General features: G+C 44.6%; 35 protein-coding genes across 35 annotated transcripts; 18 read left to right on the plus strand and 17 right to left on the minus strand.

Annotated features, from left to right (window-relative positions):
* Positions 1-8,990: 8,990 nt before the first annotated feature.
* Positions 8,991-10,464, minus strand: BDR25DRAFT_218236 (aldose 1-epimerase; the record flags this gene model as incomplete). The annotated part of the gene is made up of 5 exons (XM_033684925.1): positions 8,991-9,087; positions 9,139-9,976; positions 10,031-10,087; positions 10,137-10,179; positions 10,342-10,464. 5 exons carry the CDS (start codon positions 10,462-10,464, stop codon positions 8,991-8,993), a joined length of 1,158 nt encoding a protein of 385 aa, XP_033550231.1.
* Positions 10,465-10,994: 530 nt separating this feature from the next.
* On the plus strand, positions 10,995-13,306 carry BDR25DRAFT_282907 (HET-domain-containing protein; the record flags this gene model as incomplete). The annotated part of the gene is made up of 3 exons (XM_033687999.1): positions 10,995-11,574; positions 11,626-12,034; positions 12,082-13,306. The coding sequence occupies exons 1-3, from the start codon at positions 11,121-11,123 to the stop codon at positions 13,304-13,306; spliced, it is 2,088 nt and encodes a 695-aa protein (XP_033550232.1). The 5' UTR covers positions 10,995-11,120.
* Positions 13,307-14,005: 699 nt separating this feature from the next.
* BDR25DRAFT_352811 (uncharacterized protein) lies at positions 14,006-14,864 on the minus strand (the record flags this gene model as incomplete). Its single annotated transcript, XM_033695064.1, has 5 exons — positions 14,006-14,095; positions 14,145-14,458; positions 14,515-14,603; positions 14,641-14,720; positions 14,778-14,864. The coding sequence occupies 5 exons, from the start codon at positions 14,862-14,864 to the stop codon at positions 14,006-14,008; spliced, it is 660 nt and encodes a 219-aa protein (XP_033550233.1).
* Positions 14,865-15,510: 646 nt separating this feature from the next.
* On the plus strand, positions 15,511-17,566 carry BDR25DRAFT_282909 (uncharacterized protein). The gene is made up of 2 exons (XM_033688000.1): positions 15,511-16,197; positions 16,250-17,566. The coding sequence occupies exons 1-2, from the start codon at positions 15,909-15,911 to the stop codon at positions 17,164-17,166; spliced, it is 1,206 nt and encodes a 401-aa protein (XP_033550234.1). The 5' UTR covers positions 15,511-15,908; the 3' UTR covers positions 17,167-17,566.
* Positions 17,567-18,416: 850 nt separating this feature from the next.
* On the plus strand, positions 18,417-22,164 carry BDR25DRAFT_282913 (serine/threonine protein kinase-like protein). The gene is made up of 5 exons (XM_033688001.1): positions 18,417-19,249; positions 19,304-19,479; positions 19,528-19,906; positions 19,957-20,358; positions 20,410-22,164. The coding sequence occupies exons 1-5, from the start codon at positions 18,751-18,753 to the stop codon at positions 21,765-21,767; spliced, it is 2,814 nt and encodes a 937-aa protein (XP_033550235.1). The 5' UTR covers positions 18,417-18,750; the 3' UTR covers positions 21,768-22,164.
* A 2,343-nt stretch (positions 22,165-24,507) lies between these two features.
* On the plus strand, positions 24,508-25,668 carry BDR25DRAFT_387606 (uncharacterized protein; the record flags this gene model as incomplete). The annotated part of the gene is made up of 5 exons (XM_033698067.1): positions 24,508-24,775; positions 24,832-24,881; positions 25,040-25,232; positions 25,335-25,502; positions 25,589-25,668. The coding sequence occupies 5 exons, from the start codon at positions 24,508-24,510 to the stop codon at positions 25,666-25,668; spliced, it is 759 nt and encodes a 252-aa protein (XP_033550236.1).
* Positions 25,669-28,006: 2,338 nt separating this feature from the next.
* Positions 28,007-28,790, minus strand: BDR25DRAFT_387607 (uncharacterized protein; the record flags this gene model as incomplete). Its single annotated transcript, XM_033698068.1, has 2 exons — positions 28,007-28,567; positions 28,632-28,790. 2 exons carry the CDS (start codon positions 28,788-28,790, stop codon positions 28,208-28,210), a joined length of 519 nt encoding a protein of 172 aa, XP_033550237.1. The 3' UTR covers positions 28,007-28,207.
* Positions 28,791-32,937: 4,147 nt separating this feature from the next.
* On the minus strand, positions 32,938-33,653 carry BDR25DRAFT_387623 (uncharacterized protein). Its single transcript, XM_033698069.1, has 3 exons — positions 33,616-33,653; positions 33,091-33,568; positions 32,938-33,033 (listed from the first exon to the last, which is right to left on the minus strand). The coding sequence occupies exon 2, from the start codon at positions 33,300-33,302 to the stop codon at positions 33,096-33,098; it is 207 nt and encodes a 68-aa protein (XP_033550238.1). The 5' UTR covers positions 33,303-33,568; positions 33,616-33,653; the 3' UTR covers positions 32,938-33,033; positions 33,091-33,095.
* Positions 33,654-34,508: 855 nt separating this feature from the next.
* On the minus strand, positions 34,509-36,274 carry BDR25DRAFT_257829 (uncharacterized protein). Its single transcript, XM_033686505.1, has 4 exons — positions 36,237-36,274; positions 36,068-36,184; positions 35,826-36,012; positions 34,509-35,775 (listed from the first exon to the last, which is right to left on the minus strand). Exons 1-4 carry the CDS (start codon positions 36,258-36,260, stop codon positions 34,580-34,582), a joined length of 1,524 nt encoding a protein of 507 aa, XP_033550239.1. The 5' UTR covers positions 36,261-36,274; the 3' UTR covers positions 34,509-34,579.
* Positions 36,275-36,398: 124 nt separating this feature from the next.
* Positions 36,399-37,951, plus strand: BDR25DRAFT_302315 (ubiquitin-conjugating enzyme E2 6). Its single transcript, XM_033689769.1, has one exon. It carries the CDS (start codon positions 36,656-36,658, stop codon positions 37,496-37,498), a length of 843 nt encoding a protein of 280 aa, XP_033550240.1. The 5' UTR covers positions 36,399-36,655; the 3' UTR covers positions 37,499-37,951.
* Positions 37,952-38,624: 673 nt separating this feature from the next.
* On the minus strand, positions 38,625-38,813 carry BDR25DRAFT_218204 (uncharacterized protein; the record flags this gene model as incomplete). Its single annotated transcript, XM_033684923.1, has 1 exon — positions 38,625-38,813. The coding sequence occupies one exon, from the start codon at positions 38,811-38,813 to the stop codon at positions 38,625-38,627; it is 189 nt and encodes a 62-aa protein (XP_033550241.1).
* Positions 38,814-39,798: 985 nt separating this feature from the next.
* BDR25DRAFT_131751 (uncharacterized protein) lies at positions 39,799-40,306 on the minus strand. The gene has a single exon (XM_033683855.1). The coding sequence runs from the start codon at positions 40,153-40,155 to the stop codon at positions 39,856-39,858; it is 300 nt and encodes a 99-aa protein (XP_033550242.1). The 5' UTR covers positions 40,156-40,306; the 3' UTR covers positions 39,799-39,855.
* A 2,149-nt stretch (positions 40,307-42,455) lies between these two features.
* On the plus strand, positions 42,456-44,871 carry BDR25DRAFT_302317 (general substrate transporter). Its single transcript, XM_033689770.1, has 7 exons — positions 42,456-42,514; positions 42,571-42,694; positions 42,743-42,887; positions 42,945-43,109; positions 43,208-43,620; positions 43,767-44,245; positions 44,296-44,871. The coding sequence occupies exons 1-7, from the start codon at positions 42,509-42,511 to the stop codon at positions 44,539-44,541; spliced, it is 1,578 nt and encodes a 525-aa protein (XP_033550243.1). The 5' UTR covers positions 42,456-42,508; the 3' UTR covers positions 44,542-44,871.
* A 282-nt stretch (positions 44,872-45,153) lies between these two features.
* BDR25DRAFT_282926 (PAP/OAS1 substrate-binding domain-containing protein) lies at positions 45,154-47,833 on the minus strand (the record flags this gene model as incomplete). The annotated part of the gene is made up of 3 exons (XM_033688002.1): positions 45,154-47,468; positions 47,544-47,600; positions 47,697-47,833. 3 exons carry the CDS (start codon positions 47,831-47,833, stop codon positions 45,545-45,547), a joined length of 2,118 nt encoding a protein of 705 aa, XP_033550244.1. The 3' UTR covers positions 45,154-45,544.
* A 526-nt stretch (positions 47,834-48,359) lies between these two features.
* BDR25DRAFT_341479 (uncharacterized protein) lies at positions 48,360-50,578 on the plus strand (the record flags this gene model as incomplete). Its single annotated transcript, XM_033693604.1, has 2 exons — positions 48,360-50,303; positions 50,367-50,578. Coding segments are annotated over exons 1-2 (2,151 nt in total), but the record flags the coding sequence as incomplete, so codon positions are not given.
* A 508-nt stretch (positions 50,579-51,086) lies between these two features.
* Positions 51,087-53,356, plus strand: BDR25DRAFT_257847 (MFS general substrate transporter). Its single transcript, XM_033686506.1, has 2 exons — positions 51,087-51,638; positions 51,919-53,356. Exons 1-2 carry the CDS (start codon positions 51,172-51,174, stop codon positions 53,111-53,113), a joined length of 1,662 nt encoding a protein of 553 aa, XP_033550246.1. The 5' UTR covers positions 51,087-51,171; the 3' UTR covers positions 53,114-53,356.
* On the minus strand, positions 53,227-54,776 carry BDR25DRAFT_282935 (DNA-binding protein-like protein HGH1). Its single transcript, XM_033688003.1, has 5 exons — positions 54,747-54,776; positions 54,645-54,690; positions 54,370-54,587; positions 54,081-54,311; positions 53,227-54,020 (listed from the first exon to the last, which is right to left on the minus strand). The coding sequence occupies exons 1-5, from the start codon at positions 54,765-54,767 to the stop codon at positions 53,394-53,396; spliced, it is 1,143 nt and encodes a 380-aa protein (XP_033550247.1). The 5' UTR covers positions 54,768-54,776; the 3' UTR covers positions 53,227-53,393.
* A 495-nt stretch (positions 54,777-55,271) lies between these two features.
* Positions 55,272-58,973, plus strand: BDR25DRAFT_392560 (uncharacterized protein; the record flags this gene model as incomplete). Its single annotated transcript, XM_033698208.1, has 9 exons — positions 55,272-55,444; positions 55,474-55,880; positions 55,907-56,133; positions 56,218-56,282; positions 56,324-58,565; positions 58,610-58,617; positions 58,699-58,769; positions 58,818-58,868; positions 58,937-58,973. The coding sequence occupies exons 1-9, from the start codon at positions 55,415-55,417 to the stop codon at positions 58,971-58,973; spliced, it is 3,138 nt and encodes a 1,045-aa protein (XP_033550248.1). The 5' UTR covers positions 55,272-55,414.
* Positions 58,974-59,053: 80 nt separating this feature from the next.
* Positions 59,054-61,298, minus strand: BDR25DRAFT_352826 (phenylalanine ammonia-lyase; the record flags this gene model as incomplete). The annotated part of the gene is made up of 3 exons (XM_033695065.1): positions 59,054-60,918; positions 60,967-61,073; positions 61,123-61,298. The coding sequence occupies 3 exons, from the start codon at positions 61,296-61,298 to the stop codon at positions 59,054-59,056; spliced, it is 2,148 nt and encodes a 715-aa protein (XP_033550249.1).
* A 2,432-nt stretch (positions 61,299-63,730) lies between these two features.
* Positions 63,731-65,294, plus strand: BDR25DRAFT_218761 (uncharacterized protein; the record flags this gene model as incomplete). Its single annotated transcript, XM_033684942.1, has 3 exons — positions 63,731-63,864; positions 63,960-64,487; positions 64,538-65,294. The coding sequence occupies 3 exons, from the start codon at positions 63,731-63,733 to the stop codon at positions 65,292-65,294; spliced, it is 1,419 nt and encodes a 472-aa protein (XP_033550250.1).
* A 539-nt stretch (positions 65,295-65,833) lies between these two features.
* On the minus strand, positions 65,834-67,360 carry BDR25DRAFT_332982 (FAD-binding domain-containing protein; the record flags this gene model as incomplete). Its single annotated transcript, XM_033692795.1, has 3 exons — positions 65,834-66,830; positions 66,882-67,207; positions 67,274-67,360. The coding sequence occupies 3 exons, from the start codon at positions 67,358-67,360 to the stop codon at positions 65,834-65,836; spliced, it is 1,410 nt and encodes a 469-aa protein (XP_033550251.1).
* Positions 67,361-68,325: 965 nt separating this feature from the next.
* On the plus strand, positions 68,326-71,510 carry BDR25DRAFT_323951 (3-carboxy-cis,cis-mucoante lactonizing enzyme; the record flags this gene model as incomplete). Its single annotated transcript, XM_033692133.1, has 8 exons — positions 68,326-68,687; positions 68,737-69,538; positions 69,843-69,896; positions 69,968-70,061; positions 70,110-70,449; positions 70,493-70,684; positions 70,874-71,355; positions 71,386-71,510. The coding sequence occupies 8 exons, from the start codon at positions 68,326-68,328 to the stop codon at positions 71,508-71,510; spliced, it is 2,451 nt and encodes an 816-aa protein (XP_033550252.1).
* Positions 71,511-72,230: 720 nt separating this feature from the next.
* BDR25DRAFT_341484 (general substrate transporter) lies at positions 72,231-73,924 on the plus strand (the record flags this gene model as incomplete). Its single annotated transcript, XM_033693605.1, has 4 exons — positions 72,231-72,545; positions 72,594-72,812; positions 72,865-73,649; positions 73,702-73,924. The coding sequence occupies exons 1-4, from the start codon at positions 72,294-72,296 to the stop codon at positions 73,922-73,924; spliced, it is 1,479 nt and encodes a 492-aa protein (XP_033550253.1). The 5' UTR covers positions 72,231-72,293.
* Positions 73,925-74,086: 162 nt separating this feature from the next.
* Positions 74,087-75,018, minus strand: BDR25DRAFT_352830 (uncharacterized protein; the record flags this gene model as incomplete). Its single annotated transcript, XM_033695066.1, has 9 exons — positions 74,087-74,152; positions 74,204-74,215; positions 74,259-74,395; positions 74,430-74,567; positions 74,596-74,662; positions 74,702-74,728; positions 74,766-74,787; positions 74,842-74,930; positions 74,968-75,018. 9 exons carry the CDS (start codon positions 75,016-75,018, stop codon positions 74,087-74,089), a joined length of 609 nt encoding a protein of 202 aa, XP_033550254.1.
* Positions 75,019-75,428: 410 nt separating this feature from the next.
* BDR25DRAFT_312483 (uncharacterized protein) lies at positions 75,429-76,202 on the plus strand (the record flags this gene model as incomplete). Its single annotated transcript, XM_033691298.1, has 2 exons — positions 75,429-75,839; positions 75,900-76,202. 2 exons carry the CDS (start codon positions 75,429-75,431, stop codon positions 76,200-76,202), a joined length of 714 nt encoding a protein of 237 aa, XP_033550255.1.
* A 2,317-nt stretch (positions 76,203-78,519) lies between these two features.
* BDR25DRAFT_323953 (uncharacterized protein) lies at positions 78,520-80,168 on the minus strand (the record flags this gene model as incomplete). The annotated part of the gene is made up of 3 exons (XM_033692134.1): positions 78,520-78,708; positions 78,766-79,854; positions 79,908-80,168. 3 exons carry the CDS (start codon positions 80,166-80,168, stop codon positions 78,520-78,522), a joined length of 1,539 nt encoding a protein of 512 aa, XP_033550256.1.
* An 822-nt stretch (positions 80,169-80,990) lies between these two features.
* On the plus strand, positions 80,991-81,782 carry BDR25DRAFT_131861 (uncharacterized protein). The gene is made up of 5 exons (XM_033683857.1): positions 80,991-81,299; positions 81,352-81,486; positions 81,539-81,586; positions 81,646-81,656; positions 81,715-81,782. Exons 1-5 carry the CDS (start codon positions 81,075-81,077, stop codon positions 81,728-81,730), a joined length of 435 nt encoding a protein of 144 aa, XP_033550257.1. The 5' UTR covers positions 80,991-81,074; the 3' UTR covers positions 81,731-81,782.
* A 105-nt stretch (positions 81,783-81,887) lies between these two features.
* BDR25DRAFT_282954 (uncharacterized protein) lies at positions 81,888-83,704 on the plus strand. Its single transcript, XM_033688004.1, has 2 exons — positions 81,888-82,326; positions 82,385-83,704. The coding sequence occupies exons 1-2, from the start codon at positions 82,070-82,072 to the stop codon at positions 83,553-83,555; spliced, it is 1,428 nt and encodes a 475-aa protein (XP_033550258.1). The 5' UTR covers positions 81,888-82,069; the 3' UTR covers positions 83,556-83,704.
* BDR25DRAFT_131852 (kinase-like protein) lies at positions 83,563-86,835 on the minus strand. The gene is made up of 5 exons (XM_033683856.1): positions 86,729-86,835; positions 84,643-86,630; positions 84,384-84,592; positions 84,060-84,318; positions 83,563-84,007 (listed from the first exon to the last, which is right to left on the minus strand). Exons 2-5 carry the CDS (start codon positions 86,620-86,622, stop codon positions 83,570-83,572), a joined length of 2,886 nt encoding a protein of 961 aa, XP_033550259.1. The 5' UTR covers positions 86,623-86,630; positions 86,729-86,835; the 3' UTR covers positions 83,563-83,569.
* A 4,653-nt stretch (positions 86,836-91,488) lies between these two features.
* On the minus strand, positions 91,489-93,590 carry BDR25DRAFT_387685 (MFS general substrate transporter; the record flags this gene model as incomplete). The annotated part of the gene is made up of 4 exons (XM_033698070.1): positions 91,489-91,864; positions 91,952-92,682; positions 92,789-93,201; positions 93,285-93,590. The coding sequence occupies 4 exons, from the start codon at positions 93,588-93,590 to the stop codon at positions 91,566-91,568; spliced, it is 1,749 nt and encodes a 582-aa protein (XP_033550260.1). The 3' UTR covers positions 91,489-91,565.
* An 8,636-nt stretch (positions 93,591-102,226) lies between these two features.
* On the minus strand, positions 102,227-104,444 carry BDR25DRAFT_282958 (uncharacterized protein; the record flags this gene model as incomplete). The annotated part of the gene is made up of 2 exons (XM_033688005.1): positions 102,227-102,645; positions 102,829-104,444. 2 exons carry the CDS (start codon positions 104,442-104,444, stop codon positions 102,309-102,311), a joined length of 1,953 nt encoding a protein of 650 aa, XP_033550261.1. The 3' UTR covers positions 102,227-102,308.
* A 6,880-nt stretch (positions 104,445-111,324) lies between these two features.
* BDR25DRAFT_312489 (uncharacterized protein) lies at positions 111,325-112,019 on the plus strand (the record flags this gene model as incomplete). Its single annotated transcript, XM_033691299.1, has 4 exons — positions 111,325-111,516; positions 111,562-111,590; positions 111,664-111,823; positions 111,873-112,019. 4 exons carry the CDS (start codon positions 111,325-111,327, stop codon positions 112,017-112,019), a joined length of 528 nt encoding a protein of 175 aa, XP_033550262.1.
* A 777-nt stretch (positions 112,020-112,796) lies between these two features.
* Positions 112,797-113,971, plus strand: BDR25DRAFT_218985 (uncharacterized protein; the record flags this gene model as incomplete). Its single annotated transcript, XM_033684949.1, has 4 exons — positions 112,797-112,835; positions 112,888-113,136; positions 113,211-113,611; positions 113,686-113,971. 4 exons carry the CDS (start codon positions 112,797-112,799, stop codon positions 113,969-113,971), a joined length of 975 nt encoding a protein of 324 aa, XP_033550263.1.
* A 73-nt stretch (positions 113,972-114,044) lies between these two features.
* On the minus strand, positions 114,045-114,784 carry BDR25DRAFT_352839 (uncharacterized protein; the record flags this gene model as incomplete). Its single annotated transcript, XM_033695067.1, has 5 exons — positions 114,045-114,357; positions 114,395-114,452; positions 114,488-114,584; positions 114,621-114,682; positions 114,715-114,784. 5 exons carry the CDS (start codon positions 114,782-114,784, stop codon positions 114,045-114,047), a joined length of 600 nt encoding a protein of 199 aa, XP_033550264.1.
* A 97-nt stretch (positions 114,785-114,881) lies between these two features.
* Positions 114,882-115,846, plus strand: BDR25DRAFT_352840 (uncharacterized protein; the record flags this gene model as incomplete). Its single annotated transcript, XM_033695068.1, has 5 exons — positions 114,882-114,907; positions 114,963-115,017; positions 115,047-115,138; positions 115,266-115,647; positions 115,718-115,846. The coding sequence occupies 5 exons, from the start codon at positions 114,882-114,884 to the stop codon at positions 115,844-115,846; spliced, it is 684 nt and encodes a 227-aa protein (XP_033550265.1).
* Between the last annotated feature and the right edge of the window lie 18,381 nt (positions 115,847-134,227).

The raw sequence follows: 134,227 nt of genomic DNA on the forward strand, positions 1-134,227 counted from the left end.
TATAAATTTTAAGTATTTTATTTTAGTAACATAAAACTTATATTTAGAGAGCTGTAAGTAAAGTTTATACTTTTTAAGCTATTCTAAAACTTTTTATACCTTCTATATATAGTCTTCTAGAGTATCTTTTAAATAGATAAGGACATTATCTAAATATACTAAAGTAAAGACATCTAAATAAAAGTTAAAAGCTATATTAATAATTTACTAAAACATTACTAGGGTGTTTATTAGGCTAAATAGCATTACTAATAATTTATAAAGCTTTTATAAAGTTCTAAACACTGTAAGCTACTTATTTTTTTCTTATATTCTTATTTTGTTAAATCTGTCTTATATGTTAAATTTTATAAAGTACTAGGTTTCTTTTAGTTAGTTTATAATATCTTATATAATTAGTAAAGAAAACTAATTTTAAATTATGTTATTATTTAGGGTTTTATAGTCTTAATAGACTTATATTTTTTCTTCTTTTTTTTTTACAAAGACTACTGCTAAGGCTATAAGACTATAACTTTCTTAAATATAGCCTTATACTAACATCTTATTAACATACTCTTGTAAAGCCTTTTTCTGCGCTCTAGTTAAGGGGCAGAGCTTATGTGTTTTTAGGTTGTAATCTTTTATTAAGTTAATAGTATAGTTTTAAAGCTAGTATAGTAGTAGTTCTTTAAAGTCTTCTAGTGTTTTAAACATGTCCTTATAGTCTTTATATTTAGGCAGAATTTAACTTTCTTCTTAGACTTATATAACACTAATTTATTTTATATTTTTATTTACTTTAATTTTTTTATAAGAGACTTTTTTAAGTTTTTTTTTTATTATTTTTATTACTTAAGCTTTTAGCTCTTAGTAAAAGAATTTCTAAAGCTTTCTTTTCTTAGAGTAGTAACTACTACTCTACTTAGCTTATTTATAGACTAGGCATCTGTTATTATAGCATACTAACTAGGTTATGCGTGCGTGGTTGTTAGGGGTTTCTATAGTTATAGTTCTTTAGTTAATTATAAAATTATAAGTTTTAAGCTAGTTATAGCCTAGAATTACATTATATTTACTTTTTAGTTTAAGTATGTTTATAGATCTTTAATCTTTTATGTTAAAGGTTTTAAAGTCTTTTTTATAGGTTTCTAGGTTAATTTATTCTCTACTATACTTAATTAATAATGTGTTAGTAAAAGTTACTTTAAACAAGTTTTTTTTTATATAAAATAGTATACTTTACTTATCTACTTAATCCTTATTTATAGTAGTAAAGGTGTATCTACTATCTATAAGGGCTAATCTAGGCTATCCTTTATACATAAAGGTAGTTGTTAGGCTGTGTTCTGCCTCTTACTCTACTATAATTACTGCAGATATGTTATGTTTAACTTCTTTATTAAAAAAAAAATAAAGATTAATGTTTTATAAGTTATTATTAAATTTATTTTTTTTTTTTATAAATTTAATATTTTTTATTATAGTAGTTAGCTGCTTTACATTTATAATTTTTAACTAAATAATATAATGTTAAGTAGTTTTTTTTTTTTACTACTTTCTACTAAAAGTAGTAGAACCTACAGTTTTTTTATTTATTACACCTTATTTATAGTTCTTGCTTATAAGAGAGAGCTGTTTAACAAGTATAACAATTTATAGTTTTATAGGCTAAGGCTGTTCTTTACTATAGGCAACTGTTATAGTTCTTTTTCTATGTAGGCTACTATCCTACTTAATGTTTGTTATTCTAGTGTTTAACGCAGTATTGTTGTGTACACTAGTACTAGAGGTATAGACAATTGTTAGGTCTATATAACATGTTAAAGGGACTTTTTTAAGTCTACTAAAGATATTCTTTTGTTTGTACTAGCTATACAAGGTGCTCTTTCTATTAGCACTTACTTATGCTATAAGTGCTGCTTCTGTAGAGGACACATTATCTATAATTTTGTTGTACTATAAGAGCTTTTCTAAAGATTACTAGGCTTAAGAGTAGTGTCTTAGGTTTCTTAGGCGCTAGTTATAGTACTTTAAACCTAGCAGGTTTACTTAACTATTCTAGCTTTTAATTTTTAATTTTAGTAAAAAATTACTATTACTTTTTTTTATTTATAATATTATATTTAACTTTAGCTATTTTTTATATAATGTTAAATATTAAGTAGTTATTGCTAATGTTTATTTAGTAAAGTAAGACTATATAGTTACTTAGGTAGTTATATAGTAACCTGCACTTCTAGCACTTGCATCTCTAAAACTGTTAGAAAAGCTCTTTTACTAAAGTACTAGAGGTTTAGTCTTAGAGGGGGAACTATTTTTCTCTTTTTTAAATATTTATAATGTATCTTTAAATTTAAGTCTTTTTTTTATATTTTTTAAAAATTATAAGGTCTTATAACACTATATTAAAGCTACTAAAATTTTAAATAACTACCTTTTAATACACTTTAAAGTAGTTGTTTAAAAAGTAGTTTTTTTTATATTACTAGTAAAGTCTATTATTTAGTCTTTCTTATATTTTCTTATTTATAAGGCTATATTTAGCAGTAATAGCTTTTATTATTATAGTAGTATTTTTATTCTCCCTCTTTTAAAAGTCTAGGTAATTTTAGTAGAAATGTCTTACTTTTTTATAGTTTAGGCAGGCCTTATTTTTTAGCTACTTTTATTATTCCTTTATTAGAAGTAGCCTATTGCGTTCTAAAACTTAGCTTTTTTTAAAGAGGAAGCTCTATATATGCTTTATATAACTAAAGTCTATTAGTTTTTTATTATATTATAAAAGCTTTTTTTTTCTAGAGATAAATTTTAGTTTTTAAAAAGTTCTTTTTAATTTCTTTTTTTTTTACATTCTTTATAATAATTATTATAGGTTATAGCTTTCTTAATATAGTTTTTAAAAGTAGTTAGTTAGTTTATATATATAAACTTATCTTTTACTTTTTTATTTAGTTTGTTATAAAACATGCAGCATAGAGCTTTCTAGTTATTTTATCTGCAGATAGCTATTTACTCCCTAAAACGCGCTACATAGTTCTAGACTAGTCTACTACCTTATCTTATATTATCTAGTTAGTTAGCTGTAATTTTTTTTTTATTTAAAGTTTTATAAATAGCTAATAGAGCTACTTTAAAATTTTTAACACTACTAAATACTTCCTTTATTTTAGAATTAAGTAGAGCGCTATTAGCTCTAAAGTCTATCTAGTTATTAGTGTAAAGTTAAAACTAGATTATAGAAAAGCTTTCTAAGTGTAGTCTTATTTAAAAAATTATTTCTATGTTAGTCTAAAATGCTCTCTTATTATACTACATATAAAGGTAGCATTAAGTAAAGAATAGTTAGAGGTCTTTTAATAATTTTTTAAAAGACTTTAAAAAAGCTAGTCTTAAGGCCTTTTTAGTTATAATACTTACTTTATTTATTAAGATGTTTTAAACTTTTACTAGTTCTACTTATAATTTATGTATCTAGTAGGCTTAGGTAGTAGCTTTATAAGAGTTAATAAAAGGTAAAAAGTTTTATAAATTTATAGTTTTTTTTTTATAAAAGTTAGCTATTTTTTACTTAAGTTTTAATAATTTACTAACTTTATTACTAATTTGCTAGAGTTTTTTAATGTTGTTCTAAATAAAGTTAATCTGTTTTGCTAGAACAGCTTTACTTTAGGTAGGAACTTTTATAGATCTAGATAGCGTAGTGTAGGCTATATTAAAATCTAAATTATGTTAAGAAGTTACTATACTTTTTAAAGAAGTAATATTTAATGTTATAATTTTTACTTTAAAAAGCACTTAGGTCTTATAATGTTCCTAGAGGGAAGTAGGACAGGTAGTAGAGGCTAATCTAGTAGGGTGTACAGTCCTACGTACAGGCTATTAGGCTAATAAAGGGAGGAAGAGTAACTAGATTATAGTTTGCCTTATGTGCAGCAGTAAAAAGGCTAAAGTTAAACAGTCTTATTAGACAAAGTTAGAGGTATATATAGTGTAAGATATATAAATAGTATTATAGCTCTTTAGAAAGCTAAATGCTACTTAGTTTATATAAAGAATAAACTAAATGTTAAACACACCTTTAAAAGAGTGTTTAATATAGAAACTATATACATATGCAAAGGACGCTAAGGTGAGCTAGATAAGCCTACATAAGCCTGCTAAGCAGGGCTTGCTAAGCTCCTCTAGACTTGTAGGATTTATGTCCTATCCTCCTATTAGACAACGCATTCTTCCATGATCTTGGGTAGCCGTGCTACCTCCGCGTCCTCCGCTTGGTCCGCAAGCGAGTCCCGCTCCAACCGTACCATATTGTGGAGCATCCTGGGTGGAGTTACGCTGGTCCAACCGTAGACCGTAACACTCTGTCTCTACTATTAATATAATAGAGTATGCTAGTGTTTATTAACTTAGAATTATAAGCGTGTGTATAAGCGTGTGTATAAGCGTGTGTTAAAAAAACTTAAGCGTGTGCATGTGCATATGTACTTAAGCTTTTATGTTACCTAAAAAGTCTAATCTAATGTTATAATTAGCATGCTTAAGCTACAAGTAAGAGGTAGTGTAACCTAACTAGATTAAACTAAGAAGCAAAGGAGCTGCTCTGCGAGTTTAAATATACATGTGTGCCCCCTGCCAAGGCGCTACTTGTTGCGCAAGCGAGGGAGCTTAAGTCGCAGAGCATGTGACGCGGTACGCGTTGTCACAGAGTTGCTTATATAAATTAAGCAGGTTTCTTATTAATAAGCAGTTTTAGTTTAGCTTAAACTCTACTTAGAGTAGATAAAGAGGTTATTATTTAGTTAATTAAGCTTAGCTAGTAAGCAATTTATAATTAGTATGTTTAAAATAAACAGAAGGTTATTATCTAGTTAATTAAGCTTAGCTAGTAAGCAATTTGTAATTAATATGTGTTAAGGTTTACAGAGCCTCTTAAGCTAGATGCAAAAGCTAAATATACAGTAGTGACTATAGTACTAATTAGAAGCGCAACCCTAGGCTTATAACTCTTGCATGAGCTAAGAAGAGGCTATATAGTAAGTAAGTTAACAAGATACTAAGATCTAAACAAAGTAAATTGCACAAGTGTATTGTAAGGTATAAGGAGCTTAATAGAGCTCTGGGCTGACTATATACTGTACGAGAAAGGAGCTATGCCTAATGAGTGAATAGTGCAGTACATGGGTATGATATCGCGTGAGACACGTGCGACAGTGTTCTCAGGGAGTTGACTGAAAGCTTGGCCAAGGGTGAGTTGGATCGCAAGGCCGCGGGGCAGAGGTCGGCCCGCTTGCCATAGAAGGCTCTAAGCAAATTAGGCAAGAAGGGCGACAATGCAAATGTAATTTATAGGCTAGAAAGGTCCTTAATGTTTAAAAGTAGCTACAGCACACTATTTATACAAAATTCTAGCAAAGCTTCACATGTGTACAGACTTATAGTCACTTAAAGACAAAGTACCCCTCATATTTTCCGGCGCAGGTGGTTTTCCGGCACGCATGAAGGGACGTTACATATAAAGACGCTGTGCACAGAGACACCTAGTGACATCTCCACGACGCATATATCTGACACCAGCCAACGACTCGAACACGTGCTACGATCTGCCAGCAGTGCCCAGTCCGTACCCACGTCATGTCCCCAGCCGCCACGTTACGTTCGTCCCCCGGCTTGTCACCACTCTCCCTTTATCGTCGGGGTTCTGATCCCCCCATTCGACATCTGCTAGATACAATGACGACAGGCATAGCTACTGCGCCATATGGAAGTAGGCAGTTATCACAAGTAGGAAGCGCAGCGGCAGGCGACCGCATCCACTCCTGGCATCAAGAAGTCTCATTACTATTCAGCTATATATTCCGACTAAGACTACCTCCGTCTATCTACTGTCCATACATATGCGCCACTAGAGCTCTCCATGATTCTGCTGCAGGCCCATCCCCTGTATCTTGTGTTTCGTTCTGCCTTGCCGCCTTGGCCTTTGGATCTTCAGCGCCCAGCGTAGCACCCTTGCGTTTTCGTCCGCGTTTTCGTTTGTTCGTGTTGGCTTCTGCTGTTTTTAGCGAAGGTCTCTTGCACTTTCACCTACGCTTCCACTTACACTTAGCTTCTTTATTAGCCCTTTTTTTTTTTTTTTTAGCTAGCTTAGCTTCTTTAGCAGCCTCTTTTCAGCGTGTTAAGCTTGTGCTACTTTAAGGTCTTAATAGCTTATATCCTTTGCTATCCCTGGACCACTGCTCTTGTAGACTGTTAAACTTTAGCTTTATTGTTAATCTTTATTAAGAATTAAATTTAGTCTTGCTAGAGGACCCCTTAGAAAAGGCTAAGTAAGCAGCTTTAGCAAACTTCTGTAATTGCCTCTGCAGGCTACATTTAGATCTTTCGTCAAGGGGTGTGAGCATTCTGGTTAGTTATTAGATTTTGTAGCAATATTAGACCTTCTGTAGTGACTAGTGAGACAGGCGTTTGCAGTACGGTGTCTTGAGGGCCAGGCGCCACCTCTCGCTGGCTTTTAGAATCGTTAGTTCAGCAGGGGGCTTTAGCACGCTTTAGAGCAATCTATCTAAGTTTACTAAGAACAAACTACTTGCAGCAAATCTAGCCTTAAGATTCTCTAGCGTAAATGCTTTTCTCCTCGCAGGACTATACACGACAGTAAAATGCTCTTTGCCTATTGCATTCACGCCTCCTCGCTCTACTCATTTAACCTCTTCACAATAGGCTGCCTTGAGGGGGGCGAATACAGCGACGTCGCATGGCTGAAGCTTGTAAGAAGTATAAGAGGGAAAGCAGCATAGATAATATTGTTCTTAAAACAATATTTATGGATTTTAAGGGTTTCATAGATCCTAAACTTATTACAGATTAGCAGCTAGGGCTTTTAATTAGCTTGTTCCTTAGTTTTAGGATTAAATATACGCTTTAGCCATTGTAGGCTAATGTAGGAATTAGTATACCTAGATTTAGAGCAGGCATACTGCTATCTAGAGGTATGGAAAGTAGTCCAGTTACTTCAATAGGTAGTAGCTGGCCAATGACTGTAGGATTTAGATACCTACCATCAGCACTAATACACTTAATTGCAGTTACTTTCGTGCGCTTAACACGCGCCGCCCTGTAATTTCACAGGTCAGTCTTAGCCACGAGGATTTTAACAGAGCCTGGCATAGATAGCACGACTCCAGTCTTGTCCATGTTGTAGACATTCTCTAGTAGATTAACTAGGTCTTGCAATACCCTTCTAAAGACCTTAAATCAGTGTGTAATCTTTGTATACGTGTTTTTCTCGTGATAATTCCAGTCTAGCGCTTTGGCCCTTTGTGCCTGGACTACTGGATGGCGCTTCCTAAAAGCACTCGTCTAGTTCTCATGTGGCGGCTTCTGTGGTCTGGCTGATCAAGGCCGCTGGAGGGTAATCCTGTGGGCTAGTGACAGAATAAACTTTATTCGCACAGGATATCCAAGATTAGACATTTGTAAGAGGAACTTAATAAGGGCATCCTATTCCCACAGGGTGAGGTACTCTCGCATGAGCTGAGAAGGGGTCATAGGGTAGGCGAGTCGACAAGGTATTGAGATCCAAACAAGGTGAATTGTACCAGTGTATTGTAAGGTCTAAGGAGCTCGAGAGTGCTCTGGGCTGACTATATACTGTACGAGAAAGGGGCTAGTCCTAATGAGTGAATAGCGCAATACATGGATATGGTCTCGCGTGAGACACGTGCGACAGGTACTGCTGGCTCTGAGACTTTTCTTCGATTGATTGTTGGCCGCGCGCACATCTCCATGACCTGCAAGAGCACAGTATGATAGCGGGACAGCTAGGGGGACGCCCTGTGCCAATACTCAACTAGCCTTGTCCATGATTGGTGATGTTGGTGATTATAGGAATAGATGATTGAGGCAGCACGCATATTGTACCTTCAGACAGTACCAGGCAGTGCCGGAAAGAAAGAACACGTTGACACAAATAAACTGGGGACGTGAACGCCGCCACAGCTAAATTTAGGGACGTGGGACATAGAACAGTCCGATACTTGATTATCTCAGCGCACTAGTACAAGCTAATGCACGATAGAATACGCTGAAACATTCCGCTCCGTCAAAGGCTTTCAATGTCGGATTCGTTGCACGGAGAAACTCCCGGAATGCCTGCATTTAGCTTAGGATTCCATTTAATCACTGTTGATATAAGATTCTTTAACAAGGCTTTAATCCTAGCCCTCTAAGACCTAGATAAAACTTGTTAGTTACAGACAGACTAGGGCGGGAAGCTAAAGTGGCATTTGATGGCGCCATTAAAATAATCAACAGCGTTACCAACACTGCGATATTCGTCGTCACGGGCTAGTATCCTAAAAGAGAAAGAGTCATAGGATAGTATTCTATTTTACATAGCTTTATTTCTTAGCGAGAGGAGGACTTTCGGCGTCTTTATTATAGTAGTGTCTCGCTACACTGTGTGTCTTGCGACGCAGTGAGGGACGTTATTTAGATAGACGAGTCATCTAGGAAAATTACGTCTCTGCTCTGTTCTATATGTCGCATCGCCTCTACTCTGGCAAACATATCAAAAGTCGTTCGAATTCGCGCCTCCAAACGCTATCGATAACAACCCTTCGGCGGCCATTCCCGGAACTTGCTAAATATTTGGTCGCTATCAGAATTTGGCATCATTATGCTGTCCTCTTGATTGTAGCATGAGGGTTGAAAGATCAAGTCCGCTCTGTTTCCGTTCCATGGTGTGGGATACCATACTGTAGCTCCTTGATTTACGACAGGAGCTATCAGCACTGTTCCCTGCACTCCTACGATCTCCTCAGGTAGTCGAAATACTGTGCAAAATACTAACTTCACAAGAACTGCGGCTAGGGCCGCTCTTGTAGAGTGAGAGGTCATTTTTGACGATGGCGGGCATACTATACAATATTTAGACCATCGCTGCCTGTATTTCTTCCACTCGTAAAGCTTCCATGTACAGTCACAGCTCCTTCCCCGCTTCTTGGTCTTACCTAAGCATCTTCAACCACGCCAAAGGTCCAAGATGATTCCCAGTGGTACTTCTGTCCAGGTCCGAAGAGCTGCTTACCCAGGCGGCCCCATTCCGGACTAGTTGTTGAAGTCAGCATCAGTCTCTAGATTGCCTTCAGGGTGACATACTGGTTGATTCCATCAACGTAGTCCTGCGCCTCAATCGCGATGCATCCATCTCTCGGGATGAACTTATCCTGACCCTTGACACCCTGAGTGCTCTTGAACTCGGTCTTGCCGTCGTTCCAGTTGCAAGTGTAAAGCACAATCGCATCCTGGTTCGTGCGAAGATCCGCCTTAATACCACTCCACGCGCTGCTCAAAGTAGCAACGACAGCATCACCCGGTCTCTTGTCATCGAACGCCCAGTTTGTATTGTATCCGTGGCAGGCCCCGCCACCACCGCAGTGGCCCTGAAACTCCTTGTTTCCGGATGCAAAGCCAAGCTGGCGAGGAGCAGACCAGAAGTCGTCAATGTCGCTCTTGGAAACATTTGCTATTTCTCCCGTAGGCAAGGCGTTCCCGTCGATCTTCATCACGCGGTGCGCATACGGCATCGAGAGAGTGTGGTTCCAGATGGTACGGTTGGTTGGATTTGCGAACGCGTCGAGTTGGAAGTAGGTATGCTGTGTCAGCATGATAGGGGTCTTGGTATCTGGCGAAATGGCGTCCATCGTGATCTTCCACTTGTTCTTCTGCAGAGAATATGTGACGTTCGCCTCCACATGGCCCGGCATGCCGGTAGAGTTTGCCGGATCGTAGATAGAGAATGAGATTGAATCTTTCGTGACCTCAGTTACATTCCAGGTGCGGAATGACCAATTATTCGGTCCACTGTGCAGAGTGTTGGGGCCATCGTTTTGCACAGTAGTGTAGGTGACATTGTCAATCTTGAACTTTCCATTACCGATGCGGTTAGCGTATCGCCCGGGGATGGCATTGTAGACAGGGTGTCCTGGATCCACCGCTGCAGTTCTGTTAGAAAGCGTTGTAATTGCTAGAGATGTTCTACGGTACATACGGTAGAAGGATGTGTTGTCATAACCAAGGACAATGTCCCGTTCTACACCGTTCTTGTCTGAGGTTGAGTTAGTTTATGGCGTTCACGAGATATGGCCTTTCCTTACCTTTGACAAACAGATTCGTCAGGGTCGCGGCGTAGGGAATGAACTATATAATTGTTGGTTAGCTGTAGCATCCAACAATTGAGGGATAAGAGTGTAAATGTGTTGGTAGACTAGAAACTCTGGTGTTCTCTGCAGTGAGGGGTGCCTTGATGTTAAACGACCCACCAGAAAGAGCCGAAATAGGTAATAAAAAGATTTTCCGTACCTGTGCTCGAATGCCCGGAGCTTCTAACGTATATCTACCGTCAGCGTCTGGTGGTGGAACTTTGCCGTGGTGCACCGCCACCGCAGCAGCAGAAGCTGCGAACAAGAAGGAGTGGTATTTCATCTTCAATTCTTCTCGCAGGACTACCGGGAACAAGAGAGCATAGAAAGCTTGATCAACAAAGAAACCTGGCATACTTATACATTCCCCAAGAATGGACTATCTCGTACGTCGGCGCGAGATTCATCTCAAGAAGCACTCTATAATTGATCTACTGGTATAATCTGGGGACGGACAAAGGTGGAAGCCCGTTGGTTGCAATATAAGGTTAATCTGTGTGAAATGTACCCTGGTATTTTCAGGAACGAGCTTAAGTCAGATGAGCTCAGATGTGGGGCTAGGTCCGGTCCGCAGGAACGCATACCCCTGGAAGCGTGCCATGGCGTAGGTACTCAAGGAAGGTGAGTGAAGAATGGGGTTCGCCCGTGGTTGCGGAAGACGTATCCTTAGGGATTCTGAGGTGTTACATAATCCACGTCCTCAAGTGGATCTATCCAGATTAAGCTTAGCTCCAACATCATTCCCTGAGCGCGTCTTCCTCCCAAGACACCGCTTTCTGCTTCCAGCAGGTAGCGATATTTGAAATTATTCCACCGCAAACGCCACTCCGTGAATTCCCTCTTGCCCTATTATATTGTGTCTATGCCATATCCTTCCTGTTCTTGCCGTGTTTCCGTAACCGCTCATTTTTGACGGTCTCACCTGATTTCCCTATCGCGATGGGACTATGCACTCTCTGTCAGACCATTGACTTCGAACATCTTCCTTCGCTGCCCTCTCATTATGAAGGCTACACGAAGCCTTGGGATGGCTTGCTCTCATTCATGAGTTTGCGGCTGAACAACGCTCGTAAGGCTGACGAAAGTGAAAATGCGGGGGAATTTAGCCAACCATTGGGCATCCCACACCACCAATCTATTGACGAACTGAAAAATGCAGCCGATGATTGCCCAATCTGCTCCATCATTGAACGAGCTGTCCGTCAAACTTTAACCGCAATTGCTGAAGCCGAGCAAGACGAGGTTTTTGTGTATTACAACAAGCAGGAGAGGCTACCGGACTTTCGGCTTTGGCTGACAAGGCGACGGGACAAGTGCGATGGGTTCATGGTTGTCTCTTCCAGAAACCCAGTTTATGTGTGTCTCTTGGCTGCGGTTGGCTTTTGTGTCGAAGGTACCGATTTCTTATCCAGGCATTAAATACAAAAACTGATTCATATTACAGACGCGGACCCATTGAGTGTCTACCTAAAGGGTCGCGTTATTGACGAAGACCCATTGTCGATACTCACACTACATAGAACACTAAATTGGGTCCACGAATGTAATAACGAACATACCACAACAAGATGTTCTAGTGTAGCAGACGTCAAGAAGCTACCATTGCGGGTTCTTGATCTTGAGTGTGACACTGCACGGAGTAGGATCAGACTGTATGAAACAAATGGGGCGTTGGGAAAGTACACAGCACTGAGCCACGTCTGGGGTAATCACCGTCACTTCACGACGACACAAGCAAATATTCCAGGTTTGAAGAAAGGAATCACTTTGGATGTCCTTCCCAGAACATTTCAAGATGCTGTGTTCCTCACTCGAAAGCTAGGTATACAATACCTTTGGATTGACTCTCTGTGGTAAATACTGTTGCTCCTATTAGACCTCAGTGCTAACACTCTTGCAGTATTTGTCAAGACGATGGTCCTGACTGGGAACGAGAGTCAGCAAAGATGGCTTCGATCTACGCAAACGCGTATATCACAATTGCTGCGAGCGCGGCAAAGGATGATTCCGAAGGTTTATTCAGCCAACGTTCTCGCCCCAACTACGTATCATTTGAGTACACGAGAAACAATGGCTTGTCTGGCAAAGTGTATGCATTTCTCATCCCCCTGGAAGAAGCTGCTTGGCCAGGAACCATTTGTGAGCAAGATAAAGAGCCCTTGTCCAGTCGTGGGTGGACTTTACAAGAACGCTTCCTGGCGTCTCGTGTATTGCATGTTGGAGCAAAACAACTCTACTTTGAGTGCTACAGTCATTTTCTGAGTGAGGATGGCTTCCGCATACAGGGCCGTTTTAACAGCGTCCATGAAGACTCCCACCCTAGCCAAGTCAAGGCCGACGGATCCGGTTCAGAGTTGTTACAGAATAGCAACTTTCGAGGACCATGGCTATGGTACTCAATCTTGTCCAAGTACTATTCAAGAAAATTAACAAAAGAGTCGGATAAGCTTCCAGCACTCTCCGGTATTGCTCAAACTTTCGAGGAGAAAACGGGTGATAAATACGTCGCAGGCCTGTGGCGCTCGACACTTGTTGAGGGTCTGCTATGGCAGGCCTTAGGGACGCGTCGAAGAGCGACTAGTGCGCCGCTGCAGTATCGAGCCCCCTCTTGGTCCTGGGCTTCTATCGATGGCCCGTTCGCAAATATAGGACTTGTTAGTAATGAACCATTCGATCGATCAAGTTGGATCGATATATCTACTATTCTCGATTGCCAAGTGGAGCTGAAGGGCAAAAATCCCTATGGAGAGGTCAAGTCTGGCTGGATTAAGATCAGGGCTCCGATTGAACCACTTTCTCCCAGCCAAGAGAAGGAAGTCGATTGGGAGACAGTTCCTCATGAAAGAGCTTTGAGGATGAAGACAAGAGCCGGAAAGCCATATGGCACATATTGTATGTTCGATACTTTGGATGATGAGACGGCTGCGCAGATGCCTCTCTGTGCTCTTATCCTAACACGGGGGGATAAAGAGAATCCTAGTTATCAAGCGCTCATTATTACTCCGACAGAGGGAAAGCCAGATCAGTATCGGCGGGTTGGTAAGATGATCATGGATAACGAAGTTTTGGGAGTGTGTGATTGGATGAACGGCGAAGCGGAGCTTGCTACGATAGTGTTAGTTTGAATGCGCCCAATTCCTCAGTTCGCCTAGCTCGACCTTCATACAACCTCTTCAGTGACGAATAGTCACGCTCAGGTAACGAGATACGGAGTTTGAGCGTATAGGATTGCTAGGTTGTTTGTGCCAATGCTCTCGTCGGCTTGGCGGCACCCCAAACATGTTAGAAAGTACCATGCAACATAGAACCACCTGCAGTGTAAGGAGCTCTCTCCAAGCCATTAGTACATTTGGAGTACATTTGGAGATCTAAAAATTATAGTCTTCTGAGCTTAGGCAAATACCATCACCTTTCTTCCGATGAGCCAGCATTCAATAAAGCGGCTGTTGAGGCGTCTAGTGGTATAAATAGCTTCTGATACCACAGCACCACAACTTAGCTTTTCTAAAGCAAGTGGACTCCTCGAAATTAGTGAGTAGCTATAATGGCCACGCTGGGCAGAAATATTCACTCCCTTCGTTGCTTATCGTGTCTAGAAATGATTCTTCATTTACCATTATTAATGCCCCCTCTTTCGAAGCTAGCACGGCCCCAAGTCGACCTTCAAGAATTAGCAAGTCCAAATTAGTATTACTTTTGCTAGACACTGTTACGCATTATTTCTAGCGCCCCTCTTAGCTCTCTTCCAAATCATGCATCTTCAACCCCCTTTACGCTCCTCCGTAGCCTCTGCATAGAGTCGGGCTCGCAACAGCCACCAACCCCTACTTCGCTAGATTTCCTCCTAAATACCAATCTTGCATCGACCAACAAGTTAACTCCTCCTCTTTAACAAACTTCGGATACATTTGCGTCTGAACACAAAACAACATCCCGAATAATTACTTTGCCGTTCCTATTTACCAGGGCTAAACCACGCTCTACGTTACAGGTTTCTATTTGTTGTATAGGTGGGTATGCTGCGACTACTCCATGCAGTGTCGTGTGGACTACCTGCATGCAATTTATGGTGTAAACTCCCCGAGTAGCGGTAAGAGTAGTGCAAGAGGTGACAGTAATCTGGCAAGCTTGACTCGCTCGATTATCTCCGTGACGTCTACTGACTCGACTTGCTCGACCCGGCTCTCCAGCAGTCAGTTCAAGAACCTCTTGAGCAGCTTTTTCATATTCTACAATGTTGTTTACATCGTTATTGACCAAATATAGGGCGTCAGCGACTACAGAAGTCAGTTTTGCTCTTAAATGTTAGTTTAATGAATTGAGATGGGGGAACAGAGGTAGCAACGTAGAGTGATGGAAAGAGTCAAAGAGGTGTATTCAGCAGGGTTGTGGATAATACGAATTGCATCTCGACCCTTTCGGCTAGCCGTATAGTAAGTTCGCTCTATATCTCTTTCACCAATTCCCTAAGACCAGAGGCTTGCCTCTGGTCTCCTTTTCAACAATGAACAACGAGAGCTCCTCATTTACTAACGTTTGCTATAGTTAAAGATGAGCTGGTGGATCCGAGTGGCGTTGGTACGTGGGAATACGGACCCAGCCTTGTACACCAGCTTGCCAGGCGTAACTTGACCCAAGGAGGCGGTGCGACAAGAGCCAGGACCAATACGGACAGTTACCCATGGCTTGCAGATAGTAAGTATTTCTATGACCTAGCTAGCTATTTCCGCATCTTCTTAATTGTCCTTTTTCACTTATAAATTAATTTTGTATAGTGTTAAATTTCTGACCTTGGTACGAGATACTAGGTTAGAAGGGGTCGGTTTTTAAGGATGTGTACGGTCACTGGAATCTCGGGACATGATACTAAGATAGTAAGGAGAGTGTCTTTCTATAAAGAGTCTTGTAAGATGCAAAGAGTAAGCCGCATACGAATGCATTAAGGTCTTTATTTTCCCACTATATACTGTAATAATCATATGGGCTTATAGAAAATAGATAGACGGTATATCTGGATATCGAGGTCAGCCTCGGGGGCTCACTGGGATCTCCGTCGGTGGGAATTTAGGGTGAGTAGGTCGGCAATGGAGCGCTTTAGGACGGAAAACAGAGTAGATGTATGCACGATGCGAGGACTTAGGTGACCAAGACCCAGTAGACAGCACCCGTTAGTGACCTCTGGAGAGAGTCGTCGAGCGTGGCGCAGCGCGGCGCAAAGCCTCACGGCAACCGGGACTACCTATTGCCGACGCACGGTGGATCATCCTGAGGGCATTGATCGTGAGATAAGGCGTAGGCGGATGACTGGCAGAGCACGTTACTTCTATTCATTAACCGCTGCTGCCTAGTCCACTCCCTTGAGCAAAAATACTTCTAGATCCGCTCTTTTAGCAATCAACTTACTGTAGTCCCTCATAACCTTGGTGTTGCCTAAAAGCTTTCATATTTTGAACCAACGCTCTCGTCAATTTCATTCACATCGCCTTTTACATGCTGAAGCACGTTGCCTAGGTATGCGCCCTGGGGCGTGAATCTCTTTATGCATCGTAGCTTCCTCCAATATTCAACGAGCTTCCTTTAGTTCTATCTCCGGGCGACACACCACGTGGACCTGATTCTGTGTTCCCTTGCTTCTTATCTACTCATCAACACTACTTATACCTAACTTTCCCCTAAAACACCTCAGCGCAACTCTCAACTGCATGTGTGCCACTACAATCCTTGCAAATGGGAGCAATCGAGTTTCTCTGCGATATCCGATTTCATCGAACTCTCATACTCCCACCTAATCCAGAAACTGGGAGGCCAAAGTATCGCCTATCCTACGCCGACTTCGGTGACTCCAACAGCGATGCTGTTGTACTATTTTGCGGGGCATTGATGGGGATGCGGCTGTGCTATTCGCCTCTCGACCAGTTGGCAAAGGCACATGGAGTGAGAATTATACACCCAGATAGGCCTGGTATAGGCGGGAGTGATCCAGTCGAGCAGAGCGAGAGAATACCCATGTGGCTCGGTTCGTTCATTCGCAGGATTACCACTCTGAACCAAAGCTCACTCTACTACAGAAATGATCCCTCATCTTCTCTCTCACCTGAAGATCTCCCATGTCTCCATCACAAGCCACAGTGGTGGCATGATCTACGCCTTGAACACGATGCTCACGTATCCTCACCTGCTCCATCCTACGAATCCGTACGTCACCTTCTTCGCGCCTTGGGTGCACCCATCTCACTCTGGAGTAACGCACATGAGAGCGGCCGAGCTTCTCCCGGCTCCACTTATCGGCCGCTTTATGTCCGTGGCTCGATTTGTGAACAAAAACGTCATGCCACTAGCTGGATTGAGCAGTAGCTTTCTTCATGGAATCAAAGACTCATTCTTGCGGTCAAACTCTACTCCGGCTCCAATCCCGCTGGACCCGAGCTCCTTGTCTCCAACTGCGTCGCGGACTTCGAGCCAAAGTCCAGCTGAACTGAACTTTGACAGTCCTGCAGTTGTCGAGGAGCTCCGACAGCTAATCATCTCATATCTTTTCGCGGAATCTACAGATGGAATTTCAGCGGATGCAAAATTGTTTCTCAAGAGACCGTCGTCCACTACATGGTGTTCACCGAGTGTCTTCTGGTCAGACGTCGACTATGCTGTGGCTTTGCTCTCAAAAATAATCGAAGAAGAGAAGGGAGCTAGTAACAACCCCCGAAAATGGATAATTGAATCATTCCATGGGGAAACGGACGATATGGTGGGAGAGAAGGGACGAACGTGGTTCGATAGCTGCTGGACTCCTAGCGGATCATCGTCATCCAACCTGAGCGGTGCCAGGACCGGATCTGCCAGAAACGAGAACTCCACAGGCTTCGAATACAGGAGCGAAGTTGTTCCAGGCAGCGAGCACAACTATTTGATGGATCCAGCATATGGCGCGTCTGAAGGGTGGCTGCGAAGAGTGCGCGAGGCATTTCTGATGTTGGAAGAGGTCTGATCCGCTACCGCGATTTCTACGTGCTCAAGGACCCTTTTGACAACATGCTGATTGCTCTTTCAGTGTAGGATCATGGGGTACATAACTATTTACATTCCGGTCTCCATCTCCTTTTCTTGAAACGAAGAAGGCCTCATCTCGCGTCTCTCGCTCTCAGGATGAAAAGAATCATATTAGGCCCATGGAGAATCAGACCAACATCGACCAATCAGCCACAGGCGCACGAAATGCACCCGATACTAAGCGCATTCGATGACTGCTCTTCGACAAGGCCAGTCCGAAGAGGAAAGACTGGATTGGGGGGAGGCGTGAAGGTGGACAAGAATGGATTCTGATGGCTGGGAGGGCAATGGGGTAGAGCAAAGGCTTTCTTTGACCAAAAACAGGACATTTGACCTAGAAATAGACTTTTGATACCTGGTGTTGCTTTCTTGCTCTTAGATGCGCTAATACTAATCCAGACTCGTGCGTATTCACGTGATCCATGTCCTTCAAGGGTGGGATGTGGCACCGAGCGGGCGGGGCCTCTCAGAGAAGAGAAGAAATGATGGGCGATTCAGGCCTCCCTCCCCAGACACTGCACACACCGGCCAGTCCGGTTTGTAGTCTTGAAGCTGCTTGATAAGAAACACTGCGTCTCGAGACGGCCGTGTTTCACGGACACACCAATGGGCCTACAAGCAATCGATCTCAAATTCTGCGACAGGTGCTGTGAAACGCTCGTAGATGCATGCGGGAGTGCAACACGCGAACTCTGGTTCAGCAGAAGCAAAAAGATAGCAGCAAGGCTTGCCAGGATGACACATGTCGAACGCTAGGGTGCGTTGGAGAAACCGAAATTTCGACCTTGTCAGCACGTATCGATAAGGGGAAAAGGGAAACCTTGGCAAGGAGGTATTCAAGATCTTCACCAACTCAGGGGTGCAATGGAGGGACACGTCTGGAAGCGGATCCCTCCAGAAGGATGGCGCTTTCGTGGAGAGGATTGCAACATTGGCTTCCTGGTGACACGCTTGTGGGCGGTTGAGTGAACAGATTTGCGGCGGCGTAGTGATTGTCATCTTGTCACCGCTCAACAGATATGTGTGGAGGTTGGCGGCGAAGGCCGGTACGACGCAGGGCTGGCGGTGATTTGTCGCTCGGTCCGCTAGTGGTTTCAAAATAGCTTTGGTGGCGCGGTTCCTGCAGAAGTCCGGGATAGCGTTGCTTTCGCTTGCCTCAGGCCCCTCGCAAACCTTCAAAGAGCAGCTCGCTCCCTGAATTCTTTCCCCTACGTAAGCCTCAACGCGGCCATTTTCTCACCGCGTTGTTTTCTGGGGGAGTTCTTCGCCCTCTTTTCCTGCGAGTTATTCACTGATTCATTTTCGAACCGTCGGCAGGCCTTCGTTCAATTGCTGTCGTTATTATCCATCTCTTCTCTTGGTTTACGAAGAAACACCACCCTCACTTTGGTGCTCGAAGCACATTCCCCAACCCGCTCTCGCGTTCCTTCACCCTCCTCCCCCTCCCCCTTCGTCTCGGGTCACGACACTCCTTGCCTGTACCGAGTTCGGCAATCGTGACGACACGTCCCTGGCTGACCCTATGCCGAACAACCCCCAAAAATCTCCATCCTTTCGACTCTCTCGCCAGGGCTTTCAGCCATTGAATACCAACAGTAACGAAACGGGAGACAACATGGGGAATCCCGAAAACATACCCCTCCAGACGGTGGTCAGCCACACGCCCTCGCACTCCCCGGCCGCACACGAGGAGCACACGGAGAAGAGCGGCCTGTTCCACCGACATGCGGGCAGGAGAAAGGTTCAGAAAATCGATTCTAAGTCCGGGGCTCCTCGTCCTGGCGATGATGGAGACCCTGAAAAGCCAGCCGTCAACCGGATGGGCAAATTCTACACCAAGATTCTGAATTTCAGTATTGTCACTCGTTACATGATTTATGTCGCCCCCCTAGCCATCATATTAGCCATTCCCATCATCCTCTCCGAGACAGTCCTCAATCAGAAGGACTCGAAGACTGGATCTCCAAAGCACACCATTGGCGGAGCGGATGAGAAGCTGTTCTGGATCTGGATTGAGATTGGTAGGTATTCATAGCTGAAATATTTTAACCTCGTAGGCTAACTCACCTGTATAGTCTGGCTGAGCTTGTGGGCTTGCAAAGTTGTCGCCCACTTCCTTCCCAATATTTTCGAATTCCTCATTGGTGTTGTAAGCCCCGGCGTGCGCAAATATGCATTGCTGTTGAGGGCTATAGAAAAGCCGCTCTCCATCGTCTTCTGGATGATCGTTACACAGGTCACGTTTCCAACAGTATGTCATATGCCCATGTGCGAAATTGTATGCTGACGCTGGATGTAGCTCGTTAAAACCCCTCGCAGTTGGCGAGATACCATGATTAGCGTTCTCCGAGCTGCATTGATTTCATCCTGCATTGTTCTTGGGGAGCGCATCTTGATCCAGCTGATCAGCATAAGCTATCACCGGAAGCAATTCGATGCAAAGATCAAAGATTCAAAACGTAATATCTATCTCTTGGGACAGCTTTACGACGCTTCCAGACAATTGTTCCCCGCTTATTGCAACGAGTTCGCGGAGGAGGACTACATTATCCAGGACTCTCTTCAGCTTACCTTGGGAAGTAAGAAAACTACATTTGGCACCCGCGGTCGTTCCAATTCAGGCACTCCAATGAGGCTGCTTCAGGATGTGGGAAGATTTGGAGACAAAGTTACCTCTGGTAAGTTACTTTATATTATCATAGGTACAGAATATTCTAACTTGCTGTAGTGTTCGGTACCGTCGCCCAGGAAATCACCGGCAAGAAGATTTTGGACCCGAACTCGGCCCACTCAATTGTCCTCGAGGCACTAGACAAGAACCGGTCTGCCGAGGCCTTAGCAAGGCGGATTTGGATGTCCTTTGTTGCCGAGGGCAAGGACTCCCTGTACCAGGAAGATTTGATGGAAGTCTTGGGAGCTGGCCGTCAACATGAGGCTGAAGAATGCTTTTCTGCTCTTGATCGGGATGGGAATGGAGACATCAGTCTTGAAGAAATGATCCTTACCGTCACTGAATATGGACGGGAGCGCAAATCGATCGCCTCTAGCATGCACGATGTTGATCAAGCCATCAATGCCCTCGATGGGCTTTTATTCACTATCGTGTTCATTGTCTGCATCTTCGTCTTCAGTAAGTACTAAGATATGTCGTAAGAGATACATGTGGACTAACCCTCCGTAGTTGCCTTCCTCAGCCCAAGTTTTGTTGGGACACTCACCACATCTGCTACTGCATTGCTCTCTCTCTCGTTCGTATTCGCTGCAACCTGCCAGGAGGTGCTCGGATCCTGCATTTTCCTCTTCGTCAAGCACCCCTACGACATTGGTGACCGTGTGGACTTGGCCACCGATCAACTTACTGTCGAGCACATCTCCCTTTTGTACACTGTCTTCAAGCGAGTGCAGAATGGCAAGATGGTACAGATCCCCAATATCGTTCTCAACAACCTGTGGGTCGAGAATATCACCCGTAGCAAGGCCATGAGAGAACAAGTCTCCATATTTGTCAACTTTGACACAACTTTTGAGGATGTAAATGTTCTCAAGCAGGAGATGCAAGCCTTTGTTCGGGATCCTGCGAACAGCCGCGACTTCCACTCTGATATGGAGCTTGAGGTTGTCAGCATTGCCGAGATGAATAAGCTCGAGCTTCGATGCGAAATCCGACACAAGAGCAATTGGTCAAATGAAGCTCTTCGCGCATCTCGCCGCTCCAAATTCATGTGTGCTCTCGTTTTGGCTCTCCGGAAGATTCCAATCTATGGTCCAGGTGGCGGAGACGCTGCTCTGGGCGATGCTGGCAAGCCGTCATGGTCCGTTGCCATTTCTCCCGCAGATGCTATCGCGGCTCGGGACAAGTACAACCAGGACAAGGACGCCAAGCGACTTTACCCTACCGCGAAACCTAATCCCAGAGAGGAGGACAATAGCAAGTCGTCCAGCACAGACTACCTGGGCGTTGGCAATACAGAGGGCCAAGCTATTCACCAGATAAATAATCGCAAGCCAGGCGCGGACCCCGTCCGCGATGATACCTGGAACAATCGTGATGATGTCAGCACTCTCGGCCGTCCCAGCACCGATGCCCGTCCTGATCTCGACGAAGTCCGTGGACTATTGCACAAGGAGAGCAACAGGGGAAAACGCAAGCAAGGCCCTACCCTCGACCAACCCCGCCAAGGCATGCCTCCCCTTCCAATCCCAGTAGTTCCGTCACCACACACAGGCACCTCTGGACAGAACTATGCCCAACCTCCGCAACAGCGCACCCAGCCAGCTTCCCCAAGTTCTGTCTCGACCGGGCACGTCGAAGAGTTTGAGTATCAACGGATGCAGCAAATGCAGCCATCGCAGCCAATGCCCCCTCCACCACGCTCCCAGAGCCGACCCGTAGGATCTCAACCACCGGAGGGCAACGCCTTCGCCTATTCGATGCAGCGTCCGGTCCAGGCTCCTCGCTTGCCGCAGAGTCCTAACACCGGCTCCAACAACCCATATCGATCGCCATCCCCGCATGACCAGCATCCATACAAGCCATGAGATTCCACGAGATAGCAAACAAATCTCTCTACGAAGTGAGTGTGTTTAATAGAAGGCATAAATGATAATGAATTTCCTTAGCTAGGAAATGGGGATTGCACCTTAATGTGTTTTTCTTAGTCTTTCTTCAAGAGTGGCTTTTACAATGGCTAGGCTTGATGATGCCCGCCTGGCGGTGTGAAAACTCCATTCAGAATTGTGCAATGGTTGTTTGGGTAGGTTGTATATTCAAAGGTTCTGCAAGTCACCTAAAGTAGGTAGACTGCTAGTCATTGTCCAACCGGTTATTTTGATCCTACGAGGATCACGAGCTGTTAGGCACGAATGTAAAAGAAAATTGGCATTTGAGCTGGGTTTCGTAGTTGCAATAGTGGCTTGCTTCACTCTTCGTACCAACCAATCATGGGTTGTGACCGACCACATGATTTAGTAGCACTGTGCACATTGCAGCAGCTTTCTTTCTCAGCCTCTGGATAGTACACATCACGTCACTTTTCTTTTCAGCTTCCCTATATTTCACCTATTTCGACCTCTGAGTTCAAGGAACTGGGAGTTCTAGTTTTCATTTCGGCCTCACGAACCTTATACTCAGCTACGGCCGACTGTCGCCTTACGGATCCGTAGGTCTCGTTGGCTTGGTGCTTGAGCGTCAGCCATGCGGCTTGCAAGGCTTCGACACATTCCCAGCTTCCTTCCTACATTAGAAGCTAAGAGTGCACTTCATCAAACATCTAGATCTTCCTAAATATTTAATTTTCAGCAAAACCTTACTGTCAATTCGCGATACGTCTCTGTTTCCTCGAGCAGCCACATAGCTGAGGGCATGCTATTGCAGCGAGTATAATCACTGTCAACAAAATCACAGCCCAAGCCACCAACCTTTGCAGATTTTATATCGAATTCTTAAATAATGTTCCCTCGGATCTCCGCGATATTCTACTCGGGGTATCAACCCTAAAGACAATCGTTCAGGATTTGGAATTCCTCAATGCCCATGCCCAGGGAGTGTCCTAAATAGACAGCAGCCTCATGAGTTCGCGTGGAGTTATCTAGGGGTTCAGACAATATATTTATTCTATTGAGCTGTTCCCTCCCGAAATTATCCTAACACCGGGCAGAAATAGGTCGAAAAAGAAAGATCAAGGCAACATTGGTTTCCCTCGCTTGGCCCTTCAAATTGAATATAGGACAAAGAAACTCCTGGATGAAATTAGGAAGTACAAGATAACTATCAAATGTATGCTTACTACTGAGTCTATATAAGTGAAAGCACGTATAACTGCACTTCGGCATCAAGAGCACCATGTATTTCCACAAGAATACAACTAGCTGCTCTAAGTCACCATTCTAAGTAGAAGTGAATTTAACATGCCTAATCACTCAACAATGGGAAGAGGGTTTGATTGAGGATAGTAGATAGTTCCATTTCATTGGCAGGCTTGCGGGAAATTTCTTAGATACTGGGAGGAGCCGTCACTTAGTACAGGTTGTTGATCGCCCGCTAACACACCTCATATATTCCTTTATGAATGTCTCGCAGAAGATAAATACACCCCAAACTTGAGGCAAATCTTTTGTATTTCTTTCTATTCGAGACAGAACTCGCTCCATTTGCCGGATTACCAAGCCCGAAGCTGTGTATTTTGGGTTGTAGCAGCGGATCGGATAAGGAGCTTGTCGTGTTTCATAGCCCGCAACCCTGCCATTGGATCCACAAACTTGTCACATCAGGATGTCTTGACGGAAATAGTTTCTCTTGGCAGTTTCCGAGGGCTTGTCGAATCGGACATATAGCATTATGAGGTGGAGAGGTGGGTGGGTTCGGGAACGGGAACGGCATTTATGGCTTGCGTGCACTGTAGATTGTTAAGAAGGGTTGGTTTAGGGGATTGGCTGCTTTTATCATTGATTTGGTTCGCATAGATTTCGGAGGCGGAGCAAATGTTGGAATTTTTTTTATTCTCTGGTGCCAAAGGGTTCCATACGCTTACTCCTTCCATGGCGCGAAACCAACACTCGATTCCTATACTAGGCACACCTAATAGCATCCTCCCCTGTAGGCGCTTCTCCTACTGTAACAAGCCCGCTTTCAATGAGGCACGCGACACATTACCCTATCCAACACCATCTCTCCTACCAAGCCCAAGCCAAGAAGCTTGGATAGTTGTTTGCTACAATAAACCACTGTCAAAGCATGAAATCTCCGGGCCCGTGCCGGATTCCGGAAGTCCTCTAGAAAACTAAGTGATGATCTTTCCGCTTTACGATATTCGCTTCTCTAGGTGAGGTATGCTACGCCTGCATGACAAGCCCCATCACTGTTTAGCCAAGTCCCAATCACTTGGCCGCGTCGAGTATTTAGCCAAGTGACATGGAGACAAACGGATGTGGATGGCTAAGGCCGCACAGTGCAGAATGGCGGGCGCTACTGGGCATAGTGATACTGTGGTATTGTCTTGGTGGTGGAGTTGAGTGGGTTTTTGGGGGGTAGGACTCTTGCGGCCTTGGGCGAAAGGCGTTTTTGGGGGCAGTGCCAAGATTCTAGGTGAGAGGGGGAGGGTTTGTATAAAGGGGATAATGAGGGTGGGTGGCCCCCTAGAATGTAGATATCTTTTTTTGTTGTTAGATTGGCTGGTTCAATCTGCTTCTTCACCTTTTTGCTTAGTTCGTTTCTTGCGGCCGAGTCACTCTGCATTTGTCGTTCGTTCCATTGAATCTACAACTGCTTCCAATATCCAATATGCGCCTTACCATTTTCATTCTCTTTGCTGTCAAGCTTAGCTCCGTCCTTGCGTTGCCTAATCAGAGATTAGTCCAGCGCTTTGACATTGCTGCCGCACTGGAAAAGCTGAATGAAATCGAGGGCGCTACCTTGCTTGCCAATCAGGCCAGGAAGGGAGGGAAAGAAGCAAGCAATGCTACGGCTAAAGCTACACCACCAGCTGCTGCCGAGTCTGCTACTGGTGGAGCTGCTGTAGAAGGGGATGGGAAGGAAGGAGAAGGAGAAAGTATGTAGACCCTAGGAGATGTGCGAGCATGTCGAACAACTACTCACACAGTCTAGATGAAGTTAGAATCGAGGGAAAGTTCGACACTCCCACAACGCTTCAAGGGGTAAGCCTCTACCAACACTCGCATGTAATAGATCCTTCAGCTTACCTAGCCAGGGCGACATCAAGCAAGACACCGAGTTCACCAAAAGCGTAATTCCCCTCCTCCCTTCCCTACATTCCCAAACATCCAGCTCCAAGTTAACTCAACTCATCATGCAGGCCATTGGAGCCTTCGAATACGAATTCCAAGCCCCCACCGGCGATGAGTTAACCGTGACCGAGAACAAAACGCCTCCTCCGCCACCGGCTGGCTTCGTCGCAGTGGAACCAAGCTCGTTTAAGGTCGCTCTTAAGCAGAGTAAAGGTGCGGGGTTGACTCTGTCGAAGATTGATTATATATTTGATCCCACGAGTGCGTGTCCTATCATTTCCAATTTCATACCATATCAGCCGGTCAAGTTGTACAATACTTTTTCGAACTCAGGCCCTATCGCTAACATAATAAAATCCATAGGTCCTGCACTCACCAACGTCGACCTTGCTCAAACGCGAGTGGGCAAATTATGCAACGTCACCGGTACTTTCGTTGTCGACGAGTCCCTTGGGGAGTTGGAGTTTGAGGCTGAGGAGAACGAAGCAACTTTGAATTTGAATAAGCAGGTTACTGCTGAAGGAGAGTGGGGTACGTTATTTTACTTCTTATTCCCTTTTCCACTATGATCGAGATGTGAGGTCTCTGGTGGTGTGGTTACTCTCTGACTAGCATAGGTATCTTTCTTCCGGTTGGCACTGTAGCGGCCGCGTTTAGCAAGTCGGTGCAGCCTGTGAATGCCACGGTAAAGGTTTAGATGGTTGAGCTTCTTGAGAATGTGGGTGGCTTGTCGATTGTTGGGTGCGGAGGTGTTGGGACAATGTGTTGGGCTGCAAAAGGGTGGCCACTAGTGTTTTGGGACATCAACGACTTGGAGGGTGTAAGCTTTAATGATGTCTATGGGGACATAGCAGAGCAGATAAAGGGCTAGGAGTATGTTGGTAGGATGTTTGTGGCTATCTGGCGCAATCCAAGTAGGTGCGGAGATCTGTTGGAGCTTGGGGATTAGAGATGCCAACGCAAATTTACCTACGCTTTTAGGCCTTTTGGCTAAGAGACCCCTTGCCCACATCCTTTCACTCTTTATGCCTCACCATACCGGATAAATTCATACCCATAGATGCCTGGGTTCGATGTCTGGGTTCGATGCTTGTTCGAACTTCGATATATGTATGACTCGATGGCGCAGTACAGCCACGTGTTGCTAAATATAGTAATCAATGTCGATAAGCGATCAACTACGAGTTTCCTCCCAGTGCCTTTTCCTTCTCCAAAGACGATACACAAAGAAGTTTTTGTCCGGCTTGAGACTATCCCTGGGGGTTGCGCCCTTTCACGTCCTCTGAGATATCAAACGCTGCTAAGAAGCTTTTTCAGCACAATTACCAAGTCAGGCCAGTGCTGAGAAATGGAAAGTAGAGTAATAGCAGCAACACACGATGGCCATAGCATGCACAGGCTCAATACTGAGAAAGCGGCAGGCAGAAGGTCTCCAAATTTGTTGATTTGAAGTTTCTAGATTACACTGCATAGACATGTTCGATCCCCGTACATGTATAGAGCAGTGAAGTCGACGACGCGTGCCCACCATTATGGGACATTTCTTTGAGAGGTTATCTTCAAATCGGTTTACAGCCTTAATTCGACCCGAAACTACGTCTAAACGATATTCACATCTCAAGCCCGAATGGCGAGCAAAGCCTCTAGTCAAGCTTTCACAATGCTCTCCCTTGGACTGATAGCCTTCGGAGAAGAATCAATTAGGCCTGTTCACGATGCAGAGTCTTCCAGCATTCGAGATTTCTCCTCCTAAGCTGCGAGCTTTCTTCTTCACCTGTTAGCAGCCGCTGTCTCCTCCCCAGCAACCTCTACGACCATCATCACCACTGCCTCCTCCGCTACCACTATCACTTCTAAAACCGCCACCGCCGCTCTCGCCCCAAATCTACTAACACTGCTAATTTCGCCTCCATAACTCCCTTCAATAGCCCAATCCCTATACACCCAATAGCTTGGGACGTCAGCTTCGTGATTGTGACTGACCTGTGCATTTTGGGTAGATTCATCACTCTCTCCCTGTTTTCACCCCGCTTGTCTCTACTGCTGCTACAACTGTAGTAGAACAGAAAATTGTTCAGCGCACGATACATGACTGCAATAGGCCATATCCCACCAAATAAAGAATTATAGCCGTCACCAGACAGTTCAGGTTGACTGACTGGACTAGGTCGTCGAAAAGGGTTTTACCTTCCTTTTTGTATTGTTGGCTTTGTGGGTTCTGCTAGGTGAATTCTCATGCCGAACGGCGCGGGTCTGCTTCAGCTAGAAGAAGTAATCTTGAAGCTACGATTGTATGTTGCAGAAGGCTGTATGAAACGGTGTATATCTGTGGGAGGCTGATAAGTACCAAGTGGAGTCTGGGCAAGGTATATGCTCGAGCAATACAATGATCTATGGGTGGAACTTGTTACCTACTACAAAAGTCTACGTTTATTCGTCCCCATATTAGCGGTGCCACGCTGCATAAATATTCTCCTTCAGATTCCAGTAGTTATAAACCACTGTTTCATTCACCTGCCATGACAAACAGCTCTCCAAGCTCACCAATCTAATTTATAGTTATTAGGGAAATGTGGTTATATATGTGTCTGTATACGAAGATCCCGTATAAGCCATCTGAGTGGGTAGATGCGGTGAACTAGGTGTCGAATTCTTGTCATGGGAGGGGTGTCAGGTGGATAGAACCTGGTGAGATGATTCCCCCTTTCTTTCTCGCGGTTGGGATGGACGATGTTGTGTAATGAGATCTGATTCAGGCTGGCTGGGCATTCCGGAGTGGTACAAGGTAAGTGCTGCATCCCTCCCCTAGGAGCCGAAGAGTGTGCAAGGCTGACTGATTGTAGATTTATGGATATGCGAATTCGGCCAGTTCTTTCTACAAGTGACTGAGTTTGATGCTGGGTAGTGGAAGCTGTTGGAGGGGGCAAGAGAAGTTATGGGAGCTGTTTGGACATTTATTATTACCTCTTCCTTACTTTTAATCCTTTTCTTCCTATCCCGAACCTTGATCTGCAGTAAAGCTGAACAGTCTTTACCTCAATTTCACCATTATTTTCTCCATCCCTCATGCTTTTAAACTGGGATGATGGTTTCCAATCTACATTTTATGCATTACATGCCAGTATAGCATTACCGCACTCTATCGCAATCGTGTGCTGTGACCTTGTACCATTTCTATCTCATGCATGATCCCATTAGGCTCTCAACCCTCATTTATCCACTCTTCCCCGTGCCGTCTAATACGGAGCATCCCTCACACCATGTACAAACGTCCTCACACACGTCGTCCCCGAGCCCTTCCAAAACAGCACATCTTGCTCTAAATCGCCCTTACAGATCATCCAGCCCTCCTTCTCCCCTCCAACCGTCAGGAGGTACCCCGCATCCAGCGCGAGATTACCAGCTGGCTGTTCCGCGGCTAGAAATCCTAGTTGCTGGCCTGCTATCACGGTCGTCGAGTTGTATTCGTAGACCCCGATACCGTGAGGCCCGTAGGTGGTCGTGTGTAGGGTGCCGGAGGTGAGGGTAAAGTTGGGGAGAGAACCATAACCGGGGCCGGTGAGGCGAAGGTAGAGGGTTGGTTGATAGTATGGGTCCTGGGGTGAGTGTTAGAGGATGTGGGGAGGAGGGACGTGGGAAAGATGTGGAGGGTTGGCTTACGAATAATGAGGTTGCGGATACGGCTCGTAGGGTTGAGGAATTGGATGTTGCAGTTGATTGATTCGTTGTTACGAGGAGAAAGTTTGTGAGTTCGGTTGGGAGAGCAGTAGTTAACGACGCGAAGAGGAAAGCCAGGAGGCTAAAGCTTGCGAAACGCATTATGGATAATCGAACTCTGACGCAATTTTGAAGTATGTAAACCTTCTAAATACAATTCTCGATATTCTAAAAAGGTATGATACCTCGTAAGAAGATCAACAGGTTTATATATGCACATCGGAAGTCAAAAATAAATAATCCCAGCCTCCAGGACGGGACGAATCCCTTTATACTTGTAACGCAACAGTACCAGGGCACGTAGCACATGATGCTTGCGCGCCACAACCAGTGGTACACCGACCATACCTGCTCCAATGATGACGTTGTTTCGATATTGTTTGCCTCGACCTCCTGTCGATCAGGAAACAGTTCTAACCAGGGTTCGCTGATGCCGGTCAATGACTTCATTTACAATCCCTGTCGACCGATGGAAAGGGGACCATTCAAATATCAGATGCACTTTTGAAAGGAGATTTCTATTGTTTTGAGGAGAGAAGATGTCGCCCTGAAACAGCGATCAAATTGTTCAAGAGAGCCCGAGAGAGCTAGAGGGAGGTGATAGGAGGAAGAAGGAATGTGTCGATCAATGGCTATTATTGGTTTAACCCAATTCACAGCGCTGCGCCAGATCGCCATTCCTGCAGGACGCCACGCGGGGTCGGGGTTTGATCTCCACGCTTGCTTGGCATGCTTTTGGGGTCTCGCACGTCTGTCGATTTCGGTTGTTCCCGGATTTCACCACCCTCGAAGGGGACATTATGAACAGGTGAGGAGCGCGTTTGGTGGGGGAGGGCCGTGCGTGGAAGGCTCTACTCTACTTTCTAAGCGTTTTACCAGCGCCGAGATGTTCTGAATTCTGTTTAAAACTTTTACAATGCCCAAAACATCAAATTGTTGGTTTACGTACAAAGAGTGCGTTTAAATATGGGCGCTCAGAGAGGATAGCCAAACGCAGAAGGAGATTCCGGCCAGGCTAGGGATACCTCAGCCTACAATATCTAACTGCCTTAGGACACTATAATGCCATCAAAGCCTCAATGGCACCGCCCAAAAGTCACGACGGCGCTCTAAACCTTCATACGCGACGCAACGTAGAACTCTGAACAGAGACGCAAAACTAGGGAGGAGATTGCTTATAAGCATAGTATTAACACTTGCTGCTGTGCACTAGTTAAGGCCTTTAAGGAGTTATACCACCACTGTAAAGACACTGAGAAACCCCTTTAAAACATGCACGATCACTTAAGATAGGCCTAGGAGCACCTTAGCTAGAGCAAAAAGTAATAGGATACCTGTGGCTAGGGGGAACAAGATGTTAATAAGTATAGCCCACAGCAAGGTCTATATGACAAGAAAGGCTGAGGAGAAGAGCCTGCCTAAGTGCTGTGTCCCTAGATTTAAGCAATTCTCATGAAGCATGGTGTGGGCTATAATATCTCGTAAATGGAAGGGTCCTCTTATGGTCTCTAAAAAGGAGTGGGCTACTAAGAAAGGAACAATTTACTTAGATGTCTATATATTCTAAATCCTGCTATATATACATGAAATAGAGAGAATAAAAATATAGTAACGTTATAGTAAGTAATCATGATATAAATATCCTATGGCCGTTGGATGTATTAAGTGAATTCAACTTGCATATCCATACCCTTCCAGTTCCAACTCCAATACCAATTTTCTCAGATACCACTGAACATGATGGTCGATACTCTGAGGGTAGCCATAATAGGTTCCCTGAATTCTATGTTATTCATACACCATCTGGGCTCAAACCTAAGCCTTGACTGACTGTGTCGTCGCCCGACCCCGGCGCCAGCCGGGTGGAGTCGTGAGAGAAGGCTCTGAGCTGATTAAGCTGCTATGGCTATTGAGCGTCTGGAGGCACTCCCCGCTGCTCACACCCCAGATCTTGGCGGTGTCATCATATGACCCTGAAACCAGCCGGCTCAAGTCGTGGGAGAAGGTTACTGAGGTGACCCAGCTTCTATGGCCCTTAAGCGTCTAGAGGTACTCGCCGCTGCTCGCATCCTAGATCCTAACAGTGTTGTCCTGTGACACTGAAGCCGGCCGGGTCAAGTCGTGGGAGAAGGCTACTGGGGTGACCCAGCTTCTATAGCCCTTGAGAGTCTGAAGGCACTCGCCGCTGCTCACATCCCAGATCTTGACGGTGTCATCACCCGACCCTAAATCCAGCTGGGTCAAGCCATGGGAGAAGGCTACTGAGATGACTGAGCTACTATAGCCCTTAAGTGTCTAGAGGCACTTGCCGCTGCTCGCATCCTAGATCTTAATAGTGTTGTCCTGTGACCCTGAAGCTAGTTGTGTTAAGTTGTAGGAGAAAACTACTAAGGTGACCCAGCTTCTATGGACTGTAAGCGTCTAGAGGCAGCGGCTCTATTTATCTTGCATCGTGGGCTTTATTATAATCTAGGCTAGCTCTTCTTCTTTAAAAAGACCTCTTATTAGGCTACAAGTTAGGCTAAATATAAGTGCGGCTATATATGCCTGAAGAGGGCTCTTTTCTATTGCCCACTGGTGAGACATAACAAATCGGCGCGCATCTTGAACTAGTTCATTTAATGCAGGTGCATCTGTCCTTCCCTATGTTACATTAGCACATATTATACGTAGCATCACAACTTTGTAGACTACCTGCATAAAAGCCTTAAGTTTTGCTAATAATACTACTCCTTTTAACATGCCTTGTAAAGGCTAAGAGCCTCCCCCTAGTAGAGGTATTTCTGTTGTAGAAAATTGTTAACAGCACCTCTATCCTCTAGGTTGACCTTATAATTTGCAGAAGAGCTAGGGTTCTAGTCATAGAGGTGATTAACCTAGTAGATACAAGAGTAGTGTAAGCTGCTAGGGGGTCTAGGTCCAGCTGTTTAATCTGCTTGGTTTGACATCCTAATGCGCGTGAACTATACATGTCTTGCTGTAGCACCCTAGACATTACCTGAAGTGATCTAGAGAATATAGACTGATAAGTTTTTCCAGTCCTGTGCGGAAAGATCTCCTGGCCAGCTTCATCATGTAGAAAATCTCTAGCTAACTAATAGATAATATTGACATTGTCTTCTTGTATTGTAAGGAATGAGCCACACATATTTACAAAAAGTGCTATTAGCCTTTTATTAAATTTTCTCCTAGTAAATCTTAGAGTACTGTATTGTGTTAACTTTCTGTTAATTACAAAAGGCAGTAGTTAATATACAGATTAACAACGCAGGATACTTTCGCGTTGTTTTCTTTAAGCTTAAGACCTAGCCTAGTTCTAGAATCATTAAGCCATAGTCTCTGCTTAATATAGGCCTTATTACAGCTACTAACAATCTATTTAACGCAAGAAGATGTAGACAACTTCTACATAATAAAGTCTAACAGTTTTAGCAAATATATTACGCATTTTTTAAGCGCGTTATAAGTAAGTCCTGTTTAAACTTAGGTCTAGCAGGATATTTATAAATCTTTTTTATAAGGCAACCTAGGCATTTGCATCCCTAAAAAGCGTCTTGCCTGCTTAGCTGTGCTTCTTCTGTATATGTGAGACAAGTGATAGCTGCTAATTAACAAGCAAGTACAGCAGGCCGCGCAGAACAGCTGTTACGTTATTTATTCGCAAGTCTGTAGCTTAGCAAAAGAAGTAAGACAGCTAGTCTGTTTTAGCTTTTATTAAGGGTTTTAATTTATTAATAATGCTGCAGAGAAGCATTGTCTTGCCCTTACTAGAGTCACCCTTAATCTATAGCAGTTAACTCTGCTATTTATTACGCCATTGTTGGAAATTAGAGGTTTAGATAATCTAATAATACAAGCCCTTTAGTAGTCTGCCCCTAGTTTCTTTGATATGTTTCTTGTTATAACTAGGGTCAGAGAAGCGTAAGTCTTGAATATATATCAACACCTTAGCAATCTCCTCCTCAAGCCTTTTAAACGCACTCGCCATTCCTTCGCTATAATAAAGGGGTATATCAACATTGAAAATGTCCATCAATACGTACGCTTTGTCTTCATTAAGCTTAGTCTAGCAGCTTTCTATCCATTAAAATCAATCTTTAACCCTAAACTAAGATAAAGGAGTCCCTTAGAGTGCTAATTTAGGAATGACTTTAATCTTATAAATTAGTTGCTCAAGAAAACATGTGCCACCAAGCTGCCTAGATTCTTAGGAGATGAATTTGACCAAAACTAGGCCCAGAAGCTCTTAAAGCGTCCAACCCCAAGGAAACCATTTACTTTTCCGGAAATCCAATTCCCATAGCAATGGATTGTACTTCTCATTGCTGACTCGAACTGTTTTTGCCTAGTTGAATGGCAAAGGCATCTATTTCGCCAACTTAATTGTTTTGTTCGTCATGACAGAAGTCATTGACACATCCGATAAATAGACGTAGCATCGAGTCGCGTTGCAGTACCAGCGAAACATGGAGTTGATAGCATGTGAGAGTTCTGATTTGTTTTCTTTGTTGATACAACAGGTATTAATCTAAAAATATTGTAGGCTATCTTGTCTGGCTTGTCCTCCACGGAAGTGGATCTTCTTGTAGCCAGGCTTACCCTTGCCAGTGCCATTTGTCAGGTCTTCAAAAGTAACCTCGTCAGCACCAGGCCCCCATGTGTGCGAAAGTATCGCATACGGAGGGATTGCCTCATCACCCACCAGATCATTGGTGAGGCTGCACTCGCTAGTACTGGACCATTGCAAAAGACCTATTGTTTGGCATAGGGTTGGGCAAGGGGCGAGCGGTAGGAATGAGTTTGACTAGGTCTAAATGCAACAGCCTAACTCAAGAGACGAGTCGGGCAACTCGCTCGTTCATCAAGCATATCAGTCCTAGCTATCGAGGTTAGCAAGCATACAGATAGAAAGGCTGCGAAGCCATACTCAAGGGACGTATCTAGGAGCGAGACAGTGTAAGAGCACTGTGAGTCGAATGTTGCAGTTTCTATTTGTGAGGGTTAAGCGGCTCAGCTTGGGTGGGGTGTGGGGCAGGGAGGTTGTCCTGCCGTGGTCAGACATGAGTGGACGGCGAATTTGCAAGTGACTAAACTGAATATACTTACATCCTAAGAAGTCAACGAACGTCTTAATAACGTTAGCAGGGAACCCGCAATGGCATAGAGTTGTAGCGGACGGTTTGTGTGTGTTTGCTAAAGACAGACTCCCCACCCCACACCAACCCTCGGCCCACCCCAAAAACCCACCAAAAACCGGAAAAACTGAATCTAGATATTTCGAAAACGGCTTAATGATTAATTCCAAAATTTCATGATATGCCTTTATGTCTCCTTCCAGACTTTTGCTAGAATTCCAAAGTGTTAAGCCTACTTTTTATATGAGATTTCGGTCTTTAGCCCCCAAATCTTAAACCGAATTGCTATATCCCTAGAAGAACTTGATGGCATATTTTTGAAATCTATTAAAGGTTATTAAATAGGTAAGAAATCCTAATTAAGAAATTCTGGACCTAGCTATTGCGCCGTTGTTGAGATATCGAGCTTCAGTTTTTCCGGGTTTTTGGACCGAGGACTGGTGTGGAACACCAGGCTTTTGTGATTGCTGTGGCTGGTGGATGTGGCTAGCGAAGCAAGAGCTTCAACAGTTTTTATCTTCCGGCGGCACTCCATAATATGCTAAATCTAATATCGCAAAGTCGCTGCTAAGAGTGAGAGGGGTTGCTATGGTGTAAAATTCCCGCGGAGTGTAGAAACCGGAGGCCGATAGCAAACGGCCCTGTGACGCGAAACGTACTGAGAAAGGAAATCCTGTTAGGGATTGATGCGAACATGAGACTTGCTATTGCTAGAATATGATATGATACTGTTACACTCTCTATATCTACACATTGCTACAAGAACTCGACACCCACGCCGAACGATAGGCCTTTCCTTCCGGCCTCCGCCGCGCGCATCACGAGGGGAAGAGAGAAGTTGACCTCGAATCTCGCGATTGGATGGGCGTAGACGAGGCCAAAGCCAGCTGCGCAGCTGGGGAGGCCGTCTTTGAGGGATGAAAGTGTTCTCTTCATATTGCTAGACACGGCTCCACTGTCCATCTTTCCTTCTTTGTCGCGGCCTTTGAGCGATAGAAGGCGTCCACCATTAACGAAGGCTTGTAGGCGGAGAGGTGTGTCTTTCCCGACTTTTGGGAGGGGGAAGAGGATGCTGGCGCCTCCTGCTGCATATACATCGCCACCGACGGCATCTGGCCCATCATGCGGACCGAGGCCCGAGAGTCGGAAACCTCGCACGTCTGTGGATCCGCCAAGCTGGAAGCGGTCGCTGATTCGGGATTGCTCGGGCGTGCTGCTACCTCTCAGGGCAAGAGGGTATAGCAAGCCACCCCTCAGACCAGCGGTCAAGGTAATGCCAGTATCGCCGAATGGCAGCGCGACTTGGGACTCGGCTTCTGATTTCCAGAACGCGACGTCGCCCTTAAGGGGACCGAAGCCGGCAAGCTCAGAGACGGTCTTAATGAGATAGCCTCGGTTAGGGAGCATGGGGTAGTCGCGCCGGTCGTTCACCCAAGTGTGCGTTATGCTTGACTTAAAAGAGTCTCCCGCATCTGCTCGCACGGTTGGGGACGCGTTCTCCGCGAGACTGGTGACTTGTCGCCATATGCCTGAGTACCCGACCTCATGCTTGTGCCCTGTTTCGGACAGCCATGTGAGCTTAGAGTTGCCGCCCTTCAGCGCTTCCTCATGGCTTGCCCAGCTCTTCAGTGTCGAGCTCGCGAAGCCATTGACTTGGAACTTGAAGTCTGGGTTGCTGAGTATCGGAGTGTCGAAGGCAAGCGAGTAGGCAGATCTCGTGCGTGTTCCTAACGAGGCATGGGCATTGAGCGTCTCCGCCCCACCGAAGACATTGCGCAGTTCTGCGTTGATGTATGCGTCCGCTTCCGAGTGCCCCGCCTCTGTTCCCGTCTTGATGGTGTATGTGCCGCGCTCAAAGGCCGACAGGTAGACATCGATATCAGTAGGCGTAGTAGAGGGGTTTGAAGGGTCCGGCCTGTCGATGAAGACCGATATGGGGGACTTGAAGATGCCTATCCGCCGTCAGCCAAGAGTTCCGCTCCTCCGCACTTGTGCTGCTCACCAAAGCGATTAAGTTTGTTGGTAGCTCCGCCAATCTCATTCAACGCCTCTGCTAACGTGTATGGTTCATTGCGATTGGAACTCAGAAGAGGGTCGACTATCCGCTCGAGGAAGGTTCGTCTCGTTCTATTAGCATGGAGAATGCGGACCGAGGATATGGAAACGGGCAGGGAGGTGTTTTCGTCAATCTACGACACCAATTAATTCTATAGGAATCACGCTGATCGGCGAGGGACTGCCTACCAATTCCACCAGTCTCTCCTGCGCCTTCTTGTGCTGGGTGAATAACCGCGCATTGAGCTCTTCTTGTTGCTTGGTCTGCTCCGCCGGGTCCACCTTTTGCTTCAGCCTTTCGAAGACCTAGGGATAATATTAGCATGTCTCTCCTGGATGCAGAAGGTCTGATTCGTACATCGTCTTCTAAAGGTGAAGCCATTGGAGCTGCTGGTGTCTCGGTCAAGGTTAGTGCCAAGGACGAGCGAAACAAGATTCCGATATAGTCACGTGCTCAGGTACTGACCCTGGATGATTGTGCACCTGCGTCGGGCTTTCCAAGATTCGCCTCAAACCTCAGCGGCACCACACATGACCCCAACCATTCACTGAAACTGTGTTCGCGACTTCCGCAAACACCAGTCCTACTAACCGATAAGGCTAATCCACTTGTCTCTCGTAAATACACTGCGCAACACTGACCTTCCGTCCTCTTCCTATCCTTCTCCCATCACCCTCGCCCGACTCTCCTCTCTCTCCTCTACTTTTCGCAACAGACCTGTCACCACCCTTCCTCCCTAAAACCACACCACCATCACCACCACCACACCCACAGTCATGGCAACACCCGCCGCGACAAAGCGCCTCACCAAAGAATACGCCACCATCTCCAAATCACCCCCACCCTACATCATCGCCCACCCCTCCGAAAAGAACATCCTAGAATGGCATTACATCCTCACCGGCCCACCCGACACCCCTTACGACGGCGGCCAGTACTGGGGGACGCTGATGTTTCCGCCCGACTACCCCTTTGCGCCGCCCGCTATCCGCATGCACACCCCTAGCGGCCGCTTCCAACCCTCCACGCGCCTGTGTCTCAGCATCTCGGACTTCCACCCCAAGAGCTTCAATCCTGCGTGGGAGGTCAGCACGATACTAACGGGGTTGCTGAGTTTTATGACGAGCGAGGAGATGACGACAGGGAGTGTGCGGGCGAGCGAGCACGAGCGGAAATTGTTCGCCCAGCGTACGAGATGGTGGAACAGCACGGGCGGCGGCTCCAAGCAGTCTTCGTTGTTGCAGAACTCAAATTCCCGCGGTATCGGCGCGATTAAAGCCGGCGATGGTGGGGCAAAGTTCCGACAGGAGTGGCCGGAGCTCGATGAGGAGAATCTCAGGTGGATGAAGGAGAAGCAGATTAATCTGCAAACGGGACTGCCCATGCCGGCACACACACAACATGGCCCCTGCTCGCCTGAAGTCGCGGGGCTGAGGAGACGACCCGGTGGAAGCGCAACGTCTGGCGTTGGTGCTGTGGTGCAGGGTGGTCAGGTTGCAAGAGACGTCGGTCAGAGTTGGTTGAGTCGCAACAAGTGGAGGATCGTCTTCGGCACCCTATTCACCTACATCCTGGTCGCGAGGATGCTGGGCGATGGCGCTGTCTCTGCCGCTACCTGATCGTCCTGCACCATCTCTCTCTTCTTCCCTGGCGATGCGGCTTTCGGAGTTTGGGGTTGCATCAAGGATGGATAAGGTCTACGTGCCCCTTAGGCTGAAGGGGGCGTTGGGCGCTTTTTGGCAATTAAAGGCCCCGAATCATGCTTTTCATATTATATTGCTCGGTAATGGCAAAGCAAGACCAAAGGGCCGAGTTCAACATGAGCTCACTCGACATACAGTGTACGATCAACATCAGCTAAACTAGCCTAGAAAGACTTCCTGCTCTACTACATACGTATCTATCTAGGGGAATCTTTGCCTCGTTCATACCTCCTTTTCCGGTCTGGAGTCTTTGTAGAAGCGCTGCGACTGTGCTGGATGTTGTGTCTAATCTTGTCCTATTGGTGACGGTATCACGTTCCATGAAGCGTCTTCTCCTCTTTTCGTACGTCCGTCCGTTGCTCGGCATCAATACTCATCTTCGTCTGAGCTCCCGCAGAAGCGGAGAAATAACTCAACGCTCCCTGTTCTCAATTGTTGTCTCGACCGAAATACTCCGGGCATGTGGGCTAGAACAAGGCAGGGCGATTTAGCACAGAATTCTACATCCCCTTGGCCTCCTACTTCATCTAGCGGCAGGTTCCATGAGACAAGCTCCTCCCTGTTGATGTTCCATGCTAAAGCTTGTGTCAATGGCCATTAAATCCCTCATCCCCTCTTTATCTCTAACTGCTTCCCACAACTGAAGCCCTCTGCGGGACCAACGCGTGTATCTTGTGCATTGGTGTATCTGCATGTGGAGCTTTCGCGATAAGGTTTGCGTAGTATGAGTGGTGTGATTTGTTCCAACTTCATCTGATAGCTGAGCGCGTGTGCTAGATCGGATCGGGTCCACCAATACCTGCGAGTGTTGCGATTTCCTCTTTCGGATGCAGGTGGATGGAGACGGATATCTGGGTATATCCACTCCCGCAACATCCACAATCCCCTAGAGGGTCTCTCTGTGCCACCGTCATCCATGGATGCTCTGCTCTGCTATGCAACTCCACAATCTTGAGCCCGACTGAATCTCGCACTAGCTCCTTTCTTCTAGACCAGCTTCATTTACACGATTCATCTGAACCCACAGCCAAACATCTTCCACTCACCACCCCATACCAAACTTCCGCCACCACATCGTCTCGGCGTCAATGAACCACGGCGTCGCGCTTTCTATCAACTGTTCAGGCGAGACCATGGCTTTTGGGTCCAGCAAGCCGAGCGCTAGGATGAAGACGTCGCAGGTTGTAAGCGTTGTGCGGACGAAGACACTGTTCGTGATGCCGTGGGGCATTTTGCAGTGGATGATCCGGGGGAACTGCAGGTAGTGAAAGGAGTCGGGTTGCTCGGTGTGCAGGCTTTGGAAAGATCAAGTGAAGTAGGTGAACCGTGGCAGTGGCAGTGGTATCGAAGTCGGTGTTCGCGTGGAAGCTGGAATAAACTCCCTAGGGCCCGGGATGGGGTGAAAAAGAGCAGGCGGGTTAGGGCGAAAGCGTCGCCTTTGGAGTTGTTTTCAGATGTTCTCTCATCGAGGATGACGTGGTCGAAACTTGATTGCTGGATGTATTTTTGGGCCCGTCGTCTTTTGTTCGCGCAATCGTATCTCCGCAAGTGGCCTGTCTTACTTAACGGTGTATCTCACCGCTTGCTCTCGATAATGTATTTCCAAGGCCAGGTTGATTGCTGAGTCCGTGTCCGCATCTGCTGAAATCGTCTTCTTTCCCCTTTTGGAACTATAAATCCTAGCGCTGCCCAAGCCTCGCCCGAATCAAACTTAAATCAAGCGTGCGGTTCTGAGAGTTTTCTTCGGAGAGCAAACGGCTAGATGGTGACGGCAATCCGGTAACGAGACGGAAGCAGACAGATTGCGCAATCCTCTTGGTTGGTTCCACAAGACGGGAGGGTACGTACTGCTGAGCGGGTGGCGACAGTAAGCTTAAGACAGCGACGACGTAAGAACAGTCTGACAGCGCAACTCAGTGCAAAGTAAGACGGAGTGAAAGTTGAGAGACAGTGATAGAAAACACCACGCAAATAGGTGTAATTATGTACCCTCACGATGGGAGATAACTTCCAGAACAAAGTAGCCACAGCAGCGAAAGTAGCTCAGCTGCCACCGTCAGCAGGCCTCCCCTCCCTCTTTGCATGCAAGATCGCAGCCTCCCTCCTGTATCGCCGTGTCCTCCAATCACCGCTCCGCATTGTGCAAGCACATCTGTGATGTTCGACAAGAAACATGTGCGAAACCCGCTCTCGGTAAAGAGCACCTCTGTAGCTGAGCTGAGTTTTGCGCTTTCGGTGATGATTGAGGATGAGGAGGTATTGGGAAAGTGGAGCTATATGTGATAAATGATGTTATTGGGACGGTGTTTGGGAAAGGGATGCTGGCTAGTTTGGCATGCGCGCTGTGATTGGGTCGCTTGGTTCCGGGGGCGGCGAATGGGACGATGGAGATGGAAGGGAAGGAACAGAGTGGTGGAGGGAGGGGGAATGTGTAGCGGGTTGTGGATGAGGCGACATGCAGAGAAAAGGGATGGAAACATTTGGTAGATGATGCTGGGTGAGGCTAGAAGAGCTTGGTTGGGAATGGGGGTTGACAGTGAAGGGAAGCCGAGGTGAAGGCAAGGCGCAGGCATCCTGCTCTCCTATCCACTATACAGTCCCCCCAGGACCCAAAAACTTTGATTTCTCGTAAGGTGCCGAGCGAGTCAAAATAATAACATCGCCCGATCCCTAGTCCTGGCCCTTGATGGAGAAAGGGACGAAGAATGTGTTTGAAGGGCCTGAGACATGCCGATAGGGTGTTGCGGCGGCAAGGTGCGCGGCCAAGTGTTTTCAGACATCACCCCACAGGAGGCTAGGAAATGCCCCTCACCCGATACTGCCGCCTTTTTCTAGAAACTCGGAAAGACTCGTGTTTTGGCTTCTACTCGGTGTCATTCTGTGCCGAATTCTCTCCTTACGAACTCGATCGAGATCGGAGGTTACACTCCGTTTTGCTTGTTCGTCGTGGCGTCCTCTAACTCTGAGAGTGTTCACGGCATCTGATGTGATGCCATGTAAAGAGTGTAAAGAGTGTCGAGACACAGGCGCCTGCGATTTCAAAGAGAATCCCCGAGGAATTCTGTCGTGTCGTTTGCCCGGAAACATCCGAGACGCCGCACAGTTGTCGTCGTTGTTGTTACTGTTGGGGGATAGCTGTTCGTGGAAATTACCTTTTTGTTTGAAATTCGTTGTTTGCTACGGAACAATTCTTAGAGCGAGATTAATCCTGTAAACAAGATCCTAGAGTTAAGAAAACCGTCGAGAGGATAAAGACAACGATCTTAAATCAGGATCTGTCGTGTTCTCTATCTGTGTCAATATACAGTGTACTTTGTGCACCTAGCAAGTAAGACATAAATGAAAGGGCGTGCATTCTGTCAACCCAGGTGGGAGAGGGATTCGGCGCACTATCTGATCTCGTTATGTTTGCCCCGCTCTTCAGTGGCCAATCCGAGATACGAGTCTGTTGTAAATTTGCCTGAAGGATGTGGAAGGCCTCGTGAACAACGTTGCGGTTCCAGCAAGGCGGAAATCATGCCCATGATACTTTTGACCAAAGCTGCGAATTTCGTGACTCGGCGCAAGATTTCCAGGCTGCTGCTATTGCTCGTTCTATTGAAAATCTTGCAAAAGGAGTAGCCTTTTATAGGAGTGAAGCCTCTGGAGGCTTTCCGCACGCGGTTGCGTTTCCTAGACGAGCTCTCGATACGCTTTGTCGCTTGGGACAGATCTCTCCACGGACGGAGCATTTCCCAAGCCTAGCCGCGAGCGCTTGAAAACGTGTGTAATGAGCGAGAGCGAGAGCGAAGCAAAGGGAGGGGAAAGACTGGTGGCAGCGGATGGCGTTAAGCCAAAAACGCCCCTAATCTGGATTCAGGAAATTAGCCGGCAACGGTTGCAATGTGGCGCTCAGATGTCGATCGCCCAACTCTCTAAACCAACATCTCCTCCAGAAGCGTGACACAGAAAAGCCAGCTTCCACCATGCCTGACGGCGGTGCCGCTGTGCAGGATCGCACGGATTGTTTCGAGAAGTCTTGAATTGGTGAGCCCATTGGAGCTAATATATTGTAAGTCTCCTTCAGTCGGGTCCTGGCCGAGAAACGATCGCCATCCTGGCACCGAGAAACAGGTGCCCAGCAACCAAATGCCCAGGCTGCCACCCCCCGGGCTGCGGGAAGCAAAGCCTGGAGCGGGGGAATCTTGTCTTAGGAACTCCTGTCTTGCAACGGTGACATGAGCCCGCACAGCTCCTTGCCTGAGCTTTGTGAGGGTGGTCGTCTGATTTGACTCAACGCTATGAGCAACTAGCTCTAGCTAGACCCTCTAGATTGAGGATGGAGGTAAGGGCGTTCGAATGGATTCATTCAGGCGTCCTGCGATGATCATGCCTCCGCCCTCGCCGATTGACCTTCCTCTTCCATGGACACGAACCCATCGTGCACGAGTTGGTGGTTTCACTGCATAGTCCCAGCTCTCAGTGCCCAACTGTCGTTCGAGTACTACCCGTAGTTGGTGGCAGCGTTGTGTTTGGGTGCCAACAATCAGGAAATAGGCAAGGATCCTGGAGCAAGGTTATTATCATTAGAGGACGCCACATGCAGGTCAATATCGGACTCTAACACCCTTGTGTTTCCCCAGGGTTTTGCTAGTTTCCGGCATGCTTGCCGTCCTGGCGAGAACGCTTATTTGTGGGAGTCTTTGGTCTGCGTAACGCTAATGGAAATCACTTGCAAACGCCTGATGTGGTGACTGGTCGCAGATGGAGAGGCACGGTGAACCCCCAAAAGCTCGGCCCACGAGACCACACGCAAAAGAATCACGCGCAGAGCAACCCCGCCATTAAAATACCTCCGACCCCAAGTCTAAGACCTTCTCTTTCCTCCTCTACCCTCCACCACAGATTGTTTCCGACCCTTTCTCAATCTATGGTAACAATCTCAAGATGAAGGTGAGCTATCCCAGGTCAACACCACAATATCTAGGTCGCTTGTCTGACAATGGCAGACGTTCTACAACATCTACCTCATCTGCTCTTTCGCCGCCATTGGCGGCGGGCTTTTTGGCTTCGATATCAGCTCTATGAGTGGCGTCCTAGGCACGAATGGATACAAGAACTACTTTGGGAATCGTAATACCTACCACCCCCCTTACCCATTGCCTAGCTAACAAATTGAAGCCACTGGATACCGCCAGGGTGGGATTACCGCGTCCATGCCGGCAGGTTCTTTGGTCGGTGCACTCAGTTCCTCATACATCGCCGACAAGCTCTCCCGTCGCACTGCCATCCAAGTCGCATCGATTATCTGGATCATTGGCGCGATGTATGTCCTCCCACTCTTCCCACTCCAGCTGAATCGAATTGAGTTAACCCCGGACAGTCTTCAAACCGCTTCCAACGGCGTAGCTCTTCTCTGCGTCGGCCGTGTCATCGCCGGGCTTTGTGTCGGTATAGCCTCGTCAATTGTCCCCGTCTACCAAGCAGAAATTGCCCCAAAGGAGATCCGTGGCCGTGTGGTTTCTCTCCAGCAATGGGCCATTACCTGGTATGTTATGGCAGCCGCTAGCACCCCACGGGGCTTCGCGTGACTTCCACGCGCTGCCACGTGCTTCTCCGCAAGAATCCAAACTAACACATGACTAGGGGAATCCTGATCCAGTACTTCATCCAATACGGTGCATCCTTCGTCGACGGCGGACCCAAGGCTCCGGATCAAGGAACTGCCGCTTTCCGTATCCCGTGGGGTATTCAGATGGTCCCTGCCTTCATCCTTTTCGTCGGAATGTTCTTCTTCCCATACTCCCCACGTTGGCTCGCCAGCAAGGACCGTTGGGACGAGGCTATCCAGACACTCGCTCATCTCCACGGTGGCGGCGACGTCAATCATCCAAAAGTACTCGCTGAGTACAAGGAGATCGAGGAGGCTTTGCAATTCGAGCGCGAACAGGCTGTGAATAGCTACGCTGCTCTTGTCGAACCTCGCATCCTCAAGCGTGTCATCTTGGGAATGTCAATCCAGATGTGGTCTCAGTTGTGCGGTATGAATATTATGATGTGTGAGTAGTCTACTTCCTTTTCCGTTGTGTTTTCCGTGATGCTTTCCCTGCTTAGGTGGCGATCCGTTCACCTAGGTTTTCAGTCCGGCTCCCTCTTTCCCTCACCTCTGCCCTCCTCAATTGAACTCTTAGCTGATATTTCGAAGACTATATTGTATATATCATGAAGGGCGCTGGAATTGCCGACGAACTCCTCACGTCATCCATCCAGTACATTATCAACGTCACCCTCACCCTTCCGGCTATTTTATGGCTCGATCGCTTTGGGCGCAGACCCTCCATGCTGATTGGCTCCTTCGGAATGATGTCCTTCTTGTTCATCTCCGGCGCAATCCAGGCGTCTTATGGCATCCACAACCCTAATCCCGAAGACAAGGATATCTCTTGGGTCATCCACGGTCACCCGTCAGCATCTAAGGGAATTGTGGCCTGTTCCTACCTCTTCGTGGCTACATTCGCTACAACCTGGGGCCCAACCTCCTGGACCTACCCGTCTGAGATCTTCCCGGCCAAAGTTCGCGCCAAAGCTGTCTCTCTCGCTACCGCTTCAAACTGGACCTGGAACTGCGCGCTCGCCTTCGCGGTTCCACCGCTTCTGTGGAAGATCAACTGGAAGATGTATATGGTGTGTTTCCCGCTCTCCACAAATTCAATCGAAAGCTGATTATCGAACAGATCTTCGCTACTTTCAACGGTTTGGCATTCATCCACATGTTCCTGACCGCACCAGAGACCAAGGGCAAGACACTCGAGGAAATGGACGACGTTTTTGACTCCGGTCGTCCAGCTTGGAAGCCTGTGCCTAAGGGATCTCGTCTCGACAAGTTGGCAATAGATATTGAGAAGGGCGAGGTCAAGATCAAGCATGGTCTTGGGGACACGACTACCCATGAGGAGGTCGTTGAGGCGAAGACTACCTAGATCTTCAGCAATCATCCTCTTCACATGCTCTAAACAAACTGGCGTTGAGATTATCGGTGTACAAGTGCATAGCTAGCGGGAGGGCGGGCGGTATTTCATCATTGGAGCTTCTACATCATGCGTGCTCGATGTAGAAGATAGGAAGGAGTGCGTGCATCATCGACGAAAGCATGGATAGCTTTGAAGATTTTCTGTGTCGACAGACAGCTACATGGAAGTACGGATAGCGGAATACCCGGTGTTTTCACTCTTGGATGGACTTTATAAAGCCAGTCTCTCTCTCTACACTCCTTCGTAGCTTCATAGCTCAATGGAAGTTTTTACTTTGTAGACCATCTCCACTGGACTTCTCTGGATCGGACTTTGGAGATCTAAAGTTGGTTCTAGCAGAGGGATTGGGGTGGGGACAAGAAGATTGTGTAGGTTTTGGGATCGTGCGCACAGGAAACTGAGACGTGTGGGACTGTGTGTAAGTGCCTACTTTACAACATGAATGGGGATGTTTTGAAGCGCTGAGCTTCTCGGTAGAACGAGGAAAGGTGGTACAAGGGTGGGGAATTTTGCGTTGTTAGACTGTGTAGTATGCTCTATGATATGTACTAATACGGCGTAGTAGAGTTCGCATCCAGTCTGAGAAATCGTCATTTCACCAATGCATAGACTACCGTGATATTGCATATAACCCACAAGCTAGACCGATAATAGCAAGCCCTACCAAGTATCTGTACACACAAGTCCCAATTCCAGGAACCCAGAACCCAGAACCAAAGCCAGGGGATTGATAGTCCCAGAAAGAAAACCGCGGAGATCAGACCATCCTGAACTAGATCTGCCGATGTCCGCCTGATCCGTTTCGCGCCGATTTAGACCCACGCTCATGTCCATGAACGCCTACTGTTACACAAAAGAGCCTCCCTGACTTTGTCATCCCCGAAGACGCCGACTGATGCCATGTGATGCCGCAAACTGAGTGCGATTCCACTTCCATTCCGGGTTGGTCTTCCTACACACTACCATCCGCCACCTTCTGCGGCTTGCCACGTTGCTCGTTTTCATCGCCATTGGTGTAAATCGCAACGTTGTCCATATTTTCCACCTTTTGCTCCATGATCTTCGGGTCAGGAGACGGAGGTGGAATCTTCTCCACAACCTCATCGAACAATCCACCTTCAGGCTCCATATCCTTCCCAACCATACTCAGGATTCTCCACGCTCTCCTAAACTCATCCCGGATAGCCACAATTCCGTTATGCGTGACTGTTCTTGCTACATTGTGATCCAGTTCGAATGGATCCTCAATCGCGAAGAGGTACCTGTGCCTAATTTCTTTGCCCGCCATTATAGTCGTCCTAGCACCCGTCCAGCCTTTCTCCGATTTATACCGTATTCCACCCGGCGTACGTAGGGATAACACTTCGGTAGTCCAGGAGAATGAGGGTGGGCGAGGACCATATACGTGACCCTGAGAGGAGACAGCATAGTACTGGAAGAAGCCTCGAAGAAGGTTACCTAGCGTAGATTGGTTCTGCCCAAGTTGACCTGCACGTGCTGCTTGCATGATTTCGGCCTCGTTGCGCCAGAAGCGGACAGTCCAGCCTGAGATTGTAGATTCTTGCATAAGCTGCTCGAGTTGGGCCATGTTGAGATTGGCTGGTGGACGCCACAGAAGTTGGAGATTAGGGCAAACTGGTGGAGAGGCGACATTGACAAGGTAGTGAAGCACCATGAGCACCCAGCCGTAGCTTGAGAGTGTACCAGAGTAGCTACTATTTATCTTGCGGCGTTTCGCCCAGGATTTGATGAAGAGAACCATGGGACGTACGCGGGGGTCGCAGAGAGAATAGCAACGGAGAAGATGAGTGTTGTGTAGACCGAGAGGGTTTGAGAAATTGATATCGCATTGTATTCCGACGCCAGTTTTTGGGAAGTCGAGAGGGCCGAGTACTTTTTCGCGAACCCAAGGTCTCTCTGGGCGATGCCTTTGGTCTTTGTTTTCGTTATTTGTTTCTGGTGATGTCGTGGTCGCCGTGGGTGGGGTGTCTTTGTTGAAGCTAGCTAGTTTAGGGTTGTTGGTTTGGGCTTCGTTTGAAGTGACCGCATCAATCTTGAGATTACCAATAAATTTAGTTCCCCCATTGTTGTCTTGACGCTGCTTCAGTTGAGGAGACTTGTCTCCATCTACTTCGATTAATGGCTTCACGGTCGGTCTGGTTTCTTGAGTTGGTTCTGGGTTTGCATACTTCTCCTCGTCGGGAAGCTGATACCATTTCTCCCGCTCTTCGATGAGAGCTTTGTACAGCTCTTCAGTTGGCTTTTGGCACACTTTCAGGATGGGCACTCGGGTTTTTGTGAGTAAACGCGCCCCCATGTTACTGTCTAGAATAGCCTTTTCCAACAGCCGAGGAATCTCTATGTCAATTTGCGAAACCGAGGTTGTTAGATTTTTCCACGTCGGGACAATTGCAAGATCCATATCTGATCCAGGAGTAGCAAAACCTGACGCAAGACTGCCAAAGCCCACTAAGGAGATGGTAGCTAGATCTCCAGAGTGGCCACTAGCCACAGCTTTCTTGCAAATGTCCTCTAGCAGCGTTCTGAACGTCTCCTTCTCTTCGAGCTCGTCCATGGTGATCTCAAACTTCGGGACTTCCTGTGCGGCGAGACGGTCTAGGTAGTTAACTTGGGCCATTGGATTCTCAGGAATCTGGTTCATCTGTTGGGAGTGCGGATGAAAGCGACCCTGCCTTGAGTCATTTGGAGTCATCAAAGATCCCCGAGGCCTGTTTCTTGGGCTAGATTTGTTTGCTGGCCGCTGGAGAATCGTCGGGCCGAGTTGTACAGCACTGGATAGGGGTAGACCTTGCGAGATCTGATGAGATTGACGATTGCGTGATGGGCCTTTGGGATTCAGAGCCTGCCGGCGGTTCCTGATAGCGGTTGACTGATTGTGGGCTTCATCTGTGGCCGTGCTTTGGCCTGATATTTCCAGTTTGGGCTGGTACTTAGTGGGAGGATTGAATGCAGTGTGCCCTCTGTCTCCGACAAACTCGCCCCTGCCTCTCGGTTTACCTGGAGAGGTCGGCTCTGAAATTTGAGTGTCAAGCCTTTGATTGACCTGGTTCTGGGAATTCCGAGACGTTACCCGAGGAAAAGACCTGCGGTTCTGTTGCTGGCGACCACGGTGGGAAGCTGTGTTGTTAGTGGGGCTTCCTGCGACAGTGGCGTTGCCGAGAATCATATCCCGCAGCTGGTCCTCTAAGTTGGCCGTACTTGGCACAGATTCTCTATCCATAGCGGGAGCGGTCTAACTCTAGCAAACTTTGACCACCATAGACTTGGAAATTGAGACCTCTGCTCGTCAAAGTGGGGGGGTCTTGTGATGCGGAAAATTCCGCTGTCGATGATGGTATCGAGCACCGGATGCGGTGGGGTAACACTGATGGAGAGTCCCACGAACGCTTTACGGACGTACACAGGCTAGCGGTGCAAGGGTAATTGTTGAGTGCACACACAACGACTGCAAGTGGTGGGGAATGCGTTCGATTGCTCAAGTACTGATTGCTCCAGTTCGGTAAAACGTTTCACCGTCAGGTGCAAGGCTGCCTAGCGTGGCTTGGCGACGAGCTGTGACGCTAAGGACAGGACGTCCAACTCGGCTCATTCATTCACTGTCACAACAAAGCCCAAACCCGCTCCCAGCGCCCATTCTTTATCCCCCCGAACTTTCACCCACATTCTTTTCCTGCATGTCCACGACCTTCTCGGCCCCAACCACCCACCCACAATCCCACCACGCGACAGCACTCGCGCCCTTCATACCACTATGAACGGGCACCCGCCAGCTCCTACCCACGCTCCCGCAGCGAACGGCCAACGACCCTCCATGAGCGCATCTCCCGCCCTCCGCCCAGGGAATACGCCAATAGGCCCAAATGGGCAACCGATGCGGAGGCCCCGTCGGCGGCCCCAGACAGACCCAATGCGCCCGGCGCAGCGGCCGCTCAAGCAGATCTCGCGGCCTATCATGTCTCTGACCCAGATGAACGAGAAACAAGGGAAGCAGGTCGGCCCGGCTGCCAAGGAGAAGGAGGACGAGGTCCCTTTAGAGGCTGCCCGCCAAGAGTATCTCGCAAAGGGTGCCATGGTCCTGCCATTGGTCGTTACCAAGCGTGATCTTAAGGAGCTTCGCCATCACGTTATGAGGCTCCAGCAGTCCAAGGGCAAGGTTGAAATCATGGACCACGACCAATTCACACCGCCGATTCGCCTTCACCGCCGCGACCCCCGTGCTCCCCCGAGTGGTGCCGGGACGCAGTTCATCGAAGAGGACACGAAGGAGGACCTTGAGGAGAGTAAGGAGCGTGAGCGGCTCGAGATTCAAAAGGAGGAGCGTCGAAAGATTCGGGAGGAGAATCAAGCTAAGATTGCTCCCTCCGCGACGAAGAAGCCGCCAGCGTTCCAGAAGAAGACTGAGCAGAAGTTCCGCCCAGACGACACCCCAGAGGCAGAGAAGCGACGCCTGCTGCGGTACGAAGAGACTCTTCCTTGGCACCTCGAGGATTTTGAGAACAAACAGACGTGGGTGGGCACATACGAGTCAGAGCTTTCCGAGGCCCACCTCATGCTTACGACCGACTTCGTGAACGGCCGCGATGTCATTCAGATGGTGCCACTAGAGCGATGGTATAGATTCAATGCTAAGGGCAAGGTGAAGGGTTACACGGCAGACGAAGTCGATGCAATTTGGAAGAAGGAGGATCTCAAGGACCAGTCTGGAATTCTAGGTGGTATACAAGCAAACACCATTAAGGCAGAGCAGCAAGAAATGAAGCGGATAGGCAGAGGTGCTCCTCGGATGAAGACCCGCATAGGCGGCGGTGCCGACGATGAAGGTGCGCCGACAGGACGACGCCCAGATGACGATATGCCCGTCATCAAACGTGAAGCGGATGCGGACGACATTGACTACAATGCGGAAGAGGATTTTGCCGATGACGAGGAGGGTCTCAACGGACTTTTTGAAGGTGATGAAGCCGATGTCAAGGACGCAGCCGAAAAGCTGAAGCGCGATCACTTGCAGGCTTCAATCTTCGAATTGCGGAACGAAGAAGAAGTTTACCGCCAGGAGGAGCAGGAGGAGAGAGAACGAGAGATGCAGAAGAAGCTGGAGAAGAGTATTCGGAAAGCTCTCACGAAACGGGAGAAAAACTATGATTTCGAGTCCTCCGACTCAAATCCGTACGAGTCTTCGAGCGAGTCTGATACCGACTCGGAGACCGAGCGACAGCGAGCGAAGGAGGAGGAAGAACGAAAAGCTGCAGAGCAAAATGGGAAGCCTAATGAAGGCGATAAGCTGGCGTCAGGAACATCGACAAAGGGAACGACTACTCCATCAGGCGCACACAAGCCGATTGACATGAACAAGAAGAAGCGACCCGGATCACCAAACCTGTCGGAAGCTAGCGGCAATGAATCCTCGCGCAAGAAGCACAAGAAGAAGCACGCAGATGGTTCTCGCAAGACTTCTCTTGTCCACCTGTCTACGAACAATGAGCTGTCGAAACGTGGGGCAGCTTCTGGCAGCGATAGCGAGATGACCGACGCTGGCAGGAAGAAGAAACAAAAGCTCAAGCTCAAGGTTGGGACCTCGCCTAGTGGTAGCCCTGGTGGCAGTCGGGCGGGAAGCCCAGCGGCTTCTCAGGTGAACGGCAGCCGCGCTGGTAGTCCCGCTGCATCGAACCAGACACTTCCTCAGCCTTCGCGTAAGCTTACCTCGATTACATTAGACACAATGTGGGGAAAGTTGCTAACAGAAGTGAAAACAGACACTCGTCTCCCCTCTGCCGCTGAAATATATAAAGCACTCCCTGCGGATGGTATGACCATTCAAGGTCTTATCAATATTTTCAAGGATCGAGTTGACAAGACGAACACTCAGCTATTCATTCGGCTAGTTAAAGCTGTGTCAAGTTTTGACAAACAGAGGTCTTGGCTTATTCCCCTCCCCCAAATGCCCTCAGATGAGCAGATTCAAACGGTAATGAGAGGACAGAAAGTACCAATTAGAAGCGCCGCGGCAAGCCCATCATAAAGGTTCTTTAATTTTGATTTCTGAGTATGCTTGGCGAGGCGTTGGGAAAAGATTGGGCCCTCTGCATCTTCGATATCTGGAGCTTCGGCTTATGTTTTTGCTTTGGTTTCATCGCGGCGGCATTCACGGTTCTATGTCTTTGACCCATTCTCCAGCACCCTGTGTACTTAGGTTGGCGGTGATCTTCCAGACCGTCCATTTATCGCTTAACACTCTACAACGAAGAACAGATACAAAGAACATATGAGCCTGGTAGGTACATCGTGCACGTCACTCTCAAGGCGATTCACCGGGAATATCGTATTTCCCACACGCCGATGTTCGGGTCATTTTCCGCGAGTTGGTGTCGGAGATGATTGGTAAGATGGGGGCACGACCGACGAGCGGATATCGGCACACGGCTCCAAAAGGGAGAACGACTTTGCCGCTGTTCGCTGTTCGCTCCAATTTCTTATCCTTTTCCTTTCCTGAAAACTCCTCGGCTTTATTCTTAACCCTCATTTTCATTTTCTGCAATCGATGTGTTGTTCCTGTTTCCCATGACGCTATTGGGTCCTGTGCTTAACATGATGTCACGGAACGATAAGAACGACGCACAGACCAACCCTCTCCCTCCAGCCTCGGCGTCGAACGCATTCATACCTCAATCAACGTCTCTAACCACGCCTCAGACTTCCATATCAATATGGCGCAAAGTCTACAACATACTAACGTGGGTTCCTCCAAGATGTCGTTGGGACCCGGACAAGCCACCACAATTCTCCATATCTATGAACATCCTTTTCGCCTTCGCTGCAGGGTTTACAGTAGCGAATTTGTACTACAGTCATCCGATCTTGAATATCTTGGCACAGGACTTTGGAGTCAAGTATGAAAAAGTGGCACAGATTCCGACGGTGATGCAGGCTGGTTATGCGGCAGGACTGCTGTTTTTGTGTCCATTAGGGGATCTACTACCAAGAAGGCCGTTTGTGATTGGGTTGGTGCTGTTTACGGCCACGATGTGGTAAGCAGAATATTCTTCTTTCCTCTGTCTTATGCCATTATCTGGTTCCTGTCGGGGATTCTTTCGCTATCCACTATTATGGGGGTTCGATTTACAGTATGTAATCACATACTGTAGGACATGATCAGAGCAGAGTATACCTGCTAAACATGTTGCTAGAACCAGGGAGATGGTGAAAAAGATGTAATTCCCTAGCCCGAATTACCAACCCCCCGGGCATGTTCCATGTTAAGTGGTAGTATGCAGTATGAGAAGAATTGAGCGCTGATCCAGTAAACAGGCTTGGCCTCTGCATCACCAAATCTTTAGCAGTCTTCACGGCTATCTCCTTCATCGTTGCTATCACAACCGTAACCCCGCAACTCATGCTCCCTTTGGTCGGGGACCTCGCTCCTCCACACCGCCGCGCAACTGCGCTCTCAATCGTGGTCTCGGGCCTGATGCTCGGCATTCTCGTTGCCCGCGTCCTTTCAGGAACAATGACTAACTTCGTAACCTGGCGCTCTGTCTACTGGATGTCTCTCGGTCTTCAATATCTCATATTCGTGATGCTCTGGCTTTTCATGCCCGACTATCCGTCCACAAATCCCACAGGACTGAACTATTTCCAACTACTGTGGAGTATTTTGGTTATGTTGACCAAACACCCCGTACTGGTGCAGGCATGTGTAACAGGGTTTTTCACATCCTCCACATTCACCTGTTTCTGGACTACGCTTACCTTCCTCCTCGCCGGACCACCCTACCGCTATGACCCCTTGACCGTAGGCCTATTTGGCTTGATAGGCATCGCGGCAATGTGTTTCGGCCCGCTATACGCACGTCTCGTAACTGATCGCTTTGTTCCGCACTTGTCCGTCCTCGCTGGCGAGGCGCTCTGTCTCGCGGGCATCTGTTTTGGGACTTACATTGGGCGTTTCAATATCAGTGGTCCCATCCTCCAAGCTGCGCTGCTGGACTTCGGAATGCAGACTGCGCAGATTGCGAATAGGTCTGCTATATACGCTATTGAGCCGAAGCGGAGAAACGGGGTGAATACTGCGTTTATGGTGTTTACGTTCTGTGGCCAGTTGATGGGGACGGCGGCCGGGAGTCACATTTATGCGAGGGGCGGATGGATTGCGTCTGGAAGTGCGAGTGTGGGGTTTATTGGGTGTGCGGTGTTGACCATGTGTGTAAGAGGCCCATGGGAGAAGAAATGGGTGGGGTGGAGAGGCGGGTGGAGTATGATTAAGAAGGATAAGAAGAGTGCGGATGGGAAGACTGCTGAGGTGGCGCATCATGTGAGGGAGAAAGGGGACGAGGAAGTCGGACGACGGGAGTTCGGCGAGGAAGAGAAGGTTCTGGCTGAGTTGGCGGCTGAGGGTGGAAATGAGGAACCGTTAAAGGAGGGAAGTGAGGTGGAAAAAGAGAGGGTTAGTGAGAAGAGTGGGAGGTCCAGTGGGGAGGATGAGATTAAGCCTGTGAAAATCTGAGAGTTGGATGAGATACGGGGCTGTATGGAGGAGCATTTTGAAGCAGAGTTGCATAGATGTTTAGAACGAGCATAAATAGGCGTTTTAAAGTTCTTGTACTGGGTTGCTGTTTTCTATTGAATACCTGCGGGCTGTCACCTAGGTAAAACGGAACAAGAGAAGGATCAGGTTTGCAACCGAGACTAGATCCTCCTGGCTTCCTCTTTGATTCCAGCGAGGGCTGAAAAATCCGACATACCGTAGCTATGGCCCGAGTTCTGCGATAGCATGATTTAAATCCTCAGCAAATATCAATAATCCTCTCGTCCTCATCGTCCTCGCCTTCTTTCAGTTCCACAAGCCTACCCCCGCCTCCACTCCCATTAGGCACATCGTCCTCTTCACCTTCTTCTTTCCTCATGATAACTTGCACGAGCCTATCACACGCCTCCCTGACACTCTCATCCTCAACATGCAAATGGCACTCCCTCACAATCGGATACACCTTGACCTTTCTCAACACTTCTCGCCCTTCCTTGGTTGTACTCAGCAACAGCAACGTCTCCAAATGTGTCTTCATGATCTCGGCATCCTTCTCCCTCTCTTTATCCGGCTCAAGCAATTGTAGTTCATCAAGCATACCGTCGGTGTCTTCATCGGAGTATTCTTCAGGACCCATGAGAGGGAGCAGTATGTAAGGCAGCAGATTTGCACCGATGGAGGGTGGTGGAAGAGCAGGATCGAGGGAGAGATTGGAGAGGAGGATCTCATGGGATGAGACGAGGAAAGCGGAGTTTTTGATCGCAGAGGCGACACCGAGGCGCCGGATGTGCGAGGCATGGGAGGTGAAGACTTGGAGTTTGGTCAGGGGAATGATGTTGGAGTCGTGGGGCTGCGGGGAGGTGAGGTAAGTGCGTCCTTGTGGGAACTAGGTATCAGGGTGAGCTTGTGGGCAAGTTGGGAGGGTTGGCTCAGGGGTGTAATGTACTTTTGCAAGGTCTGCGAAGAAGTAGGATAGGTAGTCGAAATCGGCGTGCTTGTTGTAGCTTCCTTCGGCGCCTTTGACAAAGCAGTCTAGCAGCTGGTCAATGGCCCATTTTGATGTTGACAACTCCTTTGGTATGTCGCGCCTTAGTTCAAGGACTCGTTGTAGCGAATCGTCTTTTGCCATGTTAGCTAGCAGCATCGCCATCTCGTTTGCATTTTGCTCTTTCTTGCTCTGTTCCCTTTCGTCAGATATGTTTCCACGGCAAATTTGTATCGGCAAACTGACATACGGTTATCCGTGATAATAGCGTTTCCAGGAAAGCATCGTCCTTTGCGAGAGACTTGAGGACTTCGCTATCGTGGGAAATGTTGATGAGGATCGTAAGGGCATTCTTCGCTATGGGCGCATAGTCCTTGACAAGGAGCTTGAGGCCTTTGATAGGCGTCAACTGGTCGCGTTTGAATAGGCTAGTGTGTGACTGTGAGTATCCGACGAGATGGTCCGCAGCTGTGAAGCATGAGTAAATTCACACTGAGGTAGGTGGAGACGACGGGGCTATCTTACCAACCTGACGGATCTGCGTGTTTCCATGGTGGAGAAACTCCACCAGCTGCCGGGAAAATCTCAGACTTTTTCTTTTTCCCGAATTCAAGAATAAACGCTTACCTCTTCTAATTCTGTAGGCATGGCGAGGTGTGAAGATGCTGAGCTGAATAATGACGCACGTGGGATAAGTTTTCTTCGGCTATTTAAGGTTATCGATAAAGGGTGGCAGGTCGCGATACCGGATATGGCGATGTGAGCACGTGAGTTACTGCTGACTTGCATCGCGACTTGCAGCTCACGACAGCAATGCATGTCCGACATATTGATTATTTCCATATTGCCTTTCCTATTCTTTGCATGGGGTGACCTCACTCTGACGCGTCACTTTGAGAAAATACATGTTTGATTTCCTTAGAGAAAGGCTGTGAGTGGCTCTTGAACTCTTGTTACCCGCTTCGATTTGTCCGCTTAAACCTCCCAATGTCTTGAATCTGACAAAAATTTGGGACGCGGGCAGTCAGGCCAGCAATCGATGTCGTTGAAAGCTTGTCCGCATCGCGCCCGGAACTCGCATCGGGGAAGCTCGTTGCTGAGGAATAACTACTATTATCCCCTGGACACCAAGGCGAAATTCGCCTTGGAACCTCGTACTTCATCTGATATCTTTCTTGACGCCAAAAAGTCCAGAACGCGCTGTAGAATCAGCATTATCGACATGTTTCGATGCTCCATTTTTCCGAGCATCGCCGTTTCCCAGGGGCACACTAGGCCGAGTTAGGTCAACGGCAATGAAATCAGCTTCGCCAGCGGCTACCTCTGTGATGCTCAACCTCTCCTTTACCGCTAGGCACTCTCGTGGCTGCATCGCTTCAAGCCTCAATACCAATCATTGAAACAACGGCGTGGATCAAAAATTTCGCTCATCGTTTGTTACCGTTGTGCTCCCTTTCCTTTGCCCATCAGTCGAGCTGCAAATAGAGTCAGAATCTGCCTTGCATTCGGAAACAACAACAGCCGGACACTTCTTCTTTATCGTCACCTTACAGCATTCCAACCATCCGCACCGAAAGCAGCATCCGACATGCCTTCTCCGCTTTCGGTCAGGGACATGGTCAGGATGCGGAGGATCTCGCTCGTCCCCCTCATCGAAGGCATGTTAGACGCTCAAAATAGATCTCCGAGATACTCGCGGCGGCGGGCCGCTGGTCAGTTCGTCACAAACATTGGTGCCCGTGCGGAGGGACAACGCATGCAGTCCGACGAATCAATGCAGGGTGCAGGCCCTGCATCGTTGTGGTTGGTGTAGCGAGCGGTGGGCGCTTACTTTGTGAACAACCAACCACCCAAAATATAACCGCCGCCTTCAATCTGATGGAAGCGCCGAGGATTATGTGCGTCTTGATTGGATTATCCTATACACCACAAGGCCCAAAGGAGCAGCCTTCTGCAAGGGCGACAGCGGAGAACCGCTATTGCCTTTGCTGCAATGCTAGTGAGCTTTCCGTCTGTGTGGAATTGTTGCTCGTGCACGCATCTTAAAACCCTTCTCCCCACACTATCTAGTTTGCTTAGGCAGGTCGGTCACGTCAAGGCTTTGTGACCATCTTAATTGATTTCTTTAGTCCGCCTTCGTTTGATCTTGAGAAACATTGTTTGGTTCTTCTAGTATTTTTAGGGTGATCGAATTAATCTGAAAGAGACGGTTTATCATGGCGGGTCCTGCATTGCAACTATTTCCTCCTCCCCCTCGACCCCCGAGGCAACCGAGTCCGAACAGGAAGCTCCGCGTAAAGCCCCCTACTCCTGAGCCAACAGCAGAGAAGATGGAGAGTGCAAAGAGTACGAAGGCTCCAACCGACTTCCATGAGCTCATCATTCAAGTCAATTCGGTTCCGGTGTCACCGTCAAACTCGGTAGCAGCTCCCCCAAGAGCACACATACCTAATTCGTCTGCTACTCGGTCACCTACACAAGAAAGCAGGCCAATTTTCGACTCACCTCCCAGGCCAAGGGAACCATCGCCCACAATGCACAGAAAAGCCTCCCATCGCATCCAAGATCCTCGAGCACCATCGCCGTCACTGCCAGTTCGAGATGACCAAAGAAAACAACGCTCACCAAACTCAAGTCCTGTTCTGAACCGAGTAGCATCCCCAGCTTTTTCGGAGATTAGGACAGTGCATTCAGCGAGTCCTACACTAGTCCGGGCCAACAGCGCTGCTACAAACTTTACAAGACAGTCAACAGGGGAAGAGATTCCAATCCGGTCGATATTCCCAGTCTACAACCCCACTGTTCCTTTGGCCCAACAACAGTACAAACCAACTCAAGCATCCCCAACACACATTCCAAAGACACAGATCAGCAGGTCACCATACTCTCCTGAATTCTATATCCCCCACAGCAACATCGCAGGAGATGGAAGCACGAGTCCTCCACCAAAGCCTTTCTTCACTCCTTCCCATCTTCTCGACAACCTATGGGTAGCGTGTAATGGCCAAGAAGATCCAGCAGTACAGCTTTACACCCTACGAATGCACCGCGCTACTGCAGCCAACCCGACAATAACCTTCGGCACCACTCCATCTCTTCCTTTCTACAGCTTAGGTCAAGCAAACCTTGCTGGCGAACACGAAGTTCAGAGTATTATGCAGGAACTGCTCATTCAACGCCACCACCCTACCCAACCACGCGTCCTTCCCATTGCTCATCTCGACCTCATTGCTCCACCATCAATGGACAGCCAGGTCTTCGACCCACTCCAACAAGAATCGACGACGCTCCTTACAAGCATCTACCCCAAACTTGCTGCACTCCAAGCCCTGGACGCTGCAGCAAACACACCTGCTGCATCACATATCGCTCTCACTGACCCAGGGGCGACATCACCGGCAGCCCAAGCACTCGCTGAAGGCGTCCTCATGAGTGCTGCCCAACGTGAATGCTGCGCACTTGCCTGGACCCGGGATGCCCCACAACAGCAAACTAACCCCTGGGCGCAACACATGCCCTCAGAAGGCTCATACTCATTGCATCATCCCAGTCTTGGAATCTTCCCTATCCAGATAGAGGGCGACTGCTCTGTCATCAACAAACCCTCCACCCGTCCCATGACTGCGATATACGGACACAATATACCTTCGACACCTCGACTCAACAACCAAAAACCTGCTTCCATAACCATCATGAACCCATACATCCTCTCGCCTACGTCCCCACGCGCAACTGCCTTCGCAAACGGCCTTCCCCCTCCTCCACCACGGCTTGATAGCCTCGGACTAGATGCCCGACCAATCAGCATAACACCCTCAGAAATGGATGTCACTCAACTGCCAACCACGACCGACGCAACCGCCGATGATGCTATGCTCGCACGTCTCGATTTCGCTAACGACGCTTTAATCCTAAATCTCGGCGCTCTCTCCCGCTTCGGAAACCCCTTTCTCATCGACGTTGCAGCATCCACGCTCCTTGCAGTCGCAGTCGCAGAAGCGGTGCGCGGGCGGCGCAGCAGGAATGCAAGTCAAGAGAATTTCGAGCCTCCACCACCGAGCATCGTGCTGGGTAAGAAGGGCCCCAGTACCGCGAAGCAGTTCAAAGACTCCTTCGTCGATGGATACGAAGCCTGGGGTGGGAAGAAACATGGTAACCCTGTATCTAGCCTTCGGAAGTGGTCGATACGGAGCACGACGACTGGGCATACTTCCAAATCCGAGTCTTTCGACAAAGATATTGAGTTGGGCGAGTGGTACGGGCAGTCACAAACAAAGACAAAAAGTAAAGAGGGGAAGCAGAAGAAAAAGAAGGAGGAGAAGGATGAAGATAAATTACCGCTCGTGACGAGGACGATTATAAGTGTTTTGACTTTTGCGTTCAAGACTGTTGTCTTCGTCCTTAGGATTGCGATTAAGATAGTTGCGGGAGTGGTGGTTATGATCAGTCGGAACTTTAGCAAGCTATAGACTGGTCAATGGGCGGGAGAGTCGGGATAGTGGGTTATGGATTTTCTCTTTTTTCTAAATATGTTTAACACTTGGGGTTTGTGGGCTTGGGATGGCATGATACCATTTAGTCTTCACGACTTCCCTTCAAGACTTTCTTTGTTTTGGTTATTGGGACAGTAGATGGTGCTGGCATAGCATTGTATGTATATCTCTAATACATCAAAACATTTTCCGTGGTACTCGCTAGTGTCAAACCAAAAGCGCTGTGCTTCACCTCTGAACTCAGCATCCTGATTACGTAAAGCACAAGACATCAATAGGAGCTAAGATACTAGAATGGAACTATCAGAGAATATCTCGACCAAGAAAGACTTCCCTAGCCATACTAAAGACAGAGGAATAGTGAGCCGGAACCTCGTATTAATTCCCGAGCTCTGGTCAACTCCTACTCCCTTATGGATAAAGCATAGTCTTACCTTTTGGCTAATCGTTCAGACACGCCATGATCCTGTCATTCATTCTCCCACTCCGCAAACTCTCATAGATAATCGACACCCAGGACCCAATTGTCTTTTTGGGTCGACCATCCATAGTATTCGCTTCTGCCGCCTCACACCCACGAGGATGCTCCACCAAGCCTTGGTGCATTGGCACCCCGAGATCCTTTCGCACGAAAGTGTACATTACCGTGGACGCCTTCCCCAAGTACTGGGGTGTGCTTTGGATTAAGAAGAAAGTAGCACGGTGCTTGGTGTACGCTGAAGAAACCGTCTCGAGCATCCTCTCCTTCCATGCCTCGATGTGAGCGAGTGTTAAACTTGGATTGCGTGAGGAAGTAGTCGAAGCTATCGCGTTGGTGAGAACGGGAAGCGTAGTGTTGACGAGATGCTCGTATCGTTCGGTGGCATCAAGGTGTGTGCTAGATCCCCACGCTCCGGGAATTACGTCAACGACTCTAGAATGCGCAGTATCAAGTACATGAGGGGTTAGAAGTTCCCCAAAGACCTCCTGCGTGACTTGCAGCACAGCAGGCTTCAGCTTCGACAAGAATTCGAGATGTAAGACGCGGAGATCAAGGGCTTGGCAGCAGACATACAGAAAACAAGATGCCATGAGGCGCGCTACCTCCACTGCTTGCATAGTGTATCGAGATGAGATGAGTGCGAGTGAATTAACGGCTTGATTGTGCATCTCTGCTGATTGCACGTGAGAGGACACTGGATTAGCCAGGAAAGCCAGTTCGGACATATATGCTGCCATGTTCACGTCCACTCCCTTCATCGTAAACGAAAGACTTGGGTCGTCTGCTGCGAGATTTGCGGGCAGGCCGTTGTTCAAGAATGGGTTGATGAGCTCCGTACATTGGCCGAACATGATCTTGCCAAGCATCTGTATAGCGAGTCGAGTCTTTTCAGTGGCTGAAGTGATGGAAGCTGCCTGGAAATTGGCACAAGAATATACGTCTTTCTTTTCGATGTCGATGAGGGGGTTATCTGTCGTCGAGTTGAGCTCCGTCGTAATCTGCTCGTGGGCGAGTAGAAGATCCTCAAGCTGGGGTCCAATCCATTGGGATGCGCTTCGAACCGCATATCGATCCTGGTACAGGCCAGATTTAGTTCGATCTTTGTCGTCTGACGAAAGGCACGTCGCAAGCTTGGAGCCCTGGAGGAAGCCGCGGATATTCTTTGCTACCTCAATCTGGCCTTGGTGAGGACGGACCTCAGCGATGAAAGGATGGAAACTTTCAGCGTTTCCAAGAAGAGCCTCCACGGCCATGGCAGTCAGGACCTGTGTCATAATGGCAAGATTATTTGCATCATATAATGCAAGGCATGAGACACTTGCAGACGCAGCAGTTCCATTAATGAGGCCCAATCCTTCTTTTGGTCCAAGAGTAATCGGCGTTTCTCCAATATGAGCCAAAGCCTCTTTGGCAGAAATGATCTTGTACGTGTCGCCCTCTTGGATGCAGACGAAGATATCAGGACTCCCCTCGACTGCGCCACCGATGTATGCAAGAGGAAGGAGATCTCCAGATGCCGATACACTTCCTCGAAGGGGAATTACAGGAACACAGTTGTTGCGAAGTAAGTTTATGATGAGCTCGACGACTCGCAGAGAGACCGCAGAATGACCCCGGACGACAGAATTACAGCGGACAAGCATGGTACCTTTCACCCAGGATGCTGGCATTGAGTGGAATCCAACATCCAAATTCGCTATTCCGTGGCTTTTCTTATCGATGTCAACCAGAATACCACTTTGGGTGTGTTGGAGAAGGGATCTCTGCAATGCAAGCACATCCTTCGTTCGCGAATCGGCACTTCCTCCGAATCCCGTGTTGACTCCTATACAATGTCAGCCCTCATACCTCGTAAAGGCTATAAAGTTCATACCGTATGCATAGTATCCTTTGGACAGATACTCTTCAAGCGTATCGACGCTTTTTTGAATACGATCCAGCACCTCGGGCGTTGTTTCTAGTTCTGGGGAACATCCGTTTCTATTGCAGTCAGTTTCAAAGTGCGAACTATCTTTTCTATCCACCTCACCTGGCAACTGCTACAACACTAGCGATATCCAGGCTTTGGCCACTAATTCGAACTTGGTCTCCTTCCACTAGACTTTGGAGCCGTGCCCAGGTCTGGTGGACGAGAGATGCATGACTGTGGTCTGCATGGCTATAAACCGTGCAGCCATTGATGGGGTTTAGCTGATCGGTCTTCATTTTTGGTGTGAGGAAGGAAAGGTTATCTTCGATGATGGTTGGTATTTCTAGAGGTCTTAAATCCAGCAATGGCTTTAATGTCTATTGAATCCAAGAATCTTGCACGGGTGAGAGTCCAGTATTTATATGACAGACACTAAATGCTATCCGAGATCATCCTTGCTTGCGGAGAGTTGAGTTATGGGTCTCCTCCTCTGCCTAGGTTGCAATTTCCACTTATCACCCGTTGCAGAGGAGCAGTTGAAACAAATGGGAAGAAGGCTACCACGCCTCCACCCACCCAAATTACGAGTTATACTGAACTGTCGAGGCTACTCGTAGAAAGGGTATTTCCTTGCGAGAACCAATACGCCCTCCTGTGCCTCTTCATTTGCAGTGCTCGAACACGAACCGCAGCGGTCTCCTCCAATAACACAACAGCTTCAGAAGTTTCTGAGAGTCACATCTCCAAGCAAGCATGATGCATTTTAATGGTGGGCAAGGTCAGAGAAGGGGTGGTACGCGGTGTCGTCGAGTCCTCCGTGTCATGGATGCCATAACCTCATGCCGAGAGAAACACGGAGCGCGCTAACACTCACCTTCCTTCGACGCGGTGTTGTACTAGCATGTGACCGTCAGCCGGACAATCTATGCCGCGATGCCTTTTGGTTCCATATTAGCTAAGGTGAACGATATAAGTAACAGTAGAAGGAAACTGTCGGCAGCACTGACCTTCTGTCAAATGTTATATCGACGGGTGCTTGACCGATATTCGGGGGCAAGCGAATGAGATGTGCGTTTCACTACCGTGCTTACGTCTTCAATGCTTCGTAAATTAGACCTGAGATGCAGTGCAACGCAGATGAAAACGAAGAACAGAGAAGCTTGCGAAATACGGTCCAGCCATCTTAGAACCTCATCTAGGAGCAATGGCGTCTCATTGGAATTGGCGTAGAAATTCTAAATATTGGATAACGGGCACTGGACCGGGTTTGATGGCAGCCCAAAGGCCTACTTGGAGTTGCGTTGTACAAGCCGTACGCTAAGCTACCCTGATGCGGACACGAGACTGGGCACCGCAGCCACCGGATCAGCGGTGACCTTGTTATGATTAGAACAAGGTAAAGTCACCAAACAGGAGGGGGGACCTGGCGGCAGTGGCCTCCTGTTGACAATTTCACGGCCGATGGCAATGGCACAAACTCAAGCATACCTATCACCCAACGTGGAACGTAGCAGGGGAGGTTGTGGAGCGGAAATGCATCTTGTTGACATCTTCTCTCAATGTATTCTGTTTATCTTACAGGGTCGGTGTGAACATAATGTTAGAGTATTCCATTGTGCTGCTCGTAATATAGATCATTATTTCTCGCGCACATATTAATACAGGGACGAGTTGGAGGCTCATGCGGCAGGAATACGGAGCTGTGCGTGGTGTAGTACCTAAAAATATAGCGGTGTGCTCTACTTACAGCGTAAGGGAAAACCTAGACTAACTAATTCCGAAGCCGACTTTTCTCCACTTTTGCGGGAAAATTTTCTCGGGCTGAGTTTAGGCTTGTTGAAGTGACTTCAGAATAGCTGTACCAGCATGAGAGTTTGTGCAACACGAATGAACGGAAGGACCAACGAATCAAGCTGGCGATGTATGTACGTTTGGGGGTGTAGTGGCACGAGGGAGCCAAGTTAGATCTATCTGCTTCTTGAAGTTGCACTTTCGGGTGTTGGGGAAAAGGTACCCCCAAACCCTAGAATGGCATGAGTAAAATTGCTCATGTCGTGGCCGCCGTGACAAATTCAGGGATCGCTATATGATTACATACTTACGAGGTAAGCTGAAAGGTGTTTTAGCTGAAGGTCGCGCTCGCCCCTTGGTTGGATCCCTAAACAGTGTCGCATGGAACCACTTGGAAAGCTCAGCCCCATCCAAACCTTGGAGACCCAGTTTTCTCAACACGAACCTCCAAGTGAAAGAGTGCCCTGTGAGTGTGTGGTGAACTGTTCCCTCTGCTGCCTTGACAAAGTGGCGAGAACGAACCCAATATGCAATGCAACATCGGAGGTTTTCGTAACATGGCACCCTCTAGCAGTCATGTTCTCTAGCAAGATAGTCTTCAAAACCTCTAGCACTACTCTTCATTACCAATAAAAAGGAGGTGCCTTTCCTTGTTCCTTCTTTTACTTTTCATATTATCCCACTGAATGATATGAATGCTCACCGGGACGAGCGACCGAGCTGGTCTGACCTGGGAGCCAGCACACTGAATGGAAATGTATCAGAGAGTGCATACCCTTCAGATAGTGACTCTATGGTCCAAGAGAAACGAAAGCAGTCAAACCTGCCGGCCTGTGTGGTTGTCATTCCGGGTACCACAGAGGACAACGGCCACAACCATCCTTCAACTCCTTCAGAGTCACCGGCATCTATAGCCAATGCACAACCAATCCAGTCGATGATTCAAACATCAGCGGTCATTATCTCTGCTGCTTCTGCCACATCTATCAACAGCATGCTTTCTGGCCTAATGACTGTCGTACTACCAGAAGTCGGTTCTATATTCCATCTCACCCCAAAACTTCTGCTATGGTATGCATCTTCTCCCTTCCTCTATTCTAAAATGGTGGAATACTCAATAGTTTACATTTCCTCTTGAATATGTCAGCTGATTTCTACGAGTCTAGGCCTGTATCAATTTACGCCCTGACGAATGGTTGTACACTTCTACTTTTCGGAACTCTTACTGACATGCTAGGAAGTCGGCGGATGCACCTTTTGGGAAACATCTTTCAGGTAGCCATGACTATTGGGACCGGGCTTTCGAAGACGGGCACCCAGATGATCGTCATTCGAGCGCTTTGTGGAGTAGCTTCGTCCTTGTGCCTCCCATCGGCTGTTAGTATCGTCACTACAGCCCTTCCTCCTGGCCGACGCCGCAATATTGCTTTCGCATCCATGGGAGGAGGCTTACCCATTGGTTTCGGAATCGGACTTATCATGGGAGGCGTGTGCGCAGGAACAATTGGTTGGCAGTGGGGATTTCATATCACCAGTATCTTCAATTTCCTAGTGCTAGCACTATTAGCATGGAAGCTTCCGCGTACCAATTCAAATAACCCAGCGGTGCGTTGGAGGAGACTGAAGACTGACGTCGACTGGATCGGCATTCTTATTATTACCTTGGCGCTAGGCATTCTGCTCTACGTGCTCTCGTAAGCCTCTCCAATTCCTACGCTGTAATGGGAGTTATTAAAACTTGTAGGGAGATCACTTCCTCCGTGTCCGAAATACGTACACCTACTAACATTGGCCTCCTGAGCGCATCGCTCATTCTCCTCCCGATTTTTGCCCTCTGGATGCACTACGCGACAAACCATAACCTCCCCGCCCTTATTCCGAACTCCCTATGGAGTTCTCGAATCTTCACTTCTGTCTGCCTCAACGTTTTCTTCATCTGGGGGGCATTCAACTCGGTGGAGCAGTATCTCAACTTCTACTTCCAAAATCTCCAAAATACCAGCGTTTTATATTCCGGAATTCAATTTCTGCCAACCTGCATCGCAGGAGCGGCCGCCAATCTCACAATGGGGCTCATCGTGCACAGGGTACGGGCACCTTACATCATCGCTATCGCAACCTCACTATCCTGCATCGCCCCCCTTCTGATGGCTCTCGCGAATCCAAAGTGGACATACTGGGCAGCCGAATTCCCTGCTGTGGCTCTGAACGCAATCCAAGTCGATGCATTCTATACCATTGCCAACCTCCTCATTACCGAGGCATTCCCGGACGAGACTCAAGCGCTAGCTGGTGGTGTTTTTAACACAATCGCGCAGATTGGAAAGGGAGTCGGACTGGCGCTTTCGGGGCTTGTGGAGGAGGGCGTAGGCAGGGAGAAAGGTCTGTTAAGTGGATATCGTGTTGCGTTTTGGTTCTGCTTTGCGCTTTGTCTGGGGACGCAGGTTGTTAGTTTTTGGGGGTTAAGGGGAGTTGGGAAGGTTGGTGGGAAGGAAGGGTAGGTGTAGGACGATGAGAAGAATGACGAATCTAACTGTTGGTTTTAACTCTCAAACACCGTGTAACTGTCTATTGTGAGTTAGTGGAGTTGCAGTGGCTTTGAAGGGAAATAAAAAATGTTTTGAGCACGTGGCCCACGTACCAAATCCCATTTAGAAGAGGGTTAGCGCGCTTACGCTGGTGTTGGTTCCATAACTACTTAAGCAGGATCTTTATATTAGCACATATCACAGGGTATAAAAGAGAGTTTTAATAGGTTTACTATCTCGCTAGAAATAAGGAGGAAGCCGACAGGACGCGAAGCTGTGTCACGAAACACCCATGTAATGTTCTGTCGTCTACGCAAACTCCACATGTAAGCAAGAACCAGGTTTGCGCATCCGGGAATAACGACTCGGAAGAAATGAATGTAGGGAGTATGTAAACGCCATAGTGTCCGTATTTGGAGACCTCCCAATCTATTCGCTTAAATAACAGCCTTCCCCACACCAAATAATTGCTCCCCACACAACCCCGGAGTTCCAACCCTCCTCAGCCCCATTTAACTCCCCACAATCTGCGGCCCTTCGAAGACCCTCTTTGGATCATACTGCATCTTAACATCCACTAATTTCTTATAATTGTCCTTCCAATAATGCGTATGTGCCTCATCTTTAGTTAAACTGGTATCCGCATAGTTAATATACATACCAAAGTTGACAGAAGGCATAGCGTCTGTGATTGATTTAACCCATCCGTTCAAGAAAGGCATCCAGGAAGGATCGTAGTTTCCACTAGCAACGCGATCGTAGAACTGCATTTTGAAGGTTGCATTCCTGTGTGCGTAGCTAGTAGAGTCGGCGGAGACTTTGGTGATAGCGCTACCGTTTCCGCCATGGCAGTCGAAGAGGAGGTACCACTGGCGAGAGTTTGAGCGAGCGTTTGCATTCCAGTAGTTTGAGAGTGCTGTGATGGCTTCTGGGGACATATATTCTGGCATCAGTGATTTGGAGAAGAAGGTCTCATGGGTGTCGTAAGTGCCAGTTTGTGCGAGCGGACCGTTAGAGAAGGAGGTGAGGGTATTTAACCAACTGTTTGTGCTGACTGTCCCGGATCCGATACCCATTTTTGAGAGTAGCGGGTTCATGATTTTGTCGAAATCTGAGCGGGAGCCGTAGTATACGCCTGAGAAGGTGGTGAATGATGAGAGGAACAGGCGCATGTTGAGCTCTGGTGGCTGTGAGTTCCGAGTAAAGTCTTGCAGGGCGGTGAGTGCCGTGGCCAGTTGCGAGGCTGAGCTGGGTGAGAAGAAGTATTGGAAGACGATGTTGTTTTCGGGTGCAGTGAAGGTCTTGAATTTGAAGTTCGTGACAACACCGAAGGCGGCTCCAGCCCCTCGGAGGGCCCAGAAGAGGTCTGGGTTCTGTGTCGTCGAAGCAGTGACGACGGTGCTATTCGCAAGGACGACTGTAGCCTCGAGAACGTTGTCGAGAGTCAGTCCCCGGCCGCGGGAAGACAATCCGTAACCGCCGTGAAGGGTGAGCCCACCAACGCCGACTCTGTATCAAATTAGCAAAGGGATGTAGATAAGTTCGAAAGATTTGACTTACCCTGGGCATGTACCGTGGCTGATGGCCTGCTTTCCCTGATTGTACAGAGCAGTGGCGACGTTGCCCAATCTTCCACCAGGACCAATGTTGGCTGTCTGCGCTGTTTGGTCGACGGTAACATTGCTGAAATTCCTCATGTCGATAATTAGATGCCCGTCCTCGCCCCCAAGCCCGTGAGATCCATAGCTATGTCCACCTGACTTTGCAGTGACTGTGACTCCGTTACTCGCACCGCAGGCGACGGCGTCCTGGACATGTTGAATTGTGGAAGGCACAGCATAGGCTGCTGGCTTAAAAGTCACGCGTAAGTTGAATGGCTTAAGAGCCTGTGTTAAATCTGCAGATCCGGAAGTGAACACTGGAACCTTCGCGTTTGTGAGACAAGTGTCTACCGCCGCTCTCTTATCCAGAGGGTTTGCATTCGAGACTAAAGGTAGAAGAAATCCTAGAGAGGCAATAAAGAAAGCGAGGCTTCCCATGGTGGGGGATTTAGAGGGGAGATCGGGCAGTACAAGAAAAGATCGACTAGAATTGTCCCTGACAAACAAAAGAAATCCTGAACATATAAATACAGGATGCCAGACTCGAGCTATGCCTTACCAGGAACGGGAGCTCATGAAGTGCATCACCTGCGGACAAAAGCGAATGTGAGAAATGAGATAAGGAGAGACCGCATCGAGTAGTAACTCGCTCATATAGGCTGCAAATAGAACTATCGTAAGAGAAGCGTACGACCTCAGCAAGTGGGGGGATTCTCAACTGCTCACCCGAGTCCTCCGGAGACCATATTTCCCCAACCTACGTCCAACTCTGGGACAATGGCTTCCTTCACGGCTACAACATCCGAGGTCAATATCGGACTCGGCCAGGATTGGCTGTCCGGTTTTCTAGAAAGTGTCTGGAATTTTGAGGGAACATGTGCTCCCGCAGGCCAAAGGTTGGTCGCCCCCGTGATCAGGTGCAAGCATGTTGGTTGACGGGAACCCGGGTGGGGGGCTGGCCAAGTGCCAAGGGCCAAGGATACCAAGAGATCATGAAGATAGAGTTGTCTTGTGGGGATGAGCGGCAAAATGAGGCTGAAACTGTGCCTTTATCCGATCTTGCGACCGGTTAACGAGGAAAATGGAACTTTGGCCGTAGAAAAGGCGAACCGGAAATTTGGGTTGATTATTCGACTCATGAGGGAATTTATCCGGGATAGTGGCACAGACGTACCTAGATATTATACCACCCTTTTCTCGGCACAAAAACCATAATAGTAGTACGTGATGTGGCCGAAACACTTTAACGTGCGTTTCACCAAAGTAACCCAATTGCGCCAATTGTATGCACGTGGACTGTTTCGAAGATTCCGGAGATGAAAGATCATTGAAGAATCCATACATTCCTTCCTCTTCGCGCCCATCTTGCTCTGGAATCACTGTGTCCCTCGTTATCGTTCGCCATGCTGCCCTCACACCAATTTCTCATCCCGTTATTCGGTAGCTTTGCGACTGCAGCGAATCTATATGCATCGCATTACAGTGGAAACATCAACTACCTGACTTTCAGCGGTTCATCGTTGACGTTGACTAGTTCGACCAAGTCGGGTAACTCGATGCCCAGCTGGATAACCTATGATGGACCAGGCAAGGCTCTCTATGTGCCTGATGAGAACTATGGCCAGACTGGGACTTTGACGTCTTTCTCCATTGGTGCTAATGGTGCCTTGACACAGAGCGGAAAAGTGACGGCAACCGGTGGGGCTGTTGCAAACTGCTTATACGGAGGCTCTGATGGGAAAAGCTTCATCGCGAATGCCCACTAGTGAGTTCTGCGGTTCTAAACAACGATAATGGAGCCCTGACGTGACTAGCGGATCGTCCACTGTGTCAACGTTTAAGCTTCCACTGAATGGGGGCCAGGCTCTTCAGACCCTAAAGTTCACTATGTCCGGAAAAGGAGCAAATCCAAGCCGCCAGGATGCACCTCACCCACACCATGTATTCACAGACCCCACTGGAGGCTATCTGTTGAGCCCTGACCTCGGTGCTGATGTGATTCGCATCTGGTCCATTGACAAGACCTCTGGAAAGCTTACAGAGTGCAGTGGTGCAAAGACTCCGGCTGGGACGGGCCCAAGGCACGGTACTTTCTGGGCCCCAGCAGCAGTTACATCGTCTCGTGTCCGACGTGGAAACGTAGCAGCAGCTGAGAGTACGATGCTTTTCGTCGCCAACGAGCTCGGTAACTCGGTCTCTGGATGGGGTGTCTCCTACCCGTCATCGGGCTGCATGACTTTGTCTTTGAAGCAGACCTTGACTCCTTATTCGGGCAACAGCTCTGCTCCATCCGGGACGAAGGTAGCGGAGGTCCACACGAAGGGCAGCTTCCTCTATTCGACGAACCGAAATGACAAGAAGTTCAGTCCAAATGACTCGATTACGCAATATGCTATCTCTTCCACAGGGGTCTTGACCTGGGTTGAAGCCACTTCTTCTTTCGGCACATATCCTCGGACTTTTGATATCAACCAGGCCGGCGACTATGTAGCCATTGGAGACCAGACTACTGCAAATGTGGCCATCGTCAAGCGAGACCCAGCAACAGGGAAGTTGACAGGACAGGCTGCGACTCTGAGGATCGGCTCTGCCGGAACTCCAGAGAACGAGGACGGCGTGAGTGCGGTTGTGTGGGCCGAATAGATTGCTTCTGGAAATCCTTTGCGATCCAGATAAAACGTGACGCGACGTCACACTAGATCACAAGTAAAGAGCATATCCACCTTCGCACCCTATTGCATCTTGAAGAATGTATACGTGAACATGACGTGAATTGGGGTGAGACTTGCAGGCAATGTGCTCTCGAGACAAAGGAAAGGCAACCGCCAAGTTGTTCTAGCCTTTTAGGGATTAGCTCGTTTCAGAGCCTTAGCACAACACAACCGTGAGAGTTATACTTTCCTTCCTGTTCTCAACACAGCTAATATACGACCGACGGAATTCGACACTTCAATTAGCTCAAATTCCAAGACTTGTACTCCAGACGCAAACATTCCTCATCACCAAAATGAAGACTGGCACCACCTCAACTTTTGCCTTGAGCAGGCTGCTAGTTATCCTTTTCGCTACCGCCATGGCTGCATTATCGGTCGCGGTGGCAAAGCCATTTGCCAAGGCTTTAATGATTATCGTGCCGGCTGTAATTGAAGGACCTTGAAGATCGGTCAAATCTCAAATCACTGCCTAGATGGCAATGCAATGGCCAAATTAAAGAAGCATAAATCAAAGCGGGAGCCCGAGCGACAGCCAACAGCAGAACTACAGAATGTAGCTGCCACGAAGACATTCATGCTGTCTGAAAGCATTGGCGGCGGTGGTAGTCATGTCAACACGCCACTCTCCATGCACTTAGAGATGATGGCGATCCACTCTACTCTCTCAGCTTCCAGCCTCTTGGCCTCTAGTGCGGTGTCTTCTCAAAAATCGTACTGTAAACTATCAGGTGGTAATTCTAAACGAAAGGCTCGACCACGACACAAGGCTGTCAAAAATTATGTTGAGAAGGTCTATACCGCAGCCCTCGCCCAGTCCGTTACGGAGCAATAATACGCCACTTCGCAAGTTCAAGAGTCGTGGTTTAAGGCCCCCCCATCTCAATCGTACCATTCTAAATCTCGAGTTTCAACTCGGGAAAGACGAGGAGTATGTGGCTCCGCTCAGGGTAAACAGCACAGAGAAACACCACCTCAAGAACCAGCAGGATCAATTTCACAACAAGGGCGTGTGTCCTTATAGACAACACAAACAACAACAGCGCCAACAGTATGTACATGAAAATGCAGTCGGGATATAAAACGATAGTGGGCCCTTCCAATTTAAACTCTGGTCCCAATTCAATCAATGGCAGGTACTCGTTTGAATCCTCGTCCAACGTCCTGGGTAGGAAACCTCTTTCTACGTATTTTACTTCTAGAACGCATAGTCAAAGTAAGTCAATGTGACTTCCCAAAGAGGTACACCGATTAATGGTTATCAGACGATGGAACGAGATGTGGCGGCCACTACAGCTAAGACACAGCCGATGCTAATACCAAAGAGACATACCGGATCCTGCAGTGTTACGGAGCGGATGATTCACCCACGAGTGAATGGTGCAGACCTATATGTTGCTAGACTTGAGTGGAGAGACACGAGAGACATGAAATATTGTCTTGATCAAGATACTCGATCGTCGGCGTCTCCGGACGACTGGGCCTTTTGCTGCAATCTTGTAAAAGAAGGCGCACAGACTGTTCTGCCTGATTTATCTAAGCCTCCTACCGGATTTCTATACGAAGACCTCCTTCAACCCCCTGCCAAAACTACAACCAGACAACGTTTTGCAAAGGCGCAAACTGAGGGAAGCCCTAACATACTTTCGTCGAGGCCTTGTTATCGTTGCATTTCGTACATGAATTCTGTTGGCATCAAAAGCATCTTCTGGACGAATTACCGTGACAAATAGGAAGGAGCTAAGGTCAGAGATTTGGTCGATGCATTAGAAAATTTGGGCAATGGAGGAACTTCAGACATCATAGCTGTGGTCAGCAGTGTCTTCATTACTAAACACGAGGTCTTGATGCTGCGACAGAGGATGGGGACTATCTAGAATGGGTCAGTGCAGATTTTGCTTCCCAATGTACATCCTCAAACTTGAGCTCAACATACGGCTTGAGGCTGCCATGGTGGTGCATTCTGCACATTGTCGGTGCTAGTCAGAGATGAACCAACGACCAATTAACAACCTAGGCAGGTAGCGCGAACTATATCCGTCACATGTTCTAGACCCGAGAAGGTCCCCAGCTCCACTACAACAGACACCATCTTCACTCGTGTCTTCGCTCTGGCAGTGAACTGTCAGAAGTGCAAACATATGGTTTCGGAATGCCGTTTTAGGAAACCCGGCCGTACTAGTCAGGACCTCCATCAGCCGCAGATCCCCATGGGGTGACCATGCGGAGTAGTGGCTTGGCATCTCCAACTTCCAAGATCCTCGACACATGTGGAAAGTGTCCGGTAAATTTTGCAATTGGCGCCGCTGACGGTGTCTATCCTGGTTGTGGTTTTGGTCGACGTAGATTCGTGAGACTCGAACCATTAGGCATGCATTGGCGTGGAATTTGAATCCCGCTAGTGGTGTTCCGTGCATGTTCTTCCCCACAAGCACAGGAACGACATCCTTCACTTTTGCCCGAACGAGCTTTCCGGCCGAGGAAATTATGTTCGAAACCTGGGGTTCTGAGGTGCTAGGATGAGTGGTGTGGGCCGGATATAAAACCGAAGGAATCACCCTCATGGAATCGACTCGTTCACCGCCGACCAGGTTCACCGCTCTTCCTCTTTTCACTTCCTCTACTCTTCAACATTCCACTTTGTTCTCTGCGATCTCACCATGCGGTCCTGCTATGGTCGAGGCAGACCATTGAGGGCTGCCATTGCTACGTGCTGTTTGGCAGCATTCCTCTTCTTCGGCTACGACCAAGGTGTATTTGGAGGTATCCTTCAGATGCCTGACTGGCTCGAGCAATTCGATCACCCCAATGATACAAAGACTGGAATCATCGTTTCCTCCTACTGCTTGGGTGCTCTTGCCGGATGTATCCTCAACGTTTTTATCGGAGATTACTTCGGTCGGCGACGAATGGTGAATGAAATCCATCAACATGTGACTTCATCTTACTTACATATTCAGATATGGATGGCAATGGGCTTCGTTATTGTGGGCGCTACCCTTCAGACCTCCGCATATCACCTGGCGCATCTTATCATTGGCCGCATAATCACCGGCATTGGAACAGGAATCGATTCCTCCACCGTCCCCATGTATCAATCAGAGCTGTGTGAGAAAGAACACCGTGGGCGTCTCGTCTCTTGGGAAGTGCTTTTCATCGGTGTCGGTATTGTCATGGCTGTAAGAGGACCTCGATCACCTACTTCACTTCGACGAAATTAACATGCCGTAGTACTGGATCGATTTCGGGTTCACTTACATTGGTGGTTCCGTTGCATGGCGCACCCCCATTGCTCTTCAGCTCATCTTCGCTATCGCTGTTATCTTCCTAGTTTGGGGACTTCCTGAATCTCCCCGTTGGCTGGCCGCTCGTGGTCGTGAAGACGAAGCCATCGAAGTCCTTTGCGCCGTCTTTGACCGTGACCGCAATGACCCATTCATCGTTGAGCAAATCGACGGCATCCGCGAGGCCATCGCTATCGAAACTCGGGTTGGTGCTCAAAAGCTCAGCGGTCTCTTCAAGAATGGGAAACTCAAGACTCGCCGTCGCGTCGTGCTTGCCTGGTTTGGTCTCTTCATGAACCAGTTATCTGGAATAAACATGGTGGTCTATTACATGCCAACGGTGCTGGTTAAGAACGTCGGACAAACCCCTCGCCTCGCACAAATCCTCGCCGGTTGTGTCCAGATCATGTTTGTCATTGGATGCTTGCTCCCTTCTCTCCGCCTCGACCAAATGGGCCGCAGGAAGACTATGATGTGGGGTTGTGGGGGCCTTGGGATCTGCATGATGTTCATTGCCGCCTTGCTATCTGCCAAAGGGAACCGTGAGGCCAGTATCGCAGCCGTTGCCTTCTTCTTCATATACATGCTCATCTTTGGCGCCTCCATTAATGTGGTCCCGTGGGTGTATGGACCAGAGGTCTTACCCCTCGAAGCACGAACAAGGGGTACTGCTATCTCGGTGTCGTCGCATTGGATGTGGAATTTCTTCGTCGTTATGATCACGCCTGTTCTGTAAGTGAAGTCTCTGCGTCATAATTGAACGTACGCAACTAATATTTCCCAGGATTAATCGCCTCGACTGGAAGACATATCTCATCTTCATGTGCACCAACCTTGTCTTCGTCCCAATAATCTACTGGTTCTACCCCGAAACCGGGAATATGTCTCTCGAGTCCATCGATAGCTTGTTCATTAAACCTGGCGAATATGATTCGGAATCTGCGGAGGAGGGAGAGGCAGGAAGTCGGGAGGTGAAGGGTGAGACGCAGCAGGTTGGGAAGATTTGAGAGGAGCAATGCCAAGTGTTAGCAACTACCGAACTTGGCCGTCGTCGAAAGTTACACCTTTGAGAGAGAAACAATGCCATTGTAATTGCGAGCGAATTGCCTCAGCTCACTTATTCTGACCTCTCTCACTTAATTACTTCCCATACACCGATTTCCATAACTCTAAATATAGTCGCCTGATTTCCCCTCAACAATTACCACCCTGCTTTCAAGGACTTGATTAAGTAGCTAGGCTCCACGTCAACCCTTCCAATCTTTGCAACTGCGTAAGAGCCCCACATGGGTGAATTCCTTAATGTTGTAAGGCATATATACTATTCTGCTGCAAATCAACCCCTGGTTTGATTATTCGTACCTTTTTGGCTGTGGTGGCGGAGTGGTGCGGAGCCCCGTCCTTACAAATGTTATCAAAGATCTCTCGTCTGACTCTCCGGTCGAGCATCCGCACATTATCGGAACCTAAAGCAAACCCTGCGTGATGACGATCTCATATCTACTACGAAACTGTAAGATACAGCGACCACAATACTCTTCAAAATCTCTATAGCTACTCTCACGAAGTTCCTCCATACGGCATTGGATACTTTCAGATTGTTTGGCGCTTCAGCGAGTCTGAAAGCAAGATTTGTACCAAAATAGGGCTCTGAATCATTTGTAAGTTAAGCAATGACTGGCTACAGTAATCGGAAGTCCAAGCTGTGGCCACGGAGAGTTTGTAGATTTCGCTGGATAACAGAACTACGACAATATCAAATTCGACTGTATAGTCTGGCGGACCGTAGCAGGCAATATATTTTGGAATATCTCATCAGCAAGATTCCTAGCAGATAGTAAGCGGGACTTCGCCGAAGCAAAACCTAAGACTTTCAACCACGTTATTCCATGGTCCAAGTAAGGATTCAATTCTTATGTCTTACCCGAAGCGGAAGAAATGGAAGAATACCCAGGACTGAAGGGCGTTCGTGGTAATGGTATCCTCTACCACAAATTTAGGGACCACGAGAAGCTTAACACCATGACCAAGTCTTTATAAGCTTCGAGACGTGGACAGGAATTTTCTCGAGGCAGTTTTCATTCACTTTTGAAGGAAGCATTGGTGCACAGATGTCTAAACTTATGCCACTCCTGGAAAGGTTGACCTTGAGGCTCGAGCCCCAACTCTCAGAAGTCTATTGCACTAGCTGTCGGCTATGGATCTTTCTCGTCACTTCTACTTTTCAGGAGATCTTTTAAGTGAAGTAATTGCACTGATTAATTATTCAGTTCGCCTAGAAGAACCGAGTAATGAAAGCCTTGAGGCCATATACTTCTTCATTTTTGGTTTTGCTGCTCTTAGTTTAGGCCGCATCACTCGGAATTTCTTTCATTTCACTTGCCTGGTATACCCCTCCAACCCTTCACCACTTGCAACTTAATTTAGTTTTCTCCAATCTGCGGATTTCATTTGGACTAGAAAAACCTCAGTTCTTGACCTCAAACCCTCTTCCTCAAGGTCTCCCTCGCAATGCGTCCAAACATCTCTACCTCGCCAGCGCTGAAAAGAACACCCTCTCCACAAAACCTTTTACCAACAATCCTTGTGCCATCAACCGCCACAACCGAGTCTCTAAAATGGAAATATCTCCTCTCCGCGACCTCCTCGACCTCCTCGAAGTGGCGATACCTCGACACCTCTAGCCTTCTCCCCGCAAACGCGCCCACCAAACACGCTCACATCATCGACTTAAGCAGTATTGATGATGAACTCTCTTCGAATCCAAGTATCTGGGATGCGGTAGCGACTGTTCTGTTCCAGGCTGGCCCAGAGATGTTGGAGTGGTTTTTACATTCGCGGAATAAGACGTTCAGGTTTGTGAGAAAGGAAGGACTGAAGGATTGGAATCTGATAATTTGGCGGAAAGGTTGTGAAGTCCTGGTACGCTGCAACGACTTCTTTCACCTTGCATGCAGTCCTTATTAACTTCTCCCATGCCAGATCGCACTCTTTCGGCCGCAATCTTCAAAAATCAAATCCAAAATATTCTACGAATGGGATAAAATTATACGCTGCATGATTGGCTATAATGGCTCGTGGTCAGTCTACTACGGTGCCTGGTACGGTGTTACAGGTGATAGCTTGGAGGAAGCTTGGGATGACACATTTGAGAAAGTGAATGAGGGGTATCCGAGGGAGAGTCCGAAGAACGAGCGGCAGATGGAGAATGTAGCGAGGAGTATGGCGTGGTATCTTCTTTTAGCGCAGTCTGGAAAAGAGAAGATTATGGTTGACACTACTTGAGTGGAGGATGGAGGGTGAATGGAATGAGGGCGTGGGCGGGTTTGGGAACAAGCCATTACATAATTGAGAAGGGGTTAGGTGTGGTATCGGTCCTCGTTTTAGGAATCCAAGGATGGTTCTCTAATGTACTGGGAGATATGGGGCGCATTGAGGAAGGAGTATGTATCAGAGGGCTGGGCCAAAATATGCGAGGTGAAGGGGCCGATGAGAGAGCTGAGACGCTTCAGATATTCTGGACAAGGTCTCTTGCTTATTTTAACCTTGATTACCCTAACTCCTCGAAGAGCATAGCATGAGACATGTCGCTCCTTGTACCGAAAGAAAATTGTCCTGGGTTTCCCTTGATTCTAGGCCTAGTTTGTTAGGTTTGGAAATTTGTGCGGTTGATATGCTTCTGAGATTTCCTCCTAAAATAAAACCAAGGCTAAACAGTCAGAATTGCCAGCAAGCAAGTTTGTGGCGTTTTCAAGGTCCAACTTGACTTGATTGATTACCTATTTGGCTTGCACACAGCTGACCCAGACCTAAGCTAGCCCCACTTCAAAATCTCGCACGCAACCTTCTCTCCCTCTCACTTCGTAAACGCGATCTTGATACCCTACTAACGCGTTCTAAACATGTCGAAACAGCTGCAGATAAGCGTTGGCATTCCTTTATCATGTTCTATGCCCTTCTAAATACGTTCTAGGATGCCTGCAAGGCGTACAGTAGCTTAGGTTGTCTGCCATTTAGAGTTAATGTATTTAAGAAGGTAAGAAAACAAATTCTAAACACAATCTTATTAGGCTCCTAACCTGTTTAGAACAAAAATAGATGTGTAGAGGTACATTTTAGTAAGATCTACTGCAGAGTAAAGGTGAGTAAGGACCTATGCAGGGTGAGTTCCAATAGATTTTAAACATGTTTGAATTAGGTTTAGAAAAGTTAGAGCTTGCTGCTAACAAAATCTAAATATGTTTAGTACAAGTTTTAGTTTTAGAGTACGCTAATTAATTATATTAAGAAATATTACTCTAGCACCTTAGTTAAGCAGTCTAAAAGTATTAGAAACCTTTTAATAGAAATAATTTGTAATGCTTGCAGTAAGATATTTACAACAAAATGTTCACATGTCCTTAATATATTTAGTATTCTTCTCTAGCATAATAAAGAAGCACAATAAGTTGTACTTATTAAGACACTCTAAACATGTTCAGAGCATTCCTAAGCTACTACTAACTCTATAAAATAAACGCTTACAACTGCAACCTGCTGCCAAGACAATTCTAACAGATTCTAATTGTTTTAAGATTCTAGTGTTTGCGCAGTTAAAAAAGGCAAAGAAGCAGAAAGCTTGTAACGTTAGTTAAATGATTTCTAGACCTATTTAGACAAACTTTAAAAAATGGAAAGCATAGTGATCTCTGTCTAGGGACACCCTCTTATGGTTTAGCACAGTCCCTCGCTTGTCCATATCGGGCACCCCTCCTCGCCCTCCCTTTCTAGGATTTCTTCTTATCTCTTTTTGTTTCTCTCTAACTTAACTCTAGCTCTTTTACTACTGAGTAGCCTACACCCTTTTATATTGTAAGCTATGCGCACCTTTCTCAGACAAATCACTTCTTTCAGAAAGTTGTCCATCCGCATTCTAAAAGTTTCTGTCATGACTTACAGCACTGCATATGGGCTGGAGGAGAGGCAAAGCGAGATTGTTCCCTTGGAGTGCTGGATCGAACCATCTTTCGCGATGATCATTCCCAACAGGCTCTGGCCTGTCCGCTCGTCGCTTGAATCTCCAAAAATACGTTTACCTGATGATGATTTCTGAAGTAGACTCCCGACGAATGTCCAGTCTTTCAACTCATTGAAAGAATCCGACCGAGCCCAATATTTGACAGACCTGCATCAAAGCCTTCTCATGCGGCAGACGGCGTTTTCCTAGGCAACCTTACCATATACGCTCTAGGAGCTTGAGATCACACACGTTGATGATGAAGGTCTGGAAATTAAGTCGGAAATATATGAGCGTAGAGCTTCCTTGCAAAACCTGTGTGTTCTGAAATTTCTGAAATAGATGGTTTTTTGGCTAGAAAGTACCCTTCTAATCTTCACGGCCGAGCAGGTTTGTAGAAACTGGTCTAGGCTACCTTAATTCCTTTATAAGCTATTGTAGGGCCCTCAATGTTCCTCTGGTCAAATTTCGATGTGCAGCACTCCGTAACTGCTCGTTGCGCTTGAATGTGTAGACTCCACACAACATCGCGGTCTAGCATTGTGAAGTTTATACAAAACATAAACAATTAATTGCGTTGACATTATTGCAGCCACATAAAGGGGACTATAATAAACCCCACAGGTTTTGAACCTTCCGTCCACTCCTCCCCACCTCCTCTGCGCTACGAAACCGAATCTCATGTAGTCTCAACATCTTATCCGCCACGTCCTGGCCATTTGAAAGATCGACCAAATGCCACTGGCCCTTCCTCAGAACTTTCAGGGTTCCCCAAAGAGCAAGGAAGCAGATGGGCTAGAAAGACTGTCAGCCACACGTTCCGCAAATCAGCGTTGGGAGAAGACCACTTACAGCAAGATAAGCTGACAAAAATGGCTGCACGTAAAACCCATTCCAGAGACTACTCCCGTTGACCACAACTAGCAAAAACAGACACGCTGCCAGCGAAAGATACGCCGTAATCGGCTGTCCGTGGCCTCTGTACGGGAAATCATCCGGTAGATTATTCGTGCCGCGGTTCCAGCGCCGGACAAGCGGCACCTCGTGCAAAGCGTCTTTATTGTTGCGAATGCAGTGGTAGAAGCGGATGTAGGCCCAGCATTCGCACGCCCATACTATAACGACGCCGACGGAGCCCATCTCGGAGAGCACGTCAAGGATGGTGCCGATGTCGGTTTCGGGGCCATGCGCGTTAGAGAGGTAGAGGAAGGGGACCCAGGAGAAGATGCAGGATGCGACTAAGGCCCGCATTGGAACTTTGCGGTTGTTCGTTTTGCCGAGAGTTGCTAGGAAGCGCGTGTACCAGGGCTGCCCTTTTCCGCCGTCCAAGCTCCTAGTTAGACTGAAGAGTGTCCGGGAGGCGACGTATAGGTTCGTGTTTGCACATGTGAGCGCTGTGAACATGAGGAAGACGTTTAGTGTGCCGGCGAGGCCTTTTATGCCAGAATACTTCGCCACGAGGACGAATGCGGAGGCCGTGGAGCCGTGCGCGCTCACTGTGTCCATGGCGTTTGCGCGCCAACTTACGCGGGGAAGATTTGGGTCGTCCCAGGCGATGTTGAGTGTGACCAGAACACCAGCAATGACATACAATAGCGCTGCAACAAACGATATGAAGACGGCCGAGAACTTGACCGTCTTTCCGATCGCGCTGGGATTCGTCGGATTCCTTACTGGCGGCACCCGAGCCTCTAGCGCCGAAGCAGCGGTAATTTCAACACCGACATATGCGAATGCGGCTATAGAAAGGCTCATGAAGAAGGCCTGCGCCCAGTTCTGTGTAGCATCTGTGTCGCGGACAATGACTTTCTCGGGATAGAGTGAGCTGCCTATCTTAGGGCCTGGACCGCCGCCCTGGTTGATGACGACGTTGACGACAATGATGACTAAGAGGAAGGAGAGCTTGAGAAAGCCGCTGACGACCTCAAATAAGCCGTACGTCTACTCAACTGGTCAGTATAAGCTTGTACAAACGAGTGGAAAGGGAAGCATACCTCGATACCAAATGCATTCAGTATGAGCAGAAACAGCGGGACAAGGAAGAATAGAATCCCTCCCTGAATACCTTTAGGCGTCTCCCAATACTCGGCTTCACCAGCCGTGGCGGCAACAAGGGCTGCAAATGCAATGGCGTACGTGAACCAATATGCGACTCCAACCGCAATTCCCAACTCGACATCCACAAACTCCGACACATACGTACTCAATGCGCCAGAGATAGGCCAAATGCACAGCAGCTCCGCAGTACACTGCATAACGCCCCAGGCCAGGAGGCCTAGCAGGGCGAAGGAGAGCAAAACTGCGACTGGCCCGCCCAGTCTGAGGATCAGGCCACCGCGTACATAAAGGCCAACACCGAGGACACCGCTAATTGTGATCATGAATATGTGGATGCCTCGAAGGCGACGACTACCACCGTCAGTATCCTCGATATGATGAATAATAGAATGGGGAAGCATACTTTACAGCCCGATCTCTATCCCGCTCAAGCATCAGCCTATCCGCCGGCGGTTCTTCCTCGCCTATCTCTTCAACACCACTCTTATCAGCATCATGGCTCAAATTGGAGAGCGCGATGTCGTTTCCAGTCGAAGCCGGTCCTGGACTTCGACTCTGCGTGCGTAGACGTTCTCCACCCCGCTCTAGTGACTCCCGACGCTCATGTCTTTGACTCGCGCTCCGACTCCCCCCGGCATCTAGGTAGGACTCGCTCTCGAACGAAGGAGGCGACAAGCGGTTCTCTCTGTCTATTGACGCAGATGGAGCCCGCTGCTCGGGATGCGGCGATGGTCGAGTGGCGCCTTGCGATGTGGATGATGTTCCTCTCCACCAGTCTGGGATCCAACCAGGCTCCAGCGATGAGCCTCCGGTCCTGTCTGTCATGGGCTTCAGATGGCACGCGACATCCAAACCCTCTGACTGGTGTCCGTGGCACGAGACAGAGGCCTCAGTACAGTAGGGTTGCGACGTGCACAGGATACCTTGCCAGCTCTTCGCGCGCTGCCGGGGCGGCCTCTCTCCCTCTCATAAGCTAAATGCGGCTCTGCAGCCCCCATGCCAATAAATCGATGCCTAGTGTGGCTTGCCATCTCCTCGCACAAGACACGCCGTCATCCCATCAGAGCCAATCCCTATGATTGCGCAATACCCAAATCCTGCAGATGGGGATATTGTGCGCCTCAGCCACTCGTGGCGCAGCCCTTCTCGACACGAGACCACCCCCAGTGGTCACCCTCGGCGCCTCACTCGACATCAGATCCGGTAGGCGGAATTCTATTATAATTTGCGCCCGTGGTGGACGGCCCATACATCTTGGACATTTGCGTTTTGATGTGTTGGTGGATGGAATTCCACCGGTCATGACACTGCGAGACGCCTTGAGAAAGGTACAGCCCGCTCTCCCGCCCCCATAGCCCGCATGGCTAACAGCGACCGTAGATCTTCCGTCACAGCAAAAAAGAGGAGCATCAGGAAGAATTGATAACCCAGAATGTGCGGTCCAGATATTTTTCTGAGACCAAGCTGGTTCAGCTTATGGAGGACTTGTTTGGGAAAGGGAATTTCAGAGTCCGGGTACGTCATTCTTCTGTCTTCTATACTAGAACGCGTATTGATGGTAAGCTAGATGCAGAACGATCAATGGATTTTCGACGTACCGCGAGAGGTGACAGATGTAAGTGTCCTTCCCCCTCCACGCCCACAACTAGTAATCTCTGACCTGACATCGCAAAGGAAGAACTAAAGTGCATCAGCTCCTAATTCCTGTTCCTTCGACATAATAGGCTGACTCTGTATCCACAGACGAGCGAAAGGATAGCTGCATTAGGCTGTGGAGGCAGAGCATCAGGGGGAGGTGGGAGAGAGGGGTGGTGCGACGGCACTTAGCGGGGAGTCCGACAAGGTGGAAACAGCCTAAGCGCGTGCGCATTCAGCTGTTCAGCCTCCACGAACTGTATCATGTTACCTGTAGATTTCTTCTGTCTGTTCTAGAGCAAGAATAAAGCTTTCTTTTCTCCTTGTAGTGTTACTGCAGCCCAGCGCCCTCTTTTCAGGCTATCGCGCATTTCCTTTCGCTTATTGTGCTTCCCGACTCTCAGATCCCTCTCTACTCGTCTCGGCGCTGAATCTTATTGCATCGCGCTCTAGCTCACCCATCATGGACTCGGTGGCCGGCATGGCGCTAGCCATCAACTCAGACCTATACTGGACGCGCTTCGATGCAGCAAACTCATGTTTCGAGGATGAGTCTGCGGACTTGCTGCCCATCCATATCCTCGATGTGCCGGCCCACCCTCAGTCGCCATCTGCCCACGGTCATATGCAGCCGCAGGCGCCGCAGCAGTTCTCAGCCTTGAAGACTCTAGGCGAATTTTTGGCCGGTCCGAATAAGGGAGTCTGGAAGTATCGATTAATGTTCGTTCCCAATTTGGGCGTTAATTGTCTGCTCAGAAGGTTTAACCATAGCCTACAGATCCATGTGCCAAGAGAACTCTTGGTCAAAACTGCAAATAACAAGGCCGATGCTCAGGAGAATAGTACAGCACCATGAGATAGCTCCTGACTTCCTTGAGGTGCCATTATCATTTTTCGATCGCTCGACAGATGAAGAGCAATCCTTCTGCGTTCCATGGACATTAAGAGAAGGTGGAGATTATTTCGAGATGTTTTACACCTTTCGCTATGCTGAGTACAAGGGACATCCCAATGAGCCCTATGTCATCCGGCAAACCGGTGTCTATCAAAAATTCCACCTCAAGGAAAAGACCTGCCTGTGGATCCTCGTAAACCCAGTGCCAGACTCTGCAGCACATCGCCGGGTAGTCGATGCTTTCCTTAACTACCAGAAAGAAATGGAGCAAAACCCACTGTGGTTGCACTGCGTGGTACTGGCATCTTATTTCCCGCGCTGGCGTGAATATCTGGCGGCATATGAAAAGAGATTGCTGCCACTGGCCGACACCACAGCAGCAGCGTTCATCGCGGAGCCGCTGCGAGTCAACCATGAGACACTCAGCAAGTTACGCTCTTTGGAAAGCCACTTCATGCCTACTCCAGCAATTCTCCAGAGCTTTTTAGACACCCTGTCTGAGCTTGGCTCGTTTTCAGAAAAGCTTCTTGCACACAATTGCATCCATGCGAATGAGGTCCGACTTTTCGCCATCTTGGTTAGTAAATATCGCAGACACGCGTTGACATTCATTCGCACAGCTAAATTCCTCCAACAACGTAGCAACAACACCGCGACTCTGGTCTCCGACACTGTCGCTTTCAAAAATCAAGGGGTCGCCCAAGAGCAGAATGGAAACATGCTTCTTCTGACGCGCTCTGCCGTCTTTCTCACAGTCCTCACCCTCTTCTATCTTCCTTGGACATTTATGACTGGCTTGTTTGGGATGAACTTCTTCATGATGGACCAAAATACGTACAGGTTCGTGACGTCGCCGAAATTATGGGTGTATTTTGTGTCGGCCGTGGTACTCACTGCCTGCACGATGCTGCTGTATTATGTGATATCCGGATTTCCGCAGCTGCGGAAGGGGCGACAGAGTGGTGGCGATGGTGGGATTGGCCTGAGACAGGGTTTGCAACGGGGCTTTACTGATCCAGAGAAGAGTGGTGGAGATGGTAAAAAGTGGTCTTAGACAGATGTTTCATTTCAATCAGGATTGAGCGGAACTTCTAAAATTCGAATCGTGCGACCATTGATATCTGCAACCAAAGCCCGGGGTGCTGCTTGTGCATCTGAGGGATAGTACAGCGACGCAGCGAACTTGCTCTGATGAGTCATGCCAGGCAGTTTTGCACCCTTGGGTATCGTAAATTCTTCTCTAGGAGGGCAAGGCGGGAAGCTCAGCAATCGAAGGTCATTCTTCGCCTCATTCGTGCCGAAGCAGTAGATAGTTTCATCATCGAGGCTCGACAGTACCTTGAGAAGCCGATGGCCTTTGGCCTTGCTTTGGGTGATACTGGTGGAGCCTTCCTCCCAGGCTTTTCTCGTCAACACTCTTTTCTCTTGGGACAAAACTGTGAACACATTATTAGAGTTGTGTGGGGTGAAAGACGTGTATAGCCCTTGGAGAAGATCGTCTCGGCCCTGATAACTGATAAGCGGAGAGTCCGTGAAGGGTAAGAAAAATGGAACTCACATCGTGTTCTATTTCAGTCCGTCTATGCGCTTTCCAAATCCCATTTTCCATGTACCAGGCCCGGATCGTCATGAAATATTCGGCGGCAGTGTTGTTTCGCTTGGGTTTTACTACGGCATACATGGTGTTCGACACCGAGAACCTCAGTTCACGGACGTCTTCCGCAGGCGCAACTGTAGATAGCGGTCTAGCTTGGCGACCAAGCGCAGCACCCGAAAAGGAGCTTGAGCTAGAGGACGACGACGTTACAGACGAGGACCTACATTGAATCAGCTTTATACTCAGCCTACGTAATGCAAGGCTACTTGCGACGCAAAGACTCACCTATCTGCATCCAAGAGTCTCAGTTGGTCCATCCGGAAAATATAAAGCGACCCATGCGCGCTGTTTGGCTCTTGCAAAAGAAACGCAACATAACGGTCGTCTGGTGACAGGGCTAGTTTCACGATCGGAGGCATCTCAAGCATGACGTGAGCGACTTCGCTCAGCTCTGTGGTATGCGATGCACCATCAGAGATGTAGTAAACGTAAACCTTCGCTCATCAGTACGCCGCGAATCTTATCGTTAAGAATGAGAGCTCACTTCAAACTTATGACTATTTGTCGCAGCTACAATGTATTGCGAGGACACTCCGATATTACCGGTCCAGCGTTTATTCTTCTTGTTCAGATTAACGCTACCAAACTTGATGAGATTGTCAAACTCCTTCGTACGGCAAACATGTTCGAGCGAGTACGCCCGGAGGGTGGTCTCTGAGACACATACGAGGGGTTGCGCATTGGGTCCAAACTCGCATGATTTGACTGCGTCGGGCAACCCGATCTCCCAGTTTCGAGAATGAATTTCAGATTCAGTTCGGGTTCGCTTTGGAAAGAGAGAAGACCTGATGAACTTGGTACGGAAGCGTGAATTCTTAGGCGAGACAAACCCTGTATTCAAATTGTTATATGCCTTGAACGAAGTGATCAGCTGTTCCTTGACTTCTAACGCTGTTGTCTTCCTGCGTTGTAAGGGATCAATGATGAGAACCTTGCTCTGAAGAAAAGCAATCATTTCCTTAAAAATTGAGCCCTCATCTTCGTCCTTCAGCCATGTCTGGGAACGCAGTTCTTTCAGCCATCTTTCCACTTCTTCGCTGATTTTGATGTCATTAATTTTGTGGAACGGACGTCCGCGGGGTACGGTGTAGAACGCGTCGATCGGTTGTACAGATCTCATACTGTCGAACTTCTTCACAGCCGCGACACCGCCATATAGGAACGAGAAGACGACTATTATAACGCAGCCCAATGACCAGATATCACTTTCGGCCAAAATAGGATGCCCGTCGATACGGGTTTCCGGGGCTAGATAGGTTCCTGTTCTGGAGGTACCAACGCTCGAGCCGGAATTTGATCGGTCGCTGACATCTAGAGCTCGGCGCCTGAATAGCTTGTTGAAATCGAGAACATTGTCTGTGTTAAACGTCCAGCCGCGCTGTAATGTAGCAAAGTCGTGTGTGGGTCGACGTGTTGCTCTTACGCGCGACATGTTGAAGTCGGACAGCTTCCATTCCTCTTCGCCTGTTGTTGGATCGATGAAGATGAGGATGTTTTTTGGCTTCAGGTCCATGTGGAAACACGACAAGGTTTCGAACGTGTCCGATACTAATTCGCTGTGGAGGTAGGCGATCGCATCAGCAATGCCAGCGGCGCAACCAACAACCTTGGCCTTTTGTTTCCATTCCGTTGGCGGCTGTGCTTTCTCCATGTATGTCTCAAGATCGTCGTTGGCCAAGGGCATGAAGAGTGAGTAGGTTGAACCAATCTCCAGGCTGCCCATGTTCTCCACGATATTTCTGTTCTGCTTAACGTTTCGAACGATTTCTCGCAGCACATCTCGCTCCCGGACATAGGCATTGTCCTGGAGATCCAGCACAAAATCCTTCCGGGCCAGCTGTTTCTTATGGGGGTTGGACATTTGCTGTCTTGCATCATAGAAATGATGGCGGGCGACCAGTACTCGGTATACTTTGCCATAGACGCCACTCCCTATCTCTACCTCTTCCAGGTATGGTACTCGACGGTGGCCTTGGCATACGACTTCTTCTTTTTTCCGAAGCACAACGGCGCAGAAATATTCTTGATTGTTGCAGAATAGATCGGCCGCAACGCGATTCTCTCCAAATAGCTCCCGGGATGTTCCGGGTTGTAGAGGCAGCTCGGCCAGGTTCTGCCCGCTGTTGCCCTCGACAGGCCATGTGGGTGCTGCGATTAAGACGTCGGTGATTCGGACCCATGCTTCCAGCCTACACTGAGAGTAGAGAAGAATTGCGAGAAACGTGTGCAGCTTTCGTTCCTTGACAGCTCGAACGAGGTCTACCCCAGCCCGTCCCTCGGGGACCACGAATTTGAACAGGTCCTCTAATTTGTCCGGCTGCAGGACCTTCTCGGCGGTATCGACAGGGAAGAAGCGCTTGTCGGGCTCAGTGTCGAGCTTGACAAAGGGGAGGAGGCTTTGGTAGATGGAGTCACGGAGCGTCTCGAAGGAGGCGTGGTACGGGGAACCCGGCCGGTTCGTCATCACTCATTCTAGAGATTGTGTGCAGCCGTTAGCCTTGCCTACCGTCGTCGAGTGCGGGGCCTGGATCTGGACCTTGACACTAGGAAACGAGGGGGGGCGAACGCACGAATGGTTAGGAGTAGGGCCTAATGATCGGTCCGATAGGTAAAGAGCTGGTGCAGTGGAAGATAGCACATCGCAGGAGTCCATCTCATATACACGTAGGCCGTGTTGGCAAGAAATGCTGGGCCCGCAGGCAGACAGCTGAAGGCGAAATGAGGCTCTTGACGCCGGGTTGGGGGCTTGATGCGCTCCGCCATATGCCCAGAACACCGTCACACGGTGCGTTTTATCGTGCGTTAATTAGCCATGCCTGGTGGCTGGGCTGCCACGTGACCCGCCCCGTGTTGGCCTCGAGGTGTCCAACATGATGCAAAGGAAAACATAAAAGACATAGGAGATAATGATGATGATGGTGACAACAATGGCCTGACTGACCTTGCGAGGCACGACTTGCTGACACATCCGCGCTAAGCCCTTGAGCCACGCATAGATCTCGATGTTTTCTCTACCCTTCCACCCTTCATGCCTCTAGTCATGTTTACCGAGAAATTTACTGCGCGATCAAAATGAACTTATATAAATTTCACAGCGCCCTAGCTAATTCCAAGACTCCGCTCGTACGGCGTTTCTGTCTGCTCCTCTCTTCTTTTCTTGCGACGGGCAGTTCCGAGGCCTAGTTTAGCAATCTATGGACTGCTAAAATACTCGAGGAGTGCTCTACTACACGCTCTGATATGGGGCTTTGTCATTGGTGCTCATCTTGCCTTACCCTTAGAGGGCCATCCAGGGCCGACGACACTATTCTAGTGGGCAACCTCTTCTTTCTACACACTATCACGCTTCACGTATGATCAGAAATCACGTCTGGTTACATGGTGGTACCGATAGGTACACGCTTCAATTGATATCTCCTAGATGTACTTAGCTATTCCGCTGTCTTCATGCTCTACTCAGAGCTTTTAAGGTTACAATTATAGAATACAAAAAATGCTGTAACCGTTTTCTTTACAGGCATATTTTAACGCAAAGACGACTCACGATGCCTGACATTTCATTTTTGTCATTCAAGTTCTAGTCATCGCTTGTGAACCCAACTCGCGCCCATCTTGCTGTGCTACAAGATAGGCTTACTAACGTGTATTTCACTCTCTATAAGAAAAATATATATAAAAATAGAAGCAGACCATATACGTCATCACAAAGACAAGCAGTATCGTAAATCAAAGTAAAGATTGTGCATTCTAAACCACAGAATCTATGGTCCTTTAGGTCGGCGAGCGCGGGCTGGATGTGGTGATCGCAATGCAAAGTCACCATTCTCGTCATCTATTACTTTCCATTGGGCCCCTGTAGAGTTAAGCTTCCCTCTTCCCTCTCCTTTTCAATGGATTCTGGTATTGAGTCGATGCCTAAAATCTCTTCAACCTGATATCCATCGCGGACTAGATCAATATTCGCTCGATACCTATCGTCGCAGCATTTGATAGCTGCTTCATTTTGGCAGATTAATATAAGATGATTTTATAAATAGATATACCTTAACGTCCAGTTGTATTTTAGATATATTACTAGAATTATTAGGGTTGGTCCGTATTCATCAACTCAATCATATCTTCATCCACACTCTTTAGCTCGCTATGAATAGCCAAAACAGCCCTTTTCTTACTTCCTTCGATCCTTCTATAGAGTGTCAATTTCGTTCGTCACAATTGTTTAGACATAGTAACTGTATTTATCTGTGTGTAGCCACGCCTAGGTAGTCTTGATAGTGCGAAGTTTGCATGTATCCAGCTAATATTCTACCAAAAGCATTCATGAAGGCTACGTAGGGTGCCCCCGGCGTAGGCTCACTTCGAGTTCAAGCGGTGCTATTGACGCTGTTGAGTCGCGTTTTGTTCGTGGTCATAATTCACTGTTACCCATTGCTGAAAGTGAAGTTGACGGGATAAGAAGTGTTGCAGAGCCCGCATTCATTAATTTCGAAAACGTCTTTGTTTTCTCGGGATCTGTAAACGAGATATGTCGCATTCCTGATACAGAAACCTTCCTTCCCCGTGCCTCAACAGCCCCTACTGCTGTTACTATAGCTCCTGCTACCTTCACTATGGCCCCTTAGCTATTGCCATGGCCCTCACTGCCCTGCGATCATAGATGTAAATAAATACTCTGCAACAGAGCACTTAGACACTTACAACACAACACAATACACTTCACTTCACTTCATCAGCTTCTTTCATAACTGCATGCTTACACTACCTCTCCATTTGCAACAAGATACATGTAAAGTCCTGCGTAGTCTTTACCAACTCAGTCAAGGTAAGTCTCGCATGAGTTGAGAAGGGGTCATAGGGTAGGCCAGTCGACAAGGTATTGAGATCCAAACAAGGTGAATTGAACCAGTGTATTGTAAAGTCTAAGGAGCGAGAGAGAGCTCTGGGCTGACTATATACTGTACGAGAAAGGAGCTAGTTCTAATGAGTGAATAGTGCAGTACATGGGTATTGCGTGAGACACGTGCGACAGGAAGCTGTTTCTGACTCGGAACCGGAATCTTGTGATATGGTGGTTCTGAGACCCTGCAAAGCCGCAGATACTAACGATGTATTGTCCCAGTCATTTTAAGGGATCCATGCAGATATTGAATCATGTCCGCAAGGTTCAGAAAAAAAAATACCATTAGGAGTTTAGAGGACATTCTTAATGTTGTTCTGGAAAGAAGAGCTACTAGTGCTCAAAGGTCCATGCGATATAGACGGCCCATAGAACTCAACAGTATACAAACAGTTGGGGTCAGGTGTAATTTTGTGTAAAATCAAGCCTTGAGATGCCACTAATGAGATCAATCTTAAAATGCGATATAAGGCCCCTTATAAACAACTGGAATACTTGGGGATCCCACCACGCCCTGAACAGCTGGAACTCCATATCTCGCCCATTTATGTATTTCGGATGGATTGTAGTCAATAGAGGGAGTTGACGAAAAGACTGTGTCAACACTAGAGTCTGGCGCTGGTTGAACGGTTAGAGTTGCTGGGTGACCACCGCGACGAGTGGTAACGTCCAAATAAGAGATTTAATGCCTATACGTGTCCATTGATTACAGAATTGCGGACCAGAAAATGAGTGCAACTAGCACCAGCGCTGGGCCTTTACCACATAACTCTCTGTCTGTAAGGTACCGTGCATCATGAACTATGCCATCCCTAAGCCACAACAGCTCCTACTGCCTTTACTATGGCCCCTACTGCTATTTACATGGCCCTTACTGCCCATGCCGTCATATATGTAAATAAAACTCTGCAGCAGAGCACTTAGACAACACAGTTTACTTCACTTCATCAGCTTCTACCATAGCTGCATGATCACGCAACCTCTATATGCAACACACGCCGTGTCTTCCTCACGGGATGCACGGGTTTTTTTGGCATGCACATGCTACGCAACTCCGTCACAGATGGCGACATTGCAGAGGTGCACTGTCTTTGTATTCGCTCACGTCTTCTGCGCGTCAAGGACGCAAAGATTCATGAATACAAGGGCGGCCTGGTCAAGCCGCTGCTAGGGCTCTCCACTAATGACTTCAAACGCCTCAGCCAGACGGCCGACTTGATCATCCAAGTGGGGGCCGATGTCGCCCATCTAAAGTCGTATGAACAGATGTGGACCGCTAATGTTGTCTCGACGCTGCTCGCCATGGCCACGTCACGCCGCGTCCCTGTACACTTTGTCTCGTTGTTATCAGTGGCCATGCTCTAAAGGGATACTGTCGAGCTAGCTCAGGTGCCGCCGTCCTGCTTCTGGCCGCCAGCTGATGCCGAGTCGCTGATGAAAAACGCTATAGGTTATGCTGCCAGTAAATGAATAGGCAAGATATTGCTGGAGTGAGCGGACGGCGTTCCGGCCGTTGTGCACGGCTTCCCCAACATCATGGGACCCGATGCGCCGGAAGATATTGACTTGGTGGCGCGAGATAATACTGCGCTAAGATGCGGGCCGTACCGTACCGGCGCTAGACCCCAAGCAGTGGGTCGGACAGCTTGACGTCATCGACGTCGGTGACGTGGAGCCCGAGTTTCTGGCTACGGCGTAGGGTCACGATCCCCGCAAACCGTTTTCCGTGCACAATTACTGCAGCGAATACCGATACTTGCTGTCGGACCTCGTGGGTATGTACAAGGAGAAGCTCGGCACCAAGATCGACGTCCTACTAACAACTGAGTAGATGCGGAAGGCTAAAGCTTTGGGCGTGCCGCCTTGTGTTGGGGCTACCTGGACTGGCAATGAAGTGTTTGTGTCGCCTATGTTGCGCAAGGGGGGGCAAGTGATGAATTGATAGTGTACCGCAGTTCGTCGAGGCGAGACCGTTCAACAATACCATTTTTTCTCCAAGAGCCTATAAAATGCTATCAATGTCTCTACTGCGCAAGGTGTGAACATGCAACTGTTGCTGGCTACCAAGATTGGTGACTTGTACGCAAGCCCAAAATACCTTACACCAAACTCGACGGTTTTATCTTGTCATTTCACCTGCAGATTGGCAACAATCTCTCCTAAAGAATATTTGGCTTGGATTATGATTTTCGTGGAACATGACAAGATTGATCCACTCAATAGGCCTACTTCTATATACATTAGGTGGCCAGCCTTGAATACCATCCGATTTCTTCCTCCCAGCCCCCTGAAAAAGGAAAGGTGAACTCGAAAACCAATCGGTGCTAAGCGGATGTCAATCACTGCTTGTAGAGATTAACTTCCTTCCGAATGAGACAGAAACATAAGTCTATCATTGGCGAAAAAGTGGGTGGGCTAAAAATTCTGGGGTGGCCCAAGTACAAAGTGGATAATTTCCATGACGAGAAAACGGCAAAAACTCCGTTGGCATAATCGTCCGGACAGCTCTTTCAAGCACTGGGTTTCTTCGCGTTGACATTGGTCCACTTGGTGCACAAGCTGGTAGTGGCAGTGATGCCACAGGCCGCGATAGTAATTGCGAAAGCAACCTTGATACCCCATGCATACGCACGGAGAACACCGTCCAGCTCGGCTCCGGAAAATACCTGGCGCAGGGTTGTGGCACCGGTAGCAGTGATTAAGGCGGGATCGACGCTCGGTGTGGTACGGGCAAGCTTGTGCACGAGCTGGTTGTCGAAGCCAGATTGCGCGGCTGCGATCAAAAATGTGCTGCCGATAGATCGAGCGACTGTGCTCGAGGGACACAATCAGCTTAGGGATACAAGGGGACAAAGGAAATTGACGACATCCTGGGACAGGGCGAGGGAGAACTCACATATAATAATCGCGGTCACAGGAGCTATGTCGCTTGGTGCAGCAAAAGCCTGCGCAATGATGACCGGGATTTGGAGGCCCATCCCGTATCCGAAGCCGGCCAAGATCTGATACCCAACCCATTTGCCTGTCGAGGTCCCAATGTCGAGAGTATACAGTAGACCAGCGGAGATGGTTACGACCACAGAGCTAGCTACCAGATACGGAGCTGCAATACCCGTCTTCGTGATGGCTCTACCGGAGGCAAATGTGGCAACGCTGAACAAGGCGATGAGAGGAATGTTGCGCACACCCGAGCCAATCGGACTGCGGTTGTCGATGCTTTGGAAATAGATGGGGAGGTAGTAGAGCGTGATGAAATACGCGCCAGCGAAGAAGAAGCCCCATACAGAGTTGACCCAGACGGTCCTTTGGCGCATAAGGCGTGGTGTCAGCATGGCGCGTTCGCCTTGCCATATTTCTATAATTATGAGTGCAAGAACCATAACACCGAAGCCGACGAGTAATCCGATAACAACGCTGGAATTCCACGGATGGGTTACACCACCGTACTGGAGAGCTAGAAGTAAGGCGAGGGATGCACCCATTGTAAGCGCCGTCCCTAGAAAGTCCATTTGCAGAAGCTTCTCTTTAAGCGTAGCATCGACCCGCGTAGCGGTTGCGGGGGTCTTGAAGGTGAGCAGAATGACAAAAGCGGCCAGACCACCGATTGGAATATTGATATAGAAGCACCTAAAGTTGTCATATCAGGTTCGGTCCGGTCATAACAGAAGCCGATGACTGGAAATAGTCCCTTGTTTTGCAACAAAGACAAAGCAGTACAACATCCTTGACTCACCACCTCCAGGTCGCCGCATCTGTAAGCGCTCCACCAATGAGTGGTCCAGCGACGGCGGCGACGCCATATGACATACCAATGAATCCAGTGTAGGTGGCTCTTTTCGCGGGCTCAGCAGCAAAGGCAGAAATCGTGTATACTCCAGGCGCGACACCCGAGGCACCAAGACCGGCGATAGAACGTCCAACAATCACAGTGGTTGAGTTGTGGGCGACAGCGCTAATCAAACTCCCAAGTTCGAAGATGAGGATTGACACTAGGAAACTGGGTTTGAGGGGAAAGTATTTATACACTTTGCCCCACTGTGACTGGAACGCTCCGAGCGTTAGGAAATAAGCCGAACCGTACCACGAGATATCTTGAAGTCTGCCGAATTGGTCGGTAATCTTTGGAACAGCGGTTGCAACAATAGTCTGAATCGAGAAGATCAGCGTACCGGCGTGTGATGCATTAGCAAAAGACGACTCTGCGAGAAACTTGGAGCGGTAGAACTCACCTGATCCAGAGAACAGAGGGTGATACTGAGCACGAGCGCAAGCATGATGAAGAACATTTCGATACCCTTCGGGTATTCAACAGGTTTTTGCGGCCCATCCACGCCTTTTTCTTTAGTAGCAGGACCATCGTCTTCAGGGATTTCTGGTTTCTCTACGCCATTGGCAGTCGAGGATGCCACAATGGACGGTTCATTAGACTCGACGGTCTGCTTTTCCTTCTCAGGCTCGGCCTGATATGTTTTCTCTCCGATCGCTTCGAGCTTACCGTCCTCTGGGAAGGGAGGGGGAGGTGTTGATCGAGACATGTGTGTTTGTCGTATGGCTCAATTGCTTAGGCTTGATATGAGACTCTGTGGGCCTTGGAAACGCGGCCTCGAAGCAATTGGTGTGCGCTTAGCTTATATAGATAGGCTGACGTACGAATGTTCGGAGGTAATGTTCAGAGGCAATGTTCAGAGAGGTACATGCCCAAATATCATTTGATTGTAGCTCTGGGCGCTCGCTTACCGCTCCACCAGACCCCTGCCAGTGGTTGTATAACTGAGCTAGACCTAATTCAACGCGCCGTTAAGTCTGCAAACCCGCTAACGCCGCTCGCTCACCACTCTGTCGGACCCCAGTGGTTGTATAACGGAGCTAGGCCTGATTAAACGCCGTGAAGTCCGCAAACCCGTTAACGTCGCTTGTCCAAATAGGGCATAGAGTAGAATTTTGATATGTCTGACAACTTGAGGTACTGTAAGGGCGCTAGTCCTTACAAAGGATAATGCACCGTAAGGCCGGAAACGGCTTGTATGGGTCCTTACGCGCGACAGGTATATATACTATTCTGTACGCAGATCAACTGTTGGTTGATTATTCGCACCTTTTTGGTTGTATTGGCCCAGTGGTACAGAGCTCCGTCCTTACAGGAGAGGGAGGGGGTTTAGGAAAAGGTATGTTTTTCTTATGCCTTAACTTACAACAGTATTTAGAGGGTGTACTGTAACGAGGTAGGCACGGTCAACCACGTGGCCTTCTCTCGCTAATAGAGGTTTAGGCTAGACTAGAGACAACCGCTAGTGCTAGCCCTAGCATTATCTATATATATATTATACTATGCGAGAATACTTAGCTTAAGTATTCTCGTGCGTACCTTTTAGTACAGTAGGGAAAGTCGTATAGTATCAGCTTGGCAGGCGGGGCGCCTACCTCATTACATGTACAGTCCTCTATATAATCCTTGCAGAGCAAAGGTAAGGTAGGGGTTATATAGAAGAAGAGGTAGAGTAAAGAGAGAGTAAGATAACTCATGTGTTTGTACTATTATAAATAGAAGAATAGTATTCACACGCTTCTAGTTAGAAAGGATATTAGATATATTGCTATACCTAGAACCGTGTCCTGTCGTAAAGAATAACCGCAACCTTCTACTAGAGGCAGGAGGTTGAGACTATATACCTAAGAGTAATTGCAGCAATCGCAGGTTCTAAGACTTAGTCGCACACCTTAGCGTGCAACTGCTGCGATTGTTTGCTAAGCTCTGCGATTACTTCCCTGTCCTTGCATATCCTTTATACCTAATTTAGTCGTCACGTGATGTTGACTTCTGTTGACCGTGACCTCACCAGCATCAGTCCGTCCTTCCTCCGTGGGGTTGGAGACCCGCATGTTCCCCTGGCCTAACTAATGGTTGTAACACTAGCTAAAAGGAAAATCTTTACATATTTAGCTTAAGTATGTGCTTAATAATTACTTACTTTTTATTATTATCTAGCTTATATAAGTTAGCTATAGAATTAACTTATTTAAGTTATTTAGTATATTATTTATTTATTTATTAATTTTTAAAAAACTTTACATATAGCTATAGCATATTACTTAAAAAGTGTTATATTTTATTTAAAAGCCTAAAGTGTAAGCTATATCTAATGTTCTTTTAACACATCTAAGTATTGTTGCTAGAAATATATTAGTGTAAGAAAAGTAGTTTAGTGTAGTCTTAGTAAAAGTAAGCAACTTAGGTGTGTAAGCAACTTGCCTGTGGTGTACAGTAGTACATTTTAGTAGTAGAGTAAGGTAAATGAAGGATGTAAAGTTTGTTAGCAACCTACTTACAAAGGGTTGTCAATTATTTAGAACATTCTACGCACAGGTATTAGGTTGTGCACGCGGAGCAGCCCGCTCAGGGACCCCCTTGTACCATATCCTTCTGGAATCGCTGCAAATCTTATGGGAACGTGTCTACGCGGGCTCTTCCCAACAAATGCGCCCGTTCTTGTCAATTCGGATTCTAAAGCCGATTGAGAACATATGGCCCCACACCAATAATAAGCTTCCTCTGGCCAACTGGTAAGCTTCCTTGGTTGAGAACCCTCCCACAGCATATCCGGCTGACGGGTGCTACCTTAGCGCGTGCGGGTAAGCCGGAGGCGTAACTAGGGGAAGTGATATACAAGTAGGCTGTCATAATCACTGTCTTCTTCTAGTAGACCTACCCATCAGGGCCAACTACGAGGAATACCCCATCCATCATCTACCAAGGGAAGAATTATGGCCTTGGGCAGTCATAATTTGGTCTCCCACATTCTATTTCATGGTTTTCATCCTATTATTGAACCAGGTTGAGTCCAAGGTGGGGTAATAATCCAGGATGCATGGAAAAGGAGGTCAAAAACTAGGGAAGGTATTGGATTGCTGATGTTGACTGAGCCTCAGTCTTAAGCTGAACGTCGAGCACTTCTGTAGTGGGAATGCGCTATATTAAACCCCCAGCATGGTGACGTACAACCTATACGATATAAGGAAGGCAACAAACACTCTTTGACACGCGACATACCCAATCAACGGATGCCGCACTGCCAGGTGCGTTGCTGACTTTATCAGTGCATATGAAACCGTATTGAGCGCCAGTGGGTTCAGATACGAGCACTGGGCTCAGGGGTCTTATCCTGGGGTCTGCGTTCGACATGGCGCCATGACGGGATTCTCGAGTCCACATTAGGCAGATTTGCGTCTCTGGCCATCTATGCCTCTAGCCCAATTCATCTACTGGTCAGATGGGGAGCTGGAATGCAAAGCCTGTACAGCGCCAGGGTCGACCAAAGAACAGCCGTGCCTAGATTTTCTTTTAGGGAGATCAGAATATCGAGGGGAGATACCAGGAGGCACTGCTAAAATGAGAATCCCCTAACCTTGTTATCAAATTTAGCGTGCTAAGCGCAGCAATCAGTAGAAGCACGCTGAGTAATACTCATGTTGTGCGGTATCTCAACTAGATTTATGCCCTTCACTCAGCCACTGCGAAGAATTGAGCTTTGACAGAAACAAATTATAAGATTTAGGAGCTGGGGGTTCCTGTCGTGCGAAAGAGGATGTCTGAGGTAAGTGGATAGAGTGCTGAGATCAGATGCAAGCATATAAAGCAGCCCACGTTCTCCGTTACAGCGTCTACCTCTTTTGACTGTCCTGTCATACGATTTTTAATCACTCCTACATGTTTATCTTAACCACACAATTATCAAAATGTATACTACAGTACTAGGAGAGAGGTCTGTTCTATGCAAAATTTAGCAAGCTCTACTAAGCATCTGCCCCCTCTATTTAATTAATTATATATTTACTTTAAATAGTTCTATAAACATAATTAATAGCTTATTTTAATTACATAATCCTAAGACTTTGTCTAGTAGCTATGCGCTTGTTGCAGAGCCTGTACATAGCGTAGCATTAACAAAACAAGCTTCCTAACTAGCAAACCAAGTACTTTCTACTATGCCTTTTGTTTGCAGTAGTCACACGATGGTCGGATGGTCGTATGCGTCGTCACCATAGTCGTATGCATCTCACCATGGTCTGTTGCCAAGACTCACCCACTTATTTCGCATATATATAGACTCCTACAAAGGACTCCTCAAGCAATGAATTCAATCTAGTTCCTCATGCCTCTGGTGCTTCGCATAGCTTCACACTTTTCTAATGCTGCATAGAGCTAATCCTACTTCTCTATAAAGTTACTTAAAATACTAACACTTACTTAAAAGTAAGAATATTACAAGCGTTAGTAAATTATTTCATTAATATTCTATAGTCATTTTATATGTATTTTTTATAACGTACCTAACGGGTTGGCCGGCCACACAGGTTGGCCGGCTACTTTTGCTAAGCCCCTACTAAACTCTACCTATCTACATAATGCTTTAACAACAACACTAGATTAAATCTTCTAAAGAATGTTAAATATAGCTTACTTTTTAGGCTTTTAAATAAGACTTAAAACTTTTCTTATAACACACTATAGCTATTTATAATGTCTTTTACACAACACTAAGTAATTAACACGCTAGATAACCTTTATAAGTAGAATGCTAGCCTAAATTAAAGAATCTAACTAAGCTTAAAAAAAAAGTAGTTATTAAGTATATACTTAAGCTTTTTATGCGTAGATTTTTCTTTAAGCTTATAGCTGTAGCTAATATAGCTAATTCCTTGCCTATAAAGCGCAATCTAGGCTAGGTTAGCTTAAACTAGCCTAGTATATAAGTTAAGCACTACTCTAAGTTTATAATAAAGTTTAATTATAAGTATAATTATAAAAAAGTGCTTTATAAGAATCTAAAGGTTATCTAAAGCTAGTTTTGCCTAGTAGCTAATATAAAAGCTAAGTACAGTATCTAGGATAAAAACACATATAACTTTAACAAGTTAAGCTTTATAATAGGCTAAATATTAACTAAAGCAGTTATTCTAGCTTTAAAGAGATAAAAATAGCTAAAAGTAATATAGTAAAGTAATAAAAAGTAGACAATAGTTATTTAAAGCATTAATATAATAAAGTAGGCTATAAGATTATAAAGCTTTAAGTAGTAAATAAAGCTACTACACAACATAAATTATATTAAAAAAAAGTAGATTTAAGTAAAAAAGACTTTAATAGTTAAAAATAAGGCTTATTTAACTGCTCTAAAGAAGTTTAAAGCGCGTAGTAATAGAAAAAAGCTAAAGACGCAGGTGCGCGCTAAAAAAGGTAAGCTAAGTTAAAGGTAATATAAGTAGTGTAATTAGACTAGGCATAACTTATATATATATAAGTAAGTAGTAAAAGTAGACTTTAAATAATATCTTATGTTATATTACTTTATACAGGGCTAAAGTGGGCTGTTTTGCGAGAGAATAGGGTGGTTTTAGTGGGGGCTTAGCAAAAGTGGCCGGCCAACCCGTGTGGCCGGCCAACCTGTTAGGTACGTTACAGCATGTTTTAATAATAATAAGTTTAGCATTTACTATTATTGTTACTTATATAAAGTAATATATTATAGCTATTTAATTCTAAAGTACTTGTGAAGCTACTAGTTCTTACAAAAAGTAATAAAGCTCTGTAATACTAGAAGCAGCCTATACTAGAGTTCTTATGCGTAATAGATATATATATATACTATTTTATATATAGTATAATCTATTTGTTAATTATTTACGCTTTTTTAGTTATATTAGTACAGTAGCATAGAGCCTTGTTCTTACAGTACTCGAGGAGCTTAACATAAAGTATAGGCTTCTTAGCTTTTATACCTTAGCTTCTTATTATAATTAAGCTTAATCTTAGCCACTTGCAGCTATATTAGACTAGAATAGACAAAGAATGATTATCTAGATACAATAAAGCATAGAAAAAGAAATAGCGTGTATATAAACAGTAGCTAATTATTGTCCTAGAGAGAAGTAATTTGTCTAAGTCTTCTACTTAGATTCTAACTATTTAATGTTTAAATAAACTACGTTAGATAAGAGCAGTTTAGTCTGTCTATAGTATTACACACCTATTATTTTAATACTTCTATACCTTTGTTAAGATTTGCTCTCTCTCTTTCTCTCTCTTATAGCTCTGCTATGCACCCTCTATCTTATATTTCTTCTCTATGCCTTATGCTTCCTGTTTAATACTCTTAGATAGAATAAGTTAGTGTAATAGCTTAACGCGGCTAGCAAATACCTAATAACAGTGCTAACTGTAGGCCTAGTTTAATGCCTCTTTTAATATAGCTAACGTGTGTCGCATTTTACTACAATTTGCTATAGATTGCTATAATTTGCTGCAAGTTGCTGCAATCTACTACAAGTTGCTGTATTTTACTACACTTTATAATAGTTTGCTTACTTTTTTAAGGCTACTAGCTAATCCTTAGCTAACAGCTAAACACTAGCCTCTTATACTCTTACATTGCCTTACACTTTAATTCTAACAAGAGGATATTAGAAAACTACAAAGCTAGCTAAGAGGAGAGGTGCAACTAAATACTTAGAGGAATAGAGGTACAGCAGAGGCTAGAACAGAGTTAGAGCAGATACAAGAAACCTTTAAATATAGGTTTGTTAGGTAACTTTAAATAAAACAATTTAAGCAAATTGTTGCAGTCTAGTAGTATATAACTAGACTGTAACAAAGTTGCTAGAATATTATCTAAGCAGCGTAAGTTTAATTCTTAGAGATTATATTTTTTTTATTTTTAAAAAAGGTTTAACTAGTATCTAGTTTATATACAAAGGTTCTTTTTTAAGACTAAATTTTAGTTTATAATACATTTTAAATATTATAATAGCTTTATAAGTAGATATAATACTGTCGCGTATACTAAGAGCCTTGGCTAGGGCTTAGAGCCTGGTCCGCGGCTCGGGATCTAGAGATAGTATGTTCTAAAGCTCGGTGTATATAAGGAGAGCCTTCAACTCTCTTAGAGAGTAGAGTCACTTTATCCGATCTTCTAAACAGCTATTGCTAAGCTATTTTATCCTCTACAAATACTTATCTAAAACTTTATTTTATTAAAATTATAGATATTAAAATTATAGATTGTTTACTTAGTAAGAGTGTTATATATATAAGTGTAAACTACTTTTACATAACTATAGAATTCTTATATTAAGCTTTTTATAGTTATACTTAACTATAAAAAATATATTTTAAGCTTAATAGTATATTTTATAAAGGATATAGTCTAGTTTACACTAATATAGCTTAGACTATAATAGCTTAGGCTATAACGTACTTCACAGGCGAGTTGCTCACACACCTAAGTTGCTTACTTTTGCTAAGACCCTACTAAACTACCCTTTCTACACTAATGCATTCCCTATAACACTACTTAGACGCGCTAAAAAAATGTTAGATATAGCTTACACTTTAAGCTTTTAAATAAGACATAAAACTTTTAAAAAAATATGCTATAGCTATGTGTAAAGTTTTATAAAAGATAATAAATAACTATAGCACTAGACAACCTTTACAAGCTAATTCTACAGCTAAATTATAAAGGCTAAGTAATAAAAAGAAGCAGGTAATTATTAAGACTATACTTAAGCTATATACATAAGAAATTTCCCCTTAAATAGCATTTATAGCTAATATAGCTAATTCTTTGCGCGCTAAGTGTAATCTAGGCTATGTTTATATAAACTAGCCTAGTATGTTTATAAAGTGTTATTTAAAGCTTAAAGTAAAGTTTTAAGCATAAGTATAGTTAAAAGATATTTAGCTAATTATAAACTTTATCTTACTAAAGTTATATGTGTTATTATTTTAGATACTATACTTAGCTTTAATATTCTTTATAAGGCTAAACCTGCTTTAAATTACTTTAGAACTCTTATAAAAACCTCTTTTATAGTTATACTTATACTTAAACATTACTTTAAGCTTTAAATAACGCTTTATAAACATACTAAGCTAGTTTATGTAAACATAGCCTAGATTACGCTTAGCGCACAAAAAATTAGCTATATTAGCTATAAATGCTATTTAAGAGAAAATTTCTTGCGCATATAGCTTAAGTATAGTCTTAATAATTACCTGCTTTTTTTTATTACCTAGCCTTTATAATTTAGCTATAGAATTAGCTTATAAAAGTTATCTAGCGCTATAGTTATTTATTATCTTTTATAAAACTTTATATATAGCTATAGCACATTTTTTTAAGAGTTTTATATCTTGTTTAAAAGCTTAGAGTGTAAGCTATATCTAACATTCTTTTAGCGCGTCTAAGTAGTGTTGTGGGGAATGCATTAGTGTAGAAAGAGTAGTTTAGTAGGGTCTTAGCAAAAGTAAGCAACTTAGGTGTGTAAGCAACTTGCCTGTGAAGTATGTTAATAGCTTTATAGTTTATTAGCTATATTTTTTATAAATTTAAGTTAGAATAAATGTTTAGTAATTAGTATCTCTAATGTTAAATAGGCTCTTTTAGCTAGCTGCTTATAATATGAGCACTTAAGTAGCAAGAGTAAGAGTAGTGTACGGTGTGCACAGCGTACGAAGTAGGTAGGGTGGGGGCAACATGTTTCTGGTTCTATTGCTCTGTCTTTTCCTCCGTACAGAGGAAAAGGGGAATATCTAGATGTTCGCGCACGGAGGTTCGCGCACGAGCATTATGTGACATAGCTACGTGATCCTTCTTGTGCGCAATAACTAGTATCCAGACTGTAACGCTGCTGCTGCGTACGGACATCTAACAAATTATTGCAGGTTGATAATAATAAGGCCTATCTCTTTGTTAACAAACTTCATCATTATTGGCTCCGCAAACATAATACTCACTCCCCAGCTCTCTGTAAGCCATTCCTCCTAATATCTCCACGCTTAGTCTGTCTCTTGGATCCAACCTTATAAACTTGAGAATAGATTTCTTGTCTTGAAAGCCGCTGTAGTCATCACTTCGCGGTCAAAATCGCGGTAGCAGAATCTAAGGTGTCGGTCTTGTGGATAGAGCCGCCATGACGTGGTAGAGAAGCATGAAGTGATTATGCTTTCACGTGACAGTTACGCTCACTAGCCTAAGCAATTTGGCCATAGCGTCAAATCGCCACTACCATACGAGAAGCAGAAGGCTGCAAGGTGCCTGCGGTCCGTTAATCTTCTCTGATATGTCTTAACATATCCTCCATTCTTCAGCTAAATACAGAAATGATTTTTCGCCTTTCTCCATGCAGGGCGTATAATATGGTAATGCACATTGTCTTCAGCTGCGGGTCGTGATAAGCATCTCCATACAAGCTCCTCAGATCCCCAAATCCTCAACTCTGCACAACCCATCCGCCATCCCCGCCACTGCCCACGTCCCGAACTTCAAATTCGGATTCCAGGCTAAACACGTCACCGCCGTCTTTTCCTCAAAGATGGTAAGGAATTTTCCGGAATCTGTGTGCTGTCGAACGGGCTTAGTGTTTTGGAGCCCGACTTGGGCGACTTTGTAGCCTTCTGTGATGCGGGAGAGTGGCTTGTTGAGGACGGCTTGGGGGACTTTGTTTGTGGGTGGGGGTGTGGTGGTGGATTTAGAGATGGTAGTATTAGGAGGTGTTTGGATGGTTTTGTCTCGTTCCTGGGTTTCTACTTCTCTCAGGGAAGTTTGCGTAGTTTGATATTGTTCCTCTTCTCGAATTCCTCCTCCTGGGGAAGTCCGAGTAGGCTGATCTCGTTTCTCGCCCACATCTCCGCCTCTTTTAGGAGAACTTTGAGCCAAACCATCATTATCCCGTTCGCGCCCGACACCCCCCTTCCTATCATCCAGAGGCTGCAACGGGAGCTCCTCAACCCTCCTCCTCCACTCATGCCAAAACCAAACCTGCTGCCACGGCACCTCCTTATAGTTCAAAAACCTAGGTATCGGATTCGTTGCCGCACACATCCCATCCGCCGCACCCATTAGCACCGCCGGCTGCACTGGACTCGTCGCACAACATAAGATCTGCGCCTCCATGCGCATCGAGTGGATATTCATGTAGTACCGTCGGATGGAATTCGAGCGAATGAGATAGTTTTCGTCAGGCGTGAGGAATGATTGAGTGTGTTCGTGCCAGGCCTGTGTGAGACCGAAGATGCGCGCCCGGGTTGTAGATATGGTGTCGTAAACAGGAGAACGCAGGTCGAAGAGCCGGGAGAAGCCATCTGCGGAGGTTAGGGAGATGAAGTGTGGGCGGGATGGATACCCCGAGCTGATGGTTAGGATGTAGGTGTCTGCGGCTTGTTTGTGGAACCAGGGGCGAGGCGTGTATTGCGGCGCTTTGTTTGGAGAATTGGACTCTGAAGTGGAGTCTTTTGGCGAGGGCGGAAATGTGTCGGGTCGAGTGAGCGTCCAGATTGCGAGGGTGCCTGCGGTGGTGCCGAGCGCGATGGAAGTTCCCGACAGCCAGTGGATACAGGTCGATATGGTGTCTGGGGGTTGGATTTCGAAGGCTGCTTTTGAGAAGTGGATGTAGCGGGTCTGGGGGAACGCTGAGTCTGGCTGTGGTATCCGTATATCGAGAATCCTCATTTTTCCGTCGGACCACACACCTGCTAGAAGTCCGAGGTGAATCTCATCGTCCCCCTCTTTTGGCTCAACAGTGTCTGCAGCCGCAACCGGACACCATCTGAATTGTCTCGGCATGCCCCAGTCCGTACATATAACTGCGACAAGCCTGGGCTGCATGTCCGGATCCAGATCTCTTTCTTCGGTTGACTCGAAAGTCCAGATTTGAATCGACGTCGGAAAGCCCTTCGTCTTCGTAAAAGCCGGCGCCTTGGGGTTCTGCAATGGTTTCGTGTATTTCCCGGCGGCTTTCTTCTGCTGCACAGCCACAGCCAGATACTGCACCATGCCCTCCTCATCCGGTACCCACTGCGCCTCATGGACCCTCGCCCCGAGATTAAAAGTCCAGCCTCTTCTCCCCCTCTTATCCACAAATGGCTCCGCCACACCCATAAAACTCCCCTTCTTTATTGAATATAGCAACGGGTGCGTATACGCTCCCAGCAGCACATTAACCTCCTTATCACCGTCATTTACCAAATACTTCTCCCCCTCTTCTTGGCCCAACTCCCTGCACACTTGCCCATTCTCAAACCCGCTCTTCCCAGTTCCCCAATACCACTCCCGCATCATCTTAACCTCCCTCCCCATGGCCTCCCTCGCAATGTAAAAACTCGGTCCCAAACCCCACTCCCTCTTCGACGGCATCGTATCCTGCGCCTCCCATTTATCCCTCGTCAAAAGCACAGGTTTCAAATCTTTCATACTGGGCCCAAACAAGAACTTCGCTCGGACCTCGCGGCCACCCTCCTTCCCCCATTCCTCGACACCGCGGACATGCATGCGGTCGATGCCCATGGCATGGACTTTGGTCCCATGTTTCTTAGCCAACGCTTTCGAGGGCATGAAACCGGCACCAATTCCCGAGGGCCCTTGGACTGTCGTCCTCTCTTTCCCTCTCCCAAGCGGGAGTTTCGATTTAGCTTTCTTACGCCTCCCTGTTCCGTCCCCAGGGCTTCCGGGATCGACCTCGCCGTCTGAGAAATCCACTTCTACAATCTCCTCGCCTCTTGCTAGCCCTAAATCGGCATCTCTATCCCCACCCCCACCTCCTCTCATCCCGTCGTCACCATCTCCAACATCGGAGGGAGAGGAAGCGTCAAGTACAACTAACTCCATTAAGTCCGCCTCATCCTCATCCTCATCCTCAGCGCCGATGTCCTCGATCTCCGCTTCACTGGCGCTAGAAGCAGCGTCCGTGGTACTCGAGCCCGAGTCATCGGAAGCATAGAGGCAGTCTTCAAGGCCTTCAAAGGGATCGACGGTATATTTTTTTGCCGCGGCGGTGTTGCGGCGGGAGGGGCGTGTTGCGGGCATGATTGCTGACCGGTAGTTGGAAGCTTGGCAGAAAGAAAATAACGGAGGCGAGAAGGGAAGTTTGTGTTATGAGTTTGAAGGCATTGCGGAAATAAGGACTCCAGTTGTCTCTTTCAACTGCTGATTCGAAATTTCCGAAACAAACAAATAGCTTTCCGTTCTGGTAGTTGTGTTGCATAAAGTTGGTTTTAGGTGTGAAGCTCGTGATTTTATTTAGCGTATGCGGATTTCTTGGCACCACTTTGTAAATTTTCTTCCACCAACTACTGTGTTTAGTGCGGCCTCGCGTAATGCACAATTTTAGCAACCTGCGCTTTTAACTTTTAATGCTTTAAAGACTTAACGTAAACTATTCCTAAGCTAGAGAAATTACTAAGCTAGTTAAATTACTAAGCTAGTTAAATTACTAAGCTAGACAAAATCTCTTAGCGTAAGTAACACTATAACGTACACTATAGGCAAGTTGCTTACACACCTAAGTTGCTTACTTTTGCTAAGACTCTACTAAACCACCCTTTTTATACTAATACATTCCTAATAAAACCACTTTAACGCGCTAAAAGAACACTAGATATAGCTTATGTTGCGTTTGCCAAAAGGTCAACCTCCCAGCTAGCACAGCAGAAGGATATATGTAGACGGATAGCTGTACGCGACACACCCCCCAGCTTAAACCGTAGAATAAGAGAGGTGAAACATGTTAAAACAACCTTAACACACCCTTCCTCTTGCCTAAGCAACAGAACTTAGAGACAGATCTAAATACAAGGTAGCCTCTGTAATAGGCGCACTGCCTAAATGCTCTTTGCTAAGCGTAGGAATTAAACACGCAGTGTTCTAGGATAATGCAATCCTATTAGTAGAACAGGGGTGCGCAAATTTTTAAGCGCTAACTATTTACACTACGCCGCAAACTAGGCTTATAACTGTTGCGTTTGCCAAAAGGTCAACCTCTCAGCTAGCACAGCAGAAGGATATATGTAGACGGATAGCTGTACGCGACAGCTTATACTTTAAGCTTTTAAATAACATACACTACAGGCAAGTTGCTTACACACTTAAGTTGCTTACTTTTACTAAGACTCTACTAAACTACTCTTTCTACACTAATGTATTCCTAACAACACTACTTAGACATGCTATAGCTATGTATAAAGTCTTTTAAAAAATAATAAATAACTAATATACTAAATAACTTTTATAAGCTAATTCTATAGCTAACTTATAACATACTTTACAGGCAAGTTGCTTACACACCTAAGTTACTTACTTTTACTAAGACTCTACTAAACTACTCTTTTTATACTAATGCATTCTCTATAACACTACTTAGACATGCTAAAAGAATGTTAGATACAGCTTATACTTTAAGCTTTTAAATAAGACATAAAACTTTTAAAAAAACATGCTATAGCTATGTGCAAAGTTCTATAAAAAATAATAAATAATTATAGTGCTAGATAATGTTTATAAGCTAATTCTATAGCTAAATTATAAAAGCTAGGTAATAAAAAAAAGTAGGTAATTATTAAAACTATACTTAAGCTATATGCGTAAAAAATTTCTCTTTAAATAGCATTTATAGCTAATATAGCTAATTCTTTACACACTAAGCATAATTTAGGCTATGTTTATATAAACTAGCCTAGTATGTTTATAAAGTGTTATTTAAAGCTTAAAGTAAAGTTTTAAGTATAAGTATAGTTAAAAAATATTTAGCTATTTATAAAGCTTATTTTACTAAAGTTATACATATTATTATTTTAGATACTATACTTAGCTTTAATATTTTTTATAAAGCTAAACCTACTTTAAATTACTTTAGAACTTTTATAAAAAGCTTTTTTATAGTTATACTTACACTTAAATGTTACTTTAAGCTTTAAATAACACTTTATAAACATACTAGGCTAGTTTATATAAACATAGCCTAGATTATGCTTAGTGCGCAAAGAATTAGCTATATTAGCTATAAATGCTATCTAAGAGGAAATTTCTTATGTATATAGCTTAAGTATAGTCTTAATAATTACTTACTTTTTTTTATTACCTAGCTTTTATAATTTAGCTGTAGAATTAGCTTATAAATGTTATCTAGTGCTATAGTTATTTATTATTTTTTATAAAACATTATACATAGCTATAGTATATTTTTTTAAGAGTTTTATGTTTTATTTAAAAGCTTAAAGTGTAAGCTATATATCTAACATTCTTTTAGCATATCTAAGTAGTGTTGTAGAAAATATATTAGTGTAAAAAAAGTAGTTTAGTAAGGTCTTAGTAAAAGTAAGTAACTTAAGTGTGTAAGCAACTTGCCTGTAAAGTACGTTAAAAGCTAGATAATAATAAAAAGTAAGTAATTATTAAGTATATACTTAAGCTATATGTGTAAGAATTTTCCTCTTAGCTAGTAACTATAGCTAATATAGCTAATTCTTTACACGCTAAGCATAATTTAGGCTACATTAGTATAAACTAGCCTAGTGTGTTTATAAAGTGTTATTTAAAGCTTAAAATAAAGTAATAAGTGTAAGTATATTTAATAAATATCTAGCATATTATAAAGCCTATTTTATTAAAGTTGTATATGCTATTATTTTAGATGCTATACTTAGCTTTTATATTCTCTATAAGGCTAAACTAGCTTTAAATTACTTTAGAATTTTATAGTTATACTTACATTTAAACTTTACTTTAAGCTTTAAATAACACGTTATAAACATACTAGGCTAGTTTATACTAACATAGTCTAGATTATGCTTAGCGTGTAAAGAATTAGCTATATTAGCTATAGTTACTAGCTAAAAGAAAAATCTTTGCGTATATAGCTTAAGTATATGCTTAATAATTACCTGCTTTTTATTATTATTTAGCCTTTATAAGTTAGCTATAAAATTAGCTTATAAAAGTTATTTAGTGTATTAGTTATTTATTATTTTTTAAAAAACTTTATATATAGCTACATTATATTACTTTTAAAGCGCCACACTTTATTTAAAAGCTTAAAGTGTAAGCTGTATTTAACATTTTTTTAGCATATCTAACTAGTGTTGTTAGAAATGCATTAGTGTAGAAAAAGTAGTTTAGTAGAGTCTTAGCAAAAGTAAGTAACTTAGGTGTATAAGCAACTTGCCTATAGTGTATGTTAAAATATAATACTTTTAAAGCAACATACTATAGCTATGTATAAAGTCTTTTAAAAAATAATAAATAACTAACGCACTAAATAACTTTTATAACCTAATTCTATAGCTAACTTGTAAAGGCTAAATAATAATAAAGAGCAGGTAATTATTAAGCATATACTTAAGCTATATACGTAAAGATTTTCCTTTTAGCTAGTAACTATAGCTAATATAGCTAATTCTTTACACGCTAAACATAATCTAGGCTATATTAGCATAAACTTGCTTAGTATGTTTATAAAGTGTTATCTAAAGCTTAAAGTAAAGTTTTAAGTGTAAGTATAGTTAGTAAATATCTAGCCTATTATAAAGCCTATTATTGCATATAATTATCTGCCTATATATATTCTTCTACTATGCTAGTTAGAAAGTTAAACTTTTAGTAACGCAACACTTATTTTATTAAAGTTGTATATATTATTATTTTATATGCTATACTTAGCTTTAATATTCTTTATAAGGCTAAACTAGCTTTAAATTACTTTAAAATTCTTATAAAAAGCTTTTATATAGTTATAGTTATACTTAAACTTTATTTTAAGCTTTAGATAACACTTTATAAATATACTAAGCTAGTTTATACTAACATAGCCTAGATTATACTTAGTGTGCAAAGAATTAGCTATATTAGCTATAGCTACTAGCTAAAAGAAAAATCCTTACATATATAGCTTAGTATATACTTAATAATTACCTACTTTTTATTATTATCTAGCCTTTATAAGTTAGCTATAAAATTAGCTTATAAAGGTTATTTAGTGTGTTAGTTATTTATTATATTTTAAAAAACTTTATACATAGCTGCAGCATATTACTTTAAAAGTATTATGTTTTATTTAAAAGCCTAAAGTATAAGCTATATCTAAATTTTTTTAGCATGTCTAAGTAGTGTTATTAGGAATGCATTAGTGTAAAAAGAGTAGTTTAGTAGGGTTTTAGTAAAAGTAAGTAACTTAGGTGTGTAAGCAACTCGCCTTTAGTATACGTTAGTACTAAAATAACTATATTAAAAACTTTAAAATAGCTAAAGAAAGTACTCTACTATGTAAATTACCTCTTACTTAGTAGCTTAATATTAGTTGCTACTTATATCTTAGACTTTTTAAAATTGCTATTAATTTCCTTACTATATCTTTTACTAGCTACAACTGTAAGAGAGCCTTGAGTAGAGGCAGTTAGATATTTATAATTAGTAGGAATAGCTTTATTATTAATATAATTAAAATTCTCTAGCTTTAAAAGAACTAGCTATGTTATTATATAGTAGATAGTAAATTAACAACGCTAGCAGACTATATTAGAAGGAAAACCCTAGCAGGTATGTTGTAACTTGTTGTGAGAAGTACGACTATAGGAGGATTGTAAGCTGTTGTAAGGCCGCTAGTCCTTACAAAGGATAATGCACTGTAAGGCCGGAAGCGGCCTGTACTAGGGTCCTTCCGCGCGACAGGTAGATATACTATTCTGTACGCAGAATTAACTGTTGGTTGATTATTCGCATCTTTTTAGTTGTATTGGCGCAGTGGTACAGCGCCCCGTCCTTACAGCTGTTATAGTTACGCTCTATAGTTGCTAATTAATTCACTCTTAATGTACGTACAGACTAACAAACTGAGAATTTACAGGCAGAAAAACGGTTAATTGTAGCGTATTACCTACTGTTGACAGCGCTGAACCTCAAGAAAACCATAAAGTGCATCCTAAGGAGCTGGATATATTCTGTGGAATTCCTGGCAACAGAAGACCAGATGTTGTGGGGGCAAGGTATCAAGGATTATGGTAGAGAAATATAGATGCTCATTGTACTTGCCCGGTACCTTCCCCCTTAAATGGAGGCGCAGGTCCAGACATTTGTGACAATAGAAAAAAAGATCCTTTAGTCCATACAATAGTGTATATGTATAGCCAACTCTAGGCGCCTGCTTGATAGGGGTCCTACGGCAAATCAGAGACGTCAGACTGCGCTAACTCCACAGATTATATTAGACTGTTTGAAATCACTCTAAGCGTATATTGTGCTGTAAAGGAAGGTACTCTAAATGGATTGGGAGCTCTGTAGGGCCGTGAGGTATAGATTGCGTGAGAAATATGGGCTGTGGCGCAAAGAGCATCTCAGACATTTGCCTGGTAGGACTTCGAGCCGGCGGGGGTGTAGTGGAGATACTGTTCGGTAAGAGGACATCACTTACGCTTCTTTCCTCTCTGTTCCTAATCAGTGGAACTTAGTAATTCCATAAGCCGTAGGATAAATGACAAGCGGTGCAAAGGGAAGGGACCTTGCCCTTGATCCCCCATTGCAATAATTCATTAACAGCAACTCCAGCACTAGCAACATGGATGATACCGCTAATGCGTTTTTAATTACCTCTTGAAGTCAGCGAGCCAAGCTTACTCTTATTTCCCCACTAAAATAGTGTAATGCATCGCAATATCCTGGGAAAGTCTGGATCATCCTTGAATGTGGGATACCTCCAATTTGCATCCGACTACCTAGGCGCACAGAACCAACCTAATCTGCATCGGAAATCCGGAGTGTATTATCGAAGGATTTGGGCTGCGGTTATATACTGTTTCGTCAAAAATGACCACTGGCGCATTTATCTGTTCGAATTTAGCTAACTTGCGCTTGTATTTCTGCCTTGAAGGCATCGTTGCTGAGGTATTTCATAACAATATCATTGATGCATCAGACAATGAACCTGCGGTTGAGCTGGAGATTCTGTGGGCTAATGTGGATCCAATCCATTCAATGGCACAACAGTGCAATGACGAAAATGCTTGGAAACGCTCTTTAAAAGAAGTCCCGGTGGTAGCGCTAGGACAGAACTGAATCAAACGCTTATAAATTAACAGTTCGTACATGTTCTACTAAAGTCCTCTTCATGTTTTTCGCATAGCTAATCTCTTACATATACAGTCACCCCCAATCATCAATCCCATTAACTTAACCCATGGTATATTCGGGCCCGCTTATCTCTAAAAGAGTAGACTCTGTTCTAGCCTTTAATAAAAACGATGAGAAAAGAGGCCCTTAAGGTATACACCAAATTCAAAGCAACTAATCCTGGAGAACCTCTCAGCCCTATGACGGACGCCTATATATTAGGCATCGCTTATGCCTGCACGCTATAGTTAAGAGCCGCTAGATGAAAGGTCACTAAAGTCGGATTTTAGCTTGTAATGTTCTATGCAGCATGCGCTGAAAATTTCGGCATCTGAAGACCATGAAACCGAAAGCTAGATTAGGTGATATCGATATCGAGCAAATGCTCTCTGTTGCCGGTTGGGCAATTATTGGGCATACATGGTTCTTCTACATTTCTAGCCTTCTCCCTAATAACACTATGAAAGGTCCTGTTAGAGGTAGACAGAGATATGCCGGTTTCGAAGCCGAGACACTCGGTTACAACCACATGGTACGAATGAAGAAAATAAAATATGTTGAATAAATGAATGCACAGGGAACTGGCTTAGTGTTCAGGAACACAAAGTAAGGAGCGGCAGTTAAGCGTGCGGACTGCAGACAACCCGTCGATAACCTCCTCCACACGATAACCACCCAGATTAGATCGCAATGGCTCCAGAACAGAATCTCTTGGTCAAATTCTCCCTGGCAGAGCTCTCGTACCCGCGTTCGACGCTGTCGCAGACGACGCTATCCGCCTTTACCACACCAAGCGGTCAAGGGACTACCAGTCTATGCGAGCCGAGTATGGCATTCCGGTAGGAGCAAAAAGGCAATGTGAGAATCGCCCTTAAAGACGGTGTCGAGGTGCTAGTTGGCTTCAAAGCTAAGGTCGAGAAGTTGTCGTCGCAGCCAGCACTGGGACACCAGGAAAGGCACCCCACGGTTGCAGCTGGCGATGTTCACATGACCGACAGGGACGACAATGAAGACGGTATCCGCGCCAAGGGCTAGAATATGTGGATATAGCTGAGCGTTGAGGTGCCAGGCTTTAGCGACGACAATGCTCTATCTATGGTACCAGCCTCAATGCTGCATGAGATGCTACCCAAAACTTACAACGATGCGGCCAACGTCCTACGATTCCTTCCCCCAACATAGCTCCTACAGCTTACTGAAGCGAAAGTCGACGCCTTCATTGAACCCCAACACCAAAATGCCTATGCTTCTCAGATCGCCTAGATGCCGAGCACATTGTCGCTGCCGATTTTAGCTTGGCTTGATATTACGACGATCGAGAAAGAGTTTACCTGCTGGTTGGGCCTCATTCGCTCGGTAGTTGGCGGATAGTGGCAAGAATAATGTGTGGTAAAGTGTTCCAAGGCTTCTCACATGCTCATTGGCTCAGTCAAGACAAAAGATGACCAACCGCAGGAATACCGTTATTGCACTCATCTGGAGACTAATTTCGAGGACAGTAATGCTGAAGAATGAGACGCAGTCCAGATAGGCAGTTCTTAATAGCTTGAACCTCGCATTTCCTGTAAGCGGGCTACTTATCACCAGCTTGGTGTTGTCTTGAAATCGCTTGGGTCAGGTAAACTTCGTTGTCCATTCATTATCGATTGAATCATGTTTTGGCAGTCTCTCGCGCTCGTTGCGCTCCTCGCGCAAGATGCTTCTGCCCAGTCATCTTCTGGGTCTTCGGATTTCGTTCGATTTGGCTGCTCCCAGCTCGTTGTCGAACGTACCGATCCCCTCGTTAATCCTGGCATGGCTCCTTCCCCACACATGCATCAAGTTGTTGGAGGGAACTCGTTCAACATCACTGTCCGTATAATATTTCACCCATTCTCTGAGCAAAGGTTGACAGTACTACTAGATGGACCCTGCCGACCATGACCCACCCAAGCAATCAACCTGCACATCGTGCATTTACACCGAGGATCTTAGCAACTACTGGACAGCCTCGATCTACTTCCGCTCCCCCGAAAATGGTACTTTTAAACGCGTTCCGCAGATGGCGAATGGCCGACTGAACAAGACTTTGCTGGAACAAGATGGAGGACTCACTGTCTACTACATGCGGCCATTTAGTGGCAGCAGCAAGAAGACTACTGTTTTCAAACCTGTAAGCAGTACACAATCTCTTTGTTGAATGCAAATGTGCCGTATTTGAGATGAGTGAAGGCTAACTTTTAAAAGGGCTTCCGCATGCTCGCCGGCAACCCCACGCTCCGCGGCACAGGCACAACCGGCATCTGCCACCGCTGCCTCTCAAAAAGCGACCGCATGATGGGCGGTAGTGGCTCGCCCTGCAGCACCGGCGACACCGCCGCCTTCCCCTCCAAGCCCTGCCCCGGCGGAATCCGCGCCACCATCATCTTCCCCTCATGCTGGGACGGCAAGAACGTAGATAGCCCGGACCATAAAAGCCATGTCGCATATGCACCTGGTAGTGCGCTTGCGGGAGATAAGTGTCCGAGTACGCATCCAGTGAGGATTCCGCAGGTCATGTATGAGATTATGTTTGATACTTCCGGGTTCGCAAACCCAGACTACTACAAAGGTGGAAAACAGCCGCTAGTATACAGCTTCGGTGATCCGTAAGTTAAGTTCCACTTTCGCCAAGTAGTATATTCTTCCATTCTGATCTATTTTGTTACTGATGAGTGTGTAGCACCGGCTACGGTGCCCACGGGGACTACCTCTTCGGCTGGAAAGACGATGCGCTCCAACGCGCTATGGATGGTCTCGGCACCAAATGCCATAGCGAAGACTGCACCGGCGCACTGAAGATCCAGTCCGGAAAAGATGCTATTGCTTGTACTAAGGCGCAGCAGGCTAAGGAGGATGCTGGATCGAACACTTGTATGTACCCTTCCTGGACCCGTGAATGGTTTGAACATGCTGTTAACAATGTTTTAGGGCTCAAGGAGCTCCCAGGGAATGTTCAAGTTGCTTAGGGGGGTTTGGACTGAGTTCGTGATCGAAGGGGTGGCGGCGGTGCTTGGAAGGGGGTGGAATCTGTATTAGGGCTCAGAAGCAGGGCAACCTGATAGTAATATTGTAGGGGAGTTTTCTTCGCACGCTCCTTTTGACACCCTTGTTTGTGCGCGTGATACATTGGACGGCGTGATACATGCTCCGTCCTAGGGGGCTTGGTTCTCTTTGTGTGCAAGAGGTTGTTGAGCTGTGAGGCACTAGCCGAAGCCAAATCTCAAATCTTGGAATAGCATAAATACCCCAGGCTAAATGTGATTTAATGTTCAGACTAGCTCCATGCTTGCTCTGTGCAAGGAGGCCCCAAATCAATGCCCTAGACGTGATTACTTTTCGGGCATACCGGTAGCTATATCGACCACCACGTCAAGCATGTTCCTTTTGACCTTGCCATAATACTTGGCAAGAACTTCCTCTTTCGACATATAGAATCACCATCCCCCGCTTCGTCAATCTGAATCCGAGTTTCTTATAGTCACCCGACTTTCCCAGCAGCCGATGACATTGAAGAGGCAAAACCCCCTGGTGCTGAAGAAGGCTAGCGTGAATCCGCAGGCCTTTATTCGTCATGATAAACTCGGGAGATTCCGTGCCAAAGCTATTCTAGCTGACATCTCCCATCTCTAGAAAGTCTCGGGGCGTGGTTACTAACAAGGTTTTCACTAGTCTTCGTCCTCATTCCGCCATGCGAGGACCGGTAGATCACCTGTCTCCTGTATAGTCTTCTCTTGCAGCCCTTTGAACGCTTTGGCTCCTTCACCATAAATCAAAGGCATATTGATGCCGATTATATCTTAAAGACAGTCTCGTGAACGTCAACGCCGCAACAACTCAAACAACAAACACATCAATTCTTATAGCCCGGTAGGAAATATGGGTTATGAGAGAAGTCATATATTGTGGACTAAGGGCTCGAAAAGCTATATGATTTATACACTATTGTAGGACATCAAGCCCAAGATTGATTGGGCAGCCCTCGAGCTTACAGTTCCTCACCCATTCCTCCACTGTCAATTCTCCCCCCCCCCGCATTCCCAGCGCCTCGTCTCGCTACGTTTCTTGCGGCCTGTAGTGTCGGCAAACTTTTCCCGTAGCATTCAACTTAGAGAACTTCAAGTTCTACAGATTTTGTAGCAGTTAGGGTTCCGACACAGCATAAAAAAGGTCTAGTTTTCTAGATAGGGGCGTAAATCAATATCTAATTTCTAAGCTACTCCAATTTAGAACCAAATAGTAGAGAATCCACAGTGCATGTAGCAGATGCTTCGATACTTCGAGTAAGAGTATCCGACTACAAAGCCAACTAGCGGACAGGCCTCTAGCCCCTTCAGCCCCTTCCCCTTTGTTTGCAAGCTGCTCTTGCGTCTCTTATCCTTCAAATCTCTTACCATCTTACACGTGGCTTCAAGGCCCCTCTTGGTATTCAGGAAGTATGTTTGCGAGAACTCCCTACCTAGCAATCTCCACGTATCTGTCCAACAACTCATCCACCGTCAGCATCCCACTCGCCTCCAAATTCTCAGAGTTCTATACTTCCCCACCCATATCATCTCTCGCTGGGTTCCCGAAAATCCCAGCCTTCAACGTACGATCCCAGAACGGACTGACAACATACACGGCATCCATAAGCAGGTATTCTGTGGGATGCTAAACCACATTGCTAAACTTGTAGCCGTCGTGTACAGTACTCGTTCTATCACTCAGAATAGTATCCTGGATACGTTGATAATTTCGTCACAATCAGGATGAGCCCGGTCGAGAAGGTTCCTGATTTTACCGTCTTTAACTTAAGATTGTTGGGATTTAATCGGGAGAAGATTCTACTGTGGCGGGTGTAAAAGCCAGTTTTCCTTTCTTACGGAAGCTTTAGAGGCCGGCGGAGTCGGGGTCGATGGAGTGGAGCTGGGCGAAACGGCGGCCTGAGGGGGAGAGGCCCTTTGAGTTGGGGTCTGCTATTATGCGGCCTTTGACAAATTCCACGACCTGATAATTGGTTAGTAAGGCTGTTCTTAGTAAAGTGGTCTGGAAATTGAGGGACCCATGAAGCTCCAAGGAATGACTGTCGATCTACGTGACTGTTGAAAGGTTGACACAGCTTATTTAAAAGGAAGTCCCAATAACAGAGCCATCCATACACAGACAATAGCCCTTAAGTACATGGAATATTTTTATGGAATATTGATGCCTTAATAACCCTAGCGTCGTGATCTACTAGGTGAGTTACTAGCGAAACAATCGCGCCCGTTGGATTCTTCCTAAGAATGTATCTCGTCTTATCCGCATCGCCAACAAATTACGTCAGATTACTCTGCCATAACAAATTGATAACCTTCATCTAAACCACAAATGGTTTCAGATTTGGCAGACAATCAACCAGAAACTTTCCCAGTGCCTCGTCCGGTTCGTACCCATTTCACTTTCGTGATACTTGACATTGTGGTCTTGGGCTTTTACGTTCTGTATAGCCTTGCAGTATGGGGAAATTTGATTCTGTTATGTATTTTTTTCCATGCTGAAGACTTGAATATGAAGCTGTAGAAGAGTGTTGTTCGAGAGGGCTCCATCGAGCGGAAGTTCGCCTTGGCGATTGACGGCACGATTTCTCTAAGAAGAGTAGAGTTGAGTTTGGAGGTCTGATATCCAAACTAGAAGCTCTGTGAAACCCTATTTTGAAATCCCAAAGAATGCTAGTTAGAATATGTCGCATACAATTATCCGCCTATATATATCCTTCTGCTGTGCTAGCTGGAAGGTTGACCTTTTGGCGACGCAACAGAATATTTAGACCTTGCATTGTTTTGAAGTGCAGTTTGCTTGTAGCACCACCAAGCATGCACGAAAGAGAGGAAAACATCATTATCTGTGACCGAGCCTAAACAGTACTCTAAAAACTATTCCCGTAAAGTATAAAATGGAGAGGAATTAAGCCGCCTACGCGTTCCGGAGCTTGCTCTTCAGAGCAACTAAAACACCCAATGCCTCCAAGGAACCCTTATTTAAATCTCGAGAATAGGAACACTAGCCGCAAACTCCTTCGCGACCCAAGCTCGCAGCTCGATTCCCATGAGAGAGTCGACACTGAAATCATGCATAAGCCGACTAAAGTTGACCTCTAACATGTCGATAGCTTTGGACTGGCTCCCCATAAGTCGATCCACTAGCGTCCTCGATACAATATCCTCGTTAATGTTGTGGTCTCCTGCCCATGGAAACTCAGAGATCTTGAGGAAATTGCGCCAGCGGGCCTCAAGCGGGTTCCCGTCCATGACTGGCCTGCCGACAAGATCCCGCTTCCGATAACGTCGGAAACGGAACTCCTTTCCGAGGGGCGTTCCTGACCAGTAGGTACGCGAGTGGTCGAACATACTCTAGAAGATTGACTCACCAGAAATGGTCACGCTCTCCGGCGAATTAATGCAAGCGACAACGAGTGCTGGCACCTTGGGGTCAGACTGGGAAGCTTCATCAATCAGCGGCTGTAGTGCCTCAGGAGAGCAGCGCTTTCAACAGTCGGTAATACTGACTATACTTTACGGTCCGTGCTTAGTTTTTGACTGTACGTACTGTAGTAAGGTGCCTACAGTAATATAAACAGTACTAACGTACACCATAGGCGAGTTGCTTACACACCTAAGTTACTTACTTTTACTAAAACTCTACTAAACTACTCTTTCTACACTAACGTACCTAACGGGTTGGCCGGCCACTTTTGCCAAGCCCCCACTAAACTCTACCTATCTACATAATGCCTTAACAACAACACTAGATTAAATCTTCTAAAGAACATTAGATACAGCTTACTCTTTAGGCTTTTAAATAAGACTTAAAACTTTCCTTACAACATGCTGTAGCTATCTATAATGTCTTTTACACAATACTAAGTAATTAACACGCTAGACAGCCTTTACAAGCAGAATGCTAGCCTAAATTAAGGAATCTAACTAAGCTTAAAAAAAAAGTAGTTATTAAGTACATACTTAAGCTTATTACACGCAGATTTCCCCTTAGGCTTATAGCTATAGCTAATATAGCTAATTCCTTGCCTACAGAGTGTAATCTAGGCTAGGTTAGCTTAAACTAGCCTAGTATGTAGGTTAAGCACTGCCCTAAGTTTACAATAAAGTTTAATTATAAGTATAATTATAAAAGAGTGCTTTATAAGGATCTAGAGGTTATCTAAGGCTAGTTTTGCCTAGTAGCTAACATAAAAGCTAAGTACAGTATCTAGAATAAAAACAGGTATAACTTTAACAAGTTAGGCTTTATAATAGGCTAGATATTAACTAGAGCAGTTATTACAGCTTTAAAGAGATAAAAACAGCTAAAAGTAATATAGTAAAGTAATAAAAAGTAAATAACAGTTATCTAGGGCATTAACATAATAGAGTAGGCTATAAGATTATAGAGCTTTAAGCAGTAAATAAGGCTGCTATGTAACATAGATTGCATAAAAAAAGTAAATTTAGGCAGAAGAGACCTTAATAGTTAAGGATAAAGCTTGTCTAACTGCTCTAAAGGAGTTTAAAGCGCGTAGTAATAGGAAAAAGCTAAAGACGCAGGTGCGCACTAAAGAAGGTAAGCTAAGTTAAAGGCAATATAGGCAGTGCAATTAGACTAGGCATAACTTATATATGTGTAAGTAAGTAGTAGAAGTAGACTTTAAATAATATCTTATGTTGTATTACTTTATACAGGGCTAAAGTGGGCTGTTTTGCGAGAGAATAGGGTGGTTTTAGTGGGGGCTTGGCAAAAGTGGCCGGCCAACCTGTGTGGCCGGCCAACCTGTTAGGTACGTTAATGCATTTCTAATAACACTACTTAAACATGCTAAAAGAATATTAGATATAGCTTACACTTTAAGCTTTTAAATAAAATGTAACACTTTTAAAGTAACATGCTATAGCTATATATAAGGTCTTTTAAAAAATAATAAATAACTAATACACTAGATAGCTTTTATAAGCTAATTCTATAGCTAACTTATAAAAGCTAAATAATAATAAAAAGTAGGTAATTATTAAGCATATACTTAAGCTAAATATATAAGGATTTTCCTATTAGCTAGCAGCTATAGCTAATATAGCTAATTCTTTACGCGCTAAGCATAAACTAGCCTAGTATGTTTATAAAGTGTTATCTAAAGCTAAAAGTAAAGTTTAAGTATATGCTTAATAATTACTTACTTGTTAAATAAGCTCTGACAGCTAGCTACTTATAGTTGTTAGATATGCGCACCTACTGTCAAGACAGGAGGAACGCTTGACGAAAGCTGCTACATAGTACGAGCAATAAGCTCGAACAGTATGTTGCTGCAAATTGCAGCATGTTGCAGCAAATTGCAGCAAATTGCAGCATGTTGCAGCATGTTGCAGCATTTTACAGCATTTTGCAGCATGTTGCAGCATTTTGCAGCATTTTGCAGCAAATTGCCAAGCTGGTCGCGCATAGGGCAAGTGCGCGAGGGACTCGGATCGGCAAAACAAAAAGCCGAGCAACACGAGTAGAGCAGAAAAAGGATCGATAAATCAACACAATCAATACAATCAATAAATCATCCCATACATCATATCCAAACCCATCATTCATCTTAGGAAGCCCAGAAACAGTGCTTCAATCTAACAATAGTATAAGCGCTTAAGTAGCAAAAGTAAGAGTGGTGTACAGTGTGCACAGCGTACAGGGTAGGTAGGGTAAGGGTAACATGTTTCTAGTTCTATTACTCTTATCTTTCCTCTATATAGAGAAAAAAAGGGATATCTAGATGTTTACGCACAAAGGTTTACACATAAGCATTATGTAACATAGATATGTAATCTTGCTTATGCGCAATAGCTAGTATCTAAAGTATAACACTACTGCTATGTATAGACACTAGCAACTTTTTATTTTTATCTAAAAAGTTGCCTTTTATATAAGTTACTTCTTTTTTTTTTATATATATTTATCTAGTTGTCAGATTGAAGCACTGTTTCTGGGCTTCCTGAGATGAATGATGGGTTTGGATATAATGTATGGGATGATGATTAATTGTATTGATTTATTAATCCTTTTTCTGCTCTGCTCGTGTTGCTCGGCTTTTGTTTTTCCGATCTGAGTCCCTCGCGCACTAGCCCTATGCGCGACCAGCTTGCAACATGCTGCAATTTGCTGCAACATGCTGCAATTTGTTGCAAAATGCTGCAACATGCAGCAATTTGCAGCAACATACTGTTCGAGCTTATTGCTTGTACTATGTAGCAGCTTTTGCCCAGCGTTCCTCCTGTCTTAACAGTAGGTGCGCATATCTGACACACCCCCTTAGCTTAGACATGCTTTAAGCTGGTTCCTAATTGCGCAACCTTAGTATGCTTCTAGGGCTTCCATTCTTGCTTTAATTTCTTCTATATCCGCTTCTTAACTAACTATTCTCTCCCTAATGTTAACTAGCTGAATTTGCTAAAGAAAGCTTAGCTATTTGCTAGCTAGAAGCGCTTTAGTAAGTCTGTCTGTAAGCATCTTACTAGAGGGGACATAGACAACCTTAATTGTTTGTTAAGAGACTTCCTGTTAGAGCTAGTAGTTATAAATGTTAACATGTTAGAGCTTAGTTTAAAGTTAAGATATCTCTTTATTTACTAGTTAAATTGTCTACTTATTATTGCACTAAATTATAATAGTTAAATTAGGCAGCTTAACTTATAGTTTATTAAGAAGCATTTTTATAAACATAGCTTTCTTAGTAACATAAGACAGTGTAAGTAATTCTACTTCTATTGTTAATATTATAACTATATTTTATTTATTTACTTACTATGCAATTTATCTACTAAATAGTTAAATAATGTAGCTCTAAAAGCTTTTCTTATTTAGTGTATTATTTATAAATAACACATTGCTTACTACTATAAGGTAGTCTTCTTCTTCTAATTAGAGTGCGTATGTCTATGTTGCATGTAGGTATAGGATAACTTAATTAGCTACATTCTAATAGTTAGATGCAGGATTTATAAGAAACTATGTAAGGTGTAATGTAGTAAAGGTAATATCTAGTTTTATAGTAACTACTGTAAAGAGCAAATATCTAATCTTCTGCTAATATTAATTTACTTTTAATAGGGTTATAAAACTAGATTACAGCATAAGTTTAATCCTACTTATAGGTGTAGTGTGCTGTAGGTTCTTTCTATTAGCTAGCCTAGCTATCTTATTAATATATAAGGCTTATAATAGCTAAATTATTTATTACTATTAATCTTTAATAATTTTAACTTCTAGGAACTATTATAAGTCTTTGCTTTTTATTAAAGTATACTTCTCTTATAACTAGTCTACTACACGCTATACATTTACTTTAGAGCTTTTTTTGTACGCAATAATAAGGTTATTTACATAAAAGAAGATAAATATTCTAGCTTTAGTTATGCAGTAGAGTTTATATAAAATAGCTAAAAACTTAAGGCCTTTAAAAGTTATTATAAAATAGTGTTACTAAAGTAAAAAAGAAATTTATAAGCTATATAGTGCTTTTTAAAGCTTTAGTATTATACTTAGTTTCTAATAGCCTTTTAGCATCTGCATGTAGATATTGTAGTTAATTACTGCATATATAAATATATTAGTTATGTTATATTATTTAAGCTCTAGGTTAAAGCGTGCAGATATTACTATTAGCATTTAAAATAAGTGTTTTACTAGAGTAGCAGTGTAGGTATTTTATATAGTAACGTTTCTTTATTAATTACTATAGACTACTAGTTACGTCTTACACTTTTATAATTTATAGTGCTTGTTAAGCTTATAAGTATATACTTATATATAATCTAGAATCTGCTGTTTAGCTGCCTTAATTAGCTTTATCTAGACTTTTATTTAAAATTTTATTATTTAATAACTACTTAGGTGTGTTCTTTCTGCTGCTTTAAATATTTTATGTAAAGGGTGCTTTTCTAGTTACTTTTAAGTTAATAGTAAAAGTAGTAGCTAGCTTTTATAAAGTGTCTTTTTTTTAAATAGTATTTTTATTAATGCTGCTGTTGAATGGGCTCCGACAGCTAGCTGCTTATGGTATGAGCACTTAAGTAGCAAGAGTAAGAGTGGTGTACGGTGTGCACAGCGTACAAGGTAGGTAAGGTAAGGGCAACATGTTTCTAGTTCTATTGCTCTTGTCTTTCCTCTGTACAGAGGAAAAGGGGGATATCTAGATGTTCGTGCACAGAGGTTCGCGCACGAGCATCATGTGACATAGATACGTGGTCCTGCTCGTGCGCGATCGCTCGTATCCAGACTGTGACGCTGCTGCTGCGTACAGACAGCTGCTTTATTTAGTGTTTTACTGCTATGCTTTTTTACACTTTTAGATTTTATACTAGCTATAAAGGCTGTAGCTTATAGTATAGTCTTTAAAGACTTTATTTAGCTTAGCTTTAGTGCAGCTCTAGCTATTAACTACATAAGTAATGCTATAAGTGGCAGAGTATTTAAAAAAGATAAATAGTTATCTTTAATCTTTCTTTCTTAATAATAGCTTAGTAGGTCTACTTTATTAAAATTTAATATATTATTTATAGTGTTATTTTTATAAAATAACTTTATTTTTAGCTAATAACTAGGTGTTAGAAGCTTAATTATTTTAATATATATAGTAAGTTCTTTTACTATGTTATACATAAGGTTATTTATTAGGTCTTTAGGCTTACTACTAAAAATTAAGTGTTTATTAAAAATAATGTTATATGTATAAATTACTTTTACTAGCAGTAGTATCTATATATAGTAGATGTTTAATAATTTGTACTTAACTAAATATTTAAAATACGCCTTTAAGTCTAGCTTTTATAGCTTAAATTTATTCTAATATGTGTTATTAGTTATTATAAATACTTTATAGCTATAAGCTTTTAGATGTGTAAAGCTTAGCTTTTAAATTAATATAATAACTTTATTATTTAAAGCTACTTATGTAAAGAAGATCTTATATAGTGTCTTTTAGTTATTAGCATAGTTTAGCGTCTAATTATATAAGTATATGCTAGCTCTAGTAATGTATAGCTATATGTTTTATAGTAGGTTAGCATCTAGTTATATAGCCTATAACTTCTTCTTATTTACACTTTTTAAGCGTTTAGCTTCTCTATTCTAGGCTTATATATCTAGTGCTAAAGGCTTAACAGTTATTCTATGTAATGCTAGCTAGTGTTTTACTTCTAGTTTTACTATTATAATCTTATTATTAGCTTTAATAACTTTTATAGTAATGTTATAATAGTTTTTTAAAAAAAAATTATAAAAGCTTTAATAATTAATTTAGTAGGCTTATTATCTTTAAAGTAAAGGTCTTACTAAAGGCTAAAATACTTATTAGTAATTAGCATTTAACTTTACTCTTTTATAATGCTTTATGCTTTAACGTACTTCACGGGCGAGTTGCTCACACACCTAAGTTGCTTACTTTTGCTAAGACCCTACTAAACTACCCTTTCTACACTAATGCATTCCTAACAACACTACTTAGACGCGCTAAAAGAATGTGAGATATAGTTTACACTTTAAACTTTTAAATAAGACACAAAACTCTTAAAGAAACATGCTGTAGCTATGTATAGAGTCTTATAAATAATAATAAATAACTATAGCACTAGACAACTTTTACAAGCTAATTCTACAGCTAACTTACAGAGGCTACGCAATAAAAATAAGCAGGTAATTATTAAGACTATACTTAAGCTATATGCGCGAGGATTTTCCTCTTAGATAGCATTTGTGGCTAATATAGCTAATTCTTTGCGTGCTAAGCAAAATCTAGGCTATGTTAGCATAAACTAGCCTAGTATGTTTGTGAAGCGTTATTTAGAGCTTAAAGTAAAGTTTTAAGCGCAAGTATAGTTAATAGATGTTTAGCCTATTATAAAGCCTGTCTTGCTAAAGTTGTACGTGTTATTATCCTAGATGCTATGCTTAGCTTTAATATTCTCTACAAGGCTAAACCTGCCCTAAATTACTCTAGGACTCTTGCAGAGAGCTCTCTTATAGTTGTACTTACGCTTAAACGTTACTTTAAGCTCTAAATAATGCTTTACAAACGTACTAGGCTAGTTTATGCTAACATAGCCTAGATTTTGCTCAGCACGCAAAGAATTAGCTATATTAGCCACAAATGCTATCTAAGGGGAAAATCCTTGCGCATATAGCTTAAGTATAGTCTTAACAATTACCTGCTTGTTTTTATTGCGTAGCCTCTATAAGTTAGCTGTAGAATTAGCTTATAAAGGTTGTCTAGCGCTGTAGTTATTTATTGTTATTTATAGGACCTTATATGTAGCTATAGCATGTTTCTTTAAGAGTTTTGTGTCTTATTTAAATGTTTAGAGCGTAAACTATATCTCACATTCTTTTAGCGCGTCTAAGTGGTGTTGTTAGGAATGCATTAGTGTAGAAAGAGTAGTTTAGTAGGGTCTTAGCAAAAGTAAGCAACTTAGGTGTGTGAGCAACTCGCTTGTGAAGTACGTTATATGTATAAAAATTAATTAATAGTCTTTTACTAAGTCTACTATTACTAATTTATAGTGTGCAGCTAATTTATTATTATATCTTAGCTTTACTATATAAGTTATATTAAACTATTATAATTTCTTTAATTTACACTCTTTTAGCTTACTATATAAAGTGTTAAAGTGTAGCTAGTCTAGAGTGTCTAAGACACTTATGCTATAGCTCTACTAATGCTTTTTATAGACTATGTTTAGTTTTTATGTTAATTATGTGTGTATAATATAAGCTCTTTTATAGTAGATAGTACTTTAACACTTATTAGCTATAAATTTTTATAAAATCTTTAATTATTATTCTGTTTAAAGCCTTTAAAGTAGTTAGCTCTACTTATGTGTCCTACTAAATTCCTTTTTATTATAGTAGGCAGAATAAGACTAGGTTGCACAACAGGTCTAGGCACAGTGTAATGTTATGTAGTATAAAACTATATAGTTAACTATATGTTCTATGCTTACTTTTTAAGCTTAGTGTAAATTAATTTATAGCTTTAAATCTATATATAAAAGTTTTTAAACTAAATAAAGTCTCTTAGTGTTAATAAATAATAGTTATAGATTTAATTAAAATTATTTATAATATAGCATGTTAAGCTTAAGTTAAAAATAAATAATTCTCTTAGTAAATATTTATTCTAGTTTAAATTAACTATAGCTAGTAATGCAGCTGCCTTAATTCTTAATACTTTCTAGCCTTTAAGTTAGTCTTTTTATATTTTTAGTATAGGTGTATATAAACTTTTTAAAATTAGTATCTTTAAATTATATCTATACTGCTTTTTAAGTAGGCCTTAAAATTTTAAGTTATGCTTACACTTTAATACTATAAGCTTTTTAACTCTCTTATTTAGCATCTGCTAGTCTAGTGCTTTGTCTAGATAGACATAAAAGTAATCCTTTAGTGCATAAATATATTTATATATAAAATATTTAGTGTAACGATCCTCATGAATCGTTCCATCTCGGATGGCCCGGAAGGCCCCCGTATCGGCCCCGACCTCGACCTGGCCCCGACCCCTGCTGCTACCCCTATTCCCTCATGTATTTAGTCGCACCTCGCCCCCGTAGCTAGCTCGGTAGTTTTCTGATATCCTTTTGTACAAGGCCTATAGGTGTCAATGGCATTCCCAGGTTCAGAGTCCCCACGCACTCCCATATGCCTCTGAGTGGACTCCCACCGTATTCGGACCCATTGTCTTGCCTGCGCCGTTACATATATAAAATATTTAGTGCTTTTTATTTTAGTAAGTTTTTAGCTTAAAAATAACTTCTTATTATTTTTTTTAATAACATTAATGTTAAGGTTTACTTTATTTTCTTAACATTATAACTTTTGCACTATGTTACAATCCTTACTCCGGCGAAATAGTATTTTCGGGAGTACGTCGGCCTATGATGATATGTTAACGGAAGGGGTAGGACTTAGCTGGATCGGGTGTACAGTCCGTTGAGCAGAGTACAGGGTAATGCGGGATGAAGGGTAGGCAGGCTTGTGGTTTAACCTAGCAGCTGTATAGAGAGCTAGTAAACCTAATCTGTAGGGATAGAAGTAGAGGTATATATAGTGCAAGATATATAAAGCAGCAGTGTCCTCTTTGTAAAGGTCTTAATGCCTTTTAGTTTATTATGTAGGTAAAGACTAAATAGTAATTACAACCTTCTAACTATAGTTATAAACAAAACTATATACATAAGGTTTGCATGCTCTGCATGCGTTGCATGTGTTGCATGCATTGCCTGCAATTGCCTGCAATGCCTGCATTACCTGCAATGCTTTAGTCCCTATTAGACAATGCACTCTGCAAGGCTTTTATCTAAAAGCTAAAGCTATTCCTTATCTGTCCTATCACGTAATTTGCTTAGTGTGGGGCTAAGCGCCTTCTATCTGACATTGTTTAGGCTGTGCAGGATAGCTAGTTAGGTTATTACAGTCTAACTATTAGCTGTAACACGCAGGCTTCCCTTCTAGTTAGCGTCCTTGCTATTATGTTCTTTTTATTATAAATATTAGATTTTCTTTTTAGCTAGTGCGTTCTTGTCTTTAAAGGCTAGTTTAATACTTATCTTTCTTAACTATGCCTTATTAGGTTTCTTGTATTTCTACTATTGCCTGTTGCTTTTATACTATTGCTTGTCTTAATCTGTATTGTTGTATAAAAATGCGTCCTTGTAGTTCTTGCTAGTTTTATAGTTCTTCCTGCGCAATGTCCTTATTATTAGACAAGTGTATAGAGTGCGTGCAAAAGGGTAGTTACTGCAATGCTTTTGTTTCTAACGCAGCTTAGAATTACTTAGAGCGTGAAAAAAAGAAGCTACTTAAGGAGCTAAAGGCGGCTAAGGAGAAAGAGATAAAAGAAAAGGAAAGAAAAATGCAGGAATAGGCTAAGTCCCTAAGGCGTCTTTAGTCTGTTGTAGCTTAGCAGGATAGAGTTTAAAAGCAGTTAAAAGTTCTTACAAATTAAAGGGCAAAGTATCTAGAAAGAAACTTCTTATCCTTAGATAAGCTTAAAGCGCTTAAAGCAGAAGCAGCTAAGCTTCCTCCTTCTTAACCTATGTTAAAGGGTAGAGGACTTCCTACATTGCAGCTAGCTAATGCTGCTGTAGTTTTAATTAATAATAGTGTTTTCTAGTCTAGGGAGCTTTCTCTAGGATAGTTTTGTTTAGAAAGGACTCTAGGTATTTATAAAGGGCCTGTAAAGCATTTATTAAGTTCTTAACAGGTTCCTAAGTGTTTTTACTAGTAAGCTATTCTTTCTATTTTACTAAGTACTTGTTTCTTTTATAGTCTAGGATCTTTTCTACTTTATACTCTCTTTCTTCTTTTTTCTATTTAGTGGTTGTAAGCAGAATGTTTTTAGGCGCAAGTTTAAGCTTAGAGACATAGAACTAAGAATGTATTTATATTTTCTTTAGCAATTTAAGTTTGCAGACGCTAGAGCGTGTTTATACAACTTAGTATAGTCCTATGCATTTCTTAGCTAGCTTCCTAGAAGGTCTTAGTGCTTTAAGATTCTTTATGTTTAAATACACATAATTATTAAGGTGTATTTTTAGTGTTAGTTTTTTTTTCTAATCTACTGCCTTTTTTATAGCTTCTTAAGCTAATTAGGCTTCTTTAGTAAGTTTTTAATGCAGCTTCTAAAGTTTAGTTGTTTTGTCTATAGCTTTAGAGGGGTTAGTTAGTTATAAGCTATAAAGCTTATATTATAAAGCGTATCTAAAATTAGCTTTATACAGGGTTTCTTTAGTTATAGCTAATTCTGTAGTATTAATAGTAAACTATGCTATTAGTAGCTATTCTGCCTAATCTGTCTGCTTATATAATACGTATTTGCGTAGATATTTTTTTACCTTTATGTTTACTTTTTCTGTTTGTCTATTTATTTGCAGGTAATAGGCAGTAGAGAGTTTATAGTTAATTCCTAGGTGTTTAACTGTAGCTGCCTAGAATTTGCTAGTAAATAATTTATTACAGTTAGAGATAATAATCTTAGGGTAGCTATAAATAGCTAAGACGTTCTTTTCTAATTTAAATATAAATTCTTTAGCTGTAATGTTTTTTTCTAATAGCTATAGGTAAATAAATTTAGTTGTTTTATTAACAACTTGCGCAATTATGTTGCATAGTCTTTTAGTGCTAGGTTCTTGCAATAGTGGCAGTCTAGTGATAAAATCCATGGTTACTATAGTCTATAGTTAGCCTAGCGCTGTAATTAGTTAAAGCAGTCTGTATGGTTTATAGCGCTAGGGGTTGTTTCTGTTACAGATGTTGCATTCCTGTAGGACTTTAGTGCATAGGTGTTTTAATTAGGGTACTTCTTAAGGTATAGCAGTCTTAATTTTCTTCTATAGTAATCTAATTCTTAGGTGTCTAAACATAAGAGCTTTGTAGTATTCTTTTATTAGGTTTTTCTATCTTTGTTTAACTATTATAAAAGAGCATAGTAGTTCTTCTTAGTTTAGTCCTTTATAGACTAGTCCTTCTAGGGTTTCTTTAAAAATTGTAAATTCTTTAGAGTTCTCTTTATTTTTTTTTAAAATAATTAGCGCGTCTACTTAAGGCGTCTGCCTGCTAGTTGCTGCTTTTAGCTACATGTTTAATAATAAAATTAAATTAGGCAAGTTTTATAGCTTATTATACATGCATTAGTAAAAGTTTTTTAGTAGTAAGAAAGGTAACAAGGTTTATGTAGTTAGTTAGAATTATAAATTATTAACTAAGACCTTAAAGCTTAACTTTTTAGTTCTTGCATGCATTAACTATAGCTTTTAGTTCCTTATTAGGGATAGTATATTTTTGCTCTAATAGTGCGAATTTTGCTAAGTAGTAGGCTACTAGATGCTATTAACTATTCTTTTGTTTCTAGGAGAGTGCTGCTTCTTCTGCTCTTAGGGACGCATTAGTGTACACTTTTGTTTCTAGCGTAGGGTTGTACATCTTAAGGACAGGGTAGCTTATTATTATTTTCTTTAGCTCTTAGAAGGCTTCTTCTATTTCTGCTGTCTATTAGAATTTCTAAGTTGCTCTTTCTTTTAAAGTAGTGTCTGTAAGGGGAAGTGTAATTTTTAAGTAGTCTTTAATTATTCTTCTTACATAGCTAGTAAGGCCTAGGAATCCTTTAATTTCTGTTACTATTATTAGTGTTAGCTAGTTAAGTACCTTGCTTACTTTAGTAAAGTTTATTTTTATTTCTTTTTTATTAATAATAAATCCTAAGTATTTAGTTTCCTATACATTAAACTTGCATTTTTTTAGTTATAAGTAGAGTCTATATTATTTAAGTTAGTTAAGTATAAGTTTTACTTTAGATACATAGTCTGCTTAGTCTTTTTTAGTGTATATTAGAACATTATCTAGATACACAAGTACAAATATATCTAAGTAGGGATTAAGTGCAGTGTTAATAACTTGTTAGAAGGTTGCTAGGGCGTTAGTTAGTCTAAATAGCATAATAAAAAGTTTATATAGTCCTCTTAGGGTTTAAAAGGCTGTTATCTACTTATGTCCTTTTTTAATCCTTATTTTGTTAAATCTATTCTAGACATTAAACTTTATAAAGTGTTTAGTTCCCTTAAGCTAGTTTATAATGTTTTAAATAATTAGTAGAAGATACTAATCCCTTATAGTGTTGTTATTTAAGGTCTAATAATTTTAATATACTCTTACTTTGCTGTTCTTCTTTTTTACAAAAACTACTGCTAATGCTATTAGGCTGTTACTTTCTCTAATGTGTCCTTGCGCTAGCATTCTGTCTACATATTCCTGTAGGGCGTCCTTTTAGGCTTTTATTAGGGGTTGTAATTTATAGGTCTTTAGTTATAAGTTTAGTTTAAGATTAATAGCGTAGTTCTAAGGCTAGTGTAGTAGCAGTTCTCTAGAATTTTCTAGAGTTTTAAATATGTCTTTATAATCTTAGTATTCTTTTAGTAGTTTAGTTATTTTGTAAGTTATGTAATAGATTTTAACCTAGTTAAGGTCTTATTTCTTTTTAAACTTTTTAAAAGAGACTTCTTCTAGTTCTTCTTTTATTAGGTAGACAGCCTACGCTTTTAGTTCTTAATAGAGGAACATTTTTTGCTTTTCCTGTTAATAGGTTTTATTAGGGTGTGTATAAGATGCTAATTATACTGTTTCTATAGTGTCTTAGTTAGTTAGGGACATAGTTTACTAGTTAATTACTAGATTATGCTTATAAAGCTAGTTATAGCCTAGTATTGCTTAGTATTTATTCTTTAGTAGCAGTATGTTAAAGGATATCTAGTCTTTAGTTCCTTTAGCTTTAGTAATAAGTTCCTCTGTCTTAAGTTAGATTTATCCTACTCTATATTCTATTAACAAAGTGTTAGCTAAGGATACCTTAAAAAGGTTTTTTATTTATTTAAAAAGTATGTTGTTTTAGTTAACCTATCTTAAATTAATTACTGTAAACGTGCATCTGCTGTTAATTAGAGCAAGTTCTTCCTATTTCTAGCCTAATTATTAGAGGGTAATTTTAGTTGTTAGGCTTTATCCTAGTCTTTTTCTAACTGCAATAAGGACATAGAGTTTATAGGGTATTTCTTTATAGTCTATTTTATTGTCTCTGTTAATAGTTTTAGCTGCATTTTTGTATTCTGTAATCTAGTCTAATTATACCTTGTATTTCTAGTGTCCTAGTATTATGCATTTTAATACAATGCACTAGGCGTCTTCTATCTTATAGTAATAAGGCATTTAATTGTCTTATTAATGTGCTTTTTATTAAAAGTAGTAGAACATGCATGCTGCTTTATTGTTGCATTCTGTCTATAGTTCTTGCTTGTAATCTATACTGTTCTTACAGTAGAGGCAGTGTGGCATTTCGCAGGTAGATGCTATGCCAGTTAGCGTGTTGTTCTTAGGTGAGGTTCCCTGTGTCCTGTGTGGCTACTAGCTAGCCCTATGTTTAGTTAGCTAGTGCTTAACGCAGTATTTATTGCTGCACAGGTACTAGGTGTAGGGGCATCTCCTAAGGTTGTTTTATACTAGTATTAGTTAGACTTATGTCTATTTAGGGTATTCCTTAGTTCTTATTATTTGTAACAGGTAGCTTTAGTAGGTGCATTAAAATTTATTATGTTACTTACTTCTATAAGGGATATAGTATCCCTTGTCTTATTAAGTTTCTAGGTTTTTTTAAGTAATAGCTAACACAGGGGGGGGGTGTGTCTGCTTATTCCTTACACAGATTTAGAGTTAACAGTAGTGTGCATTACTAATTAGGACCTTCCCTTTTATTAAAGATTTTTTAGAACATTTTCTATTATTTATTTATGTCTATAACTGTATAATGTGTCTTAGCAATTTCCTTTAGTATGCTGTAAGTTTTTATGTTATTATTAATATGTACTTTATACATTAATTTCTTACAGCCTTATATGTTATAAGTATTGCCACACTTCTAGCAGTTGCTATAAGTAAATTAGTATCTTAGCTCTTAAGCAAAGATTCCTATTATTAGTTGTTCTAAGGGAAACTTTTCCTTCCCTTCTTTAACATTTACAATATATGTTGCGGCTTAGGTATAGCCTTATTATCCTTTGTAAGCAGCAGCTTGTTCTAGTGCTCTAAAGACTTTATTAGTGTTTTTTACCTTAACTTTCTAGTATTCTATTAGGCACTCTTTAGATTTATAATTATTTCTACATCACTAGTAAAGGCGTTTATCTAGCTAGTCTAGGATCTCTTGTCCTGTTAGGCCTTATTCTATATGCATTACTTTTATAGTTAGTCTGCTATCTTTATTCTTTAGTTATTTAGAGTCTAGGCATTTCTAACAGAAGTAACCTACTTTTCTATAGTTAAGGCATGCTTTCTTCTTAAGCTATTTCTTTTGCTTCTTATTTAAAGGTAGCCTTACACTTCTAAAGGTATAGTTCTTTTTCTTAAGAAAGCTATGCATATGTTTAGCATAACTAAGGTCTATAGGTTTAGTGTTAGTCTGTAGAACTTCTTTCTTTTTCTAGAACTAGTTAATTTTTCTAGTTGTCTAGCCTTTTTCTTTCTTACTACATTGCTTAGCATGTCTTTTATTATAGGTAAGTGCTTTCTTAACGTAATTCTTAAAGCTCTTAGGCTTTTTATTATAAGTAAATTTGTCTTTAATAATGTCTAAAAGCTCTTTATAAAACATTTATCTTATAGCCTTCTTATCTGTCTATCTGCAGATAGCTAGCAGTTCCCTAAAGCAGGCTGCATATTATTAGACAGAACTGTTGCCCTGTTAGAGGGTGTTTATCCTGTTAACTACTCTTTTTTCTTTATTAACTAGCCTATAGATTACAGTTAAGGCTGCTTTAAAAAAATTAATGCTGTTAAAGATCTTTTATGTCTCTAGTAGTAAGGGCTTACTACTTGCCTTATAGTTTATCTAGTTGTTAGCGTAAGGTTAGAACTAAATAGCAGGTAATCCTTCTAAGTGCAGGCTTATTTATAAGATTATTTCTTTATTTATTCTAAAAGCGCCTTTATTATATTGCATGTAAAGGTAGCACTTAGTAAAGAAAGGTTTTAAGTCTTTAGCAAAGCTATTAAATACTTTAAAGAGAGCTAAACATAAAGTCTTTTTAGATTTAATACTAGTTTTTTCTTAAATAATATTTTAAAGTTTTGCTACTTCTAGCTAAAAGGCTTAAACCTAGTAAATATTTAAAGGTCCTGACTATATTTATAGCTAGAAGTGTTGTTTAAGCTGTTTAAGCTTATTCTAAAGGTAAAGTATTTATTAATTCTGTGCTTCTTTAGTTGCTGTAGGGGTCTAACTAGTGCCAGCAGCTAAAGCACCTGTCATGCTAATGTCTAAGGTAGTAGTGGCCATACTTTGCAGAGGGTAGTGATTACTGTTACAATTCTTACTCTAGCAAAATAGTATTTTTAGGAGTACATTAGCCTATAATAATATGTTAACAGAAGGGGTAGGACTTAGCTAGATTAGGTGTACAGTCTGTTAAGCAGAGTACAGAGTAATGCAGGATAAAGAGTAGGCAGGCTTGTAGTTTAACCTAGCAGCTGTATAGAGAGCTAGTAAACCTAATCTGTAGGGATAGGAGTGGAGGTATATATAGTGCAAGATATATAAGGTAGCAGTGTCCTCTTTATAAAGGTCTTAATGCCTCTTAGTCTATTATGTAGGTAAAGACTAAATAGTAATCACAACCTTCTAACTATAGTTGTGAACAAAACTATATACATAGGGTTTGCATGCTCTGCATGCGTTGCATGTGTTACATGCATTGCCTGCAATTGCCTGCAATGCCTGCATTACCTGCAATGCTTCAGTCCCTATTAGACAATGCACTCCGCAAGGCTTTTATCTAAAAGCTAAAGCCATTCCTCATCCGTCCTGTCACGTGATTCGCTTAGCGCGGGGCTAAGCGCCTTCCATCCGACATCGTTTAGGCTGTGCGGGACAGCCAGTTGGGTTATTACGGTCTGACTGTTGGCTGTAACACACTATAGGTGTTTTTATTTATGCTTTAAGTAGTCTTTTTACTTTTAGTAAAATATAATAAGTTATTTATTATAAAAGTAGCTTTATACTTTTTTATATATATTAGATAATTTAACATTATGTGTTCTTAAAAGCGCTTTATTATTTTTTTTAATTTATGTTTAGTGCAAACTATCTGCTTTCTTAAAAGGTTATAGACTAATAAAAGGCAACTTTATTTATAGTAGTTAAAAAGTCCTTTATAATAGCATTAAACTGCGTTGTTTCTAGAACATTTTATGTCTCTGCTTCTGTAGCAGCGTAATTATACTCTGCTAGCTATAGGTTCTATGTGCTTACATTTTTTAGCAGCTTTAAAGATGTATTATATTAGTTATGCACATGCTCTTATTTAAATTAGTTATTAATACTAACTATAGCTTTAAAGTTTATAATTTACTGTCTAAGTAGTTAATCTAGGGAACAGCATGTATACTGCAGATGCAGGCTAACTGTTAACTAGATAAAGACAATAATCTATTAAAGGCTTAATTACTCTCTTTTATAATTATGTCTATTACTTTTGTACTTGTTAGCTTTAATCTTGTAGTATTTAATAGCTTCTTTAAAGGCTCTAAGACTGCTTGTTAATAGCTTGTTTATGTGCGTAGGCGTTTTAACGTTAGAGGCTAGTGAAAACTCAGCTATTAGCGGCATCTCTAGAGCTCTTAGTTTAGAGATCGTTTGG

The sequence above is a fragment of the Lindgomyces ingoldianus genome (genome assembly GCF_010093535.1).
Source record: "Lindgomyces ingoldianus strain ATCC 200398 unplaced genomic scaffold BDR25scaffold_9, whole genome shotgun sequence".
In the NCBI taxonomy this organism is placed as follows: domain Eukaryota; kingdom Fungi; phylum Ascomycota; class Dothideomycetes; order Pleosporales; family Lindgomycetaceae; genus Lindgomyces; species Lindgomyces ingoldianus.

Coding starts and splice junctions, on each gene's coding strand:
- BDR25DRAFT_282909 (XM_033688000.1), top strand. CDS start 15,909: ATGGGAGCAATCGAGTTTCTCTGCGATATCCGATTTCATCGAACTCTC. Junction 16,198..16,249: donor GAGAATACCCATGTGGCTCG/GTTCGTTCATTC, acceptor ACTCTACTACAG/AAATGATCCCTCATCTTCTC.
- BDR25DRAFT_282913 (XM_033688001.1), top strand. CDS start 18,751: ATGCCGAACAACCCCCAAAAATCTCCATCCTTTCGACTCTCTCGCCAG. Junction 19,250..19,303: donor CTGGATCTGGATTGAGATTG/GTAGGTATTCAT, acceptor TCACCTGTATAG/TCTGGCTGAGCTTGTGGGCT. Junction 19,480..19,527: donor CACAGGTCACGTTTCCAACA/GTATGTCATATG, acceptor CGCTGGATGTAG/CTCGTTAAAACCCCTCGCAG.
- BDR25DRAFT_387623 (XM_033698069.1), bottom strand. CDS start 33,302: ATGGCACTGGCAAGGGTAAGCCTGGCTACAAGAAGATCCACTTCCGTG.
- BDR25DRAFT_257829 (XM_033686505.1), bottom strand. CDS start 36,260: ATGGCTTCACCTTTAGAAGACGAT. Junction 36,185..36,236: donor CTTCACCTTTAGAAGACGAT/GTACGAATCAGA, acceptor TATTATCCCTAG/GTCTTCGAAAGGCTGAAGCA. Junction 35,776..35,825: donor CAACAAACTTAATCGCTTTG/GTGAGCAGCACA, acceptor GACGGCGGATAG/GCATCTTCAAGTCCCCCATA.
- BDR25DRAFT_302315 (XM_033689769.1), top strand. CDS start 36,656: ATGGCAACACCCGCCGCGACAAAGCGCCTCACCAAAGAATACGCCACC.
- BDR25DRAFT_131751 (XM_033683855.1), bottom strand. CDS start 40,155: ATGCCTGCGCCTTGCCTTCACCTCGGCTTCCCTTCACTGTCAACCCCC.
- BDR25DRAFT_302317 (XM_033689770.1), top strand. Junction 42,888..42,944: donor ATCTGGATCATTGGCGCGAT/GTATGTCCTCCC, acceptor AACCCCGGACAG/TCTTCAAACCGCTTCCAACG. Junction 44,246..44,295: donor TCAACTGGAAGATGTATATG/GTGTGTTTCCCG, acceptor ATTATCGAACAG/ATCTTCGCTACTTTCAACGG.
- BDR25DRAFT_257847 (XM_033686506.1), top strand. CDS start 51,172: ATGACGCTATTGGGTCCTGTGCTTAACATGATGTCACGGAACGATAAG. Junction 51,639..51,918: donor CTGTTTACGGCCACGATGTG/GTAAGCAGAATA, acceptor TCCAGTAAACAG/GCTTGGCCTCTGCATCACCA.
- BDR25DRAFT_282935 (XM_033688003.1), bottom strand. CDS start 54,767: ATGCCTACAGAATTAGAAGAG. Junction 54,691..54,746: donor TGCCTACAGAATTAGAAGAG/GTAAGCGTTTAT, acceptor TTTTCCCGGCAG/CTGGTGGAGTTTCTCCACCA. Junction 54,588..54,644: donor CACGCAGATCCGTCAGGTTG/GTAAGATAGCCC, acceptor CATGCTTCACAG/CTGCGGACCATCTCGTCGGA.
- BDR25DRAFT_131861 (XM_033683857.1), top strand. CDS start 81,075: ATGGGGATATTGTGCGCCTCAGCCACTCGTGGCGCAGCCCTTCTCGAC. Junction 81,300..81,351: donor TGCGAGACGCCTTGAGAAAG/GTACAGCCCGCT, acceptor CAGCGACCGTAG/ATCTTCCGTCACAGCAAAAA. Junction 81,487..81,538: donor AAGGGAATTTCAGAGTCCGG/GTACGTCATTCT, acceptor ATGGTAAGCTAG/ATGCAGAACGATCAATGGAT.
- BDR25DRAFT_282954 (XM_033688004.1), top strand. CDS start 82,070: ATGGACTCGGTGGCCGGCATGGCGCTAGCCATCAACTCAGACCTATAC. Junction 82,327..82,384: donor GTCTGGAAGTATCGATTAAT/GTTCGTTCCCAA, acceptor CATAGCCTACAG/ATCCATGTGCCAAGAGAACT.
- BDR25DRAFT_131852 (XM_033683856.1), bottom strand. CDS start 86,622: ATGACGAACCGGCCGGGTTCCCCGTACCACGCCTCCTTCGAGACGCTC. Junction 84,593..84,642: donor CAAATAGTCATAAGTTTGAA/GTGAGCTCTCAT, acceptor TGATGAGCGAAG/GTTTACGTTTACTACATCTC. Junction 84,008..84,059: donor GGACTGAAATAGAACACGAT/GTGAGTTCCATT, acceptor ATCAGTTATCAG/GGCCGAGACGATCTTCTCCA.